General features: G+C 36.6%; 7 protein-coding genes and 1 long non-coding RNA gene across 14 annotated transcripts; 3 read left to right on the forward strand and 5 right to left on the reverse strand.

The window, feature by feature from the left end:
* Positions 1-16961: 16961 nt before the first annotated feature.
* wnt3a (wingless-type MMTV integration site family, member 3A) lies at positions 16962-37747 on the forward strand. Its single transcript, XM_055203075.2, has 4 exons — positions 16962-17631; positions 26894-27135; positions 35467-35732; positions 36028-37747. The coding sequence occupies exons 1-4, from the start codon at positions 17558-17560 to the stop codon at positions 36505-36507; spliced, it is 1062 nt and encodes a 353-aa protein (XP_055059050.1). The 5' UTR covers positions 16962-17557; the 3' UTR covers positions 36508-37747.
* LOC129442806 (uncharacterized) lies at positions 25557-62565 on the reverse strand. The gene is made up of 3 exons (XR_008643992.2): positions 62485-62565; positions 26874-27176; positions 25557-26400 (listed from the first exon to the last, which is right to left on the reverse strand). It is a non-coding gene; the product is annotated as an uncharacterized lncRNA (long non-coding RNA).
* On the forward strand, positions 62548-68491 carry arf1 (ADP-ribosylation factor 1). Of its 2 annotated transcripts, none has more exons than XM_055203076.2 (5): positions 62548-62701; positions 63361-63585; positions 63661-63771; positions 66636-66760; positions 66850-68491. In XM_055203076.2, the coding sequence occupies exons 2-5, from the start codon at positions 63441-63443 to the stop codon at positions 67009-67011; spliced, it is 543 nt and encodes a 180-aa protein (XP_055059051.1). In that variant the 5' UTR covers positions 62548-62701; positions 63361-63440; the 3' UTR covers positions 67012-68491. The 2 variants fall into 2 exon arrangements, with proteins under 2 accessions (XP_055059051.1, XP_055059052.1); XM_055203077.2 differs by lacking the exon at positions 62548-62701 and adding an exon at positions 62709-62767.
* Positions 68492-73202: 4711 nt separating this feature from the next.
* c2h1orf35 (chromosome 2 C1orf35 homolog) lies at positions 73203-78710 on the reverse strand. Of its 2 annotated transcripts, none has more exons than XM_055203078.2 (8): positions 78371-78710; positions 77540-77690; positions 77417-77462; positions 77235-77314; positions 76844-76916; positions 76657-76733; positions 74792-74920; positions 73203-73874 (listed from the first exon to the last, which is right to left on the reverse strand). In XM_055203078.2, the coding sequence occupies exons 1-8, from the start codon at positions 78465-78467 to the stop codon at positions 73631-73633; spliced, it is 897 nt and encodes a 298-aa protein (XP_055059053.2). In that variant the 5' UTR covers positions 78468-78710; the 3' UTR covers positions 73203-73630. The 2 variants fall into 2 exon arrangements, with proteins under 2 accessions (XP_055059053.2, XP_073710986.1); XM_073854885.1 differs by lacking the exon at positions 78371-78710 and adding an exon at positions 77761-77893.
* On the forward strand, positions 77963-89128 carry guk1a (guanylate kinase 1a). 4 transcript variants are annotated; one of them, XM_055203080.2, is made up of 8 exons: positions 77966-78127; positions 82866-82979; positions 84297-84338; positions 85319-85415; positions 85589-85727; positions 86904-86988; positions 87076-87161; positions 87969-89128. In XM_055203080.2, the coding sequence occupies exons 1-8, from the start codon at positions 78103-78105 to the stop codon at positions 88002-88004; spliced, it is 624 nt and encodes a 207-aa protein (XP_055059055.2). In that variant the 5' UTR covers positions 77966-78102; the 3' UTR covers positions 88005-89128. The 4 variants fall into 4 exon arrangements, with proteins under 4 accessions (XP_055059057.2, XP_055059055.2, XP_055059056.1 ...); XM_055203081.2 differs by lacking the exon at positions 77966-78127 and adding an exon at positions 78828-79049; XM_055203083.2 differs by lacking the exon at positions 77966-78127 and adding an exon at positions 81618-82054.
* A 3734-nt stretch (positions 89129-92862) lies between these two features.
* ipp (intracisternal A particle-promoted polypeptide) lies at positions 92863-102968 on the reverse strand. 2 transcript variants are annotated; one of them, XM_055203084.2, is made up of 10 exons: positions 102825-102968; positions 101210-101589; positions 100156-100367; positions 99774-99993; positions 97148-97303; positions 96890-97057; positions 95525-95662; positions 95130-95252; positions 93906-94126; positions 92863-93688 (listed from the first exon to the last, which is right to left on the reverse strand). In XM_055203084.2, the coding sequence occupies exons 2-10, from the start codon at positions 101544-101546 to the stop codon at positions 93464-93466; spliced, it is 1800 nt and encodes a 599-aa protein (XP_055059059.2). In that variant the 5' UTR covers positions 101547-101589; positions 102825-102968; the 3' UTR covers positions 92863-93463. The 2 variants fall into 2 exon arrangements, with proteins under 2 accessions (XP_055059059.2, XP_055059060.2); XM_055203085.2 differs by lacking the exon at positions 102825-102968 and having other exon boundaries at positions 101167-101304.
* A 2039-nt stretch (positions 102969-105007) lies between these two features.
* LOC129443408 (protein NLRC3) lies at positions 105008-112954 on the reverse strand. The gene is given in 9 exon segments (XM_055203878.2): positions 105008-105656; positions 105731-105777; positions 105866-106039; positions 107447-107620; positions 109707-111175; positions 111178-111655; positions 111771-111878; positions 111996-112162; positions 112840-112954. Coding segments are annotated over 8 exon segments (3138 nt in total). The 5' UTR covers positions 112142-112162; positions 112840-112954; the 3' UTR covers positions 105008-105114.
* Positions 112955-115279: 2325 nt separating this feature from the next.
* Positions 115280-122598, reverse strand: pik3r3a (phosphoinositide-3-kinase, regulatory subunit 3a (gamma)). The gene is made up of 8 exons (XM_073854917.1): positions 122173-122598; positions 120946-121033; positions 120717-120816; positions 120447-120627; positions 120237-120358; positions 120011-120132; positions 118381-118557; positions 115280-116376 (listed from the first exon to the last, which is right to left on the reverse strand). Exons 1-8 carry the CDS (start codon positions 122234-122236, stop codon positions 116175-116177), a joined length of 1056 nt encoding a protein of 351 aa, XP_073711018.1. The 5' UTR covers positions 122237-122598; the 3' UTR covers positions 115280-116174.
* Between the last annotated feature and the right edge of the window lie 17185 nt (positions 122599-139783).

A 139783-nucleotide genomic window follows, 5' to 3' on the forward strand; every position in this document is an offset into this window, starting at 1 on the left:
CTGCCTTATCTTTCTCCATTTCCAGAGGGAATTTGGAGGGGTTTTTGCAGACACTGGAAGAGGTCAGCCCCTAGTGGCGTTTTGGTAGGGATTCCCAATTCGTCGGTCACGACGTGACGTCGTAGTGACCGACTGAAAGGGAACGTCTCAGTTACGGATGTAACCCTCGTTCCCTGAAGGAGGGAACGGAGACGTCACGTCCTGTCGCCACAGGTGCTGCCACCTGCTGTTTAGGCCGGTCACCTTCCGGCTTTCTCAGCGAACAGAAGCTGATTTCCCTATTTGCACGTGCTCCTTATATACGCACCTGACGTGACGTCTCCGTTCCCTCCTTCAGGGAACGAGGGTTACATCCGTAACCGAGACGTTCTTTTGCACGTTTTCTAGGTTGATAGAAGCACTGGGGACCCATTTATAGCACTTAAACAATTAAACAAAATCTGATTTTCAAGATATGTCCCCTTTAAACTCTTCTTCATTGATTATTTCTGTTTTAGTACTCTCATTAAATATTAACCTTTTACATTAAGGCATTTGGCCGCTTTGATTCAAAGCGATTTACACACTGCAAAAATAACTTTCTTACTCAGTATTTTTGTCTTGTTTTCAGTAAAAATATCCAATAATTCTTAAATCAAGATGTATTTTCTTGATGAGCAAAATGACCTAAGAAAATGAATCTAAATTTTAGATACAAATATAAAATGTAAGTGAATTTTTGCTTGAAATAAGTGTTTAAGAAAAAATAACTTATTTTAAGATTTTTTTCACCCCATTGGCAGATTTTTTTGCTTGTTTTAAGCACAAATTCACTTAAATTGTATATTTTTGGTCTTTAAACTAGACTTATTTTCTTATTTTGTTCATCAAGAAATAGAATCTTAATTTAAGATTTTTTTTATATTTCTACTGAAAACAAGACAAAAATACTGAGAAAGTATTTTTTTTGCAATGCCTTCGATATCAATGGGACAAGATTTGTTTTTAAAATAAATAAATAAACACACACACACACACACACACTCGCACGCACGCACGCACACACACACACACACACACACACACACACACACACACACACACACACACACACACACACACACACACACACACACACACACACACACACACGCACACACACACATATAGTTATAACAACTCATCTCCATGGTCAAGATAAATAATAGAAAGTTTTAGTAAGTTTAAATAGTAAGTAAGGCAGCAAAGAATTTTTTACAGTGCATGTGCACCTAATCTGCATGTGAGACAAATAAACAGGTTTGACAAAGTTTCTATTGGTTAGTAGTGGTTTTTTTTTTGTTACCTAAAACATCACAATTACTATTCCTCAAATTCTTCAGCCTGTCACTCATTCTACAAAGTTGATGCTACAGCATGAATAAAACCTCAAAAGGTAGCATTTGGTTTGCTGATTCGTGATTCGCTGATTTTCTAAGCAATTACTGTTGTGGCTCTCACCTAAAGGGACCCTGAACCATTTCTAAAGACTTGAATATCCAGATATGTGGCACTGCCATTACTGGCACTTACAAAAATGCTTGACACTTAATGTATAAGGAACCATATAGAAACCCATAATATGTGACACAATATATGGGACCAAAATATCATAGTTTCTTTTGAGTAGGCTCTTTTGACATTTTTATTTTAACAAGTTTATTTGTTGTGGGAAAAGGGTTCGTTGGATTATATTAAGGTAAGAAAGAAATGGTCCCATTCACTGTATTCTTTGAGGAACCAATGGTACTTCTATGACATCACTATGAAGAACCTTTTAAGCATCTTTGTGTAAAGCTAAACAATCAACATTAATATACCAGCAACCATCAAGCAACTGTGCTAAAAACTATCCTGCTGCACTTACTTATCTCCAGTAAATGTGTTTTGAGCATTGGTCTTAGTTATCTGCTGTAAACAGCTAGCATATTAAAACAGAAGCATCTCCTTTCCAACGTCTTAAAGCCAATGTGACAACTACAAAAACACATGTATTTTCTCCATCCTGTTGTGTTTTTCACTTATCATTTTTTCAATTTTTTCCACTTGCAGTCTTCTCATATTGGCTTGAGATCTGTGGCATTGGTAGGAGTGGCAACAGCGAGATCTATCAAACATCTGAGAGAGGTATTTACAGGTATTTCATTGTTTTCTCTTCTGGTATTCAGAGCGCTGTCACAGATTAAGTTCAACAATAGATGACGAAGATGCCTGTCAGAAACTCGTGATAAAAAGAGATTTGACAGTTTGTTTGCTAAAGCTTGCTTTTTAATGCTACACACAGTACACATGAGAGCTAAATATACAGACTTTCGGTTTAAAAAAAAACATTTTAAGCAGTTTGGGGAATCCCGTCTCACAGGATTTGTAAAAAAAAATTAATTAAAGAATTGTGATCATTTCTAAAGCTTGTAAATGTCACTGTGTGTCATTCTGTTTGCTGCTGGAATTCCCGACAGTAAAAATGGCATATTATTTATTTGTCTTTACAATTATTGAATGCATTAAATGAACAGGTTTACATGTGAAATATGAGGTGCTCAGATGCATAATTGTAAAGACAAATTTATAATATGGGCAAAGATTAATCGTGATTAATCGCATACAAAATAAAAGTTATTTTTTGCATGATATATGTGTGCGTGTACTGTGTGTAATTATTATGTATATTTAACCACACACACATATTCATTTCATAATTTTTTTATTTATATATAATTTTTTGAATATATAAATCATATAGAATATATACATACATATATATATATATATATATATATATATATATATATATATATATATATATATATATATATATATATATATATATATATATATATATATATATATACACAAGTGTACATGTATGTTCTTAATACATACATGAATGTGTTTGTATTTATATACGTAATAATCACACACAGCACACACTCATATATTATGCAAAAAAAACTTTTATTTTGAATGCGATTAATCTCGGTTAATCTTTGCCCAGCTCTAACCATTTTTACATGTTTTCTTGTGAATGAACACTTTTTATCTCTTAAGTTTATGTTCAATAACTTAATAGCAATGAAAAGGGTATTAGTCAGTAAAATGCCTTACTGTATTTTCACAAATGGCACTTTCACTGCACAAATTTCACTGCACAACCCTCTAAGTACATGCTTTTTTGGCAAAAACTTACACTTTTTAAAAAATCCACTTCTTTGCAAAATACATAGTAAATAGTTACAAAATCACTAAAGATGCAACTAGAAACACTGCAATTAATTATAGTCAGAATGTAAAAATGAAGCAACTGAACCACACATTAGGGGGCGCTGTAATCCATTTGGCCATGTTCTGCTTGTATTCAGGTCCAAGTACCCACAAGGGTTTAAATGTCATCCACGATCATTTTGCTTGTTGTCGTTCATCCAATTCATTTTTTGTACACTTAGGGGTTATTTCCCAGACAGGCTAGTTTAAGCCAGGACTAGGCCTTAGTTTAATTAAGAAAATATAACTAGTTTTAACAAACATGCCTTACTAAAAACATTACTTGTGTGCATTTTGAGGCAAAACAAAGGGCACTGATGTATTTTTTTCAATATGCCAATGCAAGTTGTTTTCCGTTTGGACAGCTCTTACATTTATTTTAGTCTAGGACTAGTCTAATCCCTTTCCGGGAAATCGTCCCATTAAGTACTTTGTTGAAAAATCAATGTGTGGTTTAGCGGATTCTGCCAAAAGGTATTTGACAAATGTATAATACATGCTGAGAGCATCAAGTCAATATCATTCTCTACTTTTTGACAGAGGTGATGTTTAGTGGCTTTTGAATCTGATCTCCTTATATGATAAAAATGCTTAAAAGTGAAATGCCTGTGCCACTATTGCCACCACCAAACATAACTTTAAAAACAGGTTTCAGGAAAATTCTGTCTGCGGCTGAAATCGCATACTGTGACATTAGGTACTGAATTAGATGAAATACATCACTATATAGTATGAATATGGATAGTATGAATGAGTTTGGACGTACTATATCCGCCATGTTGATTCATCACGTGACATACTTCATCATAACAACAAGTTAATTGGAATGACATTAAACAAGCGCAATTTAATCTATGTTTTTGCTTTAGAAAAGAGCTGCGTTACCATTTTTGGACATTTTTTTATAAAACACTAAGTCTCCTTCTTCTTCTTCATTGGATAATTCCTCTTTCGGGGGCTTATGGTAAAGTAAGCCATAAGCTCACACATTCATCATGACATTAAACACCACAAAAACTCTTTTGAAAATATCAAAGACAATGTTACTAAAAAAAATTTAAAATAACTTTACCTTTATAAATACTCCAAATAAACAGAGCAAAAGTCCATCATCAGAGTGTAAATGATGATGATGATGATGTGTGCAATGAAGATTCAGGTCATGAATGCAGATTTACCTTCTCATCATCATATAAACTTTGTTCATGATGTTCATCTTTAATGTCAGTGGATTCTCAAAGCTTCACTTTATGGTAAAGTGTCCATCGAATGAGCACTTCGGTAATTGCTGGAAGTCGTATCATCCGGGTACTTTTTGTCCACTGTTTTTGGAATTAGGGTTGCATAACGATTATTCGCGATTAATCTATTGCAGAATAAAGGTTTTTGTTTACATCATATATATGTGTGTGTGCATAAATAAATGTGTGTGTGTATAAATAAATACATACACATGCATGTACAGTACAGGCCAAAAGTTTGGACACACTCACTCGTTCTTTATTTATATAATAACATAATAATAATAAACTCATCCAAACTATGGCATAACACAAATGCAACTTTGGAAATTATGTTGGTGACTAAAAGCATCCAAAATAAACCAAAAAAAAAACTCTATTATATTTTATTATTTGAATTGCAGTGACTCTTTTCCTAGAAATTGTTGAACCATATGCATGTCATTTTGTTAAGAATCTTCTTAAATTTTCAATTTAGGATGAATTTTAAAACGTAACTAAACCTCTGTTCAGAGCCTGACTCCGCTCACGGTTAATATTTGAAAAATGCAAGAAAAGTGGGCAGATCCCAACGGCGATAGAGGGGACGAACTAAGCTTGTACCAAGTGTGTGGTGAGATCGTAACAAGGGCGTGGGGAGCTTGAACCTGCTTACGTCAAGAGTTACTTTTTGGACCCAACATCCAATAGGAAAATTCAACTGCAGTAGCCACCGTTCAACCTGAAGAGGGCAGCACTCAGACGTTTACACCATATATTGTAGTATTGAAATACTTTATATCCAAATGTCAAAAACTTACTAAAATCAATGAACAGCACTAATAAAGCATCATTCTTACAGATCATTAACTAAAAAAAGTTGGTTTAGGGTTTAGTTACTCTTTAAAGAGTACAGAAGGAGTTCATATTTAATCTAGGCTCTTATTGGCTGCTTTTTCTTCAATATTCAGTGTGATCTATTTCAAAAATGGTATTATAAAATAAAATTTAAGTTTTCTAATAAAAAAATTACAGGTATATTTTTGGCTACAAAAGTAATTTTAAGCATTTAACCACACACCTTCAGCTTAAAAGATTTTTAAGATCATAGTTAACATTTTAGTCAATTGTGTCCAAACTTTTGGCCCTGTATATATTTAAGAAAATTTTCATGTGTAAATACATTTGTATATTTATGTAGAATTTATATTATATATCACGGAGCCCCTAAGGGGACATGTAGCAAAAATTAAATAAAGATTAGTTTCGCGTGCGCACGTGAAACTATCGTGTGCTCACATGAAACTATCGCGTTTCAGGTGCGCGGGTTAGCACGAGAAATTAAACTTAAAAAAAATTCTGCACATGAAGGTTTCGCGTGAAACCTTGAAACTAAACTTTCGATTTTTTTTTACTCCAATGTCACCTTAGGGGCTCGGTAATATATAAATATAAATAAATAAAAAAATTCTTAAAAGTATACATGCATGTGTGTATATTTATATATACATAATTATTATTCACAGTTCACACAAATATTATATGATGTAAACAAAAACCTTTATTCTGCAATAGATTCATCGCGATTAATCATTATGCAACCCTATTTGGAATATTATGAATTCGGACATACTTTTCGCCTCCTACTGTCTTTCCCCTACTATATAGTAGCCTATAGAAGATGGCGGTTTCGGATGCAGCCTCTGTCTGCCATTGGTCAGATAAATATTAAGTACTGCCTCAAACCCACACCACTTTTAATGCAATGTTTTGATAGAAATCACAGTGTTTACAATTACCACAGACAAATGGTTACTCCTAGTTGTTTTTGCATATTGAGCTGAAAGCATAAAGTATTTTAGCATTAAAACTAATTCACACTTAAGCTCTGCCATGATTTATTAAAAAAAAAACAAACAACTAAAGTCAAGGACGTTTTTTTTCAAACAATACTGACATCTAGTGGTTATAAATGACTTTCCTAATGAAATAACCTTACTGATCACTTAACTAGCCTGCACGGAGACACGCTGAACTGTTTTGAAGTGAATCCACATGTTCATATTTTAAAAGCACAACCAAAATCTTCCATCACTGTAACCTTGAACAGCTAATTCATTTTCTTAATGCCTTTGCCTGCCTGCAACATTTCATCTCTTCATGTATACTATGCCATAGACCTGATCCCTTGAGATGGATCCAAACTGATGTGTTTTCTCTCAAGCCACACAGATGTTCCAGGCAGTGAGTCAGCACCTTATGAAACAGGAATATGAAATATACTGCACAGCCGTCTGCACGCTGTGAGGGAGTTAGAAAGACCGAGCGGATTGATGGGTCGCTCGTCTGAAAGGTGGGTGATATAAGACAGGAAGAGTCCATCAAGTCCTTCAGACCGGCAGCTCTGGCTCTTTACTCATCTGCTCTTGGAAGAGAAACGGATTGTATTCCTGCTGTTTATGATGAAGAGACAACACTGAAAATGTTTTTATGTCATCTAGGGGAAGTTATTAGTTCAGCATTAATATGAGTCACGGAATACAGCGGTTTACACAAATTGCAGTGTCGGCCACATTCATTATACAGTACGTAGAAATCATTAGACTGTAACAGTATACGTCTAATAGAGACTGGTTATCACCAGAAATTTCCTCATATTACAGTTAGACGGTTTCTTTTAGTGTCTGCTTACTGTATTAGTTACATTTAGGCATTTGGCAGATGCTTTTATCCAAAGCAATTTACAGTGCACTGTACTAAAAAGCATCTGCCAAATGTGCAAATGTCAATGTACTTGTATTGTAGACCTATAAGCAGATACTGTACAACTCTTTAGATTTAGGACCCTTTAACTTTTTCATTTGGGCATGTTTTGTTACTGACATAACTACATAACTGATACCTTAATTTATGCAGGATTATTAGTATACTTAAATTCATGGCAAACAACCAAAAAAAATCCAACAGACTAAGGGAGGAACCCAAGCCAAATCCCAAGACCAGAATATCGCAGACACTTTGTGGTAAGCTCCTATGATTTGTGCCAGTAAATTACCTATAAAGCACCCACAACTACCTAGCAACCACTCAGTCAAAAAATACACCCTAACAAGCACATATGCCCCACAAAACTAGCTAGCATACTGTAGCTTTTCATGCAAACACAAATTATATTCACAAACCTCATATATGTTCCTGTATAGCTCAGGTAGAACATTGCATTAGCAGCAGAAAAGGTCATGGTTTTAACGCCAGAAAAACACAGACCGACAAAAATGTATAGCTTGTAAAAGGCATACATCAGTAAATGTTCCCTAAGCTATACAGGATTAAACAATTTTTAAGCAATGGCAATTAATTCAAAGTAACTAACACTATGTTTTACCATGTGGAGCAATGTTTAAATGCCTTGCATAACTACTTTTTTATTTGCTCCTTACAGGAATTTTTGAGGCTATTTTTGTCTTTACTTTGAAAGAACCGCATAGACCCAGATGAAAAAGTAGTACACCTCTATAATGTACTTAAAGTGCTCTATTTTCACAAACTAATTTGTATACTTAATATATTTACTTCTTAAGATAATATTAAGAACATTTAGGTCAGGGGTCTTCAACGTGGTGCCCAGAGTCCCTGAGTTGCCTGCCAAAGCACATTACATTTAAAGCCTCAATTTTAATATTTATTTATGACATATTTTATATTAACTTGGCTTCTTTTATGAATGCTAACGTTTTAGACAATGATAAAACATACCAACAAGTCAAATTAAATAAAATCACAAGTAAAACAAAAAGCTTTGAGTAGACTTTGTAAAAAAGTAGCCCTCCAGATTGTTTTATCCATTGTGGTAGCTCTTGCTCACAAAAAGGTTAGAGACCCCTGATCTAAGTGTACGTATCTGTGCAATTTTGAGACACCATGAATATAAACTAAAATAAAGCAATAAGCCCCGCAAAGCAGTGGGTTACCAGTGCATTTTATAACAGCTAAGGGGCGTTGTTCGCGGAGTGCCTAAAACCCCCTTAGCTGTTATAAAATGCACTGTAACCCCACTGCTTTGTGGGGCTTATTGCGTTTATAAAACGGTTACTTCATTTGCATAGCAGGATTTTATAAAATAAAACACAAATAAGGTGTAATTATATTAGTACAAATATTACTCTTCCGCCAAACAAAGTAGTTCCTCAGAATCAAGTGTGGCTGCACGGAGCAACATTCATATAATTTATACATTAACATTTATATTGTGCAACTGTTGAAGTGATGATCAGATATGCTTGGAAACTCTTTCCCCGTCAGCATTTTTTTTTTTTAAGTTGCCACCCAGTTTTAGTTTAAAGGCTTCCAGAAAAAATGATCTTCTTTAAATAAACATAAAATATCAAATGAAAGAACAGACCCTCCGCTTAAAAAAAAGTTTTCATCCTACCTTCATTTGTTCTCTTATCACCTCTCAATTTTTCAGCTAAAAGCGGAGATAATTCCATCTTTGTGAAGAACTTTTTTATGAGATCAGATTTAAAGCCACACGGTGTTTTAAGTGTTGAGTGAATGCGTCAGTGTTTAAGTTGGGTAAGATCGCCACCCAGTGGATAATATCGGAAATATGGATTTGATTTATAAACTCCTCAGGGAGCATTTTCTCTTTATTGATGAGATGACTCAACAATATTTATTGACATTTATCTGGATATCGCAATTAATTGTGCAATTGTATAAAAATTAAAAATATGATTAAAGACTGGTGTTTAGTTTCATAAATCAGTATGCAGAAACAGTGGCGCAGTGATACTTATGTAATGCGGTCTGAACCGTGGGGTTACCGGGGTATTTTATCATGGCTTGGAACTCGTTTCAACCAATCAGAATGAAAAACCAGAACGGGCCGTTTTATAATGTGCTTTTTTACTATCTCTGTATTAAAAATATATTTAGTTACCAATTGTAGTAAACTTGAAACCATCTTTCATATAAAGATATTTAGTGTTACCTAAATATATTTATTAAATAATTTTTTAGCACATTTTAGTTCATATTTATGGCGTCTTAAAATTGCACAGATAAGTACACTTAGATGTTCGTAAGATTATCTTAAGAAGTACTGAAGAAGAATTTTAAGTATATTAAGTAAAAAAAATTTATGTTAAAATAGAGCACTTTAAGTGTACTTTTTGGGGGGACATTCAGGAAGCAACAGGGGAGGAGAGAATGGTTAAGATTGAGAAAGGGCTGTAAAAGTCTTGCACACTAACCACGTCCACAGCGATAGTTTCAACACCAGCTTAGAACTTGAACTATACAACATCACTTCTCTGTGGTGTTATTTTCAACATTACAAGTCATTTCTCTTTCAAATAAAAATTTCAACTAAATTATAAACTTAATTTAGACTGTATTACTTTTTGCATGAAACAACATTTTGCAGAATGTTTCCTCTTCTTTTCCATACGATAAAAGTGAAAAAAAACTCCAAGTAGGACGTAAAAGACCTACAGTATAGACAGCAAATACTGTAATTGTGCTATAACGTCTTTGTAAGTTTTTTGACATTTTTGAAGAACAGACCAAATTTATAATGTAATCAACTAAATAAAAAATCACCGCAGCATCTTAAAAATCATATTTGCCACGTGTACATATCAGTTTGTTACAACAGTGGTTCTCAAACTTTTTTAGCGTGCGGCCCTCCTCGTGTACGTCGCATTCCTTCGCGGCCCCCCCCCCCCAAAGAAAATTTATGACAAGAAACTGTTCTAAAACCCAACTTTTGATTAAACAAAACATATTAAATGATACGAAGTAGTGCTGTTGGTTAGTAGTCTTATTTTGTTTAATTGCACAGAATTCATGATAAATTAATTTATTTTATAAAATGTCATAAAACTGGGGCCCCCCTGGCACCATCTCGTGGCCCCGGCCCCCAGTTTGAGAACCACTGTGTTACAAGATATAAAAAAACCAGTAGCACTGTTGATGTCAGTGTGATATATCTTGATGTACTTAGTCAGTATTTTCTATGCAAAAAATACAGTTTTAACATTCCTTAAAACTCCGCAAAGTCTCCTACACTGTAAAAGTGAAAAGTTGGATCAACTTAAAATATTACTTCAATAGTAACACTTACAATATTCACCTAAAGCGTATTTAAAGCGTTACCAACTGAAGTAATATTTTAAGCTGAACCAACTTTTCACTTTTTACATTGTATGTTTCAAGAAAGAAATAAAGTCATACAGTTCTAGAATGACATAACATGTATTAAATAACAGAATTTTCATTTTTGGGTGTGCATTATTTTCGAATAAATCAATGGCCTGTCGTCAATTATTCCGCTTATACCACGGCTACCACAGACATTGCTAAGACATTGCTCTGGTGGTTATTTTAAGACATTTTAAAGGTTAGGTGTGCGTTTTAAAGAAAAATAATCAACACCTGTGGAACATTTCTCAACCAATCAGAATTAAGCATTCAACACCCCCGTAGTATAATCCTTAATAATGTCTACATTAATTACCATTTTTATTTTTTATTTAATGCTCAACTCAACAAGCCCTTTTGAGAGGGTGGTAAAATGATATTTGGCAAGAGTTGAATGGATGGTTGAATGACATGCTGCTGATGTGGAGGTCTGGCCCACCCAGTACACTTACTACACTGAATACCACCTTGAATTTGCATTTCTCCATATGACATCATGGTATTAGTGAGGTCAGAAAAAGCACATGGAAGCAGCATGATGTTGATACAAGGCTCTATATTACCCGCAGAGGGAAAATTTAAAGATGTGCAGAAAAAGTCCCAATGCAGAAAGGCTGTGTTTTTTAAAAGCCTTGAAAAATCTTGATTTAGTGCTGCTCACGGTCTATATGATGTTTATTTAACTAGTATTATCATTTTGCCCTGTAGACTTTCAGAAAATAAACTTTATCAACACTGTAAAAAATTTCTAGAAATTACAGTATTACTGGGTATTACTGGTAACTAGCTGCCAGTAACTTACTGTACATTTTAAATGTATGTTATTTACTGGCAACAGTTTGTTCAGAGTTAAATGAACATAAAATATTTTCAGTCTTTCTTTATCTTCTACAGTAAGTTACTGGCAACCATCTGCATAATTACAGCAAATTTTTTACTTCACACATCTCACTGGTTTATTTCATTATTTACTTTCAACGTCCAACTAGATTGAACAGAAATAGAATAATAGAAATAGTACAGGATAATTCTGTAATTTTTAAAACCAACAAATATCATATAATCATACCGAGCCCCTAAGGTGACATTGGAGTAAAAAAATCTAACGTTTAGTTTCATGTGCTCACGTGGAACTTTCGCGTGCTCACGTGAAACTTTCATGTGCTCATGCGAAACTAAAAAATTGTAAAAAAAAATCTGTAGATTTTACAGTATTACTGGGTATTACTGGCAACTAGCTGCCAGTAACTTACTGTAGATTTTACATTTATGTTATTTACTGGCAACAGTTTGTTCAATGTTAAATAAACATGAAACATTTTCAGTCTTTATCTTCTACAGTAAGTTACTGGCAACCAGCTGCATAATTACTGCAGATTTTTTACCGTGAAGATACTTTAATCATCTCACTGGTTTATTTTATTATTTACTTTCAACATTCAACTAAATTCAACAGAAATAGAATAATAGAAATACAGGATAATTCTGTAATTTTTAAAACCAACAAATATCATATAATCATACCGAGCCCCTAAGGTGACATTGGAGTAAAAAAATCTAACGTTTAGTTTCATGTGCTCACGTGGAACTTTCGCGTGCTCACGTGAAACTTTCATGTGCTCATGCGAAACTAAAAAATTGTAAAAAAAAATCTGTAGATTTTACAGTATTACTGGGTATTACTGGCAACTAGCTGCCAGTAACTTACTGTAGATTTTACATTTATGTTATTTACTGGCAACAGTTTGTTCAATGTTAAATAAACATGAAACATTTTCAGTCTTTATCTTCTACAGTAAGTTACTGGCAACCAGCTGCATAATTACTGCAGATTTTTTACCGTGAAGATACTTTAATCATCTCACTGGTTTATTTTATTATTTACTTTCAACATTCAACTAAATTCAACAGAAATAGAATAATAGAAATACAGGATAATTCTGTAATTTTTTCAAACCAACAAATATCATAAAATCATACCGAGCCCCTAAGGTGACATTGGAGTGAAAAAAGTCGTAAGTTTAGTTTCATGTGCTCACGTAAAACTTTTGCGTGGTCACGTGAAACTTTCATGTGCTCATGCGAAACTGTTAAAAACTGTAAAAAAAATTCTGTAGAAATTACAGTATTACTGGGTATTACTGGCAACTAGCTGCCAGTAACTTACTGTAGATTTTACATTTATGTTATTTACTGGCAACAGTTTGTTCAAAGTTAAATTAACATGAAACATTTTCAGTCTTTATCTTTTACAGTAAGTTACTGGCAACCAGCTGCATAATTACAGCAAATTTTTTACTGTGAAGATACTTTACACATCTCACAGGTTTATTTCATTATTTACTTTCAACGTCCAACTAAGTTGAACAGAAATAGAATAATAGAAATAGTACAGGATAATTCTGTAATTTTTTAAACCAACAAATATCATATAATCATACCGAGCCCCTAAGGTGACATTGGAGTAAAAAAATCTAAAGTTTAGTTTCATGTGCTCACGTAAAAATTTCATGTGCTCATGCAAAACCCTCATGTGCAGATTTTTTTTTAAAGTTTACTTTCGCGTGCACATGTTAAACTTTCGCATGCGCACATGAAACTTTCGCTTTCACTTGTGCACGCAAAACAAAACTTTATTTCATTTTTTCTCCATGTCCCCTTAGGGGCTCCGTATGATCACAACTCAAATGATGCATTTTTATAATAATATTATGTGAATTTACATAATATGTAAGATCATATCTAAGGACTGATATATAAAAGTTCCACATAACTTTGCATGAGATTAAAAAAAATAGTAAAGTCCCATCCTCTGCACACTCCTGACTGTATGCACTTTTGTACTGGTGTGTGTGCTCTTTGGCGAAATACTTGGGATAGCTTTATGTAGACAACGATGTTACGTCACCTTTCATGGCAATCTTGCGATGTAATCCTGCTAAAAAATATTTCAATAATCGAACTGCTAGGTTTATTGTCCTTACGGCACAGTGACAAAATTTAGGGAATTAAATATAAGTTATTAATATGGTTAGTAATTATATAGTCTAGGGTTGGCACAGATTTTATTTAGCCTGAAACCAGGATGGGGTCAGCTTGGGTTTATGCTTGAAATCTATTGAACCAGGAACAGTGTCACGCTCCCAGAATCTCAGTGGATAAATTATTTTGAAAACTTTTGCCATGAGAGTCAATATGTTACACACACAAAATATTAGACTATTTTATAGACAAAAACATCCAAGGAAAACTTACAAGATACACAGAGTGTACTACTAAATGTACGTGCTGCCTATTATACTGCCACCTAGTGTTTGAGAGATGTGCGTGCATACGCTTGTGTCCCACACAGACTTGTGACCCTGCACTTTATGGCCTTTGCAGCCCAGACACTTTGAAGAAAGAAAAATTGTACTATATATACAGTTTTCACACAAACAGCAAATACAACAGGGTTTCCCACACCTTTTGTGACAGCCTTAATGTGACCTTCATGTAAAAAGATAAAAATCCCCTCAAACCCTAAGACATAAAAGTGCCCATAGTAAACACTCAAGTTTTAAATTCACCTTACTCCATGTTACATTTTGGTTTTACATTAACTAAGGTAATGTGCTGAAGTATGTTTGCAGTAGCTCAGAAGCAAAGAATTCCTGTTTAACTGCAGCTTATGTAAATGTAAACGGCTCAAATGTCAAGAAAAGGGGAAGTTTTAGAGAAACTTTGTCAGCATCATCTGGTAGTCACGTTGGATAACGAGGAAAAAGTGTGAAGGTTCATTGAGTTCTTGCTCACCTGGAGGCAACGTTAATCATATTCCATTCTCATGTCTGGAATAATACCGTTCACAATCTGTGCGTGGCTAAACAGCATCACACTTTCTTCAAGCTCTGTTAACTGGACTCTGAAGCAGAACCTCAGATATCTTTCCTCTTTTACATATTTCTCCTACATACCCCTGTGATATTGCGGACAGGATTATAGCAGACATTGTTAATGTCATTTGAGAATATTGACTATGGCTGAGGTCATGATTACAACGAGTGGAAAAATGCCTCGGCTCACACCTCTGCTGTCTCTTCTCCAGCAAAAAACTCAAAACACACCCATATACCATGCACAGATGTTATTTTCATTTTACAGAACACCTTCCATAGTAGTAAATTTAAGTGGATGATGTTTTAAGCGTGCCAAAATACAGCTTGTCAGTGTTTATACTGATTGTTTATAAAAAGTCAAACAGACTTTAGATGAATTGTGTTGTCACCATACATTCATAAAAAATAATAAAGCAAGAATAATTATAATTTATGAGGGATTTTTCATTTTCTAACACATACCAGTTACACGTACATGTTCGTTTATTTAGATAAAAAAAAGTTTCCATCATAACGCTGACATATTTCAGTTAAATATCAAAGTCTTTTATTTGTTTGGCCTACATATCACAACACAACATATTTCTGTACCAACATGATTTTTCAGTTTTGTAACTAATTTATATTTTAATAAAGTCAAACATCACATCAAACAAGTATCTGGGATGTTAGTCTATGGACTGTGGAGATGGTGTCTGTTATAATATTAGTTTACCACTAGAGGGCAGTACTATATAGTACTGTTTAGTTGTTAGTCAAGTAACCTTAAGTCAATGTTAAAAGGAAAAGGACAGCCGAAAGCTTTGGACAGATTTGGCAAAGCTTTGACAAAGTTATTGAACCCTTTAATTTAATTTAATTCTATTCATTTACTTTAATTTATTTTATTTATCTCTAAATTTCCACATAATGTTTTAGGCACTGTAGAATTGGTGCATTGCACACGTATGTTTTGCACTCAGTCAGTTTAAATAAGTAGCTAATAATAAAAAAATGGGTCTTTTAAAATTGCTGAGCAACTTGCATAAATTGGAATTGCACCTGCTTCTGAGTTGGCCGTTTCGCGAGCCACTAGATGGCGAAACACTCAACAGATGTTATTTGCTACCGTTGACTTTTACTTTACTTTATTATAAGCAAAACAAACGCTTAAAATATTGATAATACATGAGCGAGTCAATTCAAATATTAAATAATTTATTAGGCAAACATTTATTTATTGTTTATAAAATAAAATCCATTCGTTCGTGTTTTATTGTAAAAGCTATGCATACATTATACCACGTTCCTGTTGAATGCTTTATTCTGATTGGCTGAGACATGTTTTATGGGTGTTGATTATTTTTCTGTAAACCGCACACCTAACCTGTCAAATGTCTTAAAAATGAGCAATGTTTGTGGTAACCGTGGTATTAACGGAATAACTGACTCAGGTCCTTTAAATTTTAAAAAAATCTAATGCAGACCCACGGTGTAACGGCACTCCAACGGCCCGTCGTCAAATTTTCCTTACGCATTATGTTCATAATAAAATAGCTTAAATTAAATTAAATTATTAATTTATTGTCACATTAAGAGAATTTTCTTAACTGGAAAATGATGATTAAAAACAACTGTTTAATAAAAGCAGAGTGATTGTGTCATTTCGCCGTATTTCGGCCTATTTAAGTTTCCATGACCTTAAAAATATTTCGTCCAGGTATTCTTTGGCCTTGTTCTTATAATCACATCTTCTAGAAATGAGCGGAAATGACCAGTTTATGTAGTGGTTGAATAATAATTATTTAATAGTTAATAGTCGAAAAGAATTCTCCGATATGATCTCAAGTTAGTCATTGTATTTTCAAACTTTATGATCGGAGGGAACGAATGATTCATTACGTAACACAAAAACTTGCTATACAGTGCATTTACTCGACCTGAGCTTAACAATAGTAAGTCTGCACCTGTCCCACAAATCGCATCTGATCAGGTGTTTGTCGAAGAGCAATGAATATCAATACACAGGCTGAATACAATCGGAAACACAGCACGTGCTTTGATGGAATTTACTCTGAAACTGGAAGAAATGTTGCAACAGGTTTATGCAAGTGAATGTCTGACATTTGGGTATTGCGACTTATAAAAGCAGCACAGATGTATGTGTATCAATGTGCATCCACTTAATTTCTTTTCATTGTTATTATTAATAATAAAACGATTATTTTTAATAAGAAAATCTGATCAAATTATCTTAACAAGATTAAGGATGTTGTGATAAACAAATTTATTCCAAGAAATACGACGTGAAATACTCTGAAAAAACTAAAAAGTCTATTTGAAAAAAGAAAATCAATACCAACTTGGACGTTTAAATGATGTAGTCTATTTAATATGAGATTGTTAACCATAAATAAACGAAACAAATCCCTCATTAATTGATTATTTATGTATTTGTTAAATATTTCACAAAGTGCGTGATATCAACCCAGCGAAACAAGAATTAGTGAAAGAAAAACTAACACAAGGCAAGCAAGCAATTCACACGTTTTCATTTTTGCATATGAGGGGCTTCAAACCGGGGGGTGAAATCCGGACAGGTTGTTATAGCTACCCAATCCACAGGGGTCCCCCCCACCCAGCCTTAAACAACCTTATATATATAACACACAACCCTTGCATGTCCCAAATAACTATTAAAAGAGTGTCTTGAGCATTGCAGTTCAGGCAGGCTGACTGACTGACTGACTGAGTGAGTGACTGTATCATCAGAATTTCCCCCGTGGCAAAAGCTTCTGATTGGGTCCGAATGCAAAGCTGTTCTGAACTTTAAAATTTGCCTCATGAACGCGCTCAGGAGACGACTGTAGGATTATCGGAGAAAATATCGCTCATCATCACCTTGGTTTTTCTCATTGACAAACGCGGGCGAGCGTGTGTGTCAGTGTATGCGAGTGTGCGTGTGCGCGTGTCGGTTTAAGCCAAACTTTTTTAAGGATGATATATCTTGGATATTTCCTGTTTCTTTTTTGTGGGCTCACGCGTGTCATGGCAAGTTACCCGATATGGTGGTAAGTTTTATGTCTTTTTTAACCTTTCTCTGTGAAATACAATGTGTTAAGGAGGCTTGGAATGGTAAATGACAAGAATTCGAAGTTGACATTTTTTTTAAATGTCTATTACGTCAGCTGTCACCGATACTGGTATTGATGAGATATTCGGTGACGCGCTTAAAAGTTGCAGGATAGATGCGATTATAATCATGCGGGTCAAAACAAAGCTTGACAAGTAAATATGCGCATGCTATCTATCTATCTATCTATCTATCTATCTATCTATCTATCTATCTATCTATCTATCTATCTATCTATCTATCTATCTATCTATCTATCTATCTATCTATCTATCTATCTATCTATCTATCTATCTATCTATCTATCTATCTAATCTGTGTATGTCTCTCTGTCTGTCTGTGGTACACCTGTTAATTCTTGAAGCATCTTACTGTAAACATACATTGCTTAATTTTTTTGCAACATATATATGATTTGTGTTACAGAAATGCCAAATTAATTTATTAAAATAGTAGGCTACACATTTTAACTTGTTAACAAATAGTACAAAATATACAGATGTCGGTTTGACATTTGTAAATTTTGTGTAAACTGCTACAATTAAGCCCGTGGCTTATGTTTAAATAAATCAATAATAATAATAATAATAAATCGTAGAAATTATATTTGTAACAAATGTCATATCGGAGATGTGCATTTTTTCTTTTTCAAAAATTACCTTTATCAGAAATTAGTTCAACTATATTGCATAAAAATTAGATAAAAGATATATAAAGACTTTTCATTTGTATTTTTATTATAAATACTATAAATTGTATTTTTAAATAACACTTTAAATAAAGCTGACAACATTAAATAATCGTACACAATTAATAATTAAATTATTGATTTAATTATTTATGTAAGAATATTTTGACAAACTGTTTGTTTAATATTTCAGCTCATATTGAAAAAATAAAGGTGTATTGCAATATATCTTATTAAAGTTATTTTATTACAATAACTTTAGGCTTTTTCAAAGTACAGTGCTCATCTGACAAACATATAAGCAGTTCTCAAGCATAACTTGATTCATTTCACCCGCATACTTAAAAGTTCATTGTTTCAGGGAGGCAAAGCAGAGTTTTCTCAGTGGTTGTAAAAGCTGTAATTGAGTAGGTCATTAGTCACAGTCCAGGCCACTCTTTTTTGTTAATTGTTGTCTGTCTGACCCTCTTAAGATTTAAAAGCTTTGCTTTCCTTCTCATTCACAAGGCCAGGTCAGTTTAAACAAAGAAGAGCATCCAGATATTTCTATTGCTTATTATAGCGGTACACTAACAAGACACTTGACACTGAAGTGCAACACTGACTATCAAGATATACATGTAAAACATAAACCAGTTCAAGTATGTTGATAGCCTTTGAAGTTCCTCAAGACATCTTCAATGTATTGCTCTTTTGCCACTGTATTTGACTATAAGTCAGCTGGTGTTTACCTGTAGCTTAACTGGTAGAGCAAGGTACTAGCAATGCCAAAGTTATAGGTTTGATTCCCAGACGTTGGACAAAAGCTAGATGTATAAAAGCCAGACGTAATATCTGATATAAATAAAAAGTTATTTACTTACACCGTTTGTATTTCTCAGATTTAATTCTACAATAGATTTTTTCCTGAAGGACTTTTGGTTTGCCTTAACAAAAGCGACATACGTCAGAACAAATTAACATCACTGGGCAATTTAACTCGCAAGGGTGGTCTGCGGTTCTCCAGCTGCGAGAGTTACGTGATAAGTGTACAGTCACCACAGCAGCTCCAGCATGGCTTCAGGTGATCATAAGGCTAACACAGCCATGTGAAGGAAGCCCTGAAAGGTTTGCTATAACAAAAAAAAGTCTCAAAAGTGTAAAACTGCACAATCTTATATTACATAACGTCTTGTGTCAGGGTGAAGGCCACAGTGCATAGAGGTTTTTGGCATATAGAGAGCAGGTTCTTCCTGGATCTCCTCATGACATGGTGTTGCCTGACTGCACCCTACAACCCCCTCCCACCCCTGCACTCCACCTTAAAAGATAAATACCTGGAGGTGAAAGCTTGCCGCACATTCCTTCTCCCAAACACTTCTCTCTTGATGTCAAAGTCGGCTCTGTGGCCCCGGGGCCTACAAGTAAAGTGGTAATTCAGAGGTGCACTTGCTTGGGCTTGCTGAAATATGCATTAAAACCTAGACTGGATATACTTCAGATGGAAAGTGTGCAAATATATATAGCTAAGACTTCAGAGCAAAGGGATTGTTCATTTCGGTCCTTTTGTCTTTTAATTACGCGGGTTTAAGAGATTTGGGGCCAAGTAAAGACGGTACTGTTCTGCTAGGGTGGAGGGTGGATGTCAAATTGGCCATCCATTTGGTTTGGATATCTTAAAAATATGACAACTTGGCACAAGAGTAGATATTAAAGATGGGGAGTTCCACATGCCCGATGCAAATAAGGACAGCCTCATAAACGTTCATGATTCATAGTTTGATCGTTTCTAAATTTCGACCTCTAAAAAACAGTCTAACCTGCGACAGTACGGTGAATTCTGCTTTTTATAACGAACACATTTGGGGGCAAGTTTATAGATCTGTGATGTGTTGTTTTTGAAATGTCTGATTTCTCAATATTAATCAAATGATGAGCTCAATTTCGGATAATCGGGGCAGACACACGCCCAAGACAGCTGAGCGTGAGGACTGTCATTGAACCACCTGTTCATCTCACTCAGCGCTGGTGACGTTTCAAATTCATCAGCTTCTGGCACAGCACAATACCAAAGTATGAGGTGGTGATTCTAGCCGTCAGCAGAGCCTATTAATTATCAGTTTAGTGTGACTGCAGTGTACCTGAGAGCTGTCCACGCTTGACGAAAGTTTCGCCCACAAACCGTTTGCCGGATAAAACAACTGTAAAACGGAGTTCCTCTTGTAAAATCTGATTGGATGAGCCATAATCAAAGCTGCCGCACAATTAAAATCTATATTAATCAAACAAGTGCTTGGCTTGACTAACTAACTATATTACTGTTAAATATATGTGATGCGGTGTTATGTGAGATTATGCTATCTAATATGTAAGCCGATTTGGATAAGTGTAAATGTGACCCTGTCTGTGAAATCCAAGCTAAAGTCTCATAATCTAATAATGAGATTAGGAGCATTAAAGTTTGATTTCAGACATCGATTTCAATTTTTGATACGGCCTATACTCAGTCAATATTAAAGATATCAAGGTTCTTTACATTATGTACACTCACAGTAGGGAGGCACCGATATGGAAATTTTGGCCGATACCGATAACTCTTTATATTTGGGGGCCGATAACCGATATATATATATAGGCCAATAAATATTCATATTATTTTCACAATGAAAAACTCCCAGACCGCGGACATCTTGTCTTTGCGCAAGACTAGCATACTCTTCTTAAGCCCGCAACACGTGTCATCTTCGTGCTATGTCACAGAAAGCACCAATCAAAACTTCACATGGCCAGCAATGAGCAAGTGAAGTGGTTCAACAAACCAAAATAATCCATCATTTATCGGCTTTCATTAATTGGCCTAATTTTGCTATCAGATAGATAACCGATAATATTAAAAATAAGCAGTTATCGGCCGATAACGATATGTCGGCCGATATATCGTGCATCCCTAACTCACAGTAAACAAAATTTGTCACTGGGACGGTACCTTTTACAAAAAGGTCCCAATATGTACCATTTTGGTAAAGATATGTACCTTTGAGGAACCACCAGTATGTACCTTTTAGGTACAAAAGTGTACTTTTTGAAAAGGTACCACCTCAGAGAAAACTTTTGTACCTTTATTTCTGAGATTTAGTGTAAAATCATCTTACATCCCAGAAAAAAATCTTTGACACGGCCTTACTCAGTTGGTATTAAAGATATCAAGGTTATATTTTCACAGAATGTTCTTTACATTATGCATGCGTTACAAAAAAATGACTGAAATGCCTGGGAAACAATTTTCACAGGCAGGGGGACATATGGTAAAGATAAAGTATACTAAATAAATTAAATAAAGGTGCTTAAAAGGTTCTTCACAGCAATGCCATATAACAACCTTTTGGGGTTCAAAGGTTCTTTAAAAAACATTTCTTTCCTACATTTGTATAATCTGAAGAACTTTTTCACCTTTAAGAACCTTTTGTGAAACAGAAAGGTTCTTCAAATGTTAAAGGTGCTTTGAAGAACCATTTAGAGAGGAAAGGTTCTTCTATCATGAAGCACCTTTATTTTTAAGAGTGTAACTAAACCTTAACAAAGCACTTTAACACACAACATCTCATGTTAAGAATAGGTTCAAATCATATTTCCCTCCAATTTAAAAAAAAAGTTTAATATTTTAAATTGATTACTGTAAAAAAAATTCCATAGAAATTACAGTGTAACTTGCAGCTGGTTGGCGGTAACTTACCGTAGATTTAAATTTATGTTATTTACTGGCAACATTTTGTTCAAAGTTAAATGAACATTAAACATTAACAAGTCTTTGTCTTTACAAAGTAAAACTAAAATAACAGCATCAAGCAAAGCATTCTGGGAAACTAAATTTGAAGCAAAAATCAGAAAAAGGTTGATGATGACTTCTGGTTCCCAGAATGCTTTGCATGATGCTGTTATTGTATAGGTTTATTCTGTAAAGATAGACTTGTTAATATTTAATATTTATTTAACTTTGAACAAACTCTTGCCAGTAAATAACATAAATTTAAATTTACAATAAGTTACCGGCAAACAGCTGCAAGTGACCCTGTAATTTCTATGGACAGTGTGACATTATTTTTAACAGTGTGATTTTTTCCCTTAATTAAAATAAATCTTATTTTCATTACTTTCATGCATTATTTAAAAATATTATGAAATTATTTATGTATTGTGATAGTATTTGTTATACTGGCTTTCATTTATGGAAATTTACCGCACTTTATTACAGCAATGAGCATTATAACTGGAAATTACTGTAAACTCAAAAGTAAACATCCAGGTCCAAAGAAGCAGTTACATTAGGATAGAACTGTACTTAATTGCCATGAAAAAAAAATATTGGTCCTTAGAATAGACTTTATACATCATTTTCATGGAAAGGGTGAAATGCTTGTTTTCATTAGATTCACCCTACTATTCATCTAAAGGGCTTCTGTCTGTTTGAAGTTGCGTATTTGCATGCATGTAAAGAAATGCATGCAAGTGTGTGAGACAGACGGCGCGGGCGGGGGAACGTAAACGTCCTGTGCCATTGGTTTGAGAGGCTACTCGGCCCCTGAGGCAAAAGACTGACAAAGGCTAAGAAAAGGTCAAATTTTAATAGGAGTTACTCAGTGAACAAATCCTCATAGTTTCGCTACACCCTGCTATATGGTTTGGATCTACTCTCGGGCCAGTTTCATTCACGTTCCCTTTTGCTGTGCTCTCTCTCAATCCTTAACGTAAAGTAAAAAAATGTAAAAATGGCTTAATAATGTCTACGATCGACTTGCACAAAGAATATATTTTATAATCTGCTGATGTCAATTCAGACAACAGCCGTCAAAAAACTGCAATAAAAGTGGATGTTTTTAGCTTCCTAGAAGTGACAGATATGTGTACTACAGTATGTTCTACACTTGTTCTCATTATTTGGATGAATACCTTCTGTACTCCATGTAATGCACCACCATGCCACCCAGTGAAATTGGCCAACAAGATTGATCTAAGGCATTATTCCTTTCCTTGAAAGCTAGAGATCCATAGCTTCCCGGCCATATAACAATGGCTGAGAGGAAGTGTTGTGGAATGCAGCAGGTAGAGGAACTGGTTGGTGGCAGATCAGCTGAGGGAGTGTAATAGTCTTTGTTATTGAGAAAGCCCCTCAGGTCTACCCACTGCCGGTCAGGGGTCAGCCAGGGGGCCGCTTGTTGTGATTAGTAATCACAGGTCAACACACACACACTGCTAATTGACAATGCTTACACCTTGATAGACACTTCTCTACAAGCTGTAATGCAATGATAACACTGATACAAACGGCAGGCTATAAGAAACTACAATTTGAAAATGTGCACTATATGCATATACTGTATACAGATGAAAAGATCATTGTTATACACTATAAATTCTTACTTTGTTAATTGGTTTATTTTATATATTTATTAATTTACAAAATAGGAATGTTGTATTTTTAACGAGGCCAATAGGCTAAGTTGCTGAAATATAAAAATTGCACATTTTTTAATGAATCAAATTTTTTTTAAACAGGTAATTGTTAAAAAGGATAGTTCACCCAAAAATGAAAATTCTCTCATCACCTTCATGTTGTCCTAAACCTGTATAAGTTTCTTATGTTGAATACCTAAGGAATAATTGATAATTGGCTGTTGAATTATTTGAAAAAAAAATGCACACCCACGGTGTTTACACTGTGGGTGTGTATTATTTTCAAATAATTCAAAGAACCATAGTCAATAATTCAGCTTATACCACGGCTACCACAGATATTGCATAGGTGGTTATTTTAAGACATATGACAGGTCAGGTGCGCGGTTATTGAAACATAATGCATACCCATGTAACATTTCTCAACCAATCAGAATAAAGAATTCAACAGCCCACTGGTATAAAAAGTTGACAGTACCCACTGACTACTATAGTAGGATAAACAAATACTATGAAAGTTAACTGTGTGCTTACCATCATTTATCAGAATATCTTCTTTTGTGCTCAACATAAAAAAAACTCATAAAGATTTAGGAAAACACAAGAGAGAGTAAATTATGACAGAATTAAAAATTTTGGGTGAAGCTTTTAAAGAAAAAATATGAATATACAGGGCTCAACATAAAGGACTGCCCGGTGGCCCGGGGCAAGCGTGAGAGGCGTTCGGGCCAGTAAAAAGTATTGTCACTTGCCCGATCGGGCCAGTGCATCACCCTCAGTCACTAAAATATATTTTCACCAATATATATTATTAAACATCTTGGAAGCAGACATTTACTTGGGTAAAACATAACGAAAGAAAGTTTGCTGTCAGTTTACAGGTAAAGCAGAAAAGTTTTACGTTGGAACATGTCTGTTGTATATATATACAATTATATTTGACTTTTGAATTATTATTTTTAAATATGTAATAGACACTGAATTTTTTTTATGGGGGCCAGTGAAAATTTTGGCAACCCCGAACCACTGGCCGGTATAAAAAATTATTTGCGTTGACCCCTGATATAAATAATAATATATGTAAGCATATTAAAACTGACTCTCACAAAAACAACACAATCTCACGAAAAGTCGTGTTAGTCACGCAAAATTGTATTAATTTATTTGGGTCCATGGCACAAAATTCTGTTTTTTTATGCCTTGAGCATGAATGTCTTTTTCGTGACACTTGCACAAATTTCTAATAATAGTTTCACGTGTCCGTTGCACAACTTTCTTTTTCGTGTCATTTTATGTATTGTTTTCTCTTCTTTTTTCCATTCTTAAATCATTGACGTTTGGGGTTGGGGTTAGATTTGGGGTTTGGGCTAGGATGTACTTTTATGTATTGGTTTCTCCTTTTTTTCCTATTTTTAAATCATTGTCGGTTGGGGTTAGATTTGGAGTTTGGGTAGGGATGAAATTTTATGTATTGGTTTCTACATGTTTTTCTTCCACTTTTAAAACTATTCCTGTCTGGAGTTGGAGTTAGAGTTGGGGTTTGGTTGTCTAAAAATGTAACAGAAAGTCCTTCTAACCCCAAACCCAAGTGACAATGGTAAGAAAATCGGAAAAAACAATGAGAAAACAATACATAAAATGACACGAAAAAAAGTCGTACAACTGACACAAAAAACTATTTATAGACAATTGTGTGAGTGTCACGAAAAAGACATTTGTGCGAGTGTCACAAAAAAGATATTTGTGCTCAAGGCACAAAAAAGCTGAATTTTGTGCCATGGACACGAATAAATGTATCAAATTTTGCGTGACTATAACAGGACTTTCAATAAGATCACACTGCACAAAAAAGATACAAAAGCTGTCACTGGGACTGTACCCTTTCAAAAAGTACATCTGTGTACCAAAAGAGTGGATATTAGTACCTCAAAGATATATATTGGTTTCAAATGTATACATAATCTGTATCTGAATAGTAAATATAGGACCTATTTAAAGGTATAGTCCCAGTAACAGCTTTTGTACCTTTTCTTAGCAATAAAAAAGTGTTCATATCTGACCCAACCATGCGTTAAAACAACCCATGTACATGACATTGGTAGGAATATACACAACTGATAATGAATAAAAAGTTAATGTTAAAACTGTTAGAGCTGTCTTTGGTGACATAATATCCTAAAATACAGTAGTGCCAAAATGGTATCGACAGTTTACAAACTTTCTACAACTCACTGACAGAAACTCAAAATTGTAAGTGAGAAGCGTGTCGGCACACGCATCATCTAAACCTCGTGTCATCAAAGCACGGCCGAGTTCAAACCAACGTTAGTCAAGCATCCTCTGATGCTCAGCCAGACCTGCACACTGTGTCATTACGTGAAGCCACAGACCTATTTCACTTTTGGACAGTTTAAGGATGTCGTGGCCTTTAATGACAAGGTACCTGTCCCGCACCGTGAACCCTTGATCTGTGTACTGCTCCTGTCTCATCTGGGTCTTTCATGTTTGTTTACCACTTAGCAACATGTGTTATGGCTTTATCCGAACTCCTCCCACAAGTCAAAAGATCTTCAATGCCTACGACAGGTTCTGACAACAAACAAAAGCACAATAATTCCTACTGGTGTGTACAAGTTTTAAATTGGTGGGGTACAACTCTTGGATTGATCTTTTTTTATTTTGGGACCTAGAGTCCATTCATTGAAGAGTATACATGTTACGCTTTAATCCTATAATTGTTTAAATTATACCATTATTCAGCTGTTTCAAATAAACCACCTGCTATACTGCTTTAAATATAAGTAGTTAGTCGTGATGGATCTGTGACTTATCACCATTATATATCTCTAATAAAAGTTTTTTTGGATGCTGGTTTGCTGATGAAGATCATCTTAACCATGTTCATGATCATCTTAACCATGTTAAGGTTTTGCTAGCTCCACTATTTATAACACTATTTATTGTGGCCTCTACATGCGTTATGGACTGCAATAACTAACACAGGTCCGTTCACAGTAAAATACATTGTGCAACTATCTGGTTAGTACGAATAAGTTGCTCACCTCTTTGTTGTCTTCGGTAGGTCTCTAGCAGTGGGCCACCAGTACTCTTCACTGGGTAGCCAGCCCATACTCTGCAGCTCCATCCCCGGCCTGGTTCCCAAGCAGCTCCGCTTCTGCCGTAACTATGTGGAAATAATGCCCAGCGTGGCAGAGGGGGTGAAAATCGGCATCCAGGAGTGCCAGCACCAGTTCCGCGGACGCAGATGGAACTGCACTACCATCAATGATAGCCTGGCCATCTTCGGACCAGTGCTGGACAAAGGTAGGACTTTAGTGAGAAGCAGAATGGGAATTAATGGGAACCTGAAACACAAAGGAGGCAGATAATAATACTTTCAAGAAAGCAGCACTGATGGCTACTATAATCTATTTCATTCAAGAATGAATAAATGTACACAATAGGTCCTTAAGGTACAATAATGTACCCAAAAAGGTACAATATTGTATTATGTTTTGTATACCTGTAAAGAAACAAAACAGAACCTTAGGGTACCACCCCTGCGACAGATAAACTACAGCTTTGCATCTTTTTTCTCTCGCAATACATTACCATGAAATCAAAAATATTTCAATGTTTTTTCTTATAAATTATTTATCTGTTTTTATTAACGTACCCTCATAATCCTTAATCAAAAACAATAACCTCCAACCCCTGTTAAAACAAATTATATTCCTGTCAGGAGCAATAGTGTGGGGATGGGACTTTCGGGGACTCATGTTTTGTTGGCAACGCTGACTTCCAATGATCCAATCAGGACCCATCGCAATAGATGTAATCAAGTTCCCCACTACATTGTTTCCTCATTTCATAATACATTTCACTTGGATATATGTTCTGCTGCATTCACACCAAACGTGAATAGAGCGTCTGCTGCAAATGATTAAAATTTTAAGTCAATGTAAAGACGCGTTCATGCACGTCTGGAGGTCTCCCGGCGCGAATGATGCGTTTAGCGCGGCGCGGTAGAAACGAATCCGCCTCATTTACACGTCTAGTTTACGTGAATGACGCGAATTGACATGCGAATGACGCGAATTGAGTGTTGCGCAAGTTGAAAAATCTGAACTTTGGCGGAAAATCGTGCCACATTAACCAATCAGAAGCTTGCTCTAGTAGTGACGTGATTACAGGAAACGAGCGGAGACAAAGAAGCCGCTCCCATGATGTGAATTTCCACGCGAATGTCTCGAATGACTAGAAATTCACACACGGCTTTCACGCGCGAATGAAGCGCGTAAACTCAAAATCTTCAAGCGTCCAACTACGCGCGAATAGCGAAAATAAAGACAATCGCAACTTATGTTTTATGACGACTTTAAATATCTGCCCTCTACTGTGTATATCATTGCTTGGCACCCATATGGCCTACTACTAACCTTTTTTTACATGGCAGGGACTATCGTATATTCTTGTTATATATTGTATATAGAAAGATGGAACTTAACAAATTTGCCTAATAAAATAACATAATGAATATATGGCATGGATACGTCATTACGTAGTTTTCATTTAGGAAAGGCAGTAAAACTTTCAAGAGAATGTTACACTGTCAGAAAAAAGGTATAAAATTTTACCTTTTCTGTCGCTGGGGTGGTACCCTCAAAGGTACCTTTTTGAACTTTATGGGTATACAACATGTTGAAATGTTGTACCTTTTGGGGTACAATATTATACCCTATTGTGTACCTTAAGGTCCTCAAGGTACAGTAATTTACCCCAAAAGGTACAACATTGTATTATGTTTAGTATTGTATGTACCTGTAACCTGAAACTGTACCTTAGGATACCACCCCAGTAAAAGAAAAGGTACAGTGCCTTTTTTCTGACAGTGTATATTGGGATATGGTCACACGGTGCCTATCAGTGCTATTTAGTTACATAATTCTTAATGTATTTCTGACTTTTGTACCTTATTGCTTAAATATTGAGCTGATTGTAAAAAGATGTAAAAGTTGTGGGTTTAACAACCATACTAATAAAATGTATAACTTGAATGAACTGTAATTAAATTTTCTGGCAAATCCATAAATGTAAATGATTCCTGTAGGTTTAAAAACCCCCTATGAACTTTAAAAGCCACCGTTTTTACAATATAAGTCAGAATAGCTGGAGCCCTGCCTGTATTTCTACATGAAGTCCTTCACTCAGTGCGTCTTTGTATTCAGTGGCAATGTAACATGTTTTCTGCGCACAGCTCTGATTGCTGAGATTATGCCGTTGTTCTGTGCACGTTATTTATTTGCTGCTCTCAAATCCTGCTCTCAATGGGCATTAGTCAGGCGCACTGGACTATGACAGTTACTTATGTAGCGATGCACGCGTGTAAAGTGGGTGGGACGCGTTTTGTTTGTTTCCAGCAAAGGGAATCCCCACATTTCTCACTGTTTGTGACAGTAAAGCTAATGCATCTCACAGCAGAAACCAACCGACGGCGCTTACAGGCATTTAAGGAGTATCTCACTGTGTGCATAACACACACAGTTGCAGACATACTTCATGAACTCAAACGGATTACGTTGCCAACCTTTGTGTTTATCTAAGGTGAAGTTATGAATGTGTTGTTTTGGTCTTTAATCAGCTTGGATTCTTGTCTAAAGTGCAAGTCTGTGCATAAGACAGCAGAGTTATAGGGTTATGTTGTTTTTTTAACATTAGGCAGCGTTTCGAATAAGAGTCTATAAAACAGTTTATTAATTCAACTTGTAGTGTTTGCTAAAGCAAGAATCTGTTTTACTATTTGAACAAACCTTAAAAGATAGCTTAAATCATGTAGTCTTTGGAAGGGGTAGAGCTGTGCTATTTCTTAGACAATTTGAGTTATTTATAAATTTAGCTTGGTTGATTATTAAATCCCATATACAAACTTTAAAGAAGGGGAAGATATTTTTATTCTTCCGAATATCATAGATTTGGGCTGTTGGTAAAGTACGCAACTTCCTTGTGTAAAAAGGCAACACCTTAGCAATAATATAGGCCTAATTAGATTTGACCTTTGTAATTTATGAAGGCTTTGGTGTTACAAGCCCTGCTGGAAAATCCAGCTACAGACACCTTTGTAGCTGTGTTTGCTTGGTTTCTAACTGGTTCAGGCTGGTCCAAGCTCTGAAGTCTGAGGAGTGGGTACTGGTAGGGACTTGGCTAATGGGTCACTTTGGTTTGAGTTAATAGATCACCTTAAATTAGCAAAAACCCAGCTGTCAAATAAAGCAAAATCTTGACCACCTTAAGCTACTATGATACGTTTTTAGAGGATAGTGATTGGAATCTTGTAATAACCATCACAGACTACTATTTTTTCAATAGTATGACAGTGGTTAAGCTGTTCTCATTTATCAGTAATGAGTTACTTTTCCAACATTTAGCTTTTGAAAAGTCTGATTCATTCTAGTAAATTGGCTCATTTAGACAAATAATGTAAATGAACCAATTAAAAAAGGTTTTCACGCGGGAATGGTACACTACATTGCCAAAAGTTTTGGGACACCTGCCTTGATATGCACATGTACCTGAATGACATCCCATCCTTAAAGAAGCATTTCACTAGTGGAAACATTAATCTTTATTAAAAGTGGATAATATTTGTAGTCGAAATGTAACATAAATTTCGAATTTGGTGCCTATTTGACCGAGAAAAGGAATGTTTGTTGTCTCACCCGCTCTACAAAGATATAGGACTTCCTTCTTTCAATGATGCAAATTGATGATTTTTACATCATTAAAAGAAGGAAGTGCAACGCCGAAATCCATATTTCTCCTGTCTCAGGGGAAACAGAGGGAATGATGCACTACCATTCAAAAACATGACTGGGTTTCTAACTATACACTGCCTAATGCAAATGGGTGAAGTGTCCCTTTAAGCCATAGGGTTTAATATGGAGTTGTCCCACCCTTTACAGCTATAACAGCTTCTTGGAAGACTCTCTACAAGGATTAGGAGTGTGTTTATGGGATTTTTTGACCATTCTTCTAAAACGACATTTGTAAGATCAGACACTGATGTTGGACGACAAGGCCTCGCTCGTAGTAGCTCTTATTCATCCCAAAGATTTTCTATTGGGTTGAGGTCAGGACTTTGTGCAGACCATTCAAGTACCTCCACACCAAACTCGCTCATCTATGTCTTAATTGAGCCATCCCCAAATTGTTCCCACAAAGTTGGGAACATGAAATTGTCCAAAATGTCTCGGTATGATGAAGCATTAAGAGTTCCTTTCACTGGAAGTGATTGAAACACCTGAATTCAATGATTTGGAGGAGTGTCCCAAAACTTTTGGCAATATAGTGTATTTTAACCTTATTATTGCAGTATATCATTTTCATGCATTACTGTTTCTGTTGTTACTGTATATGTGTTTCCCCCGTTTGAACGTTTTAAATAAATTACATTCATTAGGGTTCTAGGTTTTTCGTAAATTCATATGTTTGTGCACTCTAAAAATGCTGGGTTATTTTCATGCTAAAGTTGGGTCAGAAAAGGACTAACCCAGAAAATATTTATACCTATTTGACCCAGCAATGCGTAAAAACAACCCAAGCATAGGTTAAATTATAACCTAACAGGTTGGGTTCATCCCTTTTTTAACCCAAAACTAGGTTGAAAATAACTTTTCACTATTATTGAGAAGTATACAAAGCATTAAAGTTTTAATGCCAGAGAAATGTTGATAAAATTGTAAATTATATAATCAGTTTTATAAATCCTGCTTACATTTGACATTTATGCATTTGGCAGATGCTTTTATACTCTGTAAACTGCTGGGTTGTTTTTAACCCAAGACTGGGTAAATATTGGACAGAACACATGTTTGGTTATACATAAACCTATGCTGGGTTTTTATTGTTAACCCATCATGTGTTCTGTTCAATTTACCTAGCATTGCAACAACCCAGTAGTTTAAGAGTAATCCAGAGAAACTTACAGAACATTTAATCTATACATTTTGATCAGTAGGTGTAGTAGTGCTACAGCAATGCTCTGCCAACTGAGCCAGAAGTACCTAAATGGATAGTTTTTGTTGGTAGCTTGTAGTGAAGGTAATCTTGAAAGTTTGTTTTAATAAGCCTTTAACTTTCCAGTGTCATTACATTAAAGAAGTACCATCAGGACTGTTATATCAGTGCGGTTCCCCCACAGTGTCCAAGCTTTGTCACCACATGAGGACGGATGGGAGGTTGAGGAGAAATGAGGGGTCATGCTACGAGGGCCTAAGGACCACAGAGGGGCCGCGGGTGGAGTGAATACTGATGGCCGGCTACAGTGGGAGGCAGCGTGAGCCGAGCCAATTGCTTTTAATAAACTCTCAAGCAATTGTTACATTGATGGAGAGGGCTTGAGCCCAAGCGGGCCACTGATTATGGGAGGACTCGTCAGTTCTTCTCCATTGTAGTGTAAATAGCCCCTCCATATCCCCTGCAGTTCCCCTCCTCCGGTCTAAATTGAAGGGGAGATTGGTCAGGACAGGGGTGATGAGGGGGTTTGAACCAGGTCAGTCTTCGGGGTCCAGGGGTGGCTTTAGTAAATCATTTTGATTGGATTAGAGCTTCTGAAGCTCTTAATAATGTGAGAGGTCAAAGCGGGCAGATTAAGTGCTTTGTCGGGGGCGGTTTAAGGGCCGCGTCAAAGCTCAGAAGCTTTTCATTGAGCTTAGAGAAGAGCACCTCTCACTTTCGCTCCTTTGTGACCGACACATCACTTTTGCGGAGCTGGCGCTATTGTGCGACCATGTCTGCCACGCAGACGGATACATGTCGGTTTCCTCTTCTGTTTTGTGTGGAGATGAATGGAGCGCTAGTCTTTAGTAGATCTTCAGTGGCTTGTTAATGACAATCAAACAGCTGTCGTAGATCTCCCCTGGCACTTTTAGCGGATGTTGATGATGCTGTGTTAAAGGCAATAGCAGAGAAGTTGTACACATGCATTCCACCCTTCACTCTTAAAGGTTTCTTGCTCTGAGTCACCAAGTACCACTTTTTCCTTTGCCTCTCAGTTTTTGCCACCTTGCTTTGTTAGCTTCATACCTGTGTGTGGCATATATGTGGTGCACCGCCTGGAGTATTGCATTGTTTTGCGAAGTCAAACTGCCTCCCCAATCTCATCTATCTATTTCACAAGGCTGCCTCGGGCTACGTCTGCGTCAGTACTCATTAATTTACATTAACCAAAATGTCAAAACACGGCCCAGTGGAATCCGCTCGCGATGAAAGGAGAGTCAGCACAGGTGTTCCAAAAGAGTGCTAGAGTTCGCTAAACACACCCTTAGTGGATAACGTTGCATGTCGCATGCGAGCTGTAATAGGACACCAGAATTAACTTGTTCCTACTGTCACTCACGGTTTTTGTTGTTATTTGAATCAAACAGTTTAGCTGAAAAGCAGTGATTTACGTCTTGACAGATGAGACATGACTAACTTTAAGGTGTAGTGGCAGATTGGTTACGTTTTTTGTTTTAGCTCCTTGATTCTTCAGCCTTGTCCTTCAGAGAACATTTACTACACATATATTTAGTTACATTTGTGGTTATGATAATATTGCATGTTCAAAATAGCCTTTCCTCACAATTTCCTCAGACGTTTAACAAGCAATAAAATTAAATCTTGGTGTCAATAAAAGCAATTCTCTTTTCATTAGCATTCCTCAGGGGCAGCAACCGCACTGGCCACCACCACAAAATGAAGTAAAGGAATCCCATGACTTTTGAGGCTAACACCCTCATCTAAACCAACTTTGCATGAGGTCAGGCTACCCGGGTTACGACCTCTGCCCTCAGGAGGAGAAACTGTTACAATTTAGGATGTACCAAGAGCTCTGGGCCTTTCATCAAATGCATGTTTAACTGTGTCGGGGGAGGTCTGCTCACCGGTATATCATTAACTCTACCCAGGAAAGAAAGAATGGGGTGTGGCAAACGGTGCTGATGGTGGGACCTTAGCCCCGCCTCATGCTGAGCCCAACTCACCGCACAATATCTGGGCGACCATACGATTAAGCCAGAGAGAAAGCTCCTTTCACAATTCACACGCCCTTTAGATTGTTTTATTAAACCATTTCAATGGGGATTTCCCCGTCTGCCGACAAGTGGGGTCCAGCCAATGCATAGTTCTCTGTTGCTATGACTTAACTTTGTCCCCACTAATCACTGGCAAGGGCAAATTTCATATAAAATATCGGGGGTCTTTTGTGCATGTAATTCGCCGTGACAGTGGCAGCACAATGGGGGATTCAGGGTCCCAGCAGGTAACAGGGACCACTTGCATTGTGAGGGTCCGGCATAGTTAGCCAGAAGGTGGGCAACGGGGGCCGTCTGTTTTCACAAATGACCAGTATGATTGGGCTTCACCTGCCTTTCTTTTCTCAGGTGAAGACCCCCTACCAGTCCAAAGTGTTGTTATGTATGTCTTTTATCCATTCATCTTCTGGATATTAATCTGGCTCCCCCTTCCGCTTAAGCCAAAATTTTCACCAGAATTTTCTCCATTCTCTTTATATTCTTCTGACCATACTGACGTGTCATTGTCAGCCTTACTTGACCTACGCTTTATTGGCTTCCTGATCATAAAACATGGGCCACTCAGTGGGTTTTAAATTGTAATTGAATGGCCCTTTCAGACCAGACTATTCAAACCTCCAACCACCACGCGATTGAGTTTATGGGTAGAAAGCAGAAGTCACTTGGGCTTTGCTGAAGCTGTTGATCTATGTACCATCATCAAAATCATTTTCAGGAATGCTGTAGAAATTGTAAAGAACAAAGAGGCATTGTAACAAATGTATGAATAGCACTTTTAATTGAGGCACCAAATCTCTTTGTCATTTTAATTAGCATTGTGGCGGCATAAAATAGACTTATGCCAAATTTTGCAACATCATTATCCCCACCTTGATTTTTCTAACTAGTTGAAACCTGCAACAAAGGAAGATTTGATTCATAACGTCTTCAGAGCCATTTCCTCTCTTCTACGAGCGCAAGACAGCACAAGATCGCAGTGTATTTATCAAAATGTACCGACCTCATTAGCTTTTAAGTTTTTGCAGGGCGCTCATCGGTATGATTCGTCACAAAATCCCCTGTTAGACAGAATGTTGGACCATTTTTGAGGTAACAATCAACCGATATGCGTGTTGTTCATTTTTCAAATTAATTCTGGTTGCACGTTGGTTCTTGCAAAGACCGTTCAACAGTGAGTCTTAGCCATGAGTAATATACGTCTATTTTCCCACCTCGAAGTTGCTTAATTGAGTCTTTTCTAATTATAGACCTGTCATCCTTGTATTTACTTCTTATCTGGAAGGATATGCCTGGTCTTCTCTGACTCATGCCTCAGTAATGCCTTTAGATGCAAAGTCAATTGCATACGTTTTGTGTGTAAATGTGGTAAAGTGAGAAAATAGTGCTTCGCAAATCCAACCTTTAAGATCACACATGAATGTGTGCAGATATACATAACTAAAATGTAGTATTACTAAAATCTGCGACGACTCATAAACTACACAGATCTTAAAAATGGGAATTTTTTTCTATGTGTAACTTTGAATATTACATTTTTAATTTCATAATCAGATTTTTTTCAAGCACATGCTCTCTGTTTTCACAGCCACTAGAGAATCGGCATTCGTCCATGCGATTGCCTCCGCCGGGGTGGCGTTTGCTGTGACGCGTGCTTGTGCCGAGGGCTCGGCGACCATCTGTGGCTGTGACACACGGAGGAAAGGACCACCGGGTGAAGGGTGGAAGTGGGGCGGCTGCAGTGAGGATGTGGAGTTTGGAAATATGGTATCACGCGAGTTCGCTGATGCCCGTGAGAACCGGCCAGATGCTCGCTCCGTTATGAACCTGCACAACAACGAAGCTGGACGAGTGGTGAGCATGTTTTCTGTTTGAAGCATGATGATACTTTGTGTAGGTGTGTGGTAAAGATGGATGACCAAGGAAGACTTCCTAGTTCCTGTAGCTCAGTCGATAGAGCATTGCAAAAATCATGTGAGAGGTTTTCCCAAATGCATAAATGTTAAACTGTATAATGATAAAAACCAGTATACAAAACACAACATGGTCCTCAGCAGGTGTATTGTAGGTGTTTCCACACATTAAATATGAATGAATGCTGTTTTATTCATATTATGTGCCATTAATTGCGTTTTTTCTTTTTTCTCAGTCAATCACTGACCACATGTACCTAAAGTGTAAGTGTCATGGCCTCTCGGGTAGCTGTGAGGTTAAAACCTGCTGGTGGTCCCAACCTGACTTTCGCATGATAGGCGACTACATGAAGGACAAGTACGACAGCGCGTCAGAAATGGTGGTGGAGAAACATAAGGAATCAAGAGGCTGGGTTGAGACCTTACGACCAAGGTACACTTTCTTCAAGCCCCCGACCGAAACTGACCTTGTCTACTATGAAAGCTCACCTAACTTCTGCGAGCCTAACCCAGAGACTGGGTCCTTCGGCACCCGGGATCGCGTCTGCAACTTGACGTCACACGGAATCGACGGCTGCGACTTGCTCTGTTGCGGTCGAGGCCACAACACCCGAACTGAGAAACGAAAGGAGAAGTGCCACTGCATTTTCCACTGGTGCTGCTACGTCAGCTGCCAGGAGTGTACGCGAGTTTACGATGTCCATACCTGCAAATAAGTCTCCAAAACGAGACTGGACCAGATGTTTGGGGATGTGAACACCTGAGAGCCTAGAGTTTGAGTTTTTTCGTAAGAAGAAAACTTCAGAAATGAGATGGTGATGTGATTCTAGAAAGTTAATAACAGACAAAAAGAAAGACCCGTAAAGGCTTCGTTCTTCATCCTGGCCTTGGTAGGACACGGTATGCTTCGATAGGACTCTCTAGCTCAGTTCTACATACGAAAGTCTGATATTGGAGGGGCTGGATCGGATTCCTGGACTCACAGGCCCATGGGACCCTGACCAATTGTTTCTCCAAGAAAAGAACAGAAAAACTTGTGACGACGAGTAAACTCCAACACAACAAATGTGACTGGAATGCCGGAGTTTGCCCACAAGTGCCTCTGAAATATGATAATAGTAACATTACTAGTAGTAGCTTTCCTACTAACACCATTAAAGAAGCTAATTGTACCATTTTAATGCAAAGTGCATTCCAACAAACCTGAATACCAGCAAAACAACTGCTTAACAACTTCTTTTACAGCACATCTTACACTTCTTGTCGTTTCTGTATGTAAGACCAAACATACTGTATGAACTAATGTATTAGGATGAGTTTATGGTTACTAACACTAGGTTATGAATGCACTTGAGTGAATGCCCGTGCGTATGTCAGTGTTTTCCTGATCTGATTGTTTTAACACTTTTGAAATTAACCTGAATGAATGAATTAACTTGACTATACAGTAAATGGATCGACTCTGACCACAACAGGTTCAGTGTACTGACATAAATAATAAACCCATCTAATATTTATATCAAGACCCAAATATCTATTTAAGCTAAAACAAACAAATGTTTAACAAAACTAAAGTGTCAGCACTTCTGTCTTGAAATGGAGCATGATGTTCATTTGCTGTATTTGTGTGTGACAGTATTATTGATATTTAACAGACATAGAGGTCCATGACATTTCAACATAAACCTAAAGGTGTGTTGTGGAGCGAGAACTGTGCCTGTATTCAGTACCTGCGGGGTCCAAAATGAACAATTGCCAAAAGTCCAAATGGGAGTAAAATTGCTTTAGTGAATTCATTATGGTTAGGGAACATTTTTAGGAATTTGGAAAGTGCAGCATTGTTGAAATGGCAATGTTGAAAGACAACCTGAACCCGCGATTACCTCAAAACCCGGTAATTGTTGCATACTCCAACTGTTACCTCCAAATTTTGCATCATTTATGTGGCTAGAAAGTTTTAACTTTAATAAATCCATTGTCAAAATTTCCAGTAGCAATGTGGTTAGTACAAAATAAAGACATTAGCTATAAAGAGATCCATTGGCTGGAGTAGCAAAAAGTTACTTTTGGACCCTGGGGAGACTAATTATTTCCAGTTTTTCTTTTTAATAATATTCCAGTGCAAGTTTGTTTGACATTTGTCTGTGAATTCATGACCAAAATTAATTTTTTCTTAACTTTTCTGACCCAGCTGTACATGAAAGACAGCAGCAGTGTAGAAATGTCACTGAACTACCCTCATTTAGGGCGCGCTCACATTATCCCAACCAAACCGTGCCCGAGCGTGCCCCCAAAGCCTGGTTTATTCGACTCGTGTGATCGCTCTGTACTGTGCCTGGGCGCAGTTTGGTTAATCCAAATGCTCGGATGGGTCAAAGTACAGTGTGAGTGCCGGTTCTGGGGGAGTAACGAGGGGGGACAATCGGTTGGTTTAGGTATAATATGAGCGCGCCCTTATATGCTGCTAACTAATAACAGGTTATTTATACGTGATTATATGCTCGTACGTTTGTGTTTCTCTTTGTGTCCTCTACATATGTCCTGATGTTTGTATGTATACGTGCATGACTCTTTGTTTTCTTCTTTCTGTGAAAGACACTGTGTTAAGAACTAAAATGTGAAGTTTTCTACTAATGGACTTTTGATAGAGAGTTTGTATTCCTTAACCAAATAGAGATATTGTAACTTTTGTGAATCTTGTTAAATAATAGCTTATAAAAATGCGATATATGAAAAGTGATCATGAGATGCATTGAATATAGGGTTATTAAATGCCACACTGTATTTTGAATAATCTTTCTGAATTGAAATAATATGTATGACCGACGTTTTGTATATGTGCGGAGTCATTATTCCAAAACAACCCTGACAGTTTTGTGAATGGTACCTGTTGTCATGTTTAGGGGTCCAGGTTTATTTTGCAATAACGACTAGCTGACCATACATTATCTTGTTTGTTACATGGCTACTTGACAAATATTGGAATATTGATTTGTAATTATATTTTAGTGGAAGTAAGAGTTCATGCATGCTATGAGAGACATGACCCTTGCGAAAATTAACCATGTTTTTTGGCGTATTGCTAAAGCATGCACAAACAACTTGGTTTTGCAAGTTTAGACTTGTGATAAGTTGAATTCACTTAAAAAAACAAGTTGACATTGTTTAACTTAATTTGTTAAGTAACATTAAAATGTATGTTGATTTGACATCATTTTACAGTGTAGTTTTACTACCATAACCATAGTTTACCTATCATTTTTAGTAGTACCATGGTCATTTTGATGTAACCATGTTTTTTGGTTTTAACTGTAGTAAAACCATGGTTAATTTTTGTAAGGGTAAACTACCACGAGAACATTGATTGCCACGTACAATGGTCAAATATACAGCTTTTATTATTTTAATAAATCTGATCACAGATTACCAGAATTGACCAATCAGAATCAGCTATTCTAGAGATTTGCGGATATTATGATCTCAATCTTACATACAGTATGCTGCAAAATATAAACTTAAGTTTTATCACAGGGAGATGCGAGAAGGCATAGAGAAAGGCCAGCTTGTAAAATTCTTTGGCAGAAGTCCTTTTTGTCGATCTTTCCATCAAAGAAATGAATTCAAGTTTTCTCTTGCCCTGAGAATCTCACACTGATTTAATCTCTCATCAATCAGAGATCATTTCAAAGCACATGCCCCATTGAGCATTCCACAAAGCTCTTGTTTATTTAACATAATGATCCTCCGCTAACTACAGAATCAATACCTTTTGTTTTTGAACAAACTTCAGCGCGTCTACGCATCAAAATTATGCGTCCACGATACAGTTTGATTTTTATTCTAAACATAAAATTCCAAAGTTTTGTACAGACGAGTTCTGTGTGTTTATGGATGTCTAAAGTCTGAGGATTTTTCTATGATTATTTATTTTACTGTAATGTATATATTAGTATATATTTGCTGACAAAAGATTATTACTTGTGAGGAAAATGTTGTTGTGTTGTAACAGTTTTTTACCTCATTGTCTGTTGTTGCTGTTTTTTTTCACTGACCACATGGGATGCACTGTATGTCCTGCTTTCTGTTCATAGGATGCTAGCTGTTAATTTTATAACCGAATTAAAGAAAATACAAACACTCATTTCATATCTGTCATTTCACTTTTAAATGTAGCCTACTTGGGATTTTCTTATTGAAATAACGTGTTTCTAATTAATTTTAATGGATCCAGAGATCAAGGACAAGAAAACCAACAGTTAAAAAATTCCCCAAAAGTAAAAATGCAAATGCCCCGGTGAAAAAGTAGTACGCTTCCATAGTATACTTAAAGTGCTTTATTTTCGCACACTAATATTGTACTTAAAATACAAAAAAATCATCTTTAGTACTTCTTAAGATGTTCTTAGGATTATCTAAGTGTACTTCACTGTGTTATTTTGAGACACCATAAATATGAACTAAAATGCACTTTTAACATACTGTATCTGTATAAAATATGTATTTAACACTTGTATTAAACTCAACCTTCATACAAAGATGGGTTCAAGTTTACTACAAGTTGTACCTAAATACATTTTTTAAATACATTTTTAGCACATTTTAGTTCTTATTTATGGTGTCTCAAAATAGCACAGTGAAGTACACTTAGATGATCCCAAGAAGTAGTAAAGATCAATTTTTAGTATATTAAGTACAAAAATCAGTGTGCGAAAATAAAGCAATTTAAGTACACTATGGAAGTGTACTACTTTTTCACCTGGGTGTAAATAGAAATTTCCAATTAAGTTGGACAATCTGTCCTTATACGCCTGATGAAGGTCAGTACACCAAAACATCACTGCTTGTGCTAATAAATAGGAATATTTAGCAAGTATTGATAGTGTGCGGGATTGCATCTTTTTATATTTATAGGACAAAAATAGCCAATTTGTTACAATGTTAAAGCAACATTTGAAAAATCTTAAAAGAACATTACAAGCCAACATGCAGAGTAGAAGGTTAAGAAGCCTGCCTTGTATTAGTTGTAGTTTAAGTTATCTGTTGAATAAATACAAGTTCATTAATGTTCTTTTATTTATTTACTCTGAAGTTTGCTTAGGATGAATGTGATCCTGCTTAATTGATAGTTTTCAGTCAGGTGATCCGTGCAATCCTGGCAGGCAAAAAAGTGGGACAAAATGGCAGATTACATTGGAATCTCAAATTTTCTAATATTTCAAGCCGTGAGTATTTAGATCACATGTCAGCAGAAGCAAAACAAAGATATCAACAGAAGTCGCAAGTTTTGGGTACATATGATTAAATACAGCACCCGATTCCATATTTTTGTAGTCACTAAAAACCGTCAGATTAATGCCAGACCTTCACTTTGGCTATGTTACATGTATTTTGTGGAAAATTCATCGCCTTGTACTGCCGTCAGGATTATATTATTATTATATTATTTGTGTTATAATATAATATATTAAAGGGGACATTTCACAAGACATTTTTAAGAGGTCAAATAAGTCTTTGGTGTCCCCAGAGTACATATGTAAAGTTTTAGCTCAAAATGTCATACAGATCATTTATTATAGCATGTTAAAATTGCCAATTTGTAGGTGTGAGCAAAAATGTGCCATTTTGGGGTGTGTCATTTTAAATGCAAATGAGCTGATCTCTGCACTAAATGGCAGTGCTGTGGATGGATAGTGCAAATTAAGGGGCGTTATTTTCCCCTACTGACATCACAAGGGGAGCCAAATTTCAATGACCTATTTTTTCACATGCTTGCAGAAAATGGTTTACCAAAATTAAGTTACTGGGTTGATCTTTTTCATATTTTCTAGGTTGATAGAAGCACTGGGGACTCAATTATTGCACTTAAACATGGAAAAGTCAGATTTTTGTTAAGCAATTAAGTTTAGTTTGAGCAAGTTTATTACTCTTGGTACAACACATGATCTAATAAAAGTGCTAAAGAATTTGTAAACCTTTCCTTTTTTCTCTTTAACTTTAATTTAGCATTTTCATGCAACATGTACTTGGTTGCCTCAGTCAGTACGCAACAACAACACAGTTAAGAAAGTTACGCAAAGATATTATTTATGGCTAAAATACAATGATTAAAGGAAAAAAACAAAAATTTTCAATATATTTATATTCAATATATGTTCTTCAACTTAGACAAATTAATACATACCCATTTTTTTTCAATGCGTGCACTTTTGATCTTTGTGCAGCGCTTTGTGAATGTGTTGGCATTTGGCCTGGCCCCATTCATTCCTATGGCTCCAAACAGGGATGTATTTAGAAGCCACCAAACACTTCCATGTTTTCTCTATTTAAAGACTGTTAGATGAGTAGTTACACAAGTATGGTGACACAAAATAAAACTTTTGTTTGGAGCCATAGGAATGAATGGGGCTATGCTAAATGCTAACACATTCAAAAAGCGCTGTACAAGGATTAAAAGTGCACACATTAAAACATGATTAAATAAAGTTGACTGGACTTAAGTTATTACAACTTTATTTTTAATTTATAGCTCTAACTAGTCAAGTTGTTTTAACTTAAACATTTAAACGCAACAAGGAATTTTTACAGTGTGCGAATGCAATCAGGAAAATAGAACTGGGGAATATTTAGTTCTTGGAAAAGCATCCCAGTACTCATTCCAGTAAATTAGTACCAGAACTAAGCAGCTATCTAAGACTTGTAATGAACTGTACTGTTAGTCATTTTGGGGAAAAGCAAATGTAAATGTGTACAGAATATGTCCCCATTGTAACCCTTTCTTATATAAAGCATAGCACACAGAGTGAGTGGCATTTTGCCCATGATCCAAGTGGATTATTCATATACATGATAAATGAAGTCAGTTTAAACTTATGACAGCTATCAAAACACTGTATTGTGTATAGCAAACATGCCAACGTGTTGACACTCATAAGCTGTTGCAGTGTTGTCTTTGTTTGTGTTTCTCCAAAAATACCACAAATATATCCATATAAGATGGCAAATATATACAGAATTATTGCCTCGGTTAAATTATTCGGCATTAGACATTTCTACCCAGTCTCCTGAGGTTGCGTATAAATAGCACGAAGTGTAAAACTCGTGCAATACACACGCCAAACTCCACTTTGGCGTGCATATGATAGCGTGCATATGATACGCAAGTCCTTCCCATTCACTTAAACGGGGCATCTTTTTTGTCGTTTTATTTATTAGTTTCTCAATTTTTTCTATTTTTTAAACCATTTTCGCTTGGGTTTAGGATTAGATTTTAGATTTGCTTAATGAGGTTATTTAATATACAGGTTTCTCAATGTTTTTGTCCATATTTAAGCCATAGTCGCTTGGAGTTGGGGTTAGAGTTGGGGTTTGGGTTAGGATGAGAAACCAATAAATAAAACGACAAAAAAAGATGCCCCGTTTAAGTGAATGGGAAGGACTTGCGTATCATGTGCATGCCAAAGTGGAATTTGGCATATGTATTGCACGAGTTTTACACTTCGTGCTATTTATACACATTTTCAGGAGACTGGGCTGCACATTTATGTCACATTTACATGCGGATGCTTATATCCAAAGCAGCTTATAGTGCATTACAAGGTATAAATGTTTTATAAGTAGGCTACACTCTAAAAACAAACGGTGCTAAATAGCACTAAAAGTGGTTCTTGGCTTGTAATCATATGGAACCATTTTAGTGCTATATAGCACATGTAAGGCACCAATGAAGAACCATATGGGGGTCATATAGCACCACTATAGCACAATATGGTTCTACACAGGTACTTCATCTGTGCTATATGGCACTTAAAATGGTTCCTCTATGATTACCACTTTTAGTGCTATTTAGCACTGTTTGATTATGTGCGTTCCCTTGGTTCAAACTCATGTGCTTTTGAAATGCTCTACACTCTCAGAAGTAAAGGTACAAGAAGGTACAAAAGTTGTCACTGGGGTGGTACCTTTTCAAAAAGTACACCTAAAAGGTACCAATATCTGTACCAAAACGGTAATATTAGGATCATTTTAAAATTTACTGTACCGCTGATAACTTTTGTACCTTTTTTTTCTAAGAGGGTACCATTGAGCTATACAGTAGCACAGGTCAGGTCTAAAGGAAAATGTAATTTAGTAGCTGGTGATAGCTTCAATATTTATCATTAAATTCCAAACAATTTCTAGCACAATGTGTAAAAAAAATGTAGCAAGTTAAAATAACTTGGTTTTGCAAGTCAATTCAAGCTATTTTATGTTTTGACCTGTGAATAGTTGACATAAAATATTAAATTAAATAGCTTCAAATAGTTTTTATAAATTAAGTTAAAGTAGCATAAAAATATATCAATAGTTTGGTTCCAAAATGTGATAAATGCCTTTTTTTAAATGAGTTAACGGCAAAATGAGTATTGTATCAGGTCGGTATTAAAAAGTAAATTCTTAATTTTACGCAAAGTCCAATATCCGCGTGTTATTCTGTCATCTTTTCTCCCTTTTTTCTCAAAACGTGATAAACGCCACTCCTTCTTCTGTGCAGAATGGAATAAATCTGCTCAACAAATCACAGCGCACCATTCCACGCATGGCGGCGCGTTGAATACACACAGAATCCTAGTTTTCCTCATCTACTTTGTACTTTGTGATTAACAAGCAAATAAAAACAAAATAATACTTTTGATGGCATTGATAAACCTGTGGAGGATTTCTGTGAGGGGTAAGCCATCAAAATCTAATAATTTACGCGAGAGGCACTCGGGAGACGGAAAAATGTCGCCTGTTGCTTGTTCTCACACGACAGCATCAAGCTTCTGTCATGCTAACACATTGACCCCATGAGATCTTATGAAAAACGTTTTCATTATTTTACTCAAAGTCAACGAAAATCGAGCAGGACCAAAACATTTTACAGCTGATCGTTGTCAAAAAAGTTCAGCGACGACGTCCCAAGGATGACAGCAGCAATGACATTTTTATAATAAATCTTTAAAAATCAAATAATGGATTTGATTTTTTATGTTTTTATAACCTAAAGATCCTATGTGAAAGTTTGTAACAGAAAATAGTGTTTTTCATCTTGTCACTTTCTTGGTATAAAAAAAACATTTTTACCGAAATTAGTCAAAATGGATTTAGTGTGTTTTGGAACCAAACTCTTCATATGTTGATTTGAAAAAAATGCAGCATTTTTTAAAATTACGGTACAATGTTTCCCCACCATGACAGAATGTTGGGTGGTTGCCATCGGGTGTATGTTTGCTAATGAGTGGTTGTTAGCATGTTGCTAGGTTGTCTGCTGACCCACCCCAAGTCATTATGAAATTCTTATCCATATATGGCTTGGAATCCTTATTCAGTGCAGGTCTATTGGATTTCAATGTCTGTATTCATAATGCTTGGGATGAGTCACATTTGGAAATGTTATGGGTTCGTTCAAATCTTTAACCCTAAGTATGATGAATACTTAGTAATACAAAAAAAATCCATCCTACTAAGTCATTTACAGTAAATACTATTGGACCATTAACTTTTAGCATAGACATTCAAAATTTACTGTCTCTTTTTTCCAGGAAAATTGTCCAAAACTATTAAATGACTCACTTTACAAACTGGGATGTCGTCGAATTTTCGTCGCATAAAATAAAAACCTAATAGCTATGTACAACATCTGGCATGCTGTCAATTACCGTAGACAATAATTTTGATTTAGTTTCGTAGTTTAAGTGTGTAAAAGCAAACAGGATGTGTTTACAGTAAATAAACTAATACGTTTAGCAGGCAGACAGGCAGCACCACAAATAATACTTAAAATACGTGACTACATCTTTTAACTTTTCCGGGATGTTAAGGAAAAGTCTTAAATAGTAAATGTTTTTTACATTAGCATCCGAAAATGTGTTTGAAAGGCAGCAATGACTGACAGCGTTACTTTCATTTGGTACCCACATGTACATGTTTTGACAAAAATATACGGTGCACATTTTTGCTTCGAATGCTTGCCTGCTAAGCTTTCATTATAGGTGTGTTTACTGTAAACGTATACCGCATTCACTTCTACACACGTGTCAAAATGACTGTATGTGGTAATCAACAGCATGCCACAGATACAGTAAATACACAGAGCATTTTTCATTTAAGAAACCGCATATTACGTATTTTGATTCGGCGCTAAAAGGTCATATGAACTACTAAAAACATCTTCTCGTGCTGTGACGTTGAGAAGATCTTGGATTACCTCTGAATAAAACATAGTGAACTGCAATAGCATTATTGTCACAGCAGGTTATCTAAAAACTAAGACAATATACAGGCCTTTAAAGAGATTAGAGGTCATTATAGCATCGGTCTTTATGGAATCTGTCCCCCAGTGATTCACCATCTCACAAAGAAAAGCAAACCATCCAATAAATAGATGAGATTAAAACTCAAGCTTGTCTACAATTAAGAGCTGGGAATGATCCACACAGGACACAATAGCATCATTCTTTCTTGATTTTGGTGTGAGCGAAAGGAAAAGGGAAAAAATCCTTCATAATAATTTGATTCTTTTGACAGCATCAGCTTAGTTTTTCGGGAGACAATAAGGGTGATAAAACTGCAGCACTGATCGGCCCGTAGCAGATTATAGGCCAGAGTGAATAGGGCCCACCAATACTTGGGGCTAAGCAAGGACCCCTGATAACTCATTCTTCCTGTCACAATGTCCCTGCCAGAAGCTAGGTCTCATTATCGCCTTTCCTCACTATCCGAAAAAATATTGACACACACGGCCCCCTCTTATTCGGTTATTCAGGGTCTTGTCATTGAGGGAACATAAATATCCCATCTAATTTCCTCGCTTGTCAATCAAAGACATCCTTACCTAAGAAAGCATATCAAGCTAGACTCCCGGAAAAACCCAGAATAATGAAATTTCCAAGGAGTATGCCAATCACAGAGCGTTATCATTCTTAGCAGTAATCTTCTGATCTCCAGGGTGACCCAATTTTGACACCTATTTGACAAAAATTATTGAAATAGTCATTGAAATGGGTTCAGAATAAAATGCTTACTGCATACTTATATTGAACTGCCTACATTTGCAGTTTGCAATGGCACACGTTTAAGTCAGTTAAATGCTACTTTATTGTTGATAGCACTTTTAAATGACCTTCATTTACTATAAATTTATGTTTTATTTTACTTTTATTACTCTAAATTACTTTACGGTGCATAAGCAACGCTATTTCATGGCAATTCATACTTATTTTACAAGGTGGCTAATCTAATTCATTCGTCAGACCACATTCATAAATTTTTTCAGTGGCGGCCGGTGATTTCTTTATTCGAGGGCAATGATGCGAAGTTCGTCACAACATGTATGTAGCCCATAATGTGTGGTTCCTTTTTTTAAAATATGCATTCTGCACGTTGAGAGATCATGTGTGCATCACGTGTCTTGTCAAAATAAGTGCCTGCTGCAGACGCATCTAAAGGGTTTGTGGTGAAGGAGACGCTCGCGTTTGCCAGATACTCACATAATCTCATGCGTAATCAAAGTTTACTGTTAAGAGAGTGTCTTGCGTGTATTTTGTGAACGTGAGCGTCTTTTTTATCATAAACGGTTTTGACGCGTGTGCAGCATGCACTTATTTTGACAAATCACGTGATGCACATGGTTCACATGACGCAACAAACACATATTTTAAAAACGCAAGCAACACATGGCAATTCATACGTATTTTACAAGGTGGCTAATTCTAATTCGTACGACCACATTCGTACATTTTTGAATGATTTGCTTTTGCCCCTGTGACGTTGGGGTTTGGTGTGGGGTTTCGTTATTGGTTTTTTTTATGATAATCATATGTTTTTGTATAATTCAATTCATGATACGAATCCATACAAATAAGCCTCGTCAAATACATACGAATTCTAGTGAGATCTGGCGCAGCCTGAAAATGTGTTTTTTTTTATATCTGCAACTGCCTACGTTTTATCATGGTGTGTAAAACACAATACAGTTTGCAATGGCACACGTTTAAGTCAGTTAAATGCTACTTTATTGTCGAGAACACTTTTAAAATACCTTCATTTACTATAAATGTATGTTTTATTTTACTTTTATTACTCTAAATTACTTTACGGTGGATACGCAACGCTATCTCATGGCAATTCATATACGTATTTTACAAGGTGCCTAATTCTAATTAATTCGTCCGACCCCTTTCGTATATTTGTGTATGATTTGCTATTGCCCATGACATTGCGATTAGGTCAGGGGTTTCGTTATGGTTTTTTTTAAGATAATCATATGTTTTTATATGATTCACTTTATGATACGAATTCATACAAATAAGCCACCTCGTAAAATACATACAAATTCTCGTGAGATACGGCGCAGCCTGAAAATGTGTTTTTTAAAATATCTGCAACTGCCTACATTTTATCATGGTGTGTAAAACACAATGCAGTTTGCAATGGCACACGTTTTAGTCAGTTAAATGCTACTTTATTGTCGAGAACACTTTTAAAATACCTTTATTTACTATAAATTTATGTTTTATTTTACTTTTATTACTCTAAATTACTTTACGGTGCATACGCAACCCTATCACATGGCAATTCATACGTATTTTACAAGGTGGCTAAATCTAATTAATTCGTACGACTACATTCATACATTTTTGTATGATTTGCTTTTGCCCCTGTGACGTTGGGGTTAGGTGTGGGGATTCGTTTTTTTTTTTATGATAATCATATGTTTTTGTATGATTCACTTAGTACAAATTCATACAAATAAGTCACCTCGTAAAATACATACAAACTCTTGTGAGATCTGGCGCAGCATGAAAATTTGTTTTTCAAAATATCTGCAACAATGTATTTTATAATTTTACTATTATTAGTTAAGAAATATGTTAAAATTTTTCTGGATATGGTAGGTCAACTTAAAGGGATACTTCACCGATTTAGCATTCAGCTTTGTATCTGTAGAAACCCGGCAGTATTACTGAATGACCATGTTTCCCTCCATCATTTCCCCCTGAGAGGAGAGATATCTGCATTTTGGTTCTGCAAAAAAGTCCTCTGATGATGCAAAAATCGTCATATTACATCATCGGAGGACTTTTTTGCAGAACCAAAATGCAGATATCTCTCCTCTCAGGGGGAAATGAGGGAGGGAAACATGGTCATTCAGTAATACTGCCGGGTTTCTACAGATACAAAGCTGAATGCTAAATCGGTGAAGTATCCCTTTAAGTGCATTGTTTTGTGGGTTATGGCATTCCAAACAATGTGCTTGGGTGTTATACTGCATATTTTGGAGAACACAGTGCACGTACCGCACACTTATTTCAGACAAAATAATACATAGTATGCAATCTCAAATATACCCATAATCTGAAAAATATTTTTAAAAATGTCCACTGAAAGCAATTTTTTGCAATGTTATGTCTTGCCAGATCCCTCATTATTGTCTCACACCACAGACAGAGAGAAACCAAAAAAGGGTGCCGATTCGCAAACAAGCCGGAAATGCCTGTAGCCGTGTGCCTCACCCTCAGGCATAGGGAAATTGTCTGCTTTCACAGAGCAAAAACCCACCTAACAAGCTTGTCACCAAGGTGAGAGGAACCTAGTTAGCAGGTAATTGCCTGTAAAAGACTTGTCAGCTCTACTGTGGGAGACTCCACTGGAAGAGTGTGAGAACTTTGACACAGTTGAAGTGGTACCGCCCAATGACCATATAAATAGGAGACAATGGGCCTAATTGCAATCAATGACCTCCACCTCTACTGTCTTTACTTTTCGTTCACCTTCGTTCTAAAGACCTGAGCTTCGGCAGACTTTTACAACATCACCGCAATGCATCTGAATGCAGGGAATCTCGTCTGTATCTGAGCAGATACACAAGGTGGACGGACAGACGCCCTCTTGGGCTAACATTAAGAGGTAGGGTTAGGTGGAGCTGGAGGAGATATACAAAAGTCACACCTCTGTTCAAACAGTCCTTGTTTTCACACGTGACCCTCTTTTGATGTCTAAAGATGGTTGCGGTATATGGGGTGAAATTACTGGTAACAGTATGATGGTTTCAGCTGGATTCTTGAAGGACAATGTGCACGAGAAGGTGTAATATGTGAGAGGTCAATAATGTGGTACAGTTAAATAGAGAGTCGTTTCGCACTTTCCAGACATTTCTGCTACAATACAAACTGATTACTTAAAAATATAGTATGATACAGTAAAGTTAAAGGAATAGTCTTCGATAGCATTTAGCTTAGCCTCATTCATTCAATTGTACCATTTAGAGATAAAGTTAGAAATGACCAAACACATCAACGTTTTTCCTATTTAAGACGAGTAGTTATACGAGCAAGTTTGGTGGTACAAAATAAAATGTAGCGCTTTTCTAAGCGGATTTAAAAGAGGAACTATATTTTATGGCGTAATAGCACTTTTGGGAGTACTTCGACTCGCCTGAAAAGTCCGCTTCCCTTCTCCCTCTCATAATGGGAGAGGGAGGGTGTTACTGCGCCGAGTCGAAGTATTCCCATAAGTGCTATTACACCATAAAATATAGTTCCTCTTTTAAATCCGCTTAGAAAAGCGCTACGTTTTATTTTGCACCACCAAACTTGCTCGTATAACTACTCGTCTTAAATAGTAAAAACGTTGATGTGTTTGGTCACTTCTAACTTTATCTCTAAATAGTAGCATTGAATGAATGGGGCTAAGCTAAATGCTATCGAAGCGTCGCAGCGCGCTCCAGCGCTTACGTGCACGCACACAGATGATAGAGGGATGTATCAACAATTCTTAGTTAAGGTAATAACATATTTTAATATTGAAAATGAGTAGACTATTCCTTTAAGCAGTAGGAAACATTAATGAATGGATAAAGAATGTCTTATTTTAACCATAAGCAACACTCTTAAAATGCTGGATTATTGTCCAACCCATGATTAGGTCAAAAAGGGTTGATTTAAAGTAATTTTACCCCAAAATGCTGGATTGTTTTAACCCATTGTTGGTCAAATATAAAATTTTGGGGGGTTAATTTGACCCAGCAGCTGGGTTAAAAAGAATCAATTTTTAAGTGAATAAATGTTATTCTGCATAAAAAACAAAGCCTATTTTGGAGTATTAAGGATTATTATCTTCTAAATTTATTTTGATGTCAGTTAGCCTTATTGTTGGGCCTTTGCAGTTCAATGCTGGGTTGTTTCAATCCATGGTTGGGTCAAATATGTACTTTTCTAGTGTAATTTTTACAACAATTGCGTGTGTCCATATTTACCCAACCATGACTTGAAACAACCTAGAATATTTAGAGCATGGTAATATTCATACATTTTATTACAAATTGATTAAAAATACTGTTCCTAAAACTTGAACTAAGTGATATTTTGGCTTCAGTTTGCTGGTGTTATTGGAGGTTTCAGCTAGCCTTACTTTAGTGTTGGATGAATGACTATGAACAGGATCTAATGAGTATGTTGGAAGCAAACACAAGTTTTTTTCAAGTCTCATGTTTTGTTTTGACTGCCTGCTCCATTTGGAGTTACTCAAAAGAAGCCAGAGCTGAATGTATCATTAAAAATGGTTTCTTGTGTACATGCTGTTGTTATTGTACTTCTCAATCTGGCCACTAGATGAAATGCGTGTGAGAAACCATAGCACTCTCGTCTTAAACAACCTCAACAAAAATATTTGTCATACACATCACACCACATGTATGCATGAGGTAGGTAAATATCATTTGTTGCCATTTATGATACCTGATGAATAGATTTTTTCCAAATGAATGGCTGATATTAAAAGTTGTTTATGTACCTTATCAGGGGAGCATTTTTTTTGCTGTGCAAAGCTAATGGGGTTCACACATACTGATGAAAGAAATGTATAATTTCAATGCACCTTTAGTCACTTTAACCTCCTAACGGTACATTCACATGGAGCGAAAGCGTTAACGGTTGACTGAAGGCTTGTCTGAAGCGTGGCCAACAGCCAATTACAGTGGCTGCAACACATGCTCCGGTCTTCCATAAACATAATTGGCTGGCTCTGCCTAGGATATTTGCATAAGGCGATCTGATTGGCTGACGCACGCGTTGCCACTTGAAAAGTTGAGAAATGTTCAACTTCTGTCGCGAGCAACGGCACTGACGCAGCGCCGACGGATCCACAATTCAGTTTGGCAATGCATGACGTCACCCATTAAAAATTAATGGGAAGCGTTAACGCTTACGCCCCGTGTGAAGGTACCATAATCCCCGAAATTTGGTTTGTCTTTATTTCAGATTTCTTCCAGCTTTATTGGGGTTAGGAAAAAGCAATAAAAATAATAAACAAATATTTTTCAAAGAACTTGAAGCAGTATAATTGTCCCTGTTTGTGTACAACAGGTTCCAGTTACACAGAATTAAAGGGAAACTCATTTTCCAGCTCCTTCTAGAATTAAACATTTGATTTTTACCATTTTGGAATCCATTTAGACTTGGAATCCTTGGTTACTTTCAATGGCAGGGGACTATTTTCAGGCACAGCGTAATATCATTACGCCTCCTGCAGCCATATTACAGCAGCAAAGTCCTTGATTATTACGCTAGAATGAGAGTGTAGTTCCTAGCCATATCTGCCTAGAAAATCGCAACTTTTAATTTTTCGTCGGTCTTAGTACACGATGTAACTACAGAATAGTCAAGTTTTAAATAGGAAAAATATCAAAACTCTTTGGTAATTTGTTAGCAAGATGCTAATGGTCTAATCAGATTCAATAGATTATGCTAAGCTATGCTAAAAATGGTACCGCCAGACCCGAAGATTGGCTGAATGGATTCCCAAACGATAAAAATCAAATGTTTAACTCTAGAGGAGCTACAAAATGAGAATTAAAAAAAATAAAGTATCCCTTTAAGTATTATGGTGCAAACATCAAAAAAATGTGATGTCCACGTATGTGGATATCCAGGTCTTAGGAGGTTAAGTGCCCCTTCTAATAAATCTAGATTTTTACCTGTGAAAGTGATATGCAGTTATTTCATTCATTTTTTTCCCAGTATAAATTCAATGTGTGAAGCCCACAGCCCTGGCCCTCACCCTGCAGTGAAGTGTGCTTATATCAGCATAAGTATATCAATGACAAGGTGACTGGAGGGAGGGGGGGTTATCATTAGTGGAGCCCATTGCTGCTGTCCACGGCCAGTTCCAGTAATTACTGCACAAAGGCCGCTGTTCGCCATCCCACTGTTTTTCCCACACAGGGCAGGCACAGAATTCCAAGTGGCCTCAGACTTGCAATCTCCTTGCTTTAACCCGGGCAAATTGCTAAGCTTGGCCATTCTTCAGAGCACTGTAATTGCATTTTAGTGCTGTTTTTATTGGTGCCGGCTTGCCCAGCTTCCCCCACGCTGACCACTGAGCACTAAAGAGCTGCCACAGAACGCAGGGTAAATAGACAGTAAATAATATGCATATTGGGAGGTTTAAATTAGGGGTTAATTTGGGATTAATAAAGGATTAGGAGGCCAAAAATTACACATGCAATTAGTATCTTAAAGAAATATACATAAAAATAATTTGGGGCTGTTAACATGACACAATTTTTATCTCTTTTTTTTTAGGTTTATTTTAGCAGTTCATGTTCACAATAACTATATTGTAGGGGCCTGAAAAGTTTTTTTTTTAATTATACCGTTATCGTCTCTATGTAAACTACAAAAAGCGCAAATTCATTTAAACGGTGACGTAATGTGTGTGCGTATTCTCGAGACTAGTCTTTGTCTCAAGACAGGTCTCAAAACTATTTTTTATTGTCTTGGTCTTGTCTTAGTCTCGACTGCCTTCCACTGATGGCTGTTGACTTCTTTTTTCGAAGGCGCTCGATGCAAAATTCATCACAAAATGTATTTAGCTCGTCATGTGTGTGGTTCGTAATTTCAAAATATGTGTTCTGCGCGTCGAGTGATCCTATGTGCATTAGGGATGCTCTGATCAATGCCGATCTCCACTAAAAATATGTGGCCGATCACTATTCTGAATCAGACAGCCGATCTTATTCACAGCTATTTCATGTATACGGCTTTTGATCAGTAAGTCCTTATCAATCTAAAATCAATGTAAGTTTGAGTTGTTTATAACATGCATTTGAAAAAGCAACACTCGTCAAACATAATTATTTAACATATTTTTTATTATCATGAGAATACCTGAAAAGGTTTGAAGAACAGCAATATAAATATATCCTTAAAGACATTTCCTGGAGCTGCGTGTCATCATAGCTGCGTGTGTATTGTTCTTCGTCTACAGCGCATTCAGAGTTTTTGCACGAGAGCGCCCCCTGGCTTTTGGATGTAGCTTCATTTCACCGTAATTCATTGAGAAGCATAGCAAGCATTATCAGCCGATCGATCGGAGAATGTGCATCACGTGTCCAAGTGCCTGCTGCAGACTTGATTTTACTTCAAGACCGGTCAAGACAACAACTGTGGGAATTAAACTAAATTGCTGGTTGATTGTTTTGTCTGATTTCTATGTTAACATCATTAATGTAATTGGATATAAAATTTCTGGCTTTAAAAGCAATCAGTGACTTATTACACAACTGATTTCTTTTGTTACTGTTGTGTTGGTAAGAGATGAATAGGGGATTGTTTAAAAAGAAATCTGTCAACAAAATAATATAGGCCCACATCATCCAAGATTAATTGTAAAACAGGTAATTGTATGATATCTTGTTTATTTATATTATAAAATCTGACGTGATCCGAAAACGTGATATGGATTTTTTACAATCATTCAATAAACCACGAGTTAATATGTGACTTAAATTTCAGACACAATTACAAACACAAGTTTGTGTTCGATTTTGACCAGTCCCACAGCGTCAAATTTGTGTACCAGTGATTGCTGAAAAATCACTTAGCCAGTTGTATGGCTGGAGGAAAAAGTGCACTCAGTACTGTAAATATAAAGACATAATATAAAAAATACGAAGTAACTTTCAAATACGAAGTAAAATCATTCATTGGCTTCCCTGTTGACTCGATGAGGTACGAGTAAATGTCCGGGTAAGACACCTCTGGCCAATGGGGAACGTTGTTACACAAATTTGACGCTGTGACAATGAAACATGTTTTTATATTGACCAATTTAAATGTGTCAATGTATCTTTCATGCTCTATGGCAGGCAGGGTGGACAGAATTACTCAACATGTTTAATCTGAGTGATTTCTTAAGTTATTTACGCATGTCGGATGTGTATGAACGTTGTTTTGTTCCGCTATTTTGTATGGAAGTCAATGGGGAGTATAGTTTGTTTTCCCCCAAAAGTGGGCGTGAACCTGTTCAGAAACATTCTATGACGTTGCGCCAGTTGTGCGTATATCCAAGAAGGATGTTTGTATATGGCAAGACATGATAACCACTGAGTTTTATAGGACCAACCTGCTAGGCATCGTCGCCGACGAAGTACAATTAACTGGTAACATCTGGTATAATTGAAACGATTGGCTATGAGCTACGTACGGACGCATTTGATAGACATTCGTAGCGCCCAATAAACGGCTCTGGGCATTCGTAAACCACGCCTCAAATACGAGAAAATGAGCATATGGTTCTCACGTCTCATTCTCTATCTATGAGACTGGTCTGGTGTTAGCCAGGCTACTCGACTACAACACTAGTTCGGACATTGTGTGACATCATCAACTACTAACTAGTCTATCATGCATAAAACAGCATTATTACAGGGTTTTTTTTGTATCCGTATGAAAAGATTGTTTGGACAATGACGTTGTCTGTACACTAAAGAAAAAAAATTCCATACATCATTGTAGTGTAATGCACCCTTAAATTGAAAATTTCAGTTTACTGTTAATCTTCATTTTAAAAGTCTTTACAATGTATATCCATAAAGCATTTAAATCCTGAATTAATTCAGTTAAATTAAGGTAGTTGAAAATGTGTTAACATTAAGTTTATTAAACTTTGAATTTAAGTCAAAATTTCGATTTTAGTAGATCAAATTATTTACGACATGATATTTTGTATAATCAAGTATTTTATTCAAATATTTGTTCCCACTCATATGCAGCACTCTCATGGATCGTGATGTTGATAGCATTGGTCAGTCTAAATGTGAGTGTTTAAGTCCATCTCATTAAAAGACTGAAAGAGATCTAATTTAGTTTTTGGCTCCTTCGGCTACTCTTCTTTCTTAAGTGTCTGTGCTTCTCATAGACGGCACTGATACATTCCAGAGCTGGACTACCAAACAAGTGCTGTTCGCGCTGAATAGAAACGACAACAGAAAACTGAAATGGCCGCAGGATTAAAGGATCTGAACAGGATAAAGGGATAAAAGATTCTTGGTGTTATCCATTTTAGCTTCAAAAATGGAGAGTCTTAACCAGGATTTGAGACCTCACAATGCTTAGAGTCTTTATTTCAGTCAGACTGCTTTTATAAGAACATGGCTGTGCAATTTGTAATGATCCAAAAATTTTGTGTAAGTTCTGTCAATAGGCAAATGGATTAAAAGAATTAAAAGTGCAACTTTTCAGGTTTGACAAAATATAGATTTGTTTTAAAATGAAGATTAACAGACTGTAAAATGAGATCTGTGAAATAAAATCTGTGGAATTAGCTGCAGATTTTCATACTTAAACAGTTTTTTTATCTTGTGCATAAATTATTGGGCTTGACAAAGCATTTTCTACAATGTTAAAACAAAAACCAAAAGTCTGAACAGTTTAAAGACAGAACAGACTGAAGGTCTGAGTTTGTGTTTGTAGCCTGAAGCTCTTAAATTTTGGTTTTAGGTTAGGCGTTTTAAAAACCCTTAACCCAAGTATGTACAATAACAGTTAGTTTTAAATATAACAATTCATATTCAGAATTTTTTTATCTTAGTCAGACATTAAAAATCTAGCCTCAGAAAAAGGTGTGTGTCAGAAGGACAAGTTAAAACTGAGAATTCATTTTGGGTTTTGTATCAGTTACGGCATGCATAAAAATTCCTGTGAATCTCCAAATGATTTCGCTGCTCCTGCACATCACCGATTCTGCATTTTATGCAGATGTGCATGTAGATCTATCAAGCACTGCCTGAACTTACATTCCACCAGTTCGAACACACACACATAAAGTCCCTCAAAAGGCCTTTAATGGTGGAAACAGCCCTTGTAATTACGTTGCTCAGTCTCTGCTGTAATCTGTGCGGTATAGCTCATCTCATTCATAGTGGCCTGACACCTTTGACCTCGCACGCAGTGTGTCAAACCGACATTCAGAGGGGCTTAATAAAGCTCAATGACGAGTCTCCTTAGACATTACCACACCGCCGTGTCAGACGGCAATGAGTGGTTGTTGCCGCCTGCCAGGTATTGAGGTATTTTATTTAGCCCTGAGGAGGACAGGTGCGCTCTGCAACGGCACGAGAGAGAAAATGCCAAAGGTCTTCTGGTTGGAAGCTACCACAGGTGTTGGGGCGCAGACAAGACATTGCATTAATACAAATATCAATTGTTTCATTATCACCAAGATGTCCTTATTTATTTGTGCCCTGTTTTGATCCTGATAAAAACAACAGGAGGCTTTTTGAGGCATGGGTGAAACTCTTACAATTGCGTTACCGTATTCCGAAATGTCAAAAGTGACGCATGCTTCACAATCAATAGACTAGCTCTGCCACAAACGCGGGATTAAATATAATTAAAGAAATTATGCCCATCAAGGAGAAAAGCCTCTCTTTGGGGATTTGATCATATCAAAAGAGACATTGGTGTGATGTGAAATGCAGTGAGGAGACACGCCTGGACCACCTTAGAGCGATGAGCTCTCTGACGCGTTGAGAGCTTCTTTAGATGGTTAAACTCCCTTTAACCCCATTAGGGGAATTCGGCTGCTGTGTCTGAGTCTTCATTCGGAGAAAAAACAAACTCGTGAGGCAATGGTGGCTTACAAATCTGAACTTTAACTACAATCAAAGACACTGTGCCAAATAAAGCTGGTTTTCCAGAATCCCACACCTCCATATCTGCGTCAATGTACCATAAACCATACTGGGCAGGGCGGGCACTGTGTCACGTATTTGACTTTTTATTACTTCTGTTAATCATATCAATTTGGTTTAAGTATTCATAGTTTTAGGTAAACGTACGATTAACGGGTAATTTCAGCGAGGCATGGGCCGGTAGCCTATAGGATTCTGGCGGTATGATAACCTTAAGCAAAAATACAACGGTTTTACGATGTTGTGGTATTGTCATTCCAACCTAAAATGAGTTATTTTTAAATGCCAGGTAAAAATAAAGCCTTTAAATTATAATATGCTTTCAAAAAATATATATAAAGTTTTTGTACTGTATATTAAATATAAAAACCAAATCAATTACATGACATAATGACTTTCATAAACACAGCTCATACCTTGGAAACGATATAACAGAACATTTTAGTGGTTTTGAAACCTTGACTGTTTAAAACCTCGGTATACCTTAAAACTAACCGGCCCATGCCTAATTTCAACCCAGTTGTGATTCAAAAATGGACAAAACCAGCCCATTGGGTTGTAACTTAACGCATTATTGGGTGAAACCAAAAATGGTTCTTCTACTGCATCGTTATGAAAAACCTTTTAAAGCACCGTTATGTCATTGTGCAACTAACTAATTTATTTCAAAAGATTAAGCAGATATCAGTTTTTAGATTTTAGGAAAACACTTCTTTGCCGTAGACTTCTTTAAAGGGACACTCCACTTTACCGTTTTGGAATCCATTCAGCCGATCTCTGGGTCTGGCGCTAGCACTTTTAGCATAGCTTAGCATAATCCATTGAATCTCATTAGACCATTAGCATTGCCCTCAAAAATGACCAAAAAGTTTTAACATTTTTCCTATTTAAAACTTGACTTTTCTGTAGTTACATTGTGTACTAAGACCGATGACTATACTCTCATTCTGGCATAATAATCAAGGACTTTGCTGCCGTACCATGGCTGCAGCAGGTGCAATGATAGTATGCAGCGCCCGAAAATAGTCCCCTTGGTAACTTTCAATAGTCAGGTTAAAAATAGGAAAAATATCGAAACTCTTTGGTCATTTTTGAGCGCGATGCTAATGGTCTAATCAGATTCAATGGATTATGCTAAGCTATGCTAAAAGTGGTACCGCCAGACTTGGAGATTGGCTGAATGGATTCCAAAACAATAAAAATCAAATGTTTAACTCTAGGGGAGCTGGAAAATGAGCCTATTTTCAAAAAAAGTGGAGTGTCCCTTTTAGCCTTGAGCTCCAAACCACGATTCGTTATGCAGGACAGACGTGAATGTTTCGGAGTTGTGAGAGGAAACTCGCCATTGATGACATAGTGGAATATTGCGAAGGCTGGGCACGTTTCCTGGCGTGACTGCGGAAGTGGCACAAAATGCGATGTAAATCCCCTTACCGACCTTTCAGGCTATCAGTAAGCACCACAGAAAGGTGATTGGCAGGCGACACTGAGAGGCGCATTTATACTCGCCATACCCAACCCCTCTCAACGTTGACCCCTACTGTGCGAGGCGTGGGGTAGGGTGCCCAACGACTCCTGCTGCCAACATGGGGAGCCAGCGAGGAGAGAGGAGGGGCGTGGTCATCGTGTTGTTTGTTTCCTAACCTGCACCCCTTAACACTGAGAACAGAGGGGTGCTTTTACATCCGACGTCCTTCGTCGAAAAGCTACGTGCTAACTCGCTTACCACTATGCGATTAAGGGAGTTTCGTTGTCCGTGCCCCTCGTCAGTTTATTACAATGGACACAAACGCTGATGCACTTTTGCTATTGTCATCATTCACATTATTATTATGACAGACACGCCTAGCGCACCAGGCGGTGAGTTGCTTCACCAAAGTTTTCAATTGACAAAGCCGGCGCGGCCCGCATTCTACACCCCGAGCTCATCTTAATGCGTACACATTCTCCCACAATCCCACTGAAAAAACAGACGGTTCTCACACTGTGCAATATTCTGCTCTTCAGGCCTCGTCTCAGAGGGGAACGTGGTTGTACCCTACTGAGCTGCAAGCCCCATTTCCTACTGAGAGGCCCGTTTTGTCCCTTGGCGGTCTTCCTCCATTGAGGCAGCGCTCTATGCTACCGATACACAAATCTAAGGGGATTATCTTCTTTTTGTGGTGAATGACCCTATAAATAAAACCTGCAGCACAGATTTATGAGCCCATTTGCCATTCTACATATTTAGCCCTTATCTTTAGTCATTGTTGGCTCTGACTGCTAATTAATCTATTAGGATAAATGGTATGTATATTACATTACATTATATTTTCATCCGAAATTTAGTCAATTAAATCAATATATTTCCAATATGGGCAGAAAATTACAAGAATGAGATTAAATGGTAACAAACTAAGTCTCCAGCTTCTAGCAATTTCACTAATCTCACATGTGTCTAAAAACACATAATTATGACGACATGCGAATACTGTTTCCATAACAGTGCGCATAAGAGTGAATCCGGTGGCTTTAGTTGTTTTTATTGTTAAGGAATCAGCAATGTGATTTGACACAAAGCCATATAGGTGTTTTGCTGAAAGTGAACCTGTCAAAATGAACTTATTGTCACTTATTCCAGGTCGTTCCATTCTTCTTTCACTCTAAACAGGACTTTGTTGCTGTTGGATCTGGTTCACTTGATCTTGTTAAGTGCTTTTATTAATATGGCTCCAGGATATTGGCTTGGTTTAAGTATGCTGTCTGTTTTTATGACATTACAAAACTACACTGCCTCTCAAAAATGTCTGTCAAATAAAGCGAATACAATTTTGCCCTGACTTTATTTACTTACTGTTTGTTGTTAGTTTACTTATGTGATTTCTAGAAAGCCAAAGTTTGTTGTTTGTTGTTTTCAATGTGATTACAATGTGATTTTTTCAATGTGATAATGTTATTTTTCAATGTGATTTCCAGAAAGCCAAAGTTTGGTGTTACATCTTATGTTTTTTCAGTTGGTTGGTGTGCATCTAGAGCAGTGGTTCTTAAACTTTTTTAGCGTGCGGCCCCCTTATGTATGGCGCATCCTTCGCGGCCCCACAAAGAAAATTTATTATGACAACAAACAGTTCTAAAACTCAACATTTTAATAAAAAAACATTAAATTATACAAAGTAGTGCTTTTGGGTTTTTAGGTTTAATTACACAGAATTCATGATAAATTAATGTATTTTATAAAATGTCATAAAACTGGGGCCCCCCTGGCAACATCGCGCACTGGCCCCCAGTTTGAGAACCACTGATCTAGAGGTTTGATTCAATGTATAATATTTTAAACACTTTTCCCACATAATCCCTAAAAATAGCATTGATTTAGCTCATAAAGTCAAAATCATATTCCTAAACATATACTTATATAGTGATAACAATTATTTTAGCTGCTTTTAAAATCAAGACTTATAGCTTATTAATAACTACAGCAGAAATTCCTGTTTTTTAAATAAAATTGTACTTCAATCTAAAATATAAATATTAGATAAAAATAGATAAAAATCGTATTACACATTATATTTAAAAAGAAATATGTCTTAAGTGTTCAAATAGTTTGAGGGGCTAATACTGCACACATGTCATCTTATAATAATTCCTTTATTAGTTTCATGCAGTACCTGCTGTGATCTCGCTATGCTGCCCCCTCTGGTGGACTGATTCATTTACTGACACATGTGAAATTCAAGTGTGTTTTCGATATTTACAAATAGCAGGTAGTTTCTGATAGTGGTAGATTGATATATTGGCCAGGCCATTTGTCAGTTTATTTTACTTTCTGGGTCATGTGCACTTGATGATTAACACGTGTTTGTTCCAAATTCTCATCAAAATATTAAATATATGTATGTCAAACATAATAATGTAAATTATTTTCTGTATGCAACATTGAATAATACAATAATACAAGATAATACAAGTTAATTTTTATTTAATATAACTTTGGCATTTGCTAAATGTAATGTGTATAAACTACAAAGAAATTGATTATATTTTACGTTACATTTAACATCAGTCAAACACTGTAGTTGGTTTGATCTGAATTTGTACTTCCATGTACTTGCAGCAGTTTTCAGCATCCACATGCACCTGCCATCAGCAAATACACAGGATGCATTGTGCTGCCTTACTGCAGTTTTAATATTTCGGTGCCAGCGTGGAGGAGAGTGAGAGCTGAGGTCTCAAACCTCCACCCCCAGAGGTGTAGCAGCTGTTAGCCTGAGCTTAGAAAACACCTCATGAAAAGACAGTTTTCTAGAGGAGAGAAAATCTGCTTTCAACATACTCTGATGCTGCTCTAAGCAAATGAATAATGTGCCTTTGTATGCATAAGATGCAAGGAGTTGAATTATATCATGTGCTTGCTTGGGCATTACTGACTTTAGATAATGATGACATCATCAAGCACCATGGTACCCATACATACTGGTCCTGGTTACTTCAGAAAAATACCATGGTTTTACCACAGAACAGGCTAACTACTTTATTTTTGAAAACGTATTATATGTAATTGGACCTTTTTTAAAATAATTTTAATCCACATGTTGGGTTTGTTTACATTTTACCCAAGCACGAGTTAAAACAACCCAGTATGTTACAGTGCAGGGATTACATTAATTTACATAACCAACTTATTCACATTTATTTAAAATGTTTGGGTGTGTGTTTTACGCACCTGTTTTATAAAGTCATACACAAGTCGATGGTTACCAGAATAATGTCATTTATGCGGTGTAGTACCAAACCTGACCTACGGCTACGGAGAGCTCTGCAGCTACCTTTCGCCGACGCGCTCTCTTCTACGGAAGTGACGCGATACGCACTGACGTGGCCGGAAATCCGCCATCTTGAAGGAGGAAACGCCTCGGAGTTAAAGAGGAAACTTATACCTTGTGAGTATTAAAAAACTTATTTAACTAGACATAAGTGCTTGTCTTTGAAGTGTGATTATAAGAAAGGTAAGCGTTAGAATTCGTGTAAATAACATATCGCTTGTGGAGACGATTCGCAAGAGATTGTCGGAGTTAAGTTGAATTAAAGCTCTTCAGATATGTGTATATGTGACAAAGGAAACAACAAACTATTAGCTTTAATCAACTTTGTTATTTAATATTAACATCGTATCGTCGTATTGTTTTAAGCACATCAGACTACACAAAACACTGTGCTCAGTTGTAAGTAAGAAGTTGAGAGATTTTAAAGACTATTGACTTATCAGTTTAATCTACTCGTTCTTGAATGTTAATATTTGCGAAATGTATTCGTGGCTTCATTACTATCTTATGTTAGCAAAAAACATTAATATATAGGTTTATACATAACATACATTTACATACATAAAATCCCAGTTTTAGGCAGCTTTGATGTTCATTCTTGTCATAAGAGCTTTTTTTACAACTTTTCCCATTTAAACAGTCCCAGTCTGTTTCAATATAAAAGTCCTGTTATCTACCTAAATAATAAGGATGGTATATCTTTGGCAGATTTTTTCATCACAGCTTAATTTATTGATATTAATGTCAATGAAATAATAATTAAATGTATTTCACAGGTTGTCCTTAAGGAGAAAGAGGCTGTTCATTTCTTTAGTTTTCTGGTCAGTTTCAGCAAAGTGAAACAACATCTGTCAAAATGGGCAATATATTTGCAAATCTATTTAAAGTCTTTGGCAAGAAAGAGATGAGAATTCTCATGGTGGGGCTTGATGCTGCTGGAAAAACGACAATTCTTTACAAGCTGAAGCTGGGGGAAATAGTTACAACAATTCCAACTATCGGTACGTGATTAAAATTAATATAATCACTGTGTGAGAAGAGGAAGGCAAAGATTTAATTTATCTTCTTTATTTAAGGTTTTAACGTTGAAACTGTGGAGTACAAGAATATAAGTTTCACTGTTTGGGACGTTGGCGGTCAAGATAAAATTCGACCACTGTGGCGTCATTACTTCCAAAACACACAAGGTGAGATTTTACCCAGTTTTACGATGCAAATTGTTACAGTTGACATTTACAATGGCATTGTTTGTTTCAGTGTGCCAGTTAAACTTAAAAGGGCTGGCAGGCGTTTGAATCTTTTTGTAGAAAAAAATATTTTTTTGGTTATTGCTGCTGTCATCATTTTTAATGCATCATAAAATGAGTATGTTTACTTTTATTTTCAGTATGAGTTGTTTTAATGTTGTCACTATGTTCAAGACTTTTTCTTTTGCCAGTTGCATTTTTAGTTACACTTCCCTTTCATCTTAAAAAAATTCTAATATATAAACCATATCACAATGTTATCTCTTAAAGTCTAGTGCAGGTGTCTTCAACTGGGGCACAGGGTGGTACAAAGATATTTAAGGGGGACATATCATGAAAATCTGACTTTTTCATGTTTAAGGGATATTATTAGGTCCCCAGTGCTTCTATCAGCCTAGAAAATGTGAAAAAGATCAACCCAGTAACTTGACGTATGATGTCTGCATGAACCGGACTCGCAGTGGCATGCAAAACATGTTCACAGAAGAGGAGCAAAAATTGCATGCAACCAATTATTGCAACTTTTTTTTTGGTCCTACACCTTTCACAGATGACATGTATTTATACAAATACATTTAGACACTTTAACATAGTGATTGCTATCAGGATGTAAGGAGACTTTTAACCAGCATAACTAAAAATGTTTCTGATCAAATCAGATACCCTGGCTTGAAAGGGATAGTTCACCCAAAAATGAAATATTCTGTCGTTTGCTCACTCTCATGTTGTTACAAACACATATAAATGTCTTTGTTCTGATGAGCACGAAGGAAGGTATTTTGAGTAACCAAGCGGTTTGTGGGACCCCAATGATGTCCATAGTAGGAAAAAGAATACTATGGAAGTAGATGGGGTCCACGAACGGTTTGGTTACAAACATCTCAAAATTTCTTTTGTGTTCATTAGAATTTTGATACAGGTTTGTAAGAACATGAGAGTGAGTAAATGATGACAGAATTTTGATTTTTGGGTGAACTATCCCTTTAATAAGAAGTGTCACTGGTATTTTTATGAATGGAGGAGATTGTAGTGGTCATAGGTAAAGTGGTAAAGATGGCCGCCAAATGCGGACAGTCCACTCAATTGGCCAGCAGCGCTGGCGAGACATCTAGCATTTATACATATCTATGGTAGTGGTCAGAAAGGCTGCTCTAGTCCCGCCTCCCAGTAAAAGAGCCAATCGTCAATCAGAATCTTTTGGGAGAGGGACTGTACGCATGCGCAGCCGCAGAATCAACAGGTCTTGTTTGTCTCGTTCTATCAAGACCTGGAGGCGTTGCAAATATGGCAGCAAAGTGACGCGACTTTCTTAAAAGAACTTTGGGTGGTATCACTGGGAGTCCTTTAAATAAAATAGTTTGAATTAAAAAAAAAATTGAAATAAAATTAGGCATCAAACAAAAATGTATGAATAGACTAATAATGAAAATGTAAAAGATTATCATGTACCCAGTTTAAAATGTAAATGTTATATGGTATGTTAACAGCATGTGACTGTTTATACCAAAAATTATTATTTTAATATTTTGATAATGTAACCATCATTACAAATTATGTAAATCCAGTCCTAATTTGATACATGTACTGGGGGTCCCTGCTCCTCCTCTCTATCCATCAAGGGGTTCTTGGCCTGAAAAAAGTTCAAGACCACTGGTCTAGTGAATCATGCTGAATTACACAAATGATTATGAGTGGGCATTACTGTATTATGTAACTGATCTGGGTAATATAGTTGGGATAATATACAAAACATTCAGCCAGTCATTGTCATATAAAGCTGCTGAATTTGTCCTGCCGTACAAGGATACAACTAAAGTTGTTAGTTAGTAGTTATTTGAGTATTTTAATTCCACGCTTATCCGTTTATATTGCTTTGAGCAGCGCAGCAAAAATAGAGCCGACGGCGAAACGATCGCAGCACTGCTGCTTCAGCGACGCTCCTGCCACGCGCTGCTCACGCGTGCGGTGTACATGCTTTACCTTGTTAACATGGGCATCGAAAAAAACATGCCGCGCTTACGCGCTGTTCACACTTGCGGTGTGAAACCGGCAGAAGAGGCTGTTTACACTTGGCATTAACATGCGTTTTCGTCGATCGGATCACAAATGGACGACATTAATGCCAGGTGTAAACGGTGTTCAAAAAGTATTGAGCTCGTCCACTTTCGACCACTTTCAACCACATTCAGAGGAAGTCGAAAACCCTTTTGATCGGATTGCTTTTGTAGTGTAAACGCAAATGTGGTTGAATATGTTAGAACAGCCACACGCGACCGCCTTCACTCCGCCAATTTATATAATTTGAGGTACTGAACACAATGTTTACGTCTTTTGTGACTTCTGGCACGAACATGCAGCGTACAGCGCTATTTTTAACCTTTCATTGAAAACTAAAGCGCCTGCTTTTATTTTGCAAGCGCGTGAAAGATGCGCGATCCTATTTCATCAATTGCGCTGAAAATTCAGAGAAAGCTCAAACATATACATGTACAAAACACTGTGCAGCATGTTTACTTACAACCCAAGCAGCGGACTCTGACATAATATTAGTTCGCGTCCATATAAACTCGTCATTACTCCCGCTCGCGTTTAAATGACAGCGGAGAGACTCGCCCACCGTCCCGACAGACCACCTCTTCACAGTATTCAGGACAGAAGTGGACAAAAGAGACGGATTTAAATACCAGGTGTAAACGTGATGTGTCTCTCTCGTCCACTTGTGATCCGATCGATGAAAACACATCTTAATACCAAGTGTAAACAGCCCCTAAGATGGTGTTTAATCTGATTTCATCTCTGTCTAGGTCTGATCTTTGTGGTTGATAGCAATGACAGAGAGCGTGTGAATGAGGCGCGAGAGGAACTCATGAGAATGTTGGCTGAAGATGAGCTCAGGGAAGCCGTCCTGCTAGTGTTCGCCAACAAACAGGTAATGACTGATTTGCACGATCGAATGTAGCAGTTCATTTCTTTCCAATTGCATGTTGCTTCGGATTTGACGATGTTTTTGTGCAACAGGACTTACCGAACGCCATGAACGCCGCCGAAATCACGGATAAGCTGGGGCTTCACTCACTCCGGCACAGGAACTGGTACATTCAGGCCGCGTGTGCCACCAGCGGCGATGGCCTTTATGAAGGACTCGACTGGTTGTCCAACCAACTGAAAAACCAGAAATAATCACCTCACTCTTCTGTTCTTTCTTTTTAGACCTTCTCAACACTTGCTTTACTCTTATGTTTTTAAACAGACGGTGCTGGAAGCTGCATTTGTTTCATATCTGATTAATGCAGAAGCCCTACATGGGGATACATGCCACGAAAGATGCGTTGCTCTCGTGTTTAATGGACATAGCTATGTTTTTGCTATGAGGCAGCTGTCTGAGCACCATTATGCAATGTAGACTTAAACTTTCATCGTTTCTTTCCATCTTTTTCCTGTTTATTTTTGAGTCATCGGGACTTTTAAGAACACCGGTCAGATCTTATTCGAATCTTGCACACGTATTATGTTATTGTGCTTATATCATGACTGTCTCTTACATGTACTGTAAACAGCTGTTTTGTGCGTCTCAAACCAAGTACAGGAAATTCAACTGTGTGGACACTACCTGATTCAATTTAGAGAAAGAGAAGCCAAAAACGATTATGCCGTTTCTTTGGCAAGCATTGACATGACCTCAAGCTTTACTGTCAGGAGCTATAGGTATGATGTATATTAAGCCTGCTATACATCTCATACATTGTTTTCTGTCTGTTATCAAACTCCCAATACACAGCTGTAAACTTTTTGTGCATGGGAGAACTCGATGTGGCTCAGGTTAATCATGGTTTATAGCATGGTGAATCTCACAAAACATCAAGAATATGTCCAGGTCACATTTTACTTATAAATTATTTTTAGCTTTATCTTTAATCTGTTTCGTGACATTTTACCCACACCTACCTATTTTCACTGTAATGTGTAATATTTCACTGTGACCTGTACATGTTTTTGTTAGATTTACTTCATAAAAGAAACTGAAGCATTGAATGCACCTATGATTAAAGTTATATAGCAAAAATACAAAAAAACATATTGTTTTGAGATGTTCATGTGTGCTTCAACAAATGTCAATGTTGGAGTTTAAAGAGTCTTCCTAATGTACACGTGAACTGGTAAAGTCTAACCTCCACTAGAATTAACAATAACAAACTCGTCAGAAACTAAAAACTCAGTTGAGAATTTCTTTTCAATTCTTCTAAAAGATAATCTCACGTGTGGTGCAGAACAACTATAAGTCTCTCATATGAATGTTAAGAAACAATATGACAGTCGTTTGAACATTTTGTTTTATATACAGTAGTCTACTTTTTAGAGTAGCCCCTGGTGCCTTTATGGTCTACAGAGACACCCATTTACTGTCAGTTATACAACGTTCATGTCGACTCGCACGTTCTTTGTTAAAGCAATGTTAGGGCTGATGGCTTAAAAGCCGCTGTACAATTATTTATCTTAATTTTCTTTTTCCTTATTAACCTTTAATTTGATAGACACTGATTCATTGGGGTCGAAAACTGTATGTGAATCTTATAGTGAAATATGTCTGATAGTGTGACTCTTAACGTAAATGTCTTTTGTCAGAAATGCACTGTAATTAAAGATTTACTGTACAACTGGACCTTTAATGTTGTGTTATTGGTTTTTAACAATTGCAAAGGTATCAAGAATCAAATTTGGCCAACAGTTAGTGATCCATTATAAATTAAGTAAAATGTTTTTTTGTATATATAAAAATTCCAATTATTCTGGATAACAATTGGGACAATGTCAATATACAAAGTTATTCGTATATTTTAAAACTGACACAAAATATTCTTGCTTAAAACACCAAATAATAATACTTGATCTGGCACAATCTCAAAATGTCTAATGTCATCAGGTTTAAGGTGTGGTTTCCTGGACAGGGATTACATTAACTCTGTCTTAGTTTAATTATGAAATATAACTAGTTTTAACAAACATGCCTTACTAAAAACATTACTTTTTACATTTTGAGGTAAAAAGGGGCTCTGATGTATTTTAAGATATGTCAGTGCAAGTTGTTTTCAGTTTGGACCAGGGGCGTAGCCACGAGGGGGCCTTGGCCCCCTCATTTACACGTCCGGCCCCCTCAGATTTCCAATTGCTTAAAATAAGATTGTTGATTTCTTAGTCTGATTGATTGGCCAATCAAAATGATGTGCGATAAAATGCAGCTATTTTCAAACTTGATTGGATTAGCTCATGTCACTCGTTGTTGTGCGTAACTTATATAAACTTATAACTGTGCAATAAACGTATAAAATATATACTGTATATACGAGTTGCCCCCTCATTTTAAGATAGGACCCTCTAAAAATAAAATTCTGGCTATGCCCCTGGTTTGGACAGGTCTTAAATTTATTTTTGTCTAGGACTAGTCTAATCCCTGTCGACCCCTAAGGGTTTTTCAAACACTTATACGTTACATTGTAAAGTTTGTATATGAACACAGCAATCTTGTAGGTCAGTGGTCCTCATTCAGTGTGCGCAGGGTCCAAAAGGGGCATCAAGATGACTTCCACTTTTTGCAAAATAAGCTAAAAATCTATATTTAAATTGTTATTTTGTAACAAATATACCAAGCCAGAGAAATGTCGTATTTTTGTAGGCCAACCCGGAACTTAGAACACTGGTTCTCTCGCCAGAAATCCCATTAATTTTTCTGATAGACTTTTGGATTATCACAAAAAATAATCTCTGTGTTTAACAAAAGTAAAAAAGACACGTTTTGTCCAACAGGTTAATCTTCACAGATGAATACAAATTTCATGAATTCGGAATGCATTTACTAGAAATATAAAAGGCTGAATTTTGACTTCAAAAGTCATAAAAATTGTATTCATCTGTGAAGACTAAAACGTGTAAGTGTCAAACTTTTGTTAAACACAAAGCTTATTATTTTGCAATAATCTAATATATATATACACACACACACACACACCTAAAGGATTATTAGGAACACCATACTAATACTGGGTTTGACTCCTTTCGCCTTCAGAACTGCCTTAATTCTACGTGAATAGCACTTGCAGTTGATAGAGATTTGTGGGATGCACATCGAGGCCACAAAGCTCCCGTTCCACCACATCCCAAAGATGCTCTATTGGTTGAGATCTGGTGACTGTCTGGGCTATTTTAGTACAGTGAACTCATCGTCATGTTCAAAAAACCAATTTGAAATGATTCGAGCTTTGTGACATGGTGCATTATCCTGCTGGAAGTAGCCATCAGAGGGTGGGTATATGGTGGTCATAAAGGGATGGACATGGTCAGAAACAATGCTCAGGTAGGCCGTGGCATTTAAACAGTGCCCAATTGGCACTAAGGGTCCCACACCATTTATGCATACATTAATGAGAAATTGAACAGGTGTTACTAATAATCCTTTAGGTGAATATATATATTCACGTTATCCCTGTGGAACTCTATATATTTTATTTGGTAGAAATTGTGAGTGGGGTGCCTTCAAATACTGTTGTGGGCAATAGGGGGGTCTAAAAAAGTTGAGAACCTCTATTGTAGGTAAAGGCTGGGTAGGACTGTCAACACTGTTTAAGAAAGCTATAGAATTTAATAGCCTACGTTTATAGAAAAAAATATTTACTGAAATTTCAAACTTCCCTAAATTTCCCCAAAATGATTTGCAACTAAAATGTTTAAACAATAAACAATTTTTTATTAAAAGTAGCCTATTTAACCCACGAAAGTCTCTATGATGGTAATGCGTTTAGCTAAGGGGAGAGCGGACTGATAATTGTGTTAGATGTGAGGATGTCCTCTCGTATCTACCGAAACACCCTTGGTCTATCTAACGCCTCGCCCTCTCACCAGAAGTGACAAATGGTATCTGCCGGGCCTGTGCGGTCAGCGGCGCCGGGGCGCTCGGTCCGATTAGGGGGAGGGAAAGCAATCTGGAACAACGTTCCTTTGGCCCGATTAGGCTGCCATGGATAATGCAGCCAAGCCAGTAATACATGGTAGGGAAGGCACAGTGGTGGGAAAAGGAGGGGCGCAGCTCTCTATTGCTGGATCTCGTTGGCTCTTTTACAGGGTGGCTTTTGTTCAGCCCACTCCTGCTGCTCCAGCGGCTTGAGGTTTGTGTGTGGCGCACGGGCCGGGATTTTTGCACTTGTCTTTTGTCCGCGCTTTGCTCTTTTCTCGCACGGCCCCAGGTGCCAACCAACAGAATGCCGCCTTTCACGGCAACTCAATGCGAATGCAAACACTCCGATGTATTATAACGGCAGGAGTACATTCCAGCAGTCAGGAAACACAACGCAAAATAGAGGACAAATATAAGAAGTAAATGACTAAGAAAATATCTGAATATTACGTCGGGCCAGGTCGCAGTGGCTTGAAATATCGAGCCATGTCCTGAGTCCTAATTTTGCCTAACGTTAACTGCTGGGACATATGCTAACACACGTAACGAAAGTGACCGTTATTGCCTGAATAATCAACAAACCAAACTTTCAAGCATTTCCGCTTTTTTCATGTTTACTTAATCACTAAAATTTAATTTAATCAGTGTAGCATCACTAAATTTCTCTCTTGCAATGACATGTGCTAGGAGTGTGCACAAATCTGCACTTTTACCTGGAAATAGACCATGCAGGTACTTACAAAAAAGATACTCGTTTCAAAAATACTACAATGGGACATACTAATTCTAATTTTAAAGGACAAGTTCGGTATTTTACACTTAAAGACCTGTTTTCAGATTGTTTATGATGAAATAGAACGGTTTTTACTGAAATTTGGACATATGATTCTGGCCCGAAAATTTTCGTATGTTTATTGTATCACCTCCCACCTCTATAATGGCTGTATATGTGCACTGGAACAATCCTTCCTAAAATGCATTAAACTTTCGTTTACAAAGACGTGAAACTCACCGAGTGGTCAGGGGTGTTCACTGATATGCTCACACAAAAATCGCTGCAAAATATGCTTTCCAACAGGTTTTATCTTAGTTCTTGTCCAACTCCATTGACTTGTATTAGATGTGCTGTGAGGTACGATATTAATCCGCGCCAGGAACTTTGTTTGTATTCTTGCAATTGGCAAAGGCGGATTATCGCCACCAACTGGGCTGGAGTGTCTATTATTCAAGATCTCAGCGGAAGAATATACGGGTGTGAGGCGTTTGGAAAAATAGGTCCACAAGTTTACAACGAATGTTAAAACACCTGTTGGAAAGCATCTTTTGCAGCGATTTTTGTGTGAGCATATCAGTGAACAACCCTGACCACTCGATGAGTTTCACGTCTTTGTAAACGAAAGTTTAATGCATTTTAGGAAGGATTGTTCCAGTGCACATATACACCCATTGTAAAGGTGGGAGGTGATAGAACAAACACCCAAAAATTCTCGGGACAGGGTCATATGTCCAAATTTCAGTCAAAACCGTTCTATTTCATCATAAACAATCTGAAAACAGAGTTTTAAGTGTAAAATACCGAACTTGTCCTTTAATAATATTAAGGACAGAATTGGGACGTACCATGTGTTGTTAAAACAATTTATTTCACAAAACATATATACAGTAGGAAAACATGATAGACTGGAATAACCTATGGTCACACCCACTTTGGTTTGACCATGTCAGGTTCGCTATTGTTTTGTTTAAAGGAAAACACCACCGTTTTTCAATACTTTACTATGTAAAGTTTTACTCGTCTGGATCCCAAGGAATGAATGGGGCCAGGCCAAATGCCAACACATCTACGACACGCTGCACAAAGATTAAGCGCACGCACCGAAAAAAGATAGGAATGCACCAATTCGTCCAAGTTGAGGCAAGAACACAGCAAAACATTGAAAAACGGTGGTGTTTTCCTTTAATATTCATCAAAGAAATAAAGTTGAAACTGATGAGAAAAATTGCCACTAAAATCAAAAGAAACCCCATTTGAATGAATTCATATTATTGCTATATGCCTAGATGTTTCACTTGGTGAGTGTTTTTTTGTAATTCTTTTGCTTAAAGGCATAGTTCACCCAAGAATGAAAATTCGGTCATTGTTGACTTCGTGTTGTTACAAACCTGTAAATATTTCTTTGTTCTGATGAACACGAAGGAAGATATTTTGTTACCGAACCATTTGTGAGCCCCATTCACTTCCACAGTAGGAAAAAATAAATACTATGGAAGTAAATGGGGCTCACGAATGGTTTGGTTACAAACATTTCTCATATAGGTTAATGATGACAGAATTTTTATTTTGGGGTGAACTATCCTTTTAAATGGCACTTCTGATCAATGCATACAGTACTTTTAAATTGTATTGCAATAAAAATGGATGAACTTATGAAAATACAATTTATTGTATTGCAGTCTTGAGAATTTGTTCAATAAACCAATATAATATTGAAAATAAAATCTTTATCCTTAAAATAAGCATCATACTTAATTTCTGAATTTTGGGATAAAATATGATCATGACAAGTAGACGAATTTTGTTTAATTCCTCCTTAACAAGGATGTTTCTGTACATAGAAACTAAAGGTAATGCAGTTGTGTTGTCCAAAATGAGAACTCCGTGTGTACAAACTACAGGCTAATTTCATCTGACAGCAGAAGTTGTACTCTACACCGACAGTGGCAGTTACCCAAAAACACAGCATGCTGCATTTTGTCTGCACTCTCTCTGCCAGGCCTTGTGGCCTGAGTTGACCTGAGTTTTACAGAGGGGCTGATCATACCCGTAAAGGGGCAAAAGTGGGCTCAAGGGCATCAGTCGTCTGAGTCAGTGTCGTGGCGCCGCCTATGGCTTTGTGTTTGGGACCTTCGTCCGGCACGGTGGCCATCAGAGGACGAGTCCGTGTCGTGCCGTCGGCGGCGATGCTGGTGAGGGGGGGTCGGGGTCCTGCGGGCAGCCTTTGGCCGCCCTCCTGAATGGCTGTCATGGGCTGCGGCTCCACTCTGACTGCTCCTTGATGGATTAGAGCCGTGGTGGTCCCGGGGGTCTTTTCTGCGCCTGTGGAACACAAAACACACCTAAACAATCATTTATTCCAGGGTCTGGGAAGTCTGGTTCAAATAAGATGGGAGGACTAGAAGCCAAATATATCTATTATAAGGAAAACACTGGGCCTGTCTACTATCAGAACCATTGAGACATTATCTACACAGTATGTACATCTGATTGAATAATTAAAAGCTTGTCAGACCATTAAATAGCAATTTTTAAGTATTTTATTAGTGTTCTCTAATATAACAAAGTTTAGGGTTCAACGTGTTTGATTTACATCAGATTACCTTAGTGAGCTTAACTGCCTATGTATGCAGGCATCACATGGGCACTCCACATGCAAAGGGTAGGCAGCATAAATATATGTTGCCTTTTAAGAACATAATTTTAGCCAAATTGTAAAGATGCATCACACATGCACATTGTCTTGGTAATCCCATAATGACATTTGCTTTAATTATTAATTTAATTCATTCAGTAATTTATTTAGTTTAGATGCATAAAATTAATTAAATACAAAAAAAAAATAATAAGCGAAAACTTAGCAAAATATTTTTTAGTGCTCTATGTATTTTATGCCTATTAGTTAGAGCATTATTTTTATTTCTGTTAATCTAAAGCAAACCGAGTTGGAATACACTGCAAGTCTTTATGTGCTTTCTATACAACGACAAGATAGACAGTAGACAAAAAGTTTACTCAATGGATTAATACCACTTAATACTACATTTTAACACAAGACAATCTACTAAACAATATTTTATGTGTCAATTATTATATGTAGCTGATAAGAAAAAACTAAGTATGGAATAATGCTAAACAATAAAACAATGCTTTGGCGCCCTCTTGTGAACAAATGGTGCAACTATAAAACAAAATATATTAGAAGACTTAATTGATAAAGTAAAGCATTAGCTGAATACCTTTTACGGTCAATTTCCAAGTCAGAATCTGAGGATGAGTCTCGTCTGTGATGTTTCTTTTTATCTTTTTTCTTCTTTTTCTCTTTCTTACTCTTCTTTTCCTTTTTGCTCTTCTTGTTGGTCTCAGATCTGTAATATCAATACCAGGATTCAATTTGCATCAATTATTAAACAGGAGATATACAGATACAGTTGTTACTATCCTCATTTAACACCAAAATTTTTATTCTTTGTTAATAATATCTTCATGATTGTTTCTTTAGTAATACATTGGTTTTGTCTGTTCAATAGGCTTTATGCCCAGCTGCACTACTTCCTGAACTTTAGCCAGCTCCTTGTTTCCTGTCTGCCATTATTGGACAAACTGATTAATCCAGGTGTGTCTGATATTGTTGTTGTGACTACTGAGGTCAGGCACACCTGGATTAATCAGTTAATCAGTTTGTCCAATAATGGCTGACAGGAAACAAGGAGCTGGCTGAAGTTCAGGAAGTAGTGCAGCTGGGCATAAAGCCTATTAAAGATGCAGTGTGTCAATTTTAGAAGAGGATTTATTAACAAAAATGCAATACAATATAGATAACTATGTTTTCAGAGAAGAATAAAAACCTTACATAATGAACCGCTATGTATAGCTGCTACATTCCCATAGGGTGTGTAGATAAAAATGGCTCGTACTAAGGCAAATCTTAGTACGAGCCATTTTCATCTATATCCACTATGGGTGCCCTCACATGGAGGTCGCCATTTTGCGCCACCATGTTTCTACAGTAGCCCTAAATGGACCAACGACTACAGAGCATGCTTCATCATTAAGTTATCTCAGATGATGACATGTTTATCCTGTGCCAGCTACTGTAGCTCCTTTATGTGCTTCGAAAGGGAGGGTTGAACAGTGGACTGGCTCAGTTGGATGCAATTCGCAATTTCCAGAATACACTATGTGCAAAACATAATGGCGGCATCCACAGCTTAAAATTAGTAAAATATTTAACATGTTTCTATCAATGGGTGCAAACATAAAGTATTAAAGCATACAAGTCTTCGTAGGCGAGAAACCCTTAAGAGTTTTCTAACAAGCAATGTTATCTATAGAGGGTATGCAGGTGACGTCACCTTCTGCGAAAGTGCCTGCGGTTACGCCCACTGAGTGGCAAAAGACAGAGCGGCAGAATTTGAGTATAGTGTGAAATCAGCGGAAACACTGGGAAATCGCGTCTAAATGCGAAAAAGATGTTGTGCGATGGACTGTCCTAACAAATTAACAAGAATTCGGAGCTATCGTTTAACAGACTGCCAAGAAACACCGACAGAAGTAGTAAATAGATTGCTAGCGTCACTATCAAGCAGAGGTTTTACTTTCTACTTAAAAGTATTTTGTCAATTATATGTATTTTATCCGTGTTTTTCTTTGGAAAACATACATTCCAAAGCATACTATCATAATTTTTATTCTATTACATTTCATAAATACAAGTTTAACATTTAATATTTAAGTACATTAACGTGCTTTTACTCAAGTAAAAGTACACAATTTTAATGTAATTAGGTATTGAATACATTTTAATATGCAATATTAAAGAATACACAGTAATATTCTATGCTTAGAATGTAGTGAAGTAACATTTTTTTTCCAATTCAAACACCCTAATAAAGCACAGATGCTTGGAAAATGTAACTAATGTAACTAAGTATTGTCCACCTCTGCTAACAAGTCCAACTAAATTCAATTTAAGCTGATAATAGTCAGTTTTACTGGCATTTTCGCAGCAGCCGCTATGAAAACCAGCCATTTTGTTGAACGTTTGCCACTCGACGGGGCGAGTTCCGGCGTGGTCACGTGGAAAAGTACCCTCTTAGTGTACCTTATATCTTCATCATGTCCGGTGGTCTCATCTGGCACCTTAGTGGTAGGTTCTTGCATTCCAGCAGCTTTGTGATGCTGAAAAACACAAGAAGATCTACACTGATTTACTGCAATTAAATATGGTTTTCGAGATATTAATAAAATAATAGTTACAATATTATCTTAAAAACAAACTGTGCACATACCGTAAAAACTGGTAAACCCATTTTTACTGCTTCTTTTTCTTGCTTCGATAGCAACATTCCTTTTGCCCCAGACCTGATAGACACGTACAACAGTCTCATTAAATATAACACTGTTACATCCAAATCAATGCAATATGTTACAAGACTAATGCTTTGTCCTAAACTGTAATTTATTTTGTCAGACATTTTAGTACATACTTTTAAAAAAAAACACAGTCAGCACCTAATCCTTAAATCCTGTATTTTAAAAATATAAGATTTCTTCAAAATCACAGATTAGGACTGTACTGCAGGAAATTAAATTAATAGCCATGCCCTATCGTATCTTAAACATATAAAAAGAGCAGAAGTATGATCCACAGGTGGGACGGTAAAAATCCGGGTGTTTTACCTGGAACTTCCGAGTCCAGAGACCCTGTCCACATCACGCCCCTCTCCTTCATCTTCTCTCCTGCACACATCTACTAGATCCTGCCCACAACAATCACACCAGAAAAACATGCATCAGAATGTTACAAATAATATGTTACAATAAATTTAAAGGCAATTGTTTGGATGTTCACAAATACATACCTCTTTGGTAAGTCCAGTTGGTTTTCGTTTGATGGTTTTATGGCCCCTAAACCAGACAACAAAGTAAAATAAAGAAATGTTTTCTTATCTTACTTCAGATTTTATTGATCAAACCCCACTTACAGTGCTGCCATCATGGCCTCGTGTTCTGCCTCTCGTATCGCTGCCATCTCCTGCTCTTTAGTCAAGGATGTGCATCCCTTTTTATCTTTGGAATACCACGATAAATCCTTCCCTTTCTGCCAACGGCCAACCGGTGCCATGAGAGAATTTCCTAAACAAATGAAAACAAGACCGAAGTATTGATTATATATCTAAGTAAAAACATAGTTCGAGATTATTACATTTGTAAAAAAGGCAAAAACGATTTAAACCCCAATTCAAATATTATGGAATCATGTCATTAATGTGAAGTGTACACTTTTATTCACTCGGGATAACCCTAATATACAGCCACGCATGCGCCGTAGCATGAGACCGGTAGGACGCTACAAGAAGGTTACCAAGCAACGTCACATCGACGTTTTTAATATTCATGAGTTTGAGCCTTTGCCATAGTAGGATTGGTGAATTAACGAGCTGCGTGCGTGTCCTATGCGACTTACTGGAAACGGCAAAGTTCAACACGAATTAACCCACAAAAGCCACAGCTGTGTTTTAAAGGCAAACCATTAACAGACGTTGTAATGAGAGATCACACGCAAGAAAAAGGTAAGGAGTGTGTATTTAAAATTGTAAATATGAAAACTTTCTTTTGAAGTAATGGAACGTGAACTTAGGGGACTGGACAATCAGACATAAGCCACTGTAGTGCAAAAATATAGTAGAATATAAAGTTAGTAGCGCAAATAAAGTTTTTATTTTTATTTAACATGTTCCCAGACATTTTCCGTGACAACACAAGGAAACAGGGTTAACACAGTTGCTAGCAATGTCTGCTAGCTGGATACTCACCCAAATAATTTTCTCTATGTTTGTCCACTTTAACATCATCCCAGTTAAACTGGTCCTGACCTCCTCTCACCCCACCAGACCTCGATGAGCCGAACATGAGTTTTGCTTATCTAGATACTGTGTACTCCTAAATGAGCGAAGATTACACGTGTATCAAGGCCTACTGCACTTTCCGGGAAACGACCTGCCTTAAAACTTTAAAAAATCGAAAAACTGCAAATTAATCTAATTTACATAGATTTATGAACGGTCAAAAACAAGGCAGCCAATTATCTTTACTATGCTACGGAAAATAATTGCCTTGTTCGGAATTAGGTTCGCGTGTTCCGCATACAAATAATAGATCTTTAAATCATATACCTTATCATTGTCGCGGTTTTATAAATCGCGGAAAACGCCGATGTTTTAAAGATCTCCTAATCGCGCGTCTACTCGTCCACGTTTGATGACGCATCAAAAGCGTCGATTGAAGGTAGAGAAAGTATCGCGAGAGCCAAGCTTTTGACTCGATCTCGCAATGCTTGATGTCATACATCGATCAGTCTGCGCATATGAAGCCGAACACAGGGAGTCACATGAGAGCGAGAGAAAGATTTTAGGCGAAGGGAGAGAGATTTCTCCCTTTTTTAAAACACTCCACTTCCGATGTATGTGAAGTTTATGTACAGACTTTTTTCAGGTGAGTTTAGTTGAACTAAAGTCGTTAAAATGATACGCGATGTTCGTTGGCTTCAGGTCGCGCATCTTATGGCTTGCATCATCTACGTAATCTTTATTCATTTAAATGGCTTGTAGTAGTTTATAGGTAAGGTATCCTTATAATGTTGGAATTTCAAAAGTGTTCAGTTTACTGCATGCTACACGTAGCTACACGTTTGCTCCGTTCGGACGGTAAACCTAACGATGTTTTCCTCCTTTGAATCAAATGCATGTAACCTTAATTCACAGTAATGCATGTGTAATACGCGTGTAATGGATCTCAGCTTTAAAGTGCACAATGTTAAACAATAATTCAATGTTGTAAGTGAATTTGGGGGAATGATATAGATGTATAGTGGGTTATGATAAGTGACCATAAGTGAAAATGCTGCTTTCAATTAAATTCTTCTAATTGAAAGCTAACATAGCCATTAAAAATGGATTATTGAGTGAGTTAAACTGATAAATGTGCATGAATTATATTTGATATACGTTCATCATTTGTTTTAATAGCTGCATAGACTTGAATCTGTGACTTTTGTTATTTAAGATCATTTATGCAAAAAGCATCACCCCCTGCTAATACTGATAACATGTGAATGCCAGAAGAATGCAGTGCACTGTGTGACTTGCTTAGGAATGTAAATGCCACAGAGTACACATGATTCTTATTTACTGTATTTAAGGTGGAAATTAAATTACATGCCTTGTGATGGAAAACTGTTTTAAAACACTAAGTAGGTAATATGGAGAATGTTGTGTTGTGTAAAAAGCTGAATTGGAGCAGACTTTACACATGCTTTGAAGGAACGTGTCGACTTCTTGGGACTTGGGCTTGTGCACCGTATCCCCCAGAGTTAGATAGGTCCATGCATACCCTTTTTATCTCCGAGCCTGCTGTGAATCTGTCTGACGCGCCCACCGCTGGCCTAGCTTGGCACAAAGACAGAAGAACGCCAACATTTTCCTATTTATGGATGTAGGTGGAGTGATTAGCGCAACACTTGCGCAAACTCTCTACCACAGGTCTTCTCAGGTGCTGTGAGCAAACCCATGTAGCAGTGCTTCGCCTTCTGAGAATATAATTCCGAGTATATATACGGTTAAAAGATGTTTGTGTCTCATATGACTTTGTTATTTGTACACACTGTGACTATACAAATCACCACACATAAATAGGAAAATGTTGGACTTCTTTTGTCACTTATTGGGAGCAGTGTGCTAGCTGGAGCCATTTACTTCCAGTCTTGGTGCTAAGCTAGGCTAGCGATGTGTGCGTCGGACAGAGTTACGGCAGGCACGGAGATGATAAGGGTATGTGGGTCAATGACGTGACGTTAATTATTTGGTGTCTGTATGGTTCAATTAAATGTAAATGGGTAAAAATGTCAAAATAAATTTATAAATATATAAAAAATATGGAATAAAATATAATCATCTAGTTTAGTGTAATATGATTTTTAACATACATTTTTACATAATTTGTCAAAGATTATTTGGAAAACAGAGCTGTTTTTAGCATATGTCTGGACAAATATTACAAAAACGCATTAAAATTTACATTTAGAAAGAACTAATAAATAATATTAATTTTTTTTGTAATTACGCTTTCATGTCATCAAGATGGTAAAAATATTTAATATTTCACATACTTTGCCGCAATTGTCGGTTACACCATTTGACATTTTCAGGTCCATTCAGTCTTAACTTTCATAAAAATTATGCAAATGTAATTTTTTATTGCATACAATTAACATAAATACACTGTGCATTGAAATAAACCTGATGCATGCTTTTATAACAAGTTTAAAAAATAATAATAATAATTTCTCATCTTACCAAACCGTTTTTGTCACTGACCCATGTATGGACTTGCCTGGCTCTGGGGGATACGGTGAATAAGCTAAAGTCCCAAGATGTCGGCATGTTCCTTTAATAAGCAGGGGAGAAACAATTTCCAGGAAACAGTCAATATATTATGGCCTGTTTTCTTGTTCATTACAATCTCTGTGTGCTTTTAAGCATTCATTTTCACTCAAATGATACAATTGTGTTTTTTCCTGCAAGACAGATAACAAATTTAAAATACATTTGTTGCATCTTGTGTGTAATATCTTTACAATTTATAAAGAGAGTTGATTTTTGGTAATGCAAAAGCAAAATTGTTTTTAAGTTAAAAAGGGAATTTTAGTGCTTATCTTTTAAGAGTCAATAGTGTAAAAAGAAATCATGGGATAACCAGAACTGACTCTTGTGTTCGGTGGCTCTTATTTTGACACTTCTTAAAAGAAGCCTCCAGAGTTTCCATGCCCATTACCTTCAAGAGTCACTGACAGCTGTGTTGTTCAGTAAAATAAGGCTAGAATTGCTTTTTCCAAAATCCAGGATCAGTCGGGATATTTGCTGTTTTGGATATTCTGCATTGTGAAATAGTTTTTTTTTAAAGTAAAGGCTAAGTATAGACATCCTGACCACATCCTGTGCATCTGTCCATTTCACAAGAAAACCCAAGCTTGTAAACATTATTGCTTGTGGTATTGGACAAAGTGAAATTTGTTGTTGTTATTGGTGTCTTATTACACACACATAAAAACAGTATCATTTGTCATATGATCATTTACTAAGATTTTAAGAAAACAGACCAGTGTAGCTTGTTTTGTTTGTGTTTGGCGAGGTGTTGTGAAATAATTAAAAACATTCAGCAAAACCAGACCTGGGAATGGCATAATTGGCTTTTGTTGTGTTATCACCTGCAGATGTGTTTTGCATGTTTAGTGAATTTGTTTGTCTTTACGTTTTGATGTCATGACAGTGACTTGTAAAAAGAGGGCGGGGCTGTTGGACCTGTTCGGTGCTTTAGCCAGCTGATTGGTGGTGAATTTTATCAACACAACACACATGCACACATTCAGATCACACTGAGCACTGCTGCGCTTGTTTTTAGCTGGTGCACACACACACCCGAGAGACAAATACTTGAGCAAGGTAAGCAACACAGAAATTTTCATTAAATGATTAACTATATTAACCTCCTAAGACACAAGCTTTGGTTTGGCTTGCATTTTAGATTTCTTCCAGCTATTTGGGGTTAGGAAGAAACAATAAAAATAATAACCAAACATTTTTTTTAACATGAAGTAGTGTAATTGTCCACTTATGTGTACAACAGGTTCCAGTTACACAGAATGAAGTATTATGGTGCAAACAACAAAAAATGTGATTCATCGGTTAACATATGTTTTTGCTGACTGTTCCCGTTTGTGTTTATTATTATATTATATTATTTTGGTTTGGCGTGTACCATTTGGCTTGTATTTAAGGATGTGATGGCAGCACCGTACTTGGTCTTGATCCTCTGAGATTTCGTCTCCAATTAGTGCTTCATTTACTAATGCTAACAAGCTTTGTTACTGCTGACGCCTTGCAGAAACCTGCCAAGATTAGCTCAGCACTTTTACTTCTGAAATGTTAGGTCTTGTTATAATGATGAATTCAACCAAGGGTCGTTTGTCCATTCGATTTGGTTGGATTTCACTGTATAACCTTTTTTGTCTTCTTCCTATTTGTTCTATTTGTATACTGAAAAGGAAGTGACTCTTATCATATTCTCTTCATCTCAAGCTTGTTTGCTCAACTGGTAGATCAAGAAAATAAATGGTTTCATTCATAGATGTTCAGATTGAATTGTTTTTCAGAACATCTTTAAATTCATCTTAAGAGTGAAAGTGAAAGTGAATGGTGTCTGTAAACTATCCAACCCCCTCTTTCTGTTTCTGTCTGTCTGGGTTGACCGCAGCAATGGCTGGACCGAGGCCTGTGGTGATGAGCGGGCCCTCTGGGGCCGGGAAAAGCACTTTCCTTAAAAGACTTCTCAAGGAGTTTGAAGGCGTATTTGGCTTCAGTGTTTCCCGTAAGTTAAATATGGAACAATTGTAGAGGAAACTGTTTGGAAATGATCTCTACGGCATGAGCATAGTAGGGAAAATACAGTAGATAAGTATGTTTATATAGGTTTACATATGTGTTTTTCTATATGATTTCAACGCAAGTTTAGAAAACGTTATGTCTATTAACAGTGCTATGTGCGAGACGTGTTTTTTTTATTTTTTTATTTGGCTGCACAGTTCCTTGTGCACGCCTTGAGAGACTTCTCCACAAAGAGGGAGAGTCCGGCAGTGGATTTACTATAAATTTATTATAAAATTACAGAAATTAATTATTTGTTAGTAGGGATGCACCGATATGGAAATTTTGGCCGATACCGATAACTCTTTATATTTGGGGGCCGATAACATATATATATATATATATATATATATAGGCCGATAAATATTCATATTAATTTCACAATGAAAAACTCCCAGACTGCGGACATCTTGTCTTTGCGCTAGACTAGCATACTCTTCTTAAGCCCACAACATGTGTCATCTTCGTGCTCTGTCACAGAAAGCACCAATCAAAACTTCACATAGCCAGCAATGAGCAAGTGAAGTGGTTAAACAAACCAAAATAATCCATCATTTATCGGCTTTCATTTATCGGCGTAATTTTGCTATCAGACCGATAATCGATAATATTACAAATATGTCGGCCGATATATCGTGCATCCCTATTTGTTTGTTATGTGTGGATTATTTCACATTTCACGCCAGTGTTTCCCATACATTGATTTATTTGTGGTGGCCCACCACAGAATCAACACTGGCCCCCACAAATAGAATTTTCATGACTCCCATTTACATTTTATTTCACTATTTAAAACAGCTATATAATTTGATATATAATACAGATCAAATACAGATACAGATCAAAGAGTAGAAGTGAAACATATTTCAGGTGCCAACACTAGATCAAACGCAAACACGACATGATGACGTCACATATATGCTAATTAGCGGGTGACGTCATCATCACCACCACAGTCTCCTCAAAATCCTGTGGGAAACACTGCACGCATTTACATTTTACTGTATACACGGAAAAAATACATCTGTTAGGATTGACATTTTATTTCATGGTAACGGTATTTAAAACCATACCGCCCAGCCTTAAAGTCAAATAAACTTAATATTGCCCTTTGTATAAGCTTTTAAAATCTTTTCTAGAGTAAGGTTATACCAGTCATAAAGAAAAGAGAAGTACTGAATACCTTAACCTTTGCTGACAGTATAGAGCAAAAGTTTTAGGATGTTGTTGTCTGAATGACCCAGATTTGTCTTTTTATCAGATACAACACGAAGCCCCCGACCAGGAGAGGAGAATGGCAAAGGTACAGTTTTGTTTTTGTAGGGGTGATAAATTGGTCATAGAAATTACATTTCTACAACCTACCAAGCACAAAAAATTATTTCATAAGTTTGAGAAACCACACCTAAAATAAATGTAAAATTATGCAAAAAAAATCCTGAAATGTGAATTTACCAGTTATGCTGGGTACACACCAAAAGTTTTTTTTTACATGTAACCGTTTTAGTCCTATAGTGTGCCATGATGTGTCAAAGATAGCACACCACACACGAACAGATTTCTCGACTGTGAACACAGGAAATCTCGCGAGACTTCGGAATAAACATGGTGGACGATATGCAGGAAAAAATTTCAATGATAGTGTTTGGAATGATTTTCCCAGAAAGTTCAAGGGATGAAAGAAAAGGGTTTGGGTGAAGTCATGGAGACAGCGGGAACATGGTACATGGAACAAGTTCATTTTGCATCGACTTCTCTTTGTGCTGCGCCATGACTGCTTTTGTCTTCCATCATCTCGCTTTCTGATTGGATATTGTTTCATTTGACGTGATAATCTCAAGAGCGTGCGCGCATTTGTCCTCGGCATTCCCCCCACACATCAAGATTTCTGATTGTAAATATTGAACGTGTTTAATATTTACGATTCGCGATTTGGGGCGGATCCGGCGTTCTTCCGCTCAGGTTCGGACACTCTTAACACCCTTCACACCAAGGGAAAATCTGATAAGATAATCGGGACATAGCTAGAATAGTCAGAAGGTGGGAAATTGCCCGAAATCAGCCTGATTATCTCCTGGTGTGTATCCAGCATTAACCAAGAAACAAAACTTTGTTGTGTTGTCAGTCACATTTATTTATTATTGGTACATTTATTTATTATTGGTAGTAATATGTTACTTGTAGTCTATTTTATCTATTCTGTTTAAGTGAGTGTTTATAGATCAAATCTGTCAAACTTCATCCCAGACCAGTACTTTATCTTCTGAAAACTGATATTTATAGATTATCATTACGTGACCAGAGCAGAAATGCAGAAGAGCATAGCAGAAGGGAACTTCATTGAACATGCTGAATTTTCAGGGAACATGTACGGAACAAGGTACAGTCCATCTTTTCACAAACTCATCCTGTTTGTATATGTAGTCTTTCTTTTAAAACCACTAATACTATTTCTTCTAAGTGTTTTTTTAAATGTTCGGTTATTAATTGTCATTAAAAATTGGAAACAAATAGGCATTTCACTAACTAATCCCATCTCTGTCTCTTTTACAGTAAAGCAGCTGTAAAAGTCGTTCAGGCCAACAATTTGATTTGCGTTTTGGATGTTGATATGCAAGGTGTGAGAAGCATTAAGAAAACCGATCTTAACCCTATTTATGTGTCCATCCAGCCCCCATCAATGGAAATCCTGGTAGGAAATCCTCTGAATCAACCTACACGCCAACTCATTTTTTATTTATATCCAAGTATTAGAATAAAAGTAAAATTATCAAACTATAAAATTAAATGTTAAATGGACACTTCACACTTTTTGAAAATATGCTGATTTTCCAGCTCCCCTAGAGTTAAGCATTTGATTTTCGCTGTTTTGGAGTCCATTCGGCTGATTTCCGGGTCTGGCGCTACCACTTTTAGCATAGCTCAGCACAATCCACTGAATCTGATCAGACCACCAGCATCGCGCCAAAAACAACCAAAGAGTTTCGATATTTTTCCCATTCAAAACTTGACTCCTCTGTAGTTACATCGTGTACTAGGACCGACGGAAAATTAAAAGTTGGGATTTTACGTAGTGATATCACGCACTGCCCGAAAATAGTCCCCGTGGTTACTTTTAATAGCGGGGGACTATTTTCAGGTGCTGCGTAATATCACTACGCCTTGATTAAAGTCCTTGATTATTACGCCAGAATGAGAGTATAGTTTCTAGCCATATCTGCCTAAAAAATCGCAACTTTTAATTTTCAGTCTGTCTTAGTACACGATGTAACTACAGAAGAGTCAAGTTTTAAATAGGAAAAATATCGAGACTCTTTGGTTGTTTTTAGCGCGATGCTAACGGTCTAGTCGGATTCGGTGGATTGTGCTGAGCTATGCTGGAAGTGGTACAGCCAGACCCGGAGATCGGCTGGGTGGATTCCAAAACAGTAAAAATCAAATGTTTAACTCTAGGGGAGCTGGAAAATAACCTTTTTATTTATTTTTTTTAAGTGGAGTGTCCATTTAACACTTTACAATAACGTTGTATTTTTATTAACTAACATTAACAAACATTAATACATGTTGAAAACTATATTTTTCATTGTTCATGTTAGTAAATGCATTTACTAATATTTACTAATACAACCTTATTGCAAAGTGTTACCAATTAAATGTAAAGTAACCACTAATGTTAACGTAATACTTTCACACTTTTTCTACAACATTAATTTCAAACATTTATTGCAAGAAACACAAATCCAGTTTTGTATAGCAGTGTATCTCATTCCGAATGTTTGTTTTCCCCTCTTCATGTCTGTTGTTGATTGTTGACTTTTGTGTTGTCATCTATTAATCTTAAAATTTTAACCTACATGTGCTTTTTCAGGAAAATCGATTAAGGGACAGAAAAACCGAAAATGAGGAGAGTCTACAAAAGCGTTTGAATGCAGCAAGGATTGATATGGAAATGAGTGAGTATAAACTCCCATACTATTTCTTTTGAGAGTTTTTTCACCAGGTGTAGTATTAGCACACTAACTCCTTTATCCATATTTCAGGCAAAGAGCCAGGATTATTTGATGTGGTCATCATCAATGATGATCTTGATGCAGCATATGGGAGATTAAAAGAAGCTCTTCTTCCGGTAAATGTTTTAACTTTTTGTATCAAGCAGAAGAATTGTTTTTTTTCCTCTATTAAAGGAATAGTCTACTCATTTTCAATATTAAAATATGTTATTACCTTAACTAAGAATTGTTGATACATCCCTCTATCATCTGTGTGCGTGCACGTAAGCGCTGGAGCGCGCTGCTACACTTCGATAGCATTTAGCTTAGCCCCATTCATTCAATGGTACCACTCAGAGATAAAGTTAGAAGTGACCAAACACATCAACGTTTTTCCTATTTAAGACGAGTAGTTATACGAAAAAGTTTGGTGGGACAAAATAAAACGTATCGCTTTTCTAAGCGGATTTAAAAGAGGAACTATATTGTATGGCGTAATAGCACTTTTAGGAGTACTTCGACTCGGCACAGTAACACCCTCCCTCTCCCATTATGAGAGTGAGAAGGGGAGCAGATTTTTCAGGCGAGTTGAAGTACTCCCAAAAGTGCTATTACGCCATACAATATAGTTCCTCTTTTAAATCCGCTTAGAAAAGCGCTACGTTTTATTTTGTACCACCAAACTTTTTCGTATAACTACTTAAATAGGAAAAACGTTGATGTGTTTGGTCACTTCAAACTTTATCTCTAAATGGTACCATTGAATGAATGGGGCTAAGCTAAATGCTATCGAAGCGTCGCAGCGCGCTCCAGCGCTTACGTGCACGCACTAAGATAATAGAGGGATGTATCAACTCTTCTTAGTTAAGGTAATAACATATTTTAATATTGAAAATGAGTAGACTATTCCTTTAAGTTCCACTTGGTTTCTCCTTTTCAAACAGGAAATTCAGAAGGTCAAAGTTTCCAACAAGGCTTAAATGAAGACATGCCTGCTAGCCACAGCAACCTCTACTTACAACCTTATTTCCATCATAACTATAGTTTTCAAATCAGAACATTCCATCCCAGATGCTTTTCGGATTCGGAAGTTCAGTCAATACTCCAACAGCAGCTGAATGTAAACTACATTCACTTATTAAAAGGTGCAGGGCATTATTCCATACTAAGTAGATGGTAAGATTGCTACTTTATTTACTTTGTAAAATGTCAAACTCCTAGATTCAACCAGCAAACACTCAGAACACTCAAGTCTGTCTTTAAAACATTCGTTTTGCTTCATATCTTTGCTTCAAAGGAAAACACAACACACACTTGAAATTGCAGACTTGTGATGTCTAACTAGCACCATTCATTTGTTTTTCCATGCTGATCATCTCTAATGATAACTCCTGTAAATAGTGTTGCATACATGTACAGATTAAAAATTTCCATTTACAATATTTTAAAAATGACACCGCAGATACGCCACATTATCATCTCAGAAACCGTGTTTCACCTGCATATACCGTAATATTGTAATGTTTACTAGCTTTGAAAGTTTAATAAGGGGTGCAAACCAGGTCAATGCTGGCAGATTATAAACACAGCCATAAGTTATGTTAGCACCATAATATTATGTTTTATGACATGTTGTTCATGCATATGCATTTTAGTCTTTAGTCTATGTATAAAAAATATCTTTAGTAGATGCTTTTTTTAAAACCCCAAAAGTCTTATTTGTTTGTAATTTTTTTTTACTCTTATTACTGTATTACATATATAACTTTAAAGCACTGTAACAAATGACAGCATGATGTACAGTTTATTAACTTCAACAACAGGCTTAGATAGTTTTTGTCATTTTTTTTAGTAATGAGAATATTTTTGAAGTAAAATGTTTTTTTTATAATGAACTTTTCCACAGTGATTTGTTTACATGCTTAATACATTAAATACAATTGTGCCTCATGCCAAACAACAATTGATGGATACCCAATGATCCATTTTATTTGATAATTTAAGCTTGTGTCAACAATCATTTTTCCCCATCAGTGATAATATAATGAGCTAAATGCACTGCTGTAATGTACAGATGTATGTAATGTATTACTTTTAAAATGTGTTTGGGTTGTCTCTTTCTATCGTGTGGCTATTGAGCAGAAGATAGCTTGTATGTTGCCTGTCTACACTGTCAAAAATAAAGGTACAAAGCTGTCACTGGGGCAGTACCCTTTAAAAAGGTACTAATACCATTTAGGTACAAATATGTATCTTTGAACTGCCAATATGTACCTTTGAAGTACTAATATGCACTCTTTAGGTACAAAGGTGTATATTTTTGAAAGTGACAACTGTTGTACCTTTATTTCTGAGAGTGTATTGCATTAGAGTTTGTAAATACAAATACATTCAAATAATGTAATGCAGTTTAAATTACATGTAAACATAAGAATAAAACAGGGAGGAAATCTTTAAAATTTAGGTTTTGCATTAAATAGCACAAAAAGGAAAACAATGAAACCAAATTACCAAAAAATTGCATTTTTTATTTATTTAACAATAAGCAGATCATAGGTCTTGGATTAATTTATGTGTCTTCTAATATTTTTAAATGAAATATTATGTATCCAGAGACTTTTAATCTGATAATGTTGTTAGGCTTTAAAATGTGAGACTCCATTTTCTGCATTTTCTAGAGTTTGTCATCGCTGTACAAAGTTTTAAGTCTCAAGAGTTTTATTGCATTCCTTTGTGCATTGTTTAATTTAAGTCGTGTTGGGGAGAAACCTATTAAACATTATTGTGGTATATGTAAAATGAAGAAATACATTTACAGTCTCACAACAATTTATATACCAAATATGTCATTGTCCTTTTTTATTCTAAAACCATTTACATGTACCGGTGCAACCATAATAAAACTACACCACTAAAACAGTGATGGTCTGATTATTTTCTCTTAGAAAGTTCCATTGTTAAAAGTTCATGAGCAACATTAAACAAATATTGAGTTTAAAAGTGCCGTAGTGATGACGTAAGTTAGCGGCACACTGGTGGCTAAAAAGCCCATTCATTTTCCCTATAGACTTTTGGATTATCGCCAAAAAATAATCTCTGTCTTCACAAATTAACTTTTGGTGTTTAAATTAGATTAGATTTCATTTTTACTTAATGCATTTAGACTTCCAAAACCATAAAAGTTATGTTCATTTTTTGTTATAATACAAAAGTCTTTGGAAAAGTGTATGGGCTTTTTGGGGGGAGAACCCTTCGGCCTACAAAAATGTGTCATCCTTGCAGCACTCTATTCTTAAAAAGCACTGCCAGATTGAACCATGCTTTAAACAAAAACATGCACAGAAGAGCAACTTAGATAAACTGAAAATGCTGGAAATGTAAATCAGTCCACTTCAAAGAAATATTCAAAACGTGTTAAAGGGATAGTTCACCTAAAAATGAAAATTTGTTTACTCACCTTCATGTTGTTCTTAACCTGTATAAGTTTTTTTTTTTTTTGATGAACACAAAATATATTTTGTAAAATATATGATTTGTAACCATTGACGTCCATAGTAGGAAAACAAATATTATGAAAGTATTGTGATAAATGAAGAAAAAGATATTTTGACAAATAGAGACAAAGCGTAGTTGTGCAAATTTGAAAACCACGCCCACCGGGGGGAAAACAATCCAATCGTCTCCATTGACTTTGTTTAGCGAGAGGCCGCCTCCTGTCATTTCTGGGTTATAACAAAAAACAGAATAATGCCTAAAAGCTGCTGTGTGACAATATGTACAGCTAACAAGCCAAAAAACCCAGAAATACGTTTTTATAAGCTGTCGAGTCGTAAAACCCAGCCTTTAAGGATAAAAACGTGGATTGCCGACTACGTTTCCCCCTAGTGGGCGCAGTTCTTCTAATAGTAGTACTATGAAAAGTTGCCTGTTTTCCGCTTTTGTGTCTTTAAACGCTTGTTTTTTGGGTTGGACAGCTTATAAAACTTATTTCTGGGTTTTTTGGCTTGTTAGTTCTTGTCACACAGCAGCTTTTAGGCACTATTCTGTTTTTTGTTATAAGCCAGAAATGACAAGGAGTCAGCCTCTCGCAATACAAAGTTAATGGAGACGGTTGGACTCTTAGAACGAATGTGTAAAGGCCAGTTCACACTGGTCAGACAACTACCAACTCCAACAGATACCAACAGATACCAACAGACACCAACAGACAACCACATTCTAAAGTCTAATTTACTTTGATCCAACAACTGCCAACAGGGGTTTCACACTGGTCAGACAGAGTCCAACAGACGCGTCTGTGTGAGTCTGTTGGAGTATGTATGACCAGTGTGTAGTGGCCTTAAAAACAACACATTAGTGTTGATTCTGGGACGACACACTAAATGCGTTGTCCCAGAACCCACCCATCTCTGTGTTATTATGGAAACAACACATTTTGTATTACTTTTAACACAACTTGTGTTATATTTTAACACAAAATGACAAATAATGTGTTAAAATTACACATAATGTGTTAAATACTTAACGCACAAAGATGTGTAAAAAATTAACACATCATTTTTAAGAGTGTAGATTAGGCACTGCAGTTCATAAACACTGGGTTGTTATTAAATTCTCTTTTTAACCTCAGTATAGACCCCTTCACGGTTCACGTCACAGGCAGTTTCCACTGCGCATGTCAGGGTCAGAAAAGCCATTACAGCAGATAGAGTTGCGTATTATTCGGTATGGTCAAAAATGCCTACTTACGTCGTGGGCTGTGAAAATCGCACCAGGTCTTCCGTTAAGTTTTCGCGATTTATGCAGAATTTCAAAAACAAAAAAAAATAACATTTGCGGCTGCAAGCAATTAACGTGCAGGCTGGGACAATGCAAAGATCAAAGAGGCTTGTGTTTGTAGTGCTCACTTCATTTGAGGTAAGTCATCATTTTTCAGCCCTGTTAGATTAAATTATAAAGCCTAAATGGTATGAACAGTTCAACCCCGTGCTGCGCGCGCACCCGATAGTCATTCAATGTTTACAAACATTGAAGGGGTCTATAACTTTGCCGGTTATGCCATGTTGTCATGGCAACAACATTTTATAGACGGATTCAGCAGTAACAACATAAACAAGCGGCTTTCGTGGTCAACACGTAACTTCCGGTAAATTCTGCTAAGAATAAACAACAACAAAGTCCTTTTTAAGTAGTTTATTTATATAACGAACAAAATAAACAACACGTAGATTATAGGAAACCAAAACAATTGAAGAGTTTCGTTGCAAAATGAGATAACACCGTTTTTTTAATTGTTCAGAAATCTTGTTTTTTGGTTGTGCATTCCAATTAATTTCAATTCAACTGCAGTTGGTTTGTTTTGATTTAAACCTTCATAACTTACAAAATATAGCTAAGTAGCACCATAAAACAAAATAATAACATGATAACATAAAAATAAACATGTTTTGACCAAAATTTTAAAAAAATGGATTTATCTCGTTTTGCAACGAAACTCTTCAATTGTTAATTTCGGCGAGGTATTTGTTCAAGAGTTCAGTTTAGCAACTAGTCAGACCATTAAAAAAAACTGAAACCGGAAGTAAAGTTCAGACCAGACGCGTAATTGCGTCACCGCATGTGCGTCCGTTGAAACCGTCTATAACATTAAGTCATTTTAAATCATAATGTCACAACTGCATGACTCTCCTAAAATTTTTTGGTTGAAGGCAAGTGTCAAACAGTCATTAAATCTATATTAAAATATAAAACTTTGTATCCGTTGAGTTAAACAAGTTGTCCATGGTTGGTATTTTAGGTAACAACTGTTAGTTATATTGGATTCAATTCTCAGAAGTATTATTTCAACTGCTAGAATTTCAATTTATTAAAATAATTTATAATCATCAAATTGCTTGACACAATTTTTAGATTATGAAACACTTAGAACAAAGAGTAATGATACAAAACAAGTTAAATTAACTTAAATTAGGCAAATATGACACTATAGATAAGCAATATACAGTCGAAAAAGTACAGAATGAGGAGCAATGCATTGCAGATGATAATAACAACACAAACAAACGCACACAAACATCTTTCTAAGCAGTGTAATAGCCCTAAATCAGAGTCGACATAATGGCTGTTTTTTTACTTTAAGCATTACAGAAAGCAGTTATACTAATGCTTAGTTTGCTTATGGTGCCAAATACAAATACACAAGTGGTGTTCAAAAAAAGATATTACTGTATACTCCTTTTTGGTTAATTTCCCCCTTTATACACTCCTACTATATGCGTATCCTCAACTTAGCATCAGATGGATCCATACCAAGTGTCTGTCTTCACCCAGTTAAAATGATAACAAATAGACACAGTGTTGTCTGATATAAGAGTCGAGTTGAGCAGCAAGTGCTGGGATGGAGTTGTAACGTTGAATGTAAACAGTAAAAAGTGGCCAATCAGAGCACAGCCACGCCCCCATCACATCGACTAGTGATCATGTTACCGATCTCTGTCCAAGTGTCCAGGTGAGGGTCGTAGATTTCGACCGAGTCCACGGTGACAGGTGCTGAAAAGTCTCGACTGGAGGTTCGACCGCCCACCGCGTACAACATGCCATTGACAGCCACGACGGTGACGCCGGCGCGTGGGACCGACATAGATGCCACCTCCACCCACTTCTCCTGTAGGAACACATAAATAGGGCTAATCATAAACCAAGGCATTCGCATTAATACTACATTTATAGTTTACTATAAGAAACTGAGTGTACAAAACATGACGCCAGGTTGTTTCGGGTTTTCACAAAGCTACGACCGCTTGCTAACAGTATGTAATTAATGTACTAGATTACGTTGGTAGTCAAAAGCCTCACTATCTAACTAAACCTCGTAGTCACACCTCCTCCAGGCAGTATTTCTCCACAGTGTCCAGAGACCCCAGGGCTTCATTCCAGCCTCCTACAGCGTAGATGCAGTTATTTAGACTAGCTACACCCACATACGCCCGGCGGGTCACCATGACAGGAAGGGCACTCCACCGGCGGGAGATAGGGTCATAGACTTCGGCCGAACGCAGCTCTGAACCCTCATCAGTAATGCCACCAATTACGTAGATAAAACCTGGAACATTCAACACACAACAAACCTCACAATGTACACTAAAACTATGATGATGATGATGATAATGGTAGAGTTCATACATTTACACTTAAAGGTGCAGTGTGTAATTTTCAGAAGGATCTCCCGACAGAAACGCAAAACAACATACAAAACTATATTATCAGGGGTGTATAAAGACCTTTCATAATGAACCGTTATGTGTTTATTACCTTATAATGAGATGTTTTTATCTACATACACAGAGGGTCCACCTACATGGAAGTCGCCATTTTGTGCTGCCATTAAAGGACTTTTTTTACTAAGTTGTCTACGATATTGACATGTTTGTCCGGTGGCGGCAACCGTAGCTTCTCTATGTGTTTCAAAAGCGAGGGGTGAGCCGTGGACTGAGCCGTTGGTTGCAATTCGCAACCTCACCACTAGATGCCGCTAAAATTTACACAATGGCGACTTCCATGTAAGGTGACCCTCGGTGTATGTAGATAAAAATTTCTCATTCTAAGGTAATAAAAACATAACGGTTCATTATGAAAGGTCTTTATACACCCCTGATAATATAGTTTTGTATATTATTTTGCATTTCTGTCAAGAGATCCCTCCAAAAATTACACACTGCACCCCTAAATAAGCATCATAAATTACTATCCATAACAGAGATTCAGTATGTGATCAAATATTGTGAGAATTGAATAACTACAAAATCCACACCAAACCAAGAGCCTTTTAAGTAATTTTCTCTTTTTCAATGTTGTCGGAGTTGCTGCGTTTTGTATTTGCATGGCGATACAAAGTAACCCGAATGCAAATCGGGATGCACCCATTCTCTGTAGCATTTCATCAGTCTTTAAAGCATTTTTAAGGAGTTGGAGAAAATATCTGTACTCTGGATAAGTAAAGTTGCTAGTGTATGTGATATATGATTAGATCAAACCCTTACTGTCAATGTAAGTGTTTATTATTATTTTAACCGGTTTATAACTAATCTTTATTCGTGTGGATGTACCTTGCAGTTCACAGCAGCCAAAGTAATATCGAGGTACGGCCATGCTTCCAATAACCTCCCATTTATTATCTTCTGGGTCGTATCGCTCCATGGTCTTTCCGATTTCTGAGCCAATCCAGCCTCCTAAAACACCATTTACATTAACAATATGCTATAACATATGTATAGCAATGCTGAATGACCATAATATGTGTGATCCAGTCTGTTTGTGATTTACTGTAATAGATAAAATCATCATACAGTATGTAAAGAACATTATGTGAAAATATAACCTTGATTTCTTGATATATTGACTGAGTAGGCTCATGTTCAAGTGAAATCAATGAATGAAAATCACACTTTAATGCTCTTAAACCAATTATTAGCTTATAAGACTTTAACATATCTGAATTTACCAAGTGCATACAGAGCTCCATTACAAGAACAAACTCCCACCCCACAGCGAGGGTGGTTCAAAGACGCCACTGCCGCCCACTGCTTGGTCACTGGGTCATAGCGCTCCGTACAGTCGAATATCATGGAGTCTTTTTCTCCTGTGAAACACATGATAGCTGTTTATTACTTTCTTTAAAGGTGCCAAAGAATGCATTGAATTTTAAATAATATTTTCAATTGTTCTCTAATATCTACATGGAAAGTATGTGGCTTTATTAAGTGCAAAAATTATCTAGAAATGTCTGTTTACAACCCTAGGATTAGCCCTTAGAATGAAATGGCGTGCGTGTGTGTAAACAGACTTTATGTTTGAGCCTGTATCAGACAAAGATACAGATTTTGACGAATATTAAGTTATTCAGAGATTATTTTCGGATGTTTCTGAGTGGAAAGTTTGTGTTTTTTCAATATGAAAAACGCTACTGTAGCATTAACGTTAGCATATACCATTAACTAGCATATAACACTAACTCAGCAGTCACAACCTTGTTTTAAAAGGACAATCCGCTTTTTTTGAAAATAGGCTCATTTTCCAGCTCCCCTAGAGTTAAACATTTTATTTTTTACAGTTTTGGAATCCATTCAGCTGATTTCCGGGTCTGGCGGTACCACTTTTAGCATAGCTTAGCATAATCCATTGAATCTGATTAGACCATTAGCATTGCGCTAAAAAATAACCAAAGAGTTTCAATATTTTTCCTATTTAAAACTCGACTTTTCTGTAGTTACAGGCGCAATGATATTACCCACTGCACGAAAATAATCCCCTGCTATTGAAAGTTACCAAGGGGACTATTTTCGGGCAGTGCATAATATCATTGTGCCTTCTACAGCCATGTTACGGCAGCAAAATCCTTGATTATTTCGTCAGAATGAGAGTATAGTTCCTAACCATATCTGCCTAGAAAATCACAACTTTTAATATTCCGTCTGTCTTTGTACACGATGTAACTACAGAAGAGTCAAGTTTTAAATAGGAAAAATAGCTAAACTCTTTGGTTATTTTTTAGTGCAATGCTAATGGTCTAATCAGATTTAATGGATTATGCTAAGCTATGCTAAAAGTGGTACTGCCAGACCCGGAGATCAGCTGAATGGATTTCAAAACGGCACATCACAACTGTAATGTCACAGTCAGTGTTATGTTGAGATTGGCCTGACAGCGATCTTTTGCATGCACAATGTTTACATAAGAAGGTAGAAACAATAGTATTTGAGGCTCACGACATGTTACTACCAGTATTCATCTATGCCTAGGTAAATACAGTTTTCCATTCTATGGCACCTTTAAAAAAAGCAGGTACCCCCAAAAAAAACACACTCACCCCCCACCACATAGATCATGCCCTCCAGTACCGCCACCCCGAGACCACTGCGGGCCTGATGCAGAGAAGAGACGGTGGTCCAGTACTGACTGAACGAATCAAAACGCTCCACACAGCTCAGAGCTCGACTGTCACTCCAGCGGCCGCCCTGCAGACGAGTGTAACCACCTGATGGACAGATGCAAGCAGAATTAAAACAACAGATGACAGTCACGTCTGGTCTATATAATTTCTGCTTGCTCAAAGAGGTTCAGGTACCGATGGCATAAAGAAACTTGCGGGCCTTTTTCCTGGGGCGAATTTTGTCCATCTGCAAAAGGCTGAGCGGTTTGCTCTCTTTCGGGGACTTGCTGACCTCTGTGTACTCTCTCAGCAGGGTTTGTAACGCGACTCGCAAACTGAAGTCAGAAATACCTGTCAGGGGGAATTTTTGTAGTTATAACCTTGAAACGAATCTTACAGTAGTTGCCTAACTTGAAGTCTGGGGGGGGCTTGTACAATATTTGCTTTTAATGTAGCCCCAGGTTAGACTAAACTATGAAAATATGAGATGTATGGTACAAAATGGACAAAGCTGTTAAAGGGGACATATCATGAAAATCTGGCCCTGTCCCAAATGGCGCATTTCATGTGGACTTTCGGTCTCGTGGCCTTAAATTGCGCGTTCTCGCTTAGTCTACGAGTCCGTAGGGTGTCCCATCTGTAATTTTTATGCTTTGAAGTGTGCTCATCAGCGCCTCCTTTGCCCCCTTGATGCGGTCGCAGCCGGCTTCGCGCACTTTACCAACCCAGAGGTCCTTGCGAAAGGGCAATCAGACCAATCAGACAACGGAAGGGAGGAGTTCACACTGACGGGCAACTTCTCTACCTATTTCCGGTGTGATGCTCGAGTCTGTCCCAAAATACGACTCCGGTGCACCCACGTGGACTCGCATCAAGGGTCCCTAAAGTCTGGACTACGTGATGTCATCAAAGTGTGGACTCTGAGAAGGACCACAAGTCCGGAGTGTGCCATTTGGGACAGGGCCTCTGTCTGTGCTAAAATTGGGTCCCCAGTGCTTCTATCAACCTAAAAATATGATAAATATGAACCCAGTAACTTAGTTTTGGAAAAAACATTCTCTGCAAGCATGTGAAAAAATAGATCATTGAAATTTGGCTCTCCTTGTGATGTCAGAAGGCGGTAATACTGATCCTTGATCTGCCCTATCCAACCACGGCACTGCCATTTAGTGCAGAGATCAGCTCATCTGCATTTTAAAGGACACACCCAAAAATGGCATATTTTGCTCAGACCTACAACATGGCAATATTAAAATGATATAATAAATTATATATATGCTATTTTGAGCTAGAACGTCACATATGTACTCTGGGGACACCAAAGTTTTATTTTACATCTTAAAAAAGTTTTGTGAAATGTCCTCTTTATACGGAAGCCGAGAGAGGACATGCACTATTATTATTTTTGCTTGCTTGTTTTCACGAAAGTTGTTTTCTCGTGATTACGACTTAACTTTCTCATGATTTCGAGAAGTCCAAAAGTGGACTGTTAATGCATATGAGTTGGGGTCTTCGCCGTTACCACACTTGTAGCTAATGTGTTGCCGATAGACTTAATAAATAAATAAAGATGGACGGTTCATGTTCGTGAATTAAGGGACCATCTCTAAAGTAATACTGTACAAGTTTCTAACTTCAATAGTATTTAACAGTTTATTTAAATACATATAAAAAATCAAAAAAGTGTGCATTATAGCTGACAACCACATAACAAATAAGTTTGTTGACTTTCAGTCATTCCATTTTAAATGCTGTTAAAAGTAGAAACGTGTATATTATTGAGTAACTTAAAGACGGTCCCTAAATTCACCACTGTAAAATTGTATATTGACAAATCTATTTCAGATTGAGTGAATCTCTGATCCAAGTAAAATCTCATTTGTTCATCCATGCTAATTTAGCAAAATATGCTTTTACTGTTTACAAACAAAACAACATGCTCTATCGAGTACACGTAAACTTTTTTATGTCGAGATCACGAGAAAACAACTTTTGTTATCTTGAGATAATGAGAAATTAAGTTGTGATCACGAGAAAACAAGTAAGCAAAAATAATAATAGTGCATGGCCTCTCTCGGCTTTCTAGTACAAAATAAATTAATAAATATTAAAGAATCTGGGTTTTATTTAAATATACAAAAAAATGCACAAGCTCACAGGTAATAATGCATACATTAAATAGAGTTCATCTGTTCCTGTGTGACCCTGGACCAGAAGACCAGAGTCATAAGTAGCACGGGTATATTTGTAGCAATAGCCAATAATACATTGTATGGGTCAAAATTATTGTTTTTTATGCCAAAACTCATTATTAAGTAAAGATCATGTTACATGAAGTATTTTGTAAATTTCCTACCATAAATATATCAAACATTATTTAACATTAGTTATATGTGTTTAATTTAAAGGCGTTTATCTCAATATTAAACATTTTTGCATCCTTAGATTCCAGATTTTTAAATTGTTGCATCCCGACCAAATAGTGTCCTATCCTAACAAACCATACAACAATAAAAATATAATTTATTTATGAATAAAGATATTTATTCAGGTTTCATATTATGTATAAATCTCAATTTTAAAACCCTTATGACTGGTTTGTGGTCCAGGGTCACATATTTGTTTGTAGTAAACGTTGCATGTGTTCTGTCTGTGTAAAATCTTTGTCAATGCAACATGCATATTTAATGCATAAAAAATTTGAATAAAGAGTGAAGACTTCAATTGTTCAAAGTTGGGCATTATTTTTGGCCACTACTGTGTATATAGACATAAAATATATAGATATAGATTGTACCTCATGCAACAGCCACTAACTTACCCTCAATGTACTTGTGAAGTCTCTGTGGAGACAGCAGAGTGAAGCGTATGGGCTCCAGGACCTCCACCATGTGCTTCTTCCTGTGAGGGATGTCATGGAGCAGCCAGTTCATCCCAGCGGTTAATACCTGATACTCATCTTCAATCCTGAGCTCCTCACTGCGGAGCAGCTTTACCAGCTGATCTTTAGACAAACTGGAAAACTCCTCTGAAGAGCAAACCTGACATGTGCAACATCAGCCCCATCAGATTAAAATCACCAGTGTGTTACGATGCACTTATGACAGTAAAATAATAAAACATTTTGTTGTGATCAAACCTATTGGGAAGACAACACAGCAAGCATGGAGTTAATCAAGGTGGAAAACATGAGCGTAACTCACCTCGAGAAAGTGAACGTGGATGTAATCTTCAGTGAACTGTAACAGCTCCATACACCCGATCTGTTCCAGGAACCGATAGACCCCCACGCAGTTGGAGGGGTCCATGTGAGAACGGAGGAAATCTCCACATACATCCACCACATCACTCAACTGCAGCATGTCTGCTGCCACCATCACCTCCTGTACATTGTCCACTGTCACGTGTATACAACCTGTCAGGATCCAAAGAGGAACGGTGTTAAAAATGATGAGTGTTAACTAAGTTGTTTTACTAACAAACCCTACAAAAAACTATACTGGTGTGCATCTTGAGACAAAACAACAGCACTGATATATGTTAAGATATGTCAGTACAAGGTGTTTTTAAATTAACTCATTCACCGCCAGCCTTTTTGAGAAAAGTTGCCCACCTGCATTTTTGTGATTTTAACAAAAGTTTCACAAAATTCCTTGCAGGAAAAATTATCTTCTATAAATATATAAACATACAAATTATATCAAATTAAAGAACACACCCTTTGCTTTCAAACAAACAATAAACAAACAAACAAACAAACAAAATGGGGAAAAAACGTTTCATTATATATTTACTTTTTCCACTTAATTTAACCACTGAAATATGGATATTTCTCTTCAAAAATACAACATTTTGAGCAAAAAGCTTAAAAAATAGCGTTTTTGTAAAGGAATTTATGTTAGATATCAGACTCAGAATGACTATCAAACATAAAGGCAGTTAAAATAAATCATTAAATCTTTTTAACTTCTGTTTTGATAAATTCGGTTTTGGCGCCATCCAGTGGATAAAAGCGGTATTACACTTTCACTTTGAAATTCGTCCAGAAAGGCATATTTATTAGTTACATATTAACTCATAATTGACGGGGAATGAGTTAAGGCAGCGCAAACATGCATTTTAGTCTGAGACTAGGATAAGCCCTGTCTGAGAAATGACCCTGAGGGTTTGTATAAGCAACTACTAATGCTTAACAACACAACTTATTAACTCACAGGTTATTAAAGTGATGGACAAACACATATCACAGCAGTATACCAGTGTAAATAAATTCCAGGAGCATTTCAAAGACATCAGCCTCCACTCCCACGATTCGAACCTCCTCCTCGTGGGCTTCGCTCATGGCTCCAGAGAACAGGGCAGTGAAATAAGGACCGCTGGCGGCCAGCACCAGCTTGTGGACCCCGAAAACCCGTCCACCCACCAGCAGCTTCACGTCACAGAAATTAGAGCGAAGACGCATTTTGTTCATTTGTGCAAGAAGACGACCAGCGTGTCTCTCTGAGGAGTAAACCCCATGATCACCTGCTGCCCTGCCTTCATTCCCTGCTGCAGGATGCAGAGGGGAAAACAGTGATGGACTCGTGGAGGACATGATGTTTTCAGCTGGACCACACAGATGGACGATGCTCTTTTACCTAACAACACAGAAAAAAATATATATATTTATGGTAGAAAATGTACAAAATATCTTCATGGAACATAATCTTTATTTAATATCTAAATGATTTTTTTGCATAAAAAATAGATAATTTTAACCCATACTATGTATTTTTGGCAATTACTACTAATAATCCTGTGCTACTTATGACTGGCTCTGTGGTTCAGGGTCACGAATTACATCCACAGTGGAAATTGTTGTTAAAGGCGGGGTGCATAATTTTTTGAAAAACACTTTGAAAAAGGGAGTCGGGCAGAGTAACAAAACATACTTCTAGCCAATCAGCAGTGAGGTTTGTCTACTAACCGGCATCGTTGCCTGGGTTGCGTATGTGTGGGGCGATTTTATCCAGAAAAGGTCCAGATTTGGTGGTATATTGGGGTAGGGGCGCGTTTGTTTAGGTGATTTCAAATGTCAACATTAACTTTCAGAGATCATGCACCCTGCCTTTAACAATAGAATAGTTTACTTGTAGAGCAGTTAACTGCTCATGAAGGTGATAGCCCAAGGGAAAGTGTTTTTAAACTTACTTAAGACTACTATGTCTAATCAGTTGAAATTGTAATGTTTCTACAGATTGGGAAATAAATAGGATAATTCATAGACATGTATTATGCAATTACTAATGTTTATGTGTCAGACTAATGAAATTACTTTACATTAAATTGTTACAATTTCATTTCACTAAATTGAAAATTATAATCCACTAAACTTTTCTTTATGATTCACATCCTTTGTGGTTTGGCAAAATCAGTTTAATTCTGCTTAACAGTTATGGACAGTGGAGGTATGGATCCTTAATGACAACATTTTGGGTACGACTCCAAATTACACACAACCACACCTATGCATAAAGCATTTCTGGCCTTTTTTACTTATGCAAACATTAAATAATCTTTAATTTTCATTATATAAAACAGCTTGACAGTCACAAACAAGCACAAGTTAAAACAATGCATAGGTGATCTTTAAGAATCATGTTGGTCAGACAGTCATAGACCAAAGAAAACGTGATTATACTTGAATAACATTGTCTATAATGCTTATAATTATATGGTATACCTGATATGATTCTTTGTAATAATATATTATCGGACGCTTGAACTGAAATTGCCTGAGCTCAGACTACCAATCACGAAATTCAAATGCTCATCGTGCAGAATAATGATGAGAGCAACAAACGTATATACTTATCAACAGAAATACACTTACATGTTTATGTGATTTTTCTTCTTCTCCATTTCATTTATCCATATAAGAAGAGACTGGACACACTTCCGCGTTCGCATCGACTTTTCCGCCATCGTCATTTCCACCTGTCAGACCGAACTAATCGACAATACTTGATCGTGAAATTAAGGCTGTTTCTCAATTCCAAGAACGCAAAGAACGGACTTGCGTCCTCGTGGAGATCGGTCTTGCCAGGCGACCTTGGAAGAACGAACTCGGAAGTTTTGCCGCAATGACTTCTGGGGCGTAAAGCGATTTCAACAAGTCTGCACTCGATGCATCCTCGATATCAAGAACACATCCGGGTATTTTCATGCGTCCTCTGTCCTTGCGTTCTGGAGAATTGGAATGAACTTCGACCGTTAATGATGACGTAGAGCGAGGACACGAGGACGCAAGATCGCTGAAGAACGCATATTGAGAAACAGCCTAAGTCTGAATGCCAGCGGCAGCGACGATTATTGTCTGTATGTAAACAAAAAAAAACACAAACGCATAGTTAAAGAAACTACGGAAGAGGGTAATACGGAAGAGGATTAGGGCCACTGGTGAAAAAAAGATTTGAATTCTGACTTTATTCTGAGATTAAAGTCAGAATTCTGAGATTAAAGTCAGAATTCTGAGATTAAAGTCAGAATTCTGAGATTAAAGTCAAATTCTGAGTTTAAAGTCAGAATTCTGAGAATAAAGTCAGAATTCTGAGTTTAAAGTCAGAATTCTGAATTCTGAGATTAAAGTCAGAATTTTGAGTTTAAAGTCAGAATTCTGAGTTTAAAGTCAGAATTCTGAGTTTAAAGTCAGAATTCTGAGAATAAAGTCAGAATTCTGAGTTTAAAGTCAGAATTCTGAATTCTGAGATTAAAGTCAGAATTCTGAGATTAAAGTCAGAATTCTGAGATTAAAGTCAGAATTCTGAGTTTAAAGTCAGAATTCTGAGATTAAAGTCAGAATTCAAATATTTTTTTAATCAGTGGCCCTAATCCTCTTCCGTAGTTTTGGGCCATATTCCATTAGAACCAATAAAATTCCCAATAAAACCATTAGAATTTTTTGTAATGGTTTTATTGTTTTTTTCAGCAGGGAGGAATGTCCAAAAAAAATTTGAGGAAAGCTTTTTCATCAAGGTTACACCACATCTCAATTCGTGATTTGATGAATAAATAATAAATGAAAATTATATGCATATATTCATATGTAATCATAAAATGTAGCCAAAATAAATAATAACAAAAATAAATAAATTCAACCCTAACAAATATTATTCGTTCGAAAAATTTTATGTTAGGCTACTATTACAAGACAACACTACAATTGAGACAACAATACAACTGAAAACTCATGCAAAATAGACAGATACATTTTATGTACCAATTAAAGAAAATTACCACATGAAGGTCCAATAACAGGTAATATAACAATAACAACTATGTACTGATTAAAACTTAAAATGGATGAGAAATAAAAGTTAAACATGCAAATTGTTAAAGTATTTACTGAAAAGCTCAGGGTTAGGCATACTTCAAGTAATTAATTTAGGTCAAGGGGGTTCAGCTCACAAAAAAGTTTGAAAACCCCCTCTTCTAAAAAAAAAAAAAAACTCAAACCTGTAATCTGAAGAACCTTTTGAGAAACAGAAATGTTCTTCAGATGTTAAAAGTTCTTTATGGAACCATTTAGCCAAAAATGATTCTTCTATGCAATTAAGCACCTTTATATGACAAGTAGACATAACACAAGCCTAACAAAGCATGCTTGAGAACTTTATTACTAAATAAATATAAGCAGTTAATAATAAGGAAATAAAATAACATTACCCAAGAGTTGTTTTTGATAAAATGAAAAAACAGTATCATATTGGTATAAAATTAGGAATATAACAAAAAATGGTCTATTTTTTAAACATATATTTAAATAAATATTTAAATATTACTAAATATTTACCATATTTACTTCCTCTTTGATCACTATTAATAATTTGCAACACACACCTCATAGCACAAATAGTCCCTGTTTATTCCCTGAGGGAAATTCCTTAAAGGGATAGTTCACCCAAAAATGAAAATTCTGTCATCATTCCCCCACTCTCATGTTGTTACAAACCTGTATAAATGTTTTGTTCTGATGAACCCGAAGAAAGATATTTTGAGCAATGGTTATCCATGGTTCCAAGGTTATTTTTGGTAACAACAAAGTGGGTAAATGGTGACAGAATTTTCATTTTTGGGTGAATTATCCCTTTACGTCAGTAGTGGATCTGAAATCTTTACTGTTTCTAACAGAAGTCTCTCGACTGACACAGAGACACCGTAGCTTCAAAAACACTAAATCCAGCATAAAGTGGTTCAGTGAAGTTGGTGTAATATGTATGTAAGTGTGTGAGTGTGTGTATGTCAGAAACACTATAAAAGGACAGAATCCCGGCGGGCCAGTCCAGATACACTCCTATTCTTTTGTAGTGAGTTGAAGGGACACGGATATCACTGGATGTGCTGTTGTGCCAAGTAGTGAGCATCTTTTCATTGCAGAAAATACACCAGGATTTATCATTTTTTCCAAAACTACACTGCCTCTCTCCTTTCCTGCTGATTCCTTTATATGCCATTGATATATGAACCAATTTCCCACTCCATTCAGCCTCCCAGTAACATCGCTCAGTCAGACTTTCTTTACACAAAACCTGCTCAAAGTGCTCAAATCTCTCTGGATGATCAGGATACAACTGTATCTCTTCTGTATGTTTAACTTTCCTGTTCTCATTAGACAGAATGAGATGATTGTGTGCTGTGTTTGGATCCAGTGTGAGATCACAGGCATCTGCAGACACAAGCACAAAACATTTAAAGCATAACCAAAAACAATATTAAAATACTAAAGATGTGTAGACTTACATTTCCGCAGTGTGCACCTCAACCTAGAGGGACCTCCGTGGTCAACACTACAAGACACACACGTAAATGTTAAGAATAGACAAATAAATAAAAATCAGATATCCATTGAGACAAGTACATGTTAACTCCTCGTACCCGAGTTTCTCCAGTTTATAATGTGGATCCTCCAGTAAATCAGAGAGAAGCTTCACTCCTGAATCTCCTGGATGATTGTAACTCAGATCCAGTTCTGTCAGGTGTGAAGGGTTTAATTTCAAAGCTGAGGCCAGATAGGAACAGCCTTCCTCTGTCACCATACAGCCAGATAACCTACAGAAGTAATCAGATCAATTCAGAGTAATTTTGGATTCAAGTCAGCAAATATAACTGCAAGCAGAAACAAATGGGACAAATTATGCACACTGCTACTAGTAAGAACTATTTTAGTAAGAACAATTTTTATTATTTTAGATGGGGTTCAAACCTAAAACCTTTAGATTTTGAACAACGCACAATACAGTTCTACCACACCTACAAATTGTAATGTCTGAGCATGCAAGGCTGCTAGACGGAGCCCTTGCCTGAATATTTACATGGGTTTCACTTCGTGGTTCACTGATAGCATGGATATAATGTGTACTTCTGGAAATCAATCAAGCTCAACTATCTTGAAGATTTCAATTGTCAAACTGCACTGCGTGGAACAAAGAACCTTGCTGGATCCTAAAGAGGGCAGAGCTGAGAGGAATCAAGATAATACACAAAGAAGAAATGAGAAGTACCTATGGTTCACTAGTTCCTCTGCATTAAATGCCAAATGAGAAAGTGAAAGTGGACATAAATAAACCATCATTCCATTTCTCTTTGCAGTACCCTGCTGAAAATACCAGCATACCAGTAAGACCAGCATATGTTGTGTTTTGGTGCTGGTTTGCTAGTGAACACCACCAAAACCAGCACCAAACCAGCATTAGCACCAGCTAAACCAGCATTAGCACCAGCAAAACCAGCATTAGTACCAGCTATACCAGCACCAAACCAGCATTAGCACCAGCATCCCATGCTGGTCATACCAGCAAGACCACCATATGTTGTGTTTTGGTGCTGGTATGCTGGTGACCAGTGTTGGGGAAAGTTACTTTTAAAAGTAATGCATTACAATATTAAGTTACTTCCAAAAAAAGTAACTAATTGCATTACTTAGTTACTTTTCATGGAAAGTAATGTTTACGTTACTTTTAGTTACTTTTGCGTTACTTTTTCTTGTCTAAAGCTTGATCTCTTTCAGGCCTTGCAGGTGTTTTTATGACTGAAAAGTTCTGCATTCAGAAATTGCATATTTCATCACAAAAATGTTAAACTCTCGCCTGCCATCTCAGTTTCTGACTCAAAGTGTTTCCACACAGTGCATACGTTTAGTTTAATTCAGTACATATTTTTAAATCAAATTAATTAAACTAAAAAAGTAACTTGAGTTACTTTTTTGAAAAAGTAACTCAAATATTAATGTGTACATTTAAAAAGTAATGCGTTACTTTACTCATTACTTCAGAAAAGTAATATTATTACGTAATGCAAGTTACTTGTAATGCGTTACCCCCAACACTGCTGGTGACCACCAGCTAAACCAGCATCAAATCAGCATAGACCAGCATAATTCCCATGCTGGTCCATGCTGGTTTGATGCTGTTTTTTTCAGTAGGGGTGTAAAATCACATAACATCTCCTGTTACACACCTCAGTGTCTCCAGTTTACAGTTTGGATTCTTCATTGCAGCAGCGAGTATCTTTACTCCTGAATCCTGTAGGTCATTGTTACTTAGGTCGAGCTCTTTCAGGACTGAATCTGATGATTGTAGAGCTGAAGCCACAATTTCACAGCACTGAGCAGTAAGATTACAGTAGTTAAGCCTGAAAAAGATTTTACAGATAAATTTTACAGTGTGTTTCACTGAATCAATGTCAATAACCCGGCAAGCATTTTTGAGTTTAAAAGACATCTAATAGCTGCCGAAAGACAGCCCAGACATCTAGGCTAAAACAAGGGCTGTTGGTGAAAATTAAGACGTCTAACTATAGCCCAAAAGAAATGAAATTGTTGAATTTGCTTACATAATGGTATATCATACATCTTGCAGGTTATTTTGGCAAAAGCTACAGATAACCAAATACTTTATTTAAGTTTATTTTGGCTACAGTGGCTTATAGCATGAGTATATCGGGTCTGTAGTTATCCTAGACCAGGGGTGTGCGTTCCTGGAGGGCCACCGTCCTGCAAAGTTTCTCCAAAAGTCCTCTAACCCTAATCAAACACCTGAAAAATCTAATTCAAAGGCTGCAGGATTACTTGGAAATGTCATTCAGGTGTGTTTAATAGGGTTGGAGCTAAACTTTTCAGTGGCCCTCCAGGACCAGGAGGACCACACTACTGACCTAGACAGTAAAAAAATGGCTATTGCTGGCTGGGTAGGGTGACCATAGGTGCCATTCTTCCCAGACGCGTCCTGGCCAGGATTTTTTATGTGCATCTTCCGGAGTCATATTTGTTGACCGCATACGTCATAGAGGATTATTATTATTATTATTACACAAAAGCAACTGTTACATTTTAAGGTAAGAATCAAACTATGATTGTAACTGTTACATTTTAAGGTAAGAATCAAACTATGATTGTATGTCTTATGTTTTTAACTGAATGGCGTATACGGTCAACAAATACGACTTCTGGAAGACGCACCGAAATCCTGGCCAGGACGCGTCCGGGAAGAATTGCACCTATGGTCATCCTATGGCTGGGGGTACGCTGTCCTATAATAAAGTATTTACAAATAAAATATCTTGAAGAGCCAATACTATGTCCATTTTTACAAGACTACAAGTCTCAGGTGTGCTTGCATGTGTCTGTGAAGTTTCTGCTCAAAGTACCTCACAGGTCATTTGTGATAGGATGTCCAAAATGCCCGGAGAAAAAAAGTGCTGTTTTGATGTATGTTCCTATAAATGGAAATGAGCTACTGCTTTCAGTTAAAAATAGATCTGATTTCTGTGAATACACTCTGGGACTTTAGCCGCATTATAATGTGCTAACAAACACATTTAGTAAAGCTTTTGGGTCAAATTAACCAGTCAGTCTGTAGTTGTGGGCGGGGCTTTGTTAGTGTGACATCACATTAACAAAAGAATCAAAACAGCATGTCTAATAAGACTGCTTTGGTTTAATGGAGATTGAAGGAGGATTGTAGTGTGGTTGTGTTCACATACTGCCAATACACACTGTCATTTCGAGGGAACCGTGCTGGGTCACTGTGGTGACACTTTGGGGGCGCCTCCAGGGGTAAGTGTGTCTGTATGTGTATATCAAATTCAACCAATGGTGAGGCTTAACGACAAAGACAGGGTGACGCGGAGCCAGGAAGTATATCGCTATCTGAAATATTGCCAAAGACGGCGTTACAGGAAGTATGGCAACAAGGGAGACGCAGCATCTCGTTCCCTTCTCAGAGAACAACAGTTACATTCGTAACCCGAGACGTTTTAATGTGTCAAACACAACTATGCAAAAAAGCATTTTGGTCTGAATCAACATTCGCATACAAAAGATATAAGCATTTAAAGCGAATATTTTTTTTGGAAAACTACTTGCATAAAATAGATTCAAGCACTTTCAATGACCTGTATCTATGTATGTATATTTTCAAAAACTTCCCAGGGCCTTGAGTTTTCCTCCCCAGATTCACAAACTTTCAAGGACCTGTGGGAATCCTGCATTTATGTCCAAACACCTTGTAAAAGTAGATTTTGCATAATATGGACCTTTAAATAAATATATTTTGGGATCTACCAGAAACATTTCTATAAAAATAGCTTTGTGAGTAAACTAGTTTTTCAACATTTTTCAACAAGTAAAACATACTTCTTCAATCTTGTAGCATGATGTGCAAAAAAACATAAAAACATTAAGCACATTTAATAAATCTCAGAAGTTCAAAATACATACAGAGCTTTTCTGCAGTTCATCACAACTGGTAACAGTCTCCTTCTGCCCTCCATTGATGTGTTGTATTTCTTAAGATCCAGCTCATCCAGCGGCTCCTCTGACATCTGAAGCATGTAAGCTATTGCTGAGCAGTGAGAATGAGAGAGTTTATCGGAGTGTTTCGTTGATGTCAGAAACTCTTGAATCTCTCTGCTGAGTGTCTGATTATTTAATTCAAGCAAGCAAAGGAACAGATTGATGGATTTGTTGGCAGAGAGATCTTGTGCATTTTTGATTTTGTCTTGAATAAAATTAATAGTTTTTCTGATGCTTTCTGAGCTTTTCTCTGTGTATTTCAAAATATTTTTTAGGAGTCTTTGATTGTTGTCCAGTGAAATTCCAAACAAGAATCGGACAAAAAGATCCAGGTGTCCATTCTCACTGTCTAGGGATTTATCGACTACTCTTTTATGCAAATGATGCAATGAATCAAATCCTTTCAATGGTTCAGTTTGATTCAAGTAACAGTTAAACACATACAAAGCTCCTAGAAACTCCTGAAAGCTCCGATGTATAAAGCAGTAGACCTTCCTATCATAAATCACAGATTCCTCCTTAAAGACCTCAGTGCAAATCCCAGAATACACTGAAGCCTCTGTGACATCTATGCTGCACTCTCTAAGATCCTCTTCATAAAACATCACATTGCCCTTCATCAGCTGTTTGAAAGCCAGTTCAGCAAGTTTTACAATCATTTCTCTGTTGTCTGGGTCATTTTCATACTTATAACCCCTCATATTTATCTGAAATAGCAGGAAGTGTATATACATTTCAGTGAGAGTTTGGGGAATTTCTGCACTGTTGTCTTTTTTCAGGATGTTCTGAAGCACCATAGATGAGATCCAGCAGAAGACTGGTATGTGGCACATGATGTGAAGACTTTTGGATTTTTTAATGTGCGAGATGATTTTGTGTGATTGATGCTCATCACGGATTTTCTTCCTGAAATATTCCTCTTTCTGAGGGTCAGTGAATCCCTGGATTTCTGTCACACGGTTGATAAATTCAGAGGGAATCTGATTGGCTGCCGATGGTCTGGAGGTTATCCAGATGAGAGCAGAGGGAAGCAGTTCTCCTATGATGAGGTTTGAGATTAACAAACCCACTGATGCTGTTTTAGTCACATCAGAAACTTTCTTGCAACCTGAAAACGTCATTGTAATTCTGCTTTCATCCAGACCATCAAAGATGAACCCAACTTTACATTCTTCATAAACCTTTGGGTCCAGATCTTTAAGTTCAGGATGGAAGTCAAGCAGAAGTTTGTGAAGACTGTACTGTTCATTTTTGATCAAGTTCAGCTCTCGAAACGGAAACACAAACATGAAATCCACATCTCGGTTGGCTTTTCCTTCAGCCCAGTCCAGAATAAACTTCTGCACAGAGACGGTTTTACCTATTCCAGCGATGCCTTTAGTAAGGACGGTCTTTAAACATGGCCTTTCTTTGGCTTTTGATTGATTTCTGATCTTGGTTCAATTAAGGGATCAAATATATCATTGCAGTTGATTGCAGTGTCTTGGAGTGTCTTGTAATTTTTTTCCATCTGTAAAATCTCATGTTCTTCATTCACACCTTGACTTTCACCTTCTATGATATACAGCTGTGTGTAAATCTGGTTCAGGACGGTTTGATTCTCTTGTGATTTGATGACCTCAGATAGGTTCTCATACTTGTTCTTCATGCTGGTTTTGTATCTTTCTTTGACCTCAGCCAGAGTATTGACAGAACTGGACCCTCTTGTAACGTCAGGATGGGTACTATAGGGACAATCAAAGTCTCCAGAATGACCGGATTGACAGTATAACCTAATGCACTGCATGTGTCCACAGCTGACAGAGACTGCATCCCTAAAACACTGCTTACATACACCACAATTGAAGTGAAACTGGATCAGATCATGATACACCCTGCGGAGACAGAATTTTTAAAAACATTTCCCATGATCAGCAAAGGAAAGCAAAAGAGAGATTAAACTAATAGATGAGTAGTTGAATTAACCTAACTTTTTTACAGTGTGCTTACCTGATGTCTGGGGTCACTGTTCCTTCACTAAAAACAGGAGGAGTTGATATGGAGTTATTAGATCTCATAGACACATAGCTGAGTTCTGGACTTGTTGCTGTCTGTTTTCTGAAAAATAAATAAATCAATAATCAATAGGAAAGGTGACCAAGAACCCAAAGGTCACTGACTGAGTCATGTCATGTTATATGTTCTGTTATGTCACGTTATAAAAACACGCTTTACCTGGAGTCAGAGGTCACTGATCCATTACTGAATACAGGAGGAGTGGATATGGAGTTATTAGACTTCATAGACACACAGCTGCTGAGTTCTGGAGATGTTGCTGTCTGTTTGAGATCATCAAAAGCACTTTTCTCTTCTCCTTCCATAGCTTTCTAGAAGCGGTTGAGCTGCACATTCAAAAGTAAATGTCAGATTCAATGTCGTGTAAAGTTAATTTAAAAAAAGTGCAACTTAAAAGTAAAATTATTTAATTAAGTCATTATTATGTCTATTATTACTGTTTTTTCAGTTACAAAACATCCATTGCAATACAAAACATTTATGTTGTTTTTTTAAAGACAAGGTTACTGTAAAGTGATGTTATTCTTCATTTGCTTTCCTTAATAATAAAAAGAAAATTATGAAAACTTTTTATTTTGGGCTAAATTATTTAGTTGCTGCCATTTACAGAAAAGTCCTTTTACTGGAATCTGGAAAATACTATATGAAATTCTTTTGCTCTTTCTTTTTCGTTTTTGTTTCAGGAAATTTAGCAGTGTGCTTTTACTTTCTTACAATGGCCAAGAACCAAAAACAGTTTAAATAGGATTGTCTGTAAACAGCAGTATAGGAGAAAGAAAAAGTCCTCCAAAAAGTCTACAACATACTTTATAACTTTAATTCTGGTCTAGGTTTAGAAAGTGAAGTGATCATTTTAATTTATAACATTTTTGAATTACTTGTATATTTACTACTTGACATGTTAACGGTTAAACATAACGGTAAGAAAATCCTTTGAAAAGTCAATTCTTTTTAGCCCTGTCTATTTGGATTACAACCTGCTCCCATTTAACCCCATAATTACCTTAACTTTGTGCTTGTTTCGCTTTGTCTTGTGTGCTTCCCTCTCCGTTGTCTTATGCTGCTCTTGTGATCTGATTGTTTTTTAACTCTGCTTTCTGTTCCTGTATATATGTTCCTCTTTTTTTTTTACACATGAAGAGTGTAAAACGAGATAACCACAATTTTTTTAATTAATAAAAATCTTGTTTTTTTTTTTGTTGTGCATTCCAATTAATTTCAATTCAACTGCAGTTGGTTTGTTTTGATTTAAACCTTCATAACTTAAAAAATACAGCTAAGTAGCACCATAAAACAAAATAATAACATGATAACATAATAATAAACATGTTTTGAGAAAAAATGTTTAAAAAAATGGATTTATCTCGTTTTGCAACGAAACTCTTCACATGCTGTCTCTGAATTAAGCAAGCTAAATTATAGCTGAAACAGTACTTTGAATTACTATAATTTCTCTTCATACAATGTATTTATTTCAATGATATTTCTAAAATATTATGAATATGCCTATACAGATTCAAACATTTACAGAACGAACCTTCAGTAGCCTACAGTATAAGTGAGATTTTTATATAATGAATATAAATATTTCAAATGCCTTGGCAAGCACCAAAATTATAATCATCAATATAATAATATAATCAATATAATAAATAAACATAAAACAAGAATTCAAACAAGAAACCTCAAACGAAGATATGGACCATTTAATAAACAAACAACGACTGACAAAACAACTGAGAACAATTAAACGAGAACCAAATAACAAAAGAACTACAAAGAACTACAAACATGGACGACAGACAGGAACAGGCCGTTTCTCAAACCGAAGGCTGCAGTCTCCGGAGGTCGCATTTGCAGGGTGCATACGTCATCATGGCAGTGTTATTTCAGAATATTAACAATTATAAAGTTGACTATTATTGTAAGTTAATCGTAAATAGTTGTAATATGCTTATGACTTGCAAAGTAATGCTCAGTTAACTTAAATAAACCAGGCTTGATGACGTATGAAGCCTGCAAATGCGACCTCCGGTGTCTGCAACGGCCAACTGCAAACTAGAGGTGCAAAGAAAACGGAACTTCAAAATAAAAGTACAAGACAGGCGAACACGGAACAAGATCGTACGATGACAGTCGTAAATGCATTTAATAATACTTTAGATTGCTGTCCTGTTAAATAAATATAATGAAAAGTTGCGTAAATGTTTTTAAACTGTGATCTTCCTTAAACCTTTCTTGGTTACGTAATAATAGCTATGTGAAATAATAAAAAAATTGCAAACAATATTTTATTTGAAGTAGGACATGTAAATGCTATCTCTGTTTGAGATAAAGAGTTTTGTTTTAGCGGTATAAAACATACACATAAATAAATCATGGTTTACTTGCACACAAGCTGTTCTTGCATGATGTAACTTGGAAAGTGCACTTGACACACTGCCACACGTCCACAAAGCTCTTAAAGCCCATCTGCACTGCTGACACAGAGAGTGAGGGCTAATCCTTAACACAGTTCTCATGAGGGATATCCCCAAGAACATCCTTGTTCTAATGTGCCCACTTAATATACTGTAGCAAAGGTAGATTACTAGCATTGCAAAAACAAATTCCTGTAAACAGTGTCAAACGTTAGGTATAACGTTACTGGGTAAGTCCCAGTGTCATTCAAATTTAGATATGTGGTTAGTGCATTGCAAAGTACCAATACTAGTATTACTTTACTAGTATACTCTATAAATAACCCTAAAGTGTTACATTATTTCAACCTTGTTCCAGTACATTTTGATAGCATACCGCAATAATTGTATTTGCCTTGCAATAATTCACACTGTATTTTCATAACAAACTTAGCAAAATAGCAAATATTGCACCACACTGCTTTTTACACAACATTATAATTATTTATTTTTTTTAGGAAAAAAACTGATTCAGATGTTTTCCATAACACAGTTGGACTGAGCTTGAGTAATAGAAGCAAGTAAAAGTATATATTTGTTTAAATACATAACTACATTTATGCATTTGATTGATGCTTCTTTTCGAAGCAACTTAATGGCTGGTCCAAAACGGCATCATCACTTTTTTTAAATATATAAGTTGTGGAGCACAAAATTTGTCTCTAATAACACAATTTTTATTCATTAACTCCCAAGTATGTGTTAAATACAGGAATGCCAAATCCTGCAAAAATATTAGTGGTTAAGCCATCAGTTTTTCAGAGTAATGTATGTGCATTTGTTGGGAGTCAAACCTATGACCTTGGAATTACTAGAACCATGCTGTAGCCTTGAGCTATACTGTCAAAAATGTATGTTATTCCCTAAATATGATAGAGAGACCAAGACATTATTTAAAAGGTGAAAATGTCACAGCGTTTTACAAAACATTGATGAGCTGGAGTGTTTTCTTGATATACAAAACAAATCAGTCAGACTCTGAACTTATTCTCAATCTTTTTATTTTTTAAAGAGGCATGCAAGATTAAACTCTGTAGCAAAAAGTAAAATAAAATACCATTTAAAAAAAGATTAGCTCATTTTAAGAACGAGCAGTTTGGCATCGTGTCATTCACCAGACTCACTCATTTGTTAAACTCAACGCATTCATGAAGTCAATAAAGTAGGCTGTTCAGCCCATAAGACAATTAAACTGGCTTTCCTAAAAAGCATAGTAAAAATAGTAAACATTAGAAATATGCCACAAACTTAAATTCAACAAGTACATTTTGTGTTCCTTTTAACTGGGCTCCAAATATTCAAGTTTTCCTCTATCAGACTGTATCTGACCTTAAAAACGCTTTTTGAAGACAGTAACTCTGGAACAAATATACCCTGCGTCAACATAAAAATCCTTACTTGGGTGCATAAAGAAACATGAACTGCACATAATGTATCTTGCCTTTGAAATAAAGCAAGATTTGAAAGTTTGGCTTTCAATAAATGCAATGCACCCCATAGTGCTACATTCACATAATACATTTTTAAATGCTTCCAAAGATGATTGAATTAAAGGAAAAATCAAATGCATTCCTCACCGCTAAAACCTTCCACTTACAAATCCTGTTGTTCATATTGTTAATGTTGTAAACATGTCTACAGTGGGCTCATCAAATATTGTTCAAGTACTGGTGTGTATCATTATGACCATGTGGAATGCATTATCCTTTGGAAAGTGCAATATATTCAACAGCCTTAACGGTTGGTTCCATCCTTCCCACAATGCACGCTGTGCACATTGTTATACAAAGCGATGTGCCAACTCTGGCGCAGTCTAGCTCAGTCTTAGTGCACTTGGTGATCTTCATCAAGAAGTCGTCTGTGTTCAAGCCAAGCAAACTCAGCTGTGAACGGCAGGAGCGGATGACATGTGGACTGGATACATGAGCCGGACGTCCAAAGCCTGGTTGTGCTGTGCCAGGGAGGTGTGATGGTAGTGCCTAACAAGGTCCTTCAAAGACTTGTGCAGATTAAACGGTTCAACAAAACCGCAACCGTGCTCGGTTTGGCGAATCACACAGTGCCTCACCTGGTTGCCAACCCTGTGGATATAGAGATGATGGGTTTAGGCATTTTATTCACAAAAATTACTAGTAGGCCTACCTAAAAAAGCAAGATTTGATCGGATTGGTTGGCATGGAAATCAAAGTTGCACACATTTTGCACAAGTCTTTTAAGTCCGTTTACTTGTTCTTGTTATGGCCAAAAATATACAGACACCTGACCACCACACCTGTGTTTATTTTAAATACTTCATTTTAAAACCATTGGCATGAAAGAGCGTTGCTCTTCCCTTTAGTGACATAAAAGCTTTCTTTTTTTCTATGGATTTGCACCTATCCAGAAACGTCAATGAAGCCAGACAGTGGTTTTCATTATTTGGGGTTGCTAAGTCCAAGCTTTGTGAAGGCCAGGCACAAGACTAAGAAAACTATTTTACATGTGGAATCCTCTTTGACAATCGACACAATGAAAACCACAAATCTATTCTGTATGCCCCATTCTACTATATATGTTTATCTAAGAAGATTGCAAAATTGTAAGCTTGATCTTATGAACCCATTAATAATATGTACAGCTGAAAAAGACAAACATGATAAATACAAGGGGGTGGCCAATTTTTTCCTTTCCCAGTTAGCGGCTGCAATATGGCCATGTCCGAAATACCCCTTATTCACTATTCCCTACATTAGTTCACTGATATAATCCACTTGAATGAGTAAATGAAAACGTAAATTTACACCGTGACTCAGTTCCGATTTTTTTTAAGTGGCACAGATCGGATATGACCCACGGACAATAATTGGTTTCAGGCCTCATTCATATCTGGAAACAAATCGGATATTAATCGAATACATGCATTCGCGTACGCAATGTAAGCGGACAGATCGGATATTCCCATTTCAAGACATGTCGTGTGTTATTAAATGCTTGCTGGTAAATGACGTCAACTCAGGTGGACACAACCAACGATCACATGACTCTTCTTAGCAGCCCAATGGAGGACGACGGATCCGCTAAATGTTTTACATTTTGTTACAGAAATAAAGCTGTATAATAATTTTATGTGTCCACTGCATATTGTGACACTTTACTTTGAGGTTAAACTGTTCAGGTCAGTATGTCTACCTTGAATTGTTTAGTGTAAATGCAGACATCAGATACGATTCGCTTTTAAAAGATTATGCAAGCGGTCTTCAAAATAAATAAATAAATAAAAATTGGATACAGGCAACAAATCGGAATCCGGCATCAAGATTTGCAGTGTTTATTTGACACGTGCCTCACAGTGAAGAAGTAGCGGCTAGTTGTAGACTGTCATTTTGAACACCAAAACAAAATGACTGTCTCCTCAAATAGTGCACTACATTATTTTGAACACAGCCTATGTCCTACATGAGACTAGCTTCTACAGATGTATATAATGTTACAGGTTTCTATCACATGGTGTTTTTGTAATTTATTGTCCTCATAAATAAACAGCACAAGTCTGTACATTTAAGCACTTTCATTTCAATTATCATACGATTATTATTGTTCAGGGTGGCTTGTGACTGCTCATCCGAGAGGCGCAAATTCAAAATTTGTGTTCGGAGTGTCACGTGTTTTGCTCGTGTTTTCAAAATATGTGTTTGTTGCGTCATGTAAACCATGTGCATCACGTGTTTTGTCAAAATAAGTGCCTGCTGCACACGCATCAAAACAGTTCATGACAAAAGAAACGCTCACGTTCACAAAATACACGCAAGACACTCACTTAACAGTAAACTCTGATTACGCATGAGATTATGCGAGTATCTGTCAAACGCGAGCGTCTCTTTTATCATAAACCCTTTAGACGCGTCTGCAGCAGGCACTTATTTTGACAAAACACGTGATGCACAGGATCACTCGACACGCAGAACACATATTTTGAAATTACGAACCACACACATGACGGGCTACATACATGTTGTGACGAACTTCGCATCGAGCGCCCTCGAAAAAAGAGGTCATCGGCCACCACTGTTATTAATAAACATCAGTGATGCTGTTTAATTACTTACATTACAGAGCAGGCATAGCAATCCTTCGTGCTACTGTTGCGAATGAGGAAAGCTCCAGATGGTTTCCCATGAAGCAGGTCCTCTGCCTCCGTTCGACTGAGATCTCCCACGAACCAGCTGGCTTCCTCTAGGACCTCCACACTCTTCTCTTGCTCATCTTTCACCCCACAAGGACACCTGAGAAAGCAATCACACTTAAATCACAAAGATTTCTAAAAAAAAATATATCTCATCATGTCTATTGAATGCTATGTTTGGTTCATGTTAATTCTGTTATACATCAGCATCATGATGTGACCGTTAGAACAGATCTAGGTCTGCATGCAGTATCACAGCTGTTCCTCTAAATGTCCATTCACATGACCAGCCTTGTCTCCAACAGACCTTACAGTGCTATTGCATCAGACAAAGCAATCAGACGTGTCTACACTGGCTGCCCATGACTTGGTCAACAATGGGAAATTCATTTGATAAAGTCTTGCTTGCTATTATAAAAAAAAACTATAGAAGATTGAATAAAATATTCTTAATATCTGAAATAATTTGAAGTGAATAATTTTAACATTGAAAACTGTTTGCATACAATCTTATAGACTTGCACTAAAAGCAGAAACCCGAGCTTGGGGCAAGGATATTATAGCGGCTTAATTCTTTTCCCTTGGAAACACCCATAGTGAAACCAGAGCAAAATAACAATAATCTAGCAAATGTATACAAGCACATTAATAATGTTCAGGGGTCTCATTTATAAAACTGTGCGTAGGATCCTTACTAAAAGTCTACGTGCGCACAAAAGCCAAAAATTGCATATGCCAAAAAATATAAAACAAATAAATGTTCCCTTTGCAAATCACGGATCACCCGCAAGTGTGCGTACATGAATCATCCTTAGATCCCACCTTGCAAGCCCATTCTCGTGTCAAGTTTTTTTTTATAGATCACAACATTTGCGTGGAAAGTGGCGTACACACGTTTCCAGTTCCGTTTTGTGTGTACACGCTTTATAAATGAGACCCCTGGACACCACAGCAACCACCTCTAGCATCCCGGTACCCTGATTTGCATAATACCCATCCCCATTTCTTTGTTTTCACAAAAAATATCTTATTTTTATCATTTGTGTCTACGATACAAGTGCTTATGCTTTCAAATACGAAGCAAGTATTTATTCTAACAATACAACCCTTAACTGTGGGTTCACACCAGATGCGAGTTCAACGATTTACGCATATAGATTACATACAAAGACGCGATTAGATATGGGAGGCGCGTTTGCCGCGAAAACACCTGCTATTCGCCTCAAAAGTGTCTTCGCGATGCCTCGCGCTTGGTGTGTACGTAGCATAAGAAAAACTAGTGCTCATTTAGGATGTGATTAGTACATATTTGCCTGGTTTCGCAGACAAGGCTTAGCTAAAGCCAGGACTAGGGCTTAGTTAAATTAGGATGTTTAAGCATTCCTTAATAAACATGCCTTAAAAATGGATGTTACTGGTGTGTATCTCGAGACAAATCAATGGCACTGGCATATTTTACGATTACGACTTCAAACACGCCTGCTAGTCTGGGACTCGGCTTAAGCCATGTCTGTGAAACAAGGGGATAGCATGTAGATCAAATGGACACTCACTCATTCAGATTACTGTAGATTCTCTCATCAAAGTCTTTAAATGTAATCTCTTGTGGATGACACTGTTCTTCGGAGATCTCTGATATATTTACGGCATCAAGAGTTTTTCTTCTTTGGATTTCCTGTTAAAAAAATACGGAAAAATCTTAAACTTAAAGAATTTACATACATCGTTCTTGTTCCCAAGGTTTATTTAGGCCCCGTTCGATCCTTTTCCAAGATTTACCTGTAATAACGTGGCGTATGCATCATATAGCTGGTCATACTCTGTTGCCTTTTGAAACAGTCTTAAATATTCTTGGAGTTTTTCTCTGGTTGCACTCAAATACTCATCCTTCACAGGCGATTCCGAAAACCCAAAATGCTTAATGAATACAAATGCTCGGATGAAAGAAATACATTGATGGTATAAAATCGTCATTCAAGTAAATACCAACCGAACTACGGTAGCACACTGGATAAGCCAATGTGACATCCAGGGCAGTGTTGTATTGGGCTAAGGTTCTGGTCCTGTAGTAAGATATCAACTCTGGCACGGAGCTGAAGGTGAGAGGCTCGGAGAATCCATATTTCCCATCCTGATGATGGATCCTAATGAGTTTGTTTGAGGAATTGTTCCGTACAGATTTATAAACGATTAGTCGGTCGCTGTTGTTAATACACGTGACAATTCTGTTTTCGTCATAACACAAATATCCGGTGCTTACCGTACTGTTAACGTATATTCTCCCTGCACCTTGGAGGAAGCGTTTCGAACCAGGAAAGCACCGTCGGGCAAGCCGTAGAGTATTTCATTCACTTGCTCTCTAATAGTCAAAGATTTAATTTAAGTTGTATTAATGATAAAATGTTTAACATTTTTCAAAACGGTATAAAAGTAAGTAAGTAATAATAAAATAGTTCACATTTTATATAATTATAAGAATTTTTCTCACCGTGATACGTCACCCCAATACCACTCGGCCTCCTGTAACAAAGCATTTGGGTCCACCTCTCCCAGTAGATGATCATCATTACTGATGTCTGAATATGGTAACAAAAAAACAACAGACAATTTATTATTAAATAGTTCAATAGTTGCTAAATCTATGCAAGCCTTTCTTAACCAGAAAAACTTAAATGTTGTTGACAATTTAACATTAAAAAATAGAAATGTCATTTTATGAGTATTTTTGAAGTATTAAGCATGATTATGCATTTTATTATGTTGACCCAGTAAATAGAATTAGGCCTAACATTTACCTTCGGCTTATTTTTCATTGGCTCAAATGTCAGTTTAAACAACATGTCTCCCTCATAACCCTAAAACACTAAACTGGTTCACTTATAAAATAAAAACAACTGGCAGAATTGGCATCTACATTATAAACAAACATTAGTAATCTACTTGAGAAATCTAAATGTGCGTGTGAAAGGAAATGAATGGAGAAACGCGAGGCACCGTTCCTGTAATGAAAAGCAGATGGCCAGCAGACACAGAAACTTCAATTCCCAACATTTAAACTATTCACACTTCACCAGCCAACATTAGTGCTAAACATGATATGTTTCTATAAAGACGTCTGTCTGGAGCTATGTGCAGACTGCAAAGGGTGACAGCTGTAGACTGAAAAACGCTTAGGATTTCCCCGGTATTCCCGTTTGCGGTTTAACGAATCCTACTATGGAGACAACGCTCCTCATGAATACTAATTAAATACCGTGACGTTACCCCTAGCAAGTCAGACCGCATTGGCTGAAAGTAAGCGGCTACGTAAGACACGAATATTAATCATCTTACGCTACTGGAAGCTTATGGCTGTTACCAAGCGACGTCACGATTGCCTATTTAATATTCATGATCTGCAACTTTCCCATAGTAGGATTGGCAATTTCGTGGCCCGTACTGGTGACCTCGGTGAACTCAGCGATGACATGTTGAGACATGCAGAAGTCAACGAATTAAAAAAAAACCCTAGACAATGTCAACTTACTTTTATAATAACTTTCACAAATGTTACCATCACCGAATATTGATACAAGGTTGTTGTTAGCTAGTTTAACTGCAAGTATGACACAAACCCTGCGCTCGACCCCAGAACAAAGACAGTGCGATTGAAACTGAAGAAATAGCTCGTGTAAATGTTAACGAAGGAAAGATGAAAATAATAAAAGTTACGTACCTGTGCCGGTCGTGTTGACTCGACTCATTTCGATATAAGAAAACGGCTCTGAAGACGATGACATATTTTCAAACAATGGATTGTGTTGGAAAACTAAATTAAAGCGTACAAATACCGCAAACCTAATCGTAAAACAAATACAAACGAATCCCAAAAGTATTTATGTAAGTAACGCAGAAAATAACGGCAGGACAACGTTCAAAATGTTAAAACTCCGTACGTTCCGTCTTAATCCAAGTGTCCAGTCGTAAAAATCCGTCAGACAGTCGTTAAAAAAAATCAACGTAACACTAAAGTCAATGATCATAGGTTAGAGAAATATACATGATCACTTTTTTTAATAGTTTAGCTTGCTAATATCACCCTGAATTAAACTACATATCCATACCGAACAATCTTGTGAATGTACCAAACTCTTACAAAGCTTGGGACGTTATAAGTGTCTTTGGACGATACCATAGACCTACGTAGGGGAAACTTTTTAAGCAAGAACATTTAGTTGTGTTGTTTTAAGTAAACTGTATTATCACAATAATACTTTATATTACTATGTAGCCTTGAATTTATCAACATATATATCAAAAAAGTTTCAAAGCTCTGTATTAATCATATGAACGTATGTAAAGACATTGTAATGTTGATGTATAGAATTGTCACCCTCTCTCCCCCCGTAATCTTGGTATGGTCTAGTTCTTGTCCTGCACTAATGCATTGTGCTATATCTTACATTTTTCAACGTTATGTTAGTTGCAAGCCTAAAACACGTCTTTAATACGCACAACGAATGTAGATTTTCATAATATGTAAGTAACTAAATTAAAACGAATAAAGAGTTTTGTGTTTTTTCTGTCAGCTGCACAAAGGGGCTGTTCCTCCAGTCCGGGAACATTGTGTACTGTTACCATTGTCTACCTTTAGACATGGAGAAAGTTTTACTTTTTTGATGGTGTTCAACTGCTTGATGGGTTGGGCTTGCAAATCAGCATGCTTTACTAATACTTTAATAACCTGTATTAAGGTGCAGACAAGTTTGTGAAATGTGGACATGTCAGTCACTTAAAATGTTTGACATTCAGCAGACACATTTATCACCCAAACTGTATATTACACTGGCCTTTAACAATGTACCTAAAATATGTCAGTGCTATGCAGAAGTGTAAGTGCAGAACAAAATAAATGTAAAGTAGTGAAGTAGTCCGGTCTTGGACTCGTCTCGGACTTGTTCCTTCAAAGACTCGGTCTTGACTCGGTCTCGGACCACAGTGGGAGGAGAAGGACTCGTAATTTTAGGCCGAGTCCTCGAGACCAACGCATTTTTTTATGTTCATATAAAAAACCTCACAACATAACAACAATAATAAAATGCAATGTTGATGGGCATTATTTGAAAATGACATCCCATGGTTTAATGCAAAGATACTGCCATCAGATTTGTTTATTTATCTCTAGAAAAATAGGCAGAAGATAATGCATGTGGTAGGAAATTTTTTAATGATAGTAAAAGCATAGTCCATATTAAGACGTTAAGACTGCTCCTCTAACCAATTCCCAATCTAGCTTAGTCTGTAGGCCTAACTGTTGGTTATTAACTGAGGTGATATTAAATCATGAATATGAAAACTGACATTTTTTATGGTCTTGGTCTCGCCTCGGTCTCGACTCCTAAAGGACTCAGTCTCAACTCATACTTGCTTCCTCAAAGACTCTGTCTTGACTCGGACTCGACTGTATTTGAAAACCAACGGACTCGGTCTCGACCCTTCAAAGACTCTGTCTTGACTCGGACTCAGCATAGGCGGTCTCGTCCCCATCACTATTGTAAAGTACATAGGACAGATGATTTTATCCAAAGCGACTTAAAGTGCATTCAGGCTATACATTTTTTGTGTAACCCATGACCTTTGCAGTGCTTACGCAGTGCTCTTCCAAAATGACATATAGGCTTTGCCATTATATTAATTACTGTAAAACATCCTCTGCTAACATTCACTTTTTATTTTAAATTGATGTTATAGTTATTAGTCTACTCTTTATTACAAAGTTACCATGATTGCACATAAATATGAGGCCACCATAAGTACTTAATGTTACACTACAGACTACAATATGTGATACTGTGTTTCTTTTAAAATAATCTATATTATGTTTTTAATGTTTTAGTTGTTTTGTTGTGGGAAAGACAAATAATATATAAATAAAAAGTTCTACAAAAAATAATAATCTATATTATGTACAACATGGTGCATGCGAGTCTTTGAGTTACACTCCCAAAGCACTTTCGACTTGCGATTGTTATATCAACACAAAGGTAAGAAGTCACGTTCATATTTTGCAATGTTGTCATCTGGACTTCTGTCACAAAATACTACATTAATGATGCTAGAGGGTCTGTTTCTCAAAACAGAGACCATACACTGATGCTAAACCTGTAGACCTTTTAAACGATGTAAAGTAATGTTAATATTAGTAATGTTTGTAGACAGCAGGCTATGTAGATATTGTTAGCAGTGTTAATAAAATTGACGTCATCCCGCACACGAACTAGTGCGCGTTGAGAGGTTAATACCCTCAATTTTAATATTTATTCATTACATATTTTTATATTAGCTTGGCTTTTTATGTATGTTAATATTTTAAACCAAGATAAAACATATCAAGTAAAAAAATCAAGTAAAACAATAAACGTTTTGAGTAGGCTACAGTACTGTGCACAGGTCTTATGCCACCATGCCACAATTAGATTTGTTGTTTTAACAATGTTATAGTGATTATATATAATTGTTTCTGAGTCTCTTTAATAGAATACATCCAGAAAATACAGGAAATTTTACTTGAGCAATAGCAGGAAACTGCAGGATCTCTTAAACCTAAATTAAATTAAATCCTAATTTCTCATTTTAAAGAAATCTTTTTACTTCATTCTGCTCAAAAACGCTCAAGAGGTGTTTAGCGCCAAAAGAGGTCATACACACCGACCATGCCTAAAGAAGACATTTAGTCCTGAAAAAAAAATATTTATTTATTTATTTGTACATTTTTCCTGTATTTTCTGTTTGTATCTGAATAAAATAGATTGAACAATAAACATGGATGGACATTAAACTTCTAAAATAACAAGTGTGGTGGTGGTGGCCTAAAACTTTTGCAAAGTAGCCTTCTATATATCAAAAATTAGCCCTTCAGATGGTTTTTATCCATTCTGCCCTACAAAGGCAAAAGACTCGCTAGAGTGTAGAACTGAGACAAATGACTTTAAAGTTTAGACTTTTCAGTGACTTTAGTTATCAGTTATTTTCTTTATTTTTATTTTCTCGAAAAAACAACAAAATTGATTCAAGATACTTATCCACATGATAAAGGAGGTCTTGAAAGTCCTAAAAATATCAATAACTAATTTTTGACCAAAAACGAAGTTACTGCCTTTTGCCTTTGTAGGGCAGCATTGTGGTACCCCATTGTGGTAGCTCACAAAAAGGTTGGAGACCCCTGCTCTAAATAATCTGGTATATATTGCTTTTTGAGCAGTGGCAATTCAGTTTTCATGTGTCCCATTACTTTTTATAACACACCAGTCAAAACAATTTATTTCCATTGTAAACTGTAAAATCTCATGATCTATAATACGAAACAGTGACTATAAATGGAACAAAATATCATGTAATGGCGTTTGTTTTGACCAAATTGACATCAAAACACACTTTTCCGAAAACACAAGTGATACTGTGTCTATTTTAGTTGACATTAAAAAAACTATGCCAAGATCAGGACTCACGTCTACAAAGTCATGGCCATTGTGTTTCCGGCTTTCGTCTATGTTAGCAAACAAATGAAGATTGGAAAATATGAATCACTGTCTTACTGGAGTCAATGACCAGCTCTCACGTCCAATGCGCTGTTCAAGTGCTAATAAGAAAACTTTTGCTTCAGACCATGCATTGTACAACATTATACAAAGTGACTTGTATTTTTTATATATACAATAATGAACTAAAAAAATATGAATTTTATTTCATGAATTTAATCTTATACAAGCCTACATAGGCCTATATACATAACACAGTCAAGTGATGAGTTGTTCTGTAGATCTGCATATAATTACTTTCAGCAAATTATCTCAATGTTAGTTTATTTCTGGCACTAACAAATTTAAAACTTTATTTCCTGGAATGCAATAATTGTTTCTCTTCTCTTTTTCAGTTGAAGCAATCGTTCTCTGACAAACCAGGCGTAACCTGTATAACAAGTATAATCAAAACCAGCTGTGCCACTTTTTATGATGCACTTCACTACATCTGCAAGAGTTTTATATTGTCACGCTCACTTCATTGAAAAGCGTGAGGCTTCAGTTGTAATATTTTACCCCAAAATCAATACCGTGAGCTTTAGTGTTTGCCAATTGAACTATTCAATACAATAGTTTGCTGTAGCAATTACTGTTATATAAAGTCAATACAAAGGTTGTTCCACAGGATTCCACAATTGAATACAAACACCTCGAATGCATACAGTCATTCGTGTTTCTTATTACTGCATACAGAGTAGTGTTGAACAGCTGTTGCATTCTGGTGGTGTCGATGGATGGGTTCTAAATTGATTTTGCATCGCTTTATATTCACAAGGTTTAATGTGCACTTCAGTTTATGGTAATACTCCAGATGTCAGAAATTAACACAAGAATCAACTCTCATAACACTCACCTTTATGAACAATGCCATTTATTATTCCTCAGTTTAAATATTTCACAATATTTAAAATCAGACCATTAAAAATTACGATCAGAGATGGAAAATCTGTGATGGTGTAAACATTTGTAATGTTATTCTGTAAAAAGAAACATCTCTTGCACAGGCCAAGCAGTCTGAAAATGAGAACACTCTATTCCAATACAAACAATGCTTAAATAATAACTGTATGGAGGACGCGTGTTTGTTTGTGGTTCATACTGACGTAGGTTGAGACTATTGAGGTCTTTTGTTAGGAAACCATGTGACTGACTTTCTACTGATAATTACTCAAGGATCTTAAACACACCTTGAGTTGAGCTCTCTGAAACTGGATTCGAATATATTAATAACTTATTTTGGTAGCATTTAAGTTTTTATTACCGTTTCAAGCACTGCTGAGTTACTGGATGATAACAATTGTGGTTTTGTAATTTTATATGATTTGTTTTAATTTAGTGTGAGGGCGGTTTAATAGCATTTCCATGTTGGACTCCTCAGTTTGCACAGTTATTTTGTTGACTCTGTCATATAAGAAATCTGTTCACGAGCATTAACAATAAAATTTCAGAAAAAATAGAAATGCCACTTCGTCATTTTGCTCACACTATTCATTTACAGAACTTCATAAAGCGGTTAGTTTCACTCCTTGATTCTGATTGGTCAATAGCTTTGTTTTATTTATGATGATAAAGATACCTGTATGACAACTGCACCCACGATTCTGTCACTGCTGAGCAACCACCCTTAGCAACGTAAACATATAAACATTCAGTTTCTACAGTATTACTTTGTGAAAGTTGCGTTCATACATTTATTTGGTTTTATTTCTTTATGCTTTAATATTTGTATTGTGTGGTAACTGTTTTATAAAAGCAATAAGGTACTCAAGGCTAGTGCTGTAATGTGAAGAAGTCATGGGTGAAGAGGATCCTAGATCAGTGGTTGCTTCATGCCTAACAAAGCCCTTCAGCCAGGACTTACTCCACAATATAGCCTTGAGTACTTTAATACGTACACTGGACATCCATGTACAAAAGAAGGGACAAGTAAACAAATTTAAAGGGTTAACAATATCTTTTTTTAAATGTTTCTTGATAAGCATTAAAATTAATCCGTAACTTTTATGAATACTTAGTTTAACCTGTGCACATCTGCTATCACAATATTATAAATATTTCTACATAGGCTTTTTCACCATCTTTCTAAATATCTATTTTTTATCTGCTATAGTGTTAAAATAGTACTTGATAACTATAAACAAGGAAGGCTGTGAAAAATATTTATATTGTTTAAAACAAAAATATTTACTCAAAAATAAAGCCACTCAATAATGTGTTGGAATTTCATAATATTACGGTGTTTTGCTGGTGATGATGAAGTGCTATAAATATCTATCATAAATTATATAATAGTCACATCAGGGTTCCCATACATTAGTTAACTTTAAATTCAAGGATCTTTCAAGGACTTTCCAGATCCAATACCTTCAAATTCAAGGACTAAATGTGGGAACACATTTCAAGTGAGAGCAAGGCTACATCGAGTTACCTTTTAAGATACATTGTTACAGTTCCCTTTCAAGGGAACTCGCGCTGCGTCACTGCGGTGACACTTTGGACACGGCTCCAGGGGTAAGTGCGTCTGAATGTGTATATCAAATTCAACCAATGGTGAGGCTTAACGACAAAGACAGTGTGACACAGGAGCCAGGAAGTATATCGCTATATGAAATATTGTCAAAGACGGCGTTACAGGGATGCAGGAAGTATGGCAAGGGAGACGCAGCGTCTCGTTCCCTTCTCAGGGAACAACAGTTACATACGTAACCCAAGACATTTTCATGGTCAAACACAACTATGCAAAAAAGCATTTTGGTATGAATCAAAATTTGCATACAGATGTCCTGTATGACTTTTGGAAAGGGGTATACACACTAAATAATAATCATCAGACTGTAGTACACTACAGCGTTTGCTATATTAATCTGTAGTAACATTAGATACTAGCAAAAGTATCCAGCGATGTCCACAGTCCAGAGTTTACCTCAAACACCAAATAAAAACACCTGAAGCAGCTATTCAAGGTCTATGCTAAAAACATTCAGACAGGTGTGCTGGAAAAGGCAGGATATCCTAATATGTACCATTTTGGTGGAGTTACCAATATGTACCTCTAAGGTACCAATGTGTACATTTGATGTACCAATATTAGGTACAAAAGTGTACTTTTTGAAAAAAAGTACACCGCCCCGTCCCAGTGACAACGTTTGTACCTTCTTGTGCCTTTTTTCTGAGTGTGCAAGACCTATCAATTGGAGACTTCTGTACTATAGTGTTGTTGAACCTTACCATATAGTAAACATTACAGTATATACCAGTTTATCAATTCACTAGTTAAAAATACAAAATGCAATAGTATACATTTAACAATGTGTAGTCATTGCTATAATAAACTACAGTATACAATTTAGTTTGCTACAGCGGGGAAAATAAGTATTCGACACATCAGCATTTTTATCAGTAAGGGAATATCTAAGTGGGCTATTGACACAAAATTTAGCCATCAAGATTTAGCCATCAGGCCAAATATTGAATTCATACAAAGAAATCAGAGCATTTGGGTATACAGGTTGAGTCATAGTAAATAAAGTGAAATGACACAGGGAATAACTACTGAACACATGAAAAAAAAATGTGCAAAATGGCATAGAAAGCCAGGAGATCACCTGAAATCTGTCAGTATTGAGAGAGAAACCCTGCCCCCTATCAGTACTAATTGATATCAGCTGCTTTAGTCCTAATTGAAGGCATTTAAAGGCTTCTCATTACCCAGGAGGCACACAGGAAAGACTTCATGATAGGTAAAAGCAACTCTCTCAAGATCTTCGTAATCTTATTGTTGAAAAGCATTTTAATGGGAATGGTTATAATTGACGACGGGCCGTTGAATTATTAGAAAATAATGCACACCCAAGGTGGTAATGCAGCACGTAGCATGAAGGGAAGCGGAGTTACACCGCAGGTGTGCATTATTTGCTCTTGTGTTTTTTTTTTGAAGACATTGCTCTCGTGTTTTTTAAGACATTTGATAGGTCAGGTGTGCATTTATCAAAAAAATAATGCATGCCTATGGAACATTTCTCAACCAATCAAAATAAAGCATTCAACAGCCTGTGGAATAATAAATACTAACGTATAGACTACAATATTTTATCATATGGGACTTCTGTAAAGAGGGTTTGTATGTTAAATTTCTGAAGAACATAAGCCTATTATAACTATATTTTATACACACTCCTGATTTTGAAAAACTTTTAATTACTAATAAACTAAATATTGTTCTCATACTAGGCGTATCTCTATTACTAGAAAGTTAAATACAGTCAAAACACAAAGTATAAACCGCAGCCTTAAAGGGATAGTGATTGTGTCATTATTTACTTAACCTCAAGTTGTTTCCTATGTAAATTTCTTTGTTCTACTGAACAAATAAAGATATAAAGAATGTTTGTAACCAAGCAGATCTGGGGCACCATTGACTTCTATGGTAGGAAAAAATTATACTATGGAAGTAAATGGTGCCCCAGATTTGCTTTGGTTATTAACAATTTTCTAAATATCTTCATTTGTGTTCAGCAGAATAAAGAAATGCAAGTTTGGAAAAAGATGAGGGTGAGTAAATGATTTTCGCTGAACTATTCCTTTAAAGCAGAGGTCTCCAACATTTTGGGGAGCAAGGGTCTACCACAATGGATAAAACAATCTGGAGGGCTACTTTTTTGATAGTCTACTCAAAACTGTTTTGTTTTACTTGTTAATTCGATTTTATTTTACTTGTCTATGTTTTATCATTGTTTTAAATGTTAATATGCATAAAGACGCTAAGCTAATATAAAAATATGTAATAAATACTAAAATTGAGGCTATAAATAGATTGTGCTTTGGCGGGCAACTCACAGACTCATGGTGCTCGCGGGCACCATGTTGGAGACCACTGCCACAAGTTCTAATACAAAGATAGAGTGGAAAGAAATAAATCAGATGAGGAGAAAAACAACATATAAGGCCTAATTCTGAATACAGAACTGTTTAGAACAAAAATAATTGCAAAATCAATTTAAAAAAAAACTAAATTTTAATTTTGGGTATTGTTATTTCGAAATGTGAAATGAGTCTTATTACTGTACATCAGAGCTTCCTGCACATTCTGGATGTCTCGCTCATCTAACACACCTGGGGGCGCTCCAGTACAGGCTTAACCATCACATATGTTGAACATTATTTTAGGGGAGATACATAACCAGACTGGTTATGTTAGTAAATATTTGTGCTTTTGTTCTAGTATACATACGTTATGACACTATTCCAAACATGGTCGCAGAAGGTAACATCCAGTGTTAAATGATTGTTCATGCTTCCACTAAAACATGTTTATGTATTCCTTACACCTCTTTACTTAAATTGTAAGGTTCAGAATTACCTCAAAATTCCTATGCAAGCATCAAGATGATTTGCTTGTCAGACAGGTCCGCTGGGTGGTTTCAGAGAAGTGTTTATTCAAACCAGCCAAGTCACAAACATATCGTGAGCCTCAAGCACAACTGTTTCCTAAACCCTGTGCATGCAAAAGGCCGCTGGAAAACAGGCCAATCTCAACATGACACCAGCTGGGATGTTAAAGTCGAGATGTACCACCCAACATTAAATTACACAATAAATGAAGTAGTGTTGTTTGAATGCTAAATACAAAGTTATTATGACTGCTGAGTTAGTGCAATATGCTAACGTTTAGGTTGAAATTCTACTATATGTGTTCTGCGCATCTAGAGATCCTGTGTGCATCACGTGTTTTGTCAAACAAAGGGTTTATGATAAAGAAATGCTCGCGTTTGCCAGATACTCGCATAATCTCATGCGTAATTAAAGTTTACTGTTAAAGGAGTGTCTTGTGTGTATTTTGTGAACGTGAGCGTCTCTATTATCATAAACGGTTTTGACGCGTGTGCAGCAGGCACTTATTTTGACAAAACACGTGATGCACATGGTTTACATGACAAACACATATTTCGAAAACGCAAGCAACGCACGACATTCCGAACACTTATCTTGAATTTGCGCCCATCGGATGAGCAATCATGAGCCGCCACTGATCGACGTTACAGCTATATTTTGCAGATCCATGCTGAAAATACCCCATAAACTTACTACTCAGAATCGTCCATTAACAATCTCCAAACAACTGTTTATTCCTCAAATTACGTATCTTTGTCTGTTACAGGAGTGGTTCCCAACCAGAGGGTCGGGGCCCACAGGTGGGCCTCGGCAGATTTCCAAAATTGATTTCCAAAATAACTTAAATTAATTAATTATGGTACAAAACAAGCATTAAAATAAGCTAAAACAAGCAAAAATCAATGTTTCTTGCTTTCTTTTTTTTGCCAATTTTAGTAGCAAATATACATGTGTCTATTCATTCCAAGTTCGATTTTATGTGGAAAAAATGAGTGAGTGAGGGGCCTTCATATATTGTTGTGGGCAACTAGAGGGCCTTAAAGCAACACTAAAGAGTTTTTGCTCTTTGCTCCCCCTACAGGTTGGAAGCGGAATTGTCCATTAGCACTGTCGTAAATAATTTAGCCTACTGCAGCAAAGCTGGCTCTGATTGTATTGTAGGTCTGCCGTAAAGCAAGTTTTTGTAGTTTTTACTCGAACTACAGGACCCAGACCCGACGTTTGCTAACTTCTTTAGTGCTGTTTTGGCCGATAGAGGGCTGCAAAGCGAATGTGAAAGTGCCGTTCACACTGTTTCGAACTGAAACTTTTTTGGAAACGTTCTTTTAAGGTAAAAAACTCTTTAGTGTTGCTTTAAAGTGAAAAAAGTTGGGAATCACTGCGTTACAGATTCAAACATAAGGTCTGTTTACACACACAGAGCTACTAAACTGAACTGCTCTGAGAAACAGCCAATCAGGGCTGAGCTTAACATTATTATAAATGACCCGTTCAAATAAGGTAATAATAGATAATTTCATTCTAAAGGCAAATCCTAGGGTTGTAAATGGACATGTAAAACTGTTTCTGGATCATTTTTGCACTTAAAGGTCACGTTCTGATCCAATTCTTTAAACCCTAGTTAGTGTGTAATGTTGCTATAATAGCATAAATAATATCTGTAAAATGATAAAGCTCAAAGTTCACGGCCAGGCGATATATTTTCTTTAACAGAATTCATCTTTCAAAGCCTACAGCGAATGGCCGGTTTGGACTACAGCGCTCTACTTCCTGCTTTAATGACGTCACTAGAACAGTTTTTTGACTAAACTCCGCCCACAGGAATACGTAATTCGCCAGCTAAGCTAACGGCAAGCTAAGCTGCTATCGAATCACAACACACTAAACAAACTACACAATCAGAACTCCATACGTATTTCTGAAAAAGGTACTTCATAGAACAAGGAAGACATCAGACCATTTTGAGGACCATGAAAACAGTGATATACAGATAAGTAAATTGTGTGAAAAATACCGCATTTTTTTACACTAGGGATGCTCATATCAGTTAATTTTCCCGACCGACAACCGTAGCTTCTAAACCGAACATTAACCGTTAACTTGTAAGATTTTAATATGAAATTGTCATTGAGTAAAAGTTGACGGTTGTCTGTGAACTAGTAAAAACAAAAGATTTAATTTGAACGTGCAAACAGCAGCGACAGATCAACAACAGAACCAGGATTCATACATTATCAGATATTCACGCAACATTACCTTATTAAAAAGCACGAGATCAGTCCAGAGGATTAATATCCAAAAAGGGCAGATTGTCTCCGTTTCATCTACCACAGTGGTCATTTCTAAAGCAGGATGCTTTTCAGAAAGTTTTGCTTTTGCGTCGTCTTTCTCCGTTTGTGCAAAAAGAGAGATGTTTATGGACAGGGTCAGAGGCCATCAGCAAACGTCTGTCCGGATGTCCGCGAGATGGACCGCGTCATCTTTTAACTGACGGAACAGACATATGCGCTAAATTAGTGAAAAAGTGAGTGGGTCCAATATCATTGGTCTTAAAAAGTTTGTATGTCTGAAGAAAATAAAGAAAAACTGTCCAAACATCAAAATTACATCAAAGACTGATAAAACTGTAGAGAAAGAGCAGGATTACGTCAGACTTAAAATGCAATTAGAAAACATCAGGGGTGTGAAGGGTCTAGTATGTTACTTAATAAGCTACACAATCCTCTCTGCTTGAGAGGGCGTTTGCAGACATTCCCAGTGTGATGGAAGCAAATAACTTTTGCATGTCCTAGCAGACACACTAAGCGAATCCTCTGTTGTTTAAAGACTGTGGTCTTCTAATGAGTTTGTGAACTAATAAAGCATTACTGGTGCTGATTATTTCCTCTGCTTATAATTGCTAAGCTTTAGAATACCTCCCTGACTATCAACCAGACTATTTGCTGTAACTCTTAAGTTTAATGTTTGCTTAAATGACTAACAGATCCTGAGGCCTTAATAGTAGCACCATCTATAGGACAGTCTATTCAGAATGCTTTTTTTCCATCATTCTGAAATGCATTCATTTAAAGGGACAGTTCCCCTTTAATTTTCCCTCCAAAAACTCAATTTACTCATCCTCATGTTGTCTTAAACGTGTATGTGTTTCTCTATTCTGTTGAACACAAAGGAAGACGTTTTGATAAATGATGGCAAGCACACAGTTGACAGTAACCACCGAATTCCATAGCAGGATAAACAAATACTATGGAAGTCAGTGTGTACTGTCAACTGTGCGCTTACCATTTATCAGATTATCATTGTTTTTGCTCAACATGGGGGAGTAAATGATGACAGAAATTAGATTTTTGGTGAACTATCCCTTTAAGTTTGCCTTACACTTTCCAAATACCATCTTAAAGGTGCAATGTGGTACTTTAGCAGCATAGCGGTGAGACCACAGCTCACTGCCCCTTTTTGAAACGCATATTAGTGAGGCTACGGTAGCCAACACAAGACAAACACATCATCGTCTGAGACAACGTACTAACAAAACCAGCTCTATAGAACAGTTTGTCTGTGTTTAGGGCTGCTGTAAAGGCATGGCGATCCGAAATGGAGATTTCCACGTAAGGGAACCCGCAGTGTATGTAACGTATTTTCCGTACACTTTTTTCATAGGCCCTGTCCCAAATGGCACACTCCGGACTTGTGGTCCTCCTCAGAGTCCACACTTTGATGACATCACGTAGTCCAGACTTTAGGGACCCTTGATGCGAGTCCACGTGGGTGCACCGGAGTTGTATTTTGGGACAGACTCAAGCATCACACCGGAAATGGGTAGAGAAGTTGCCCGTCAGTGTGAACTCCTCCCTTCCGTCGCCTGATTGGTCTGATTGCCCTTTCGCAAGGACTTCTGGGTTGGCAAAGTGCACGAAGCCTGCTGCAGTGCGGGCTTCGCTGAAGACCGCATCAAGGGGGCAAAGGAGGCGCTGATGAGCACACTTCAAAGCGTAAAAATGACAGATGGGACTCGTAGACTACGGACTCGTAGACTAAGCGAGAACGCGCAATTTAAGGCCACAAGACCGAAAGTTTTGGGACAGGGTCATAGTTTGGCGGGTCCTGGAACTTCTAGTCAGGTGCAACTTATACGTCAAAATTATTTCATATAAACAAAGAGAAACCATTACCATCTACAGCCGCGAGAGTCCACTCTATGCTGCTCCTGTATTTATGTAATTCAATGGATTCAGTGATGCAGAATGACTTCGGGACCTTTTTGAACTTGATTTGGCTTATCGTGTTAATTTAGCCTATTTAGCCTTCCAGGTATGTATATGCTATTGTGTATCGTGTAAATAACTGTTACTTTAACATGTACAGACACCTATTCAGCCTGCTGTTCTGTGCTATTGTTTAGTTGAATAACTTGACTTTCCAGTTAAAATGTCTGTTCTTTGGCTTGGGTTTTGTGAAATCATTTTATAAATAAACACGACGTATAGTCCACTGTGACTTATATGTATGTATATATATATATATATATATATATATATATATATATATATATATATATATATATATATATATATATATATATATATATATATATATATATATATATATATATATATATATATATATATATATATATATATATATATATATATATATATATATATATATATATATATATATATATATATATATATATATATATGTGTATGTGTGTGTGTATGTATGTGTGTATGTATGTGTGTATGTATGTGTGTATGTATGTGTGTATGTATGTATGTATGTATGTATGTATGTATGTATGTATATATATACAGTCTTGTTCAAAATAATAGCAGTACAATGTGACTAACCAGAATAATCAAGGTTTTTAGTATATTTTTTTATTGCTACGTGGCAAACAAGTTACCAGTAGGTTCAGTAAATTCTCAGAAAACAAATGAGACCCAGCATTCATGATATGCACGCTCTTAAGGCTGTGCAATTGGGCAATTAGTTGAATTAGTTGAAAGGGGTGTGTTCAAAAAAATAGCAGTGTTGCATTCAATCACTGAGGTCATCAATTTTGTGAGGAAACAGGTGTGAATCAGGTGGCCCCTATTTAAGGATGAATCCAACACTTGTTGAACATGCATTTGAAAGCTGAGAAAATGGGTCGTTCAAGACATTGTTCAGAAGAACAGCGTACTTTGATTAAAAAGTTGATTGGAGAGGGGAAAACCTATAAAGTGGTGCAAAAAATGATAGGCTGTTCAGCTAAAATGATCTCCAATGCCTTAAAATGGAGAGCAAAACCAGAGAGACGTGGAAAAAAAACGGAAGACAAACATCAAAATGGATAGAAGAATAACCAGAATGGCAAAGGCTCAGCCAATGATCACCTCCAGGATGATCAAAGACAGTCTGGAGTTACCTGTAAGTACTGTGACAGTTAGAAGACGTCTGTGTGAAGCTAATCTATTTTCAAGAATCCCCCGCAAAGTCCCTCTGTTAAAAAAAAGGCATGTGCAGAAGAGGTTACAATTTGCCAAAGAACACATCAACTGGCCTAAAGAGAAATGGAGAAACATTTTGTGGACTGATGAGAGTAAAATTGTTCTTTTTGGGTCCAAGGGCCACAGGCAGTTTGTGAGACGACCCCCAAACTCTGAATTCAAGCCACAGTACACAGTGAAGACAGTGAAGCATGGAGGTGCAAGCATCATGATATGGGCATGTTTCTCCTACTATGGTGTTGGGCCTATTTATCGCATACCAGGGATCATGGATCAGTTTGCATATGTTAAAATACTTGAAGAGGTCATGTTGCCTTATGCTGAAGAGGACATGCCCTTGAAATGGTTGTTTCAACAAGACAATGACCCAAAACACACTAGTAAACGGCCAAAGTCTTGGTTCCAAACCAACAAAATTAATGTTATGGAGTGGCCAGCCCAATCTCCAGACCTTAATCCAATTGAGAACTTGTGGGGTGATATCAAAAATGCTGTTTCTGAAGCAAAACCAAGAAATGTGAATGAATTGTGGAATGTTGTTAAAGAATCATGGAGTGGAATAACAGCTGAGAGGTGCCACAAGTTGGTTGACTCCATGCCACACAGATGTCAAGCAGTTTTAAAAAACTGTGGTCATACAACTAAATATTAGTTCAGTGATTCACAGGATTGCTAAATCCCAGAAAAAAAAAATTTGTACAAAATAGTTTTGAGTTTGTACAGTCAAAGGTAGACACTGCTATTTTTTTGAACACACCCCTTTCAACTAATTGCCCAATTGCACAGCCTTAAGAGCGTGCATATCATGAATGCTGGGTCTTGTTTGTTTTCTGAGAATCTACTGAACCTACTGGTAACTTGTTTGCCACGTAGCAATAAAAAATATACTAAAAACCTTGATTATTCTGGTTAGTCACATTGTACTGCTATTATTTTGAACAAGACTGTATATATATATATGTTTTTCCTCTTCAAAATGCATTTTTGACTGATGCGACTTATACTCTGGAGCGACTTATGGTCCGGAAAATACGGTAGATAAAACAATACAGTTAATTTTATAAGGTCTTTATATCAACTGATAATACAGTTAAGTATATTATATTGCATTCCTGTCAAGAAATCCTTCTAAAAGTTGCAGATTGCACCTTTAAACGAAAGAAAACAAAATGATTTGCATGTCAACACAGCATTATCTTATTTCTTGGTCAAAAATAAACAATCACAACCACAACATGAACTTTCTATTCTTTTTTATTCATGTTATATGACAATACATATTCATTAGGAAAGGTATAAAAGTATGGAACATTTCCTATCCTGGGGAAATCATACTACGTATGAGTGATCTAACCATGTTACGTTTCAGGGAACTGCTAGACAATAAGGAAAATTTGGAAGTCTTTCTAACACTGTCAAAATAAACTGACTTACATAATGGCCCTCATTTATCAAAAGTGCGTACACCAAAATTCCAGCGTACACCTGGCGTACACCCAAAACCACGGTGACTTTGAGATTTATCAATATGGACGTTGGCGTACGGTACGCTCAAATCCTACGCCTGCTCAGGAGGTGGTGTACGCACATTTTGAGTTAGTGCAGAAATGCGCAAACACTTCCTAACACCACAAAACGCACTGACAAACTAAAATATATGATATATTATGACCCACTGTAAAAAAAACATAATAATTACAAATTTCAGTGTTTATTTTTATGCAACATGGACTTTAATGTTTAATTTGAGAGACTTTACCAAAGCATTTGATTTGTATGCATATGTATTCCTTCAGTTGAGAGCCTGGGCGCTTTACCTGACGTTTCAGGGCAAAGCATGTGAGCGGAGCGGAGCCTTGAGCGGTGCGGTAATATTACCATCAAAGCGCCTTTCTAAAAAGTCCGCTCGCACCGCTCGTTGAACCCAGAACGCCCTTTGATAATTTGCTAGTTCGAGAATCTGTAAAAACGTCTAGCAATAAGTTGTGGAATTCAAGCCTTATACATAAATGTAAAGTAAAAATCAAAGTTAAGATTGGACAGGAAGAAAACTTTAAAAGGAAGTGCGGAGAAACTGTAAAAGTTAGCAAATATTCATCCTGGAATCTGAAGCGGCACATTGCAAGAAAGCACAAGGATGTGATACGAAAACATGGTAATAATGCATCAAAAGGTAAGCTAGTTACGTACCATTCGATGATAAATAAATACATATGAGGTAAAGTAAAATGTTTGTGTTGAATGGAGCCATAAATCCAATCATGACATGCGGACAAAATCATGGCCACGAATTATCTTTTATGCTACATTATGGACACTTCTTTTTCTTATTTAGTCTAAAGTATGGCCATAAATATAAAATTCGTTCCCAATATTCAACAGTTTGTTCCTTGGGATTAATTATTATAATGTTTCGTCATTACTATTACAATTATTATTACTTCAAATTATGAATTAGCCTAGTAAAACATGTGGATGTCGTGGAAACAAATTGTTAATTTGAATTATATCCGGAGCTCCGTATCAAACTGGAGCTTAGCTAACAAACAACTGTATGTAAATACAGAAAAACACACTATAAAAGTTACTACATCATTTTAAAATATTATTTAAAAAAAACTTAACCGAACCATTAAGCAGACATATAATTTAGATGTAGGCAACAGTAAATAATAATAATAATAATAAATAATTATTCTTCTAAATATCAATTAAGCGTCATTAATAATAAAAATAATAATACAAATATTACAAAATGTCATGCAATTATTAATGTGTCTTTAATCCCGCTCTTTAAACTCCCAAATAAAACAATTTTGTTTCTTTCCACTTCCCCGGTTTGTCTTCTTTGCCGTCTTCCATGTGTCAATGTCGTAAAATGAGG

The sequence above is a fragment of the Misgurnus anguillicaudatus genome, chromosome 2 (genome assembly GCF_027580225.2).
Source record: "Misgurnus anguillicaudatus chromosome 2, ASM2758022v2, whole genome shotgun sequence".
In the NCBI taxonomy this organism is placed as follows: Eukaryota; Metazoa; Chordata; class Actinopteri; order Cypriniformes; family Cobitidae; genus Misgurnus; species Misgurnus anguillicaudatus.

Bases quoted from the DNA above. Each gene is read 5' to 3' on its own strand.
- wnt3a (XM_055203075.2), top strand. From the start codon at position 17,558: ATGATATATCTTGGATATTTCCTGTTTCTTTTTTGTGGGCTCACGCGT. The intron at 27,136-35,466 runs GTAGGACTTTAG...CTGTTTTCACAG, and splicing joins CGGACCAGTGCTGGACAAAG to CCACTAGAGAATCGGCATTC. The intron at 35,733-36,027 runs GTGAGCATGTTT...CTTTTTTCTCAG, and splicing joins ACAACGAAGCTGGACGAGTG to TCAATCACTGACCACATGTA.
- arf1 (XM_055203076.2), top strand. From the start codon at position 63,441: ATGGGCAATATATTTGCAAATCTATTTAAAGTCTTTGGCAAGAAAGAG. The intron at 63,586-63,660 runs GTACGTGATTAA...TCTTTATTTAAG, and splicing joins TACAACAATTCCAACTATCG to GTTTTAACGTTGAAACTGTG. The intron at 63,772-66,635 runs GTGAGATTTTAC...ATCTCTGTCTAG, and splicing joins TTACTTCCAAAACACACAAG to GTCTGATCTTTGTGGTTGAT.
- c2h1orf35 (XM_055203078.2), bottom strand. From the start codon at position 78,467: ATGTTCGGCTCATCGAGGTCTGGTGGGGTGAGAGGAGGTCAGGACCAG. The intron at 76,917-77,234 runs GTAAAACACCCG...CGTGTCTATCAG, and splicing joins TCTGGACTCGGAAGTTCCAG to GTCTGGGGCAAAAGGAATGT. The intron at 73,875-74,791 runs GTATTCAGCTAA...TGTGTTCCACAG, and splicing joins TTGGAAATTGACCGTAAAAG to GCGCAGAAAAGACCCCCGGG.
- guk1a (XM_055203081.2), top strand. From the start codon at position 79,016: ATGTATGTGAAGTTTATGTACAGACTTTTTTCAG. The intron at 79,050-82,865 runs GTGAGTTTAGTT...GGTTGACCGCAG, and splicing joins TATGTACAGACTTTTTTCAG to CAATGGCTGGACCGAGGCCT. The intron at 84,339-85,318 runs GTACAGTTTTGT...TGATATTTATAG, and splicing joins AGGAGAGGAGAATGGCAAAG to ATTATCATTACGTGACCAGA.
- ipp (XM_055203084.2), bottom strand. From the start codon at position 101,546: ATGTCCTCCACGAGTCCATCACTGTTTTCCCCTCTGCATCCTGCAGCA. The intron at 95,253-95,524 runs GTAAATTCAGAT...ATGGTGTTTTAG, and splicing joins TGGAGCTCTGTATGCACTTG to GAGGCTGGATTGGCTCAGAA. The intron at 94,127-95,129 runs GTACATCCACAC...TGAATGTTCCAG, and splicing joins TGGCTGCTGTGAACTGCAAG to GTTTTATCTACGTAATTGGT.
- pik3r3a (XM_073854917.1), bottom strand. From the start codon at position 122,236: ATGTCATCGTCTTCAGAGCCGTTTTCTTATATCGAAATGAGTCGAGTC. The intron at 121,034-122,172 runs GTACGTAACTTT...TACCATATTCAG, and splicing joins AGTCAACACGACCGGCACAG to ACATCAGTAATGATGATCAT. The intron at 120,628-120,716 runs TAAGCACCGGAT...AAATCTGTACGG, and splicing joins AATATACGTTAACAGTACGG to AACAATTCCTCAAACAAACT.